The following is a 144,179-nucleotide window of genomic DNA, read 5'->3' as shown; positions in this document are numbered from 1 at the left end:
TCCCTGTCACTTGAATTCAGTAAGAGAAATCTAGCAGAAAGAAATTAAATTTGCTGAGCCCCTGCTGCCAGCCAGGCACTATGCTGGGCCTGTTCCATGCACCACACTCTCACAACGGAGGCTCTGCAATGGAGATACTATTTGATGGGGAGATGGCCCCATTTTATAAATGAGGAAACTGGGTCACAGAAAAGCAAAATGACTTGCAGGGGCTTCAGTTTCCTCATCTATGAAATTGTAGGATGGAACTTGAGGATCTATAAGGTCTTTTCCATCTCTAAGATCTGTGATTCCAAGACAAGTAAAGAAGCCACCTTCCCCAGGCAGTGGAAGGAACACCTGGGCCTCATCTTCCACGCTCACTGCCTCTCTCCCTGGTGCGCAGGGGCCGACCCCCATTGCCTGAAGCCCTCCTAGGCCAGAGGGGGAGAGGGCTCCTCTGAGAAGTGAGAAGCCCCGTGGAACTTTCTTCTGTCCCTCTCCAGGTGAAAGATCTCCATGATGCTCAGCACGCAGCCCGGACCCACAAGCCCACGGATTCCCATGGAAATGCAGCTCCCAGCTGGGCAGCCCCATATGCTGAGTGGGAGGCCCACATACACACAACCGAAACAAACTTCCTGAGAGCCCCATGGAGACACCCACTTTCTGTGCGCCTCCCCACAGCCCACTTGTCTCGGCCCTCCACTCCTCACAGCAAGAGCCACAGCCCCAGAGACCAAGCCACATCGCAGAGGGCATTTATGGACGTGTCTGGCCCAACCAAGGTTAACTTCCCTTTCCTGATACTCATAAGAGCAGCAGCTGCCGCCATCTGTGCTCTCTGACCTCGTGCCACCCATGGCCCCCAGTGCTTTGTCTTGCACAGCCCGCCCCCGTCAGTCCTTTCCATGACTCTGTGCTGTGGGCACTGCTTGTTATCGCTGTTTTACAGGTTTGAAAACTGAGGCTCAGAGGTTAACTGGTTAAAGTCACAACACTAGGAAATAAAGGACTTGGGAGTTGCATCTAGGTTTTTCTGACAGCCTATACTCTTAGCGGCTGGCAGCGGGCCCGGTGCTCACCAAGCACCTGCTGGAAAGCGGGGGTGTCCATATGGTAGAAGGACAGGAGCCCTACAAGGGAAGAGTGCCTGGGCTTTGGGAGGAAACACACAGGGCTGCAAACAGGCTGCAAGCAAAGCAGTGCTCAAAACATGTGGAAGACCCTGTACACAACCCTGGGGAGACGAGCCACGCCCTCGCCAAAGACTGGAGGTGAATAGGGACATAGGGTGGGTGGGACCTGGTGTTTATGTTTAGAGGAGCTTCTTTTTCCTGAGTGTCCATTCACTGTACAGTCAAAATTTACAAATTTCAAAACATACAAGGGAATCATCTCCAGAGAAGGTCTTAAGAGGGAAAACGGGTGGGGTAAGCCAAGTGTAGAGAAAGGGAGGGTGGAGGTGGGATAAGCATTACAGGATAAGGAAACAGCATATGCAAAGCCCTGAAGTCTGAGGCACTGGAGGAAGGCCAGTGTGGAAGACTGTGATGAGGTGAGTCAGAAGGGACGGGCCTGGAGAGTCCCGCAGGACCTGATCAGACCAAGTTCTGAAGGCTATGCTCAGCGTGTTCTGTCACTTTGCAAGCACCATGGGAAGTTACTAAGCTGGCAAGAGACAAGAGCAGTTTCTCGTTTTGGAAAAGCCATGCTGGCTGTTGTGCAGAAGATGGATGGGGGCTTGGGGGAGCTGGAAGCAGGGAGATGAGTTATGAGGCTAATGCTTCCATCCAGGCGAAAGTGAAAGGGTAGCAGATTACTGTGGTGAGACATGCAGTGAGTCAGGTGACATTTTTGGCAGGGACTGGGATGGGGGTAACAAATAAGACTGGAAAGAGCTGGAGCCACATACCTTCCCATCTCCACCTCGCAGAAGCTCCAGGCATGAGGAAGTGGGGGTCTCAGCCTCTCCGACACTACTCCCTCACATGTGCAGAAAGCTAAGCATAGTCTGGGTAGCTGCTCCCCCAGCTTTCACTCTCATGTGGGACCCTTCCCACTGAGAGCTAAGTGGCAGTCCCCAACCAGGGCTCCCTGGAGCAGGGGGAGGGGGTCGCACTCCTGAGAGGAATACAGATAAAAAGCGGATGAGAGGACAAGAAGTTGCCAATATGCCTCACAAAACAAAGAAGCTTCAGATATCAAGAGGCAGGGAGACCCAACCCAAACCCAGCCCAGCTCCAAATAAATGCTTTCTAATTGAAAAAAAATCCTGATACGATTACAAATATATACCCAGTCATTTCTAAATGCCATCCTTTATATCATCTCAACTTTTCTAGGGAGGATCAATAGACACATTTGCCCTTATCAAACTCTTGATTCCAGAAAGAGGAGCAGAGATGATGACTCCATCCAGGGAGGCTCCATGCCTGGCAGAGACCACGGTGAGGTCCCAGGTCACTCCCCACTTTCAGACCAGCCAGAGCCCTACACAGCCGTCCCCACTAACAGTTCACAGAAGAGCTCCCTTTTCTTTTTTTCTTTTTTTTTGGGGGGGGGGAGTGTTGTCTTATTGGATTATTTTTATTTATTTTATTTTATTTTATTTTATTTTTTCAACATCTTTATTGGAGTATAATTGCTCTACAATATTGTGTTGGTTTCTACTGTATAACAAAGTGAATCAGCTATACATATACATATACCCCCATATCTCCTCCCTCTTGCATCTCCTTCCCACCTTCCCTATCCCACCCCTCCAGGTAGACACAAAGCACCGAGCGAACAGCTCCCTTTTCAATATCAGCCCACACCCACCCCAGGGCTGGTGGTTCCATCATAACCCTACTAATGAGAATAATAGCTACAATTTATGGAGCATCTATTGGGAGCCAGACCCACATTTCAGATTGTGTTATCACAGTTATACAGACAAAGGATCTGAGGCTCAGAAAGGTTAAGCAACTAGTAAGTGATGTAACTAGGACTCAAACCCCAGGTCTGTCTGACATCTGAGCCACCCTTAACCGCTTTGCTATATCTCCCACTGGGCGCCCTGGGCCACCCCTCCAGGTACTTTTGCATAAATCACCTGGGGCCCGAGAGTGGAGAAAGGGCTGGCACTGTCCTCTTCTGTAATGAGAATGAGGATGATGGTCCTCACTCTGTCCTCTGCCAGACAGTCAGCCCCCTGTTGCCTGCTGGGCTGAAACAAGGAGAGACAACCTCAGAGCTGAAAGCCAAGGGCCTGGGCGCTGGGTACTCAGAGGCCATTGGATTGCAGCTCCCAGAAAGGATGGACCTGGAACCCCAAATCCAGAGCTGATGGCTCTCCCTGCCCCCTCTCCACTTGTCTCCAGGACAGACACTATTATCCCCCAGGGCCTTTGGTGGGGAGGTCTAACCGGACATTGTCCTACTGCCCTCAGATTCCTCCCAGGTACAGAGAGGCAGTGGAGTGTGGTGGTTAAGAGCAGGGCCCTGGAGTCAGACCACTGGGATTCTAATCTTGGGAACCTTGAGAAAATGACTTTCCCTTTTTGAGGTCACAGTTTCCCCATCTGCAAAATGGGAATAACAGTAATAGCCCTCACTGGGTGGGAGTTGCTGTGAGTGCTGGGTGGGACAATGCAGGTGAAGCCTGGCACATGGCAGGTTGTGTTAGCTGTCATCCCACCTTCCATCCCCGGAAAGGGCTCATGCATCCGGCGAGAATGACACTGATCATGTTAGCTCTGAAGCCCTTCTGGCTGTGGGTGTGCACACATCCGTGTGCGGGAGAGCAGGGCGAAGCACCAGCCCTCCACCTGGCCAGCACGACCAGGAGACCATTGGAGCCTCACCAGAGCCCTCTGAAATCACCCTTTCTATGCAACTGATGTGGAAATGGAGGCTCAGAGAGGCAAAGTGATTTACCCAGAGCTACACAGCCAGGGAGCGGTGCTCCAGGAAGAAGTGAACCCTGATCCAGTGCATGGTCCATCATTTCACATCATCGTTTGTTCTTCCTGTGTAAAGCATGCCAATGAGTATCTTACCATTCGTTTATGGAGAACACAGTCTGGGCCAGACACTGTGCTATGCTCTGCCCTCAAAGATGAACAATCGGTGTAAACGGATGACTGCAATTTATGGCATGGGTGTCTGCACAAGGTCCCTTAGAGACACACAGGAGGTGGCAATCAACCCTGCTGGGGAGAGGAAGATAGAAAGCAAAGGCTGCCATGAGGAGAGACACCACAGCCAGGAAGACAAGCAAGGCTGGGGAGGACAATCCAGACCCAGGCATTAGAGAGCTACTTCAAAGGTCTGAGCCTGGTGCAGTCACCTACACCTTGTGCTCCAGTCTCCCTGTGTCTGTGTGCTGCCCTGGTCCACTCTCCTAGAATTCCCCCTGGTTAATCCCCAGAAGCTGCTCCTTAGATCACCTAATACTCTCCCAACCAGTAGGCACGATATCCCACAAAGTGCTGCTCTCCGGGAGGCCACTGTGGTCCAGCCATTGCTCAGCTCTCGACAGTGGCAGGAGAAGCCACCACGGTTCAGACAGCCTTGGTCTCAGGTCCACTCGAAACCCTCGCCTTGCTCCTCCCTCTAGGGCTGCTTCTGGGCCAGGAGCTGGGGACCACAGTGCCACCTGAGCTGGCGTGGCCAGGTTGAGTCACATCTTTCATTCCTGAGGGGTCTTCTCCCACTCCCAGCTCCAGGGTCCTCCCCAGGCCTCACTGAGTCAGCTCATCTAGCTGCTTTATTATTAGCAACAACAACTACTACTAATTTCTAATGCTTACTACATTCCAGGCCAAGAAAAACATTTTTTTTAGTTAAAATGAATATTCTGTCCAGGATCTGCAATTCACGGTTAACACATGCTACCCAAGAAAGACAGTTGGGTCTATCTCCTTCAGAACCTTCCTTGAGAGGAAATTTAACTTTTTATAGGCTAATCATATTGTCCTTTGGAGCGATAATCTACCTAAACGGTTCTACTCCAGAAAGTATGGATATTTCAAGATTATTTCAGGGACCAAATGCCTCAGTGGTAACAAGATCCTTTCTCCCCCCTCCAAATGTGGGCCTGTGAGAATAAAATGATAGACAGGCCTGCTACTCTCCAGCAATCTGTAAAGACAGCAGCAATATACCTCAAAGTATCCCCAGAGATAAAAGAGTAAGATTAAATAATTTGAAGATAATTTCTTCCATGAAAAGAATAATGTTGCCATCAAAATGAAAACCCTTGTAATAAAACCAAATTATGCTGAGACCTCGGGAGTACTCTGCCGCTCTCCCGCCATTTCGAGAGAGCACTTCTGCAAAAACGGTGCTGGAATTGTCAGCACAGGGCTTACACAGGAGGCGGAGGCTGGGGGGTTGCAAATGCCCACCCTACCCAGTCCCGCAGGATAACACGGGCACCAGGTCCAATATCAAGTGCTAAGCGAGTAAGCACACAACAGGAGAAGAGAGAAAGCCTGGCCAACACCAAGGAGTCAAAACCAAGCTGTGCCAGACCTGCAGGAAATCAGAGCCAGCCACTCTCTTGTCCTCTCCAGTTGGGTCCAGTCCAGAGGGTTGAAGCTTTCCCATTTGGTTTGGGGTCTGTAAATGGAGTGGGCCCAGAGGCAAATCTGTGTATGACTGGAACCCAGTGGGCTGAGAGCAGAGAAAGGCAGCAGATGGGACTTGCAGGGGCGCCTGTAGAATCGAATTCTGCTGGAACCAGGGATTCGAGCAAATCATGTGCACGTCTCCTCCAAAGGCTAGAGTGGGAGAAACTGGGCAGAGAATGTATTTAAGCGTATACATAAGGACAATTCCATTTCTGTCTTAGCACAGTACACCAAAAAGGCTGGCGCTATCTTTCCTTCTAATTAAGGGTGTGTTTGAGAAAGTTTGACTTAAAACACAGGGACATAGACTCGTCACTTTAAAAGCACCGAGGGGTAACTCCTCCTCCTCCAAAGCATCTATTGGCACCCACAGGCCAGGCCCTCAGTGAAATAGTTACATTCATATTAAGACAATAGAGGCAGAGAAAACAACAGGAGTGTTCAGTGTGGGTCTTCAACTGAAAGCCTCAAACACAGACTGCCTGGCCCTCAGGATATGGTTTGTGATGGGGCAGTTTCTTACTGGGCAGCGAGTAGTACCAGGGATTTACTTATTTCATGGTGTTTAATGACTCACCTGAGCCTCAAAGGGGAGGCCAACTGGTCTTCACAACTAGCTGAGCAGAGAGCAGAGAGGAAAGATGCAGAGCATGGCCTGAAGTTTCAGTATGGCCTGGTACCAACAGGACCTGCCTCCAAGGAAAGGCTCTCTACTCCTGTGGCCTCTGCCTGCCTTCCTACCCTAAATGCACCTTTCCAGCGTGGCAGGCTTCCACGTGTACCTGTCCTTCTCTCTCTTCTGAATGCAACTGCCTAGAGCAGGGCTGCATCACCCTGATGTGCCCAGAGTCCTGCGCAGGGCTTAGCACACAATGGGTGCTCCACTGAGGGCTTGGGACTGGATAAACAATGACCAAGTCACTAGGTCTAAGGCCTGAAGCCTGTGAGGTTAACTGAAAGAGGCACTTTGCTATTCCTACCCCCTCCATTCCCATTCCTCCCCTACCCCACTGAGTTTCCTCCTACCTCTCTCAAATTCTGCTCCCCCAGAAGGACCTGAAGCCATCACTTACCTAGCTCTTAGCTGTTTCCTCTGCCCTGGGACTCCTGCATTTTAAGCTGTGTCCCTGGGATGAAAGGCATTGTCCCTATTTGAACAATGTCAAGCTTAACAGAGAAGGGAACGAGGGAGGCTGGAAGGGGGGAAGGAGAGAGGAAAGGAGGAGGAGAGAAAGGGGGAGAGAAAGAGATTGAAAAGTGTTTGACTTACTTCAAGCAAAAGAAGCTGGAAGGCAAGAGGAGAGGCAGAGGGGGTCTATATGCCACCAAACCCAGAGGACCACGCCCCCTAAAAGAGAGTCCAGGGAAAGTATTAGTTAAGGCCTTGATGCCAGACAGACCTGGATTGGAATCCTAACTCTGCCTTTTCCTAGCTGTGCAATTTGGGACAAATTACTTGACGATCCTGAGCCATCTCATCATCAGTAGAAGGGGGATGCTAACGCTAGGCTCTCAGGACTGCTGGAGTAAATGAGCTGATGTAGATAAGTCATTCAGGGGAGTGCCTGGCACACAAAAGAAATTCAAGGGCCAGTAGCTGTTAAACAATTTGTATTTCTAAATCTAAGAGGGGCCTCTGGTGTGCAAGGAAGGTATTTTCTTAAGTTATAGGACAGAACTGGCTTTTAAAATCTTTGAGATTCTCTTCACACAAAAGGAAAAAGCTTCTAGGATCTCTCGAAGATATAATAAGGAATAAGGCTGGAAAACAGCTTTTAGGAAAAAAATGCTTTGGGGAGGTCAAAGACAACCCGGTAAGCCTCCGCATAACATTGTTTATGGTAACTTTAAAAAATTCTCCCACTGTGAGAAACATTGCAAATTTTATACTATCTCAGGGGGTGGGGGGAAGGGGGAGAAGAGTCATGTCCTGTTTCACTTTTTTATATAGCCAATTTCATGCACTTTTGACAACTGTAGCATATCTCTAAGATATGATTCTCTTCCCCTGCTCCCATACATGGAATATCAAAACGATATATTAGGGTTGCCCCAGGCAAAAGAACACAAGGACAAGTACTCAAAACTGAGATGACGAATCAGGTTCATCACTGGTGCCAACTCTCATTGATTAGCAAGAGGCTGCCTGGTGCCTTGTCTTGCAGGGGTCAGTGAGAAGGTGTCATAATTGATTAGTGATGTCTGCCTTGGATGCAGAATAGGGTACCTAGGACTCTAGTGATATGTTTTTGACATCACTAGATTCTGTGCTAATTCTCCAGCTACTTAGGAAGATGAATAGTAATGACCAGATTCTGCTCAACAGTTGCTAAAGCAGGCAGGGGAGTGCCCCAAGGAGAGGCACTACTCAGGAGGAGGATGGAGCAATGCTTAGTGCTTGGTGAAAATGTACCACCTTTCAGAAGGAAGTGGAAGAACCAAACTTAGTCAATTGGGTCATGATGAGAGGCATCTGTGATGGTTAATTTTATGTTAACTTGACCAGATTAAGGGATGCCCAGATAGCTGGTAAAACATTATTTCTGGGTGAATCTGTGAGGGTGTCTCTGGAAGAGATTAGCAGTTGAATTGGTAGACTTGGTAAAGAAGATCGCCCTCACCAATGTGGTTGGGTGTCATCCAATCCACTGAGGGCCTGAATAGAAAAGGTGAGGGAAGGGAAATTTGCTCTCTGCTTGAGCTGAGACATCCATCTTCTCTTGCCCTTGCACTTTGGTGCTCCTGGTTCTCGGACTTTGGGACTCAGACTGGAACTTAACACCATTGCCCACCCACCCACCCACCCCCAGTTTTCAGGCCTTCAGACTGCGACTGAATTACACCAGCAGTTTTTCTGCTTCTCCACCTTGCGGATGGCAAATGGTGGGACTTCTCAGCCTCCATATCAACAGAAGCCAATTTCTATGATAAATTTCCATATATATATATGTTGGATTTATTTGGCTCTGTTTCTCTGGAGAATCCTAATACAACATCTTAACAAATAGCTGTTTGATCACATTAGTCAACAGAAAATTTGGGGGGAAAAAAAGAGCAAATGAAGCAATGGGTTGTGCTCAAGAGCATAAAGAACTCTTAGCCGATGAATTTCCTGAATCTTTCCAAAATTGTGGAAAAATTAAAACCAAATGGGGATGAAGAAAAATGAAGATAGACTCCTGTCAGCCTCCTCCAAAACTGATGAGGACTTTGGTTTAGTTTCTACATATTTGGGGGGTTTTCCTCCAGATATACTATAGTTACTGATTTCCAACTTAATTCCACTGTGATCAGAGAATGTACTCTGTATGATTTCAGTACTTTTTTTTTGAATTTTTGAATTTTATTTTTTTATACAACAGGTTCTTATTAGTCATCAAAAATTTTATACACATCAGTGTATACATGCCAATCCCAATCGCCCAATTCATCACACCACCACCTCCACTCCCCTGCCGCTTTCCCCCCTTGGTGTCCATACATTTGCTCTCTACATCTGTGTCTCAATTTCTGCCCTGCAAACTGGTTCATCTGTACCATTTTTCTAGGTTCCACATATATGAGTTAATATACGATATTTGTTTTTCTCTTTCTGACTGACTTCACTCTGTATGACAGTCTCTAGATCCATCCACATCTCTACAAATGACCCAATTTCGTTCCTTTTTATGGCTGAGTAATATTCCATTGTATATACATACCACAACTTCTTTATCCATTCATCTGTCGATGGGCATTTAGGTTGCTTCCCTGACCTGGCTATTGTAAATAGTGCTGCAATGAACATTGTGGTACATGTGTCGTTTTGAATTATGGTTTTCTCTGGGTATATGCCCAGTAGTGGGATTGCTGGATCATATGCTAATTCTATTTTTACTTTTTTAAGGAACCTCCATACTGTTCTCCATAGTGGCTGTATCCATTTCCCACCAATGGAGCAAGAGTGTTCTCTTTTCTCCACACCCTCTCCAGCATTTGTTGTTTGTAGATTTTCTGATGACTCCCATTCTAACTGGTGTGAGGTGATACCTCACTGTAGTTTTCATTTGCATTTCTCTAATAATTAGTGATGTTGAGCAGCTTTTCATGTGCTTCTTGGCCATCTGTATGTCTTCTTTGCAGAAATGTCTATTTAGGTCTTCTGCCCATTTTTGGATTCAGTTGTTTGTTTCTTTAATATTGAGCTGCATGAGCTGTTTGTATATTTTAGAGATTAATCCTTTGTCTGTTGATTCGTTTGCAAATATTTTCTCCCATTCTGAGGGTTGTCTTTTCGTCTTGTTTATGGTTTCCTTTGCTGTGCAAAAGCTTTTAAGTTTCATTAGGTCCCATTTGTTTATTTTTGTTTTTATTTCCATTACTCTAGGAGGTGGATCAAAAAAGATCTTGCTGTGATTTATGTCAAAGAATGTTCTTCCTATGTTTTCCTCTAAGAGTTTTATAGTGTCCGGTCTTACATTTAGGTCTCGAATCGATTTTGAGTTTATTTTTGTCTATGGTGTTAGGGAGTATTCTAATTTCATTCTTTTACATGTAGCTGTTGAGTTTTCCCAGCACCACTTATTGAAGAGACTGTCTTTTCTCCATTGTATATCCTTGTCTCCTTTGTCATAGATTAGTTGACCATAGGTGCGTGGGTTTATCTCTGGGCTTTCTATCTTGTTCCACTGATCTATGTTTCTGTTTTTGTGCCAGTACCATATTGTCTTGATTACTGTAGCTTTGTAGTATAGTCTGAAGTAAGGCAGTCTGATTCCTCCCGCTCTGTTTTTTTCCCTCAAGACTGCTTTGGTTATTTGGGGTCTTTTGTGTCCCCATACAAATTTTAATTTGAGTCCTCACCCTCTTTTTCTTCATGAGTCTGGCTAATGGTTAATCAATTTTGTTTATGTTCTCAAAGAACAAGCTTTTAGTTTTATTGATCTTTCTTACTGTTTTCTTTGTTTCTATTTCATTTATTTCTGCTCTGATCTTTATGATTTCTTTCCTTCTGCTAACTTTGGGTTTTGTTTGTTCTTCTTTCGCTAGTTCCTTTAGGTGTAGTGTTAGATTCTTTATTTGAGATTTTTATTGTTTCTTGAGGTAGGCTTGTATAGCTATAAACTTCCATCTTAGAACTGCTTTTGCTGCACCCCATAGGTTTTGGATCATCGTGTTTTCATTGTCATTTGTCTCTAGGTATTTTTTAATTTCCTCTTTGATTTCTTCAGTGATCTCTTGGTTGTTTAGTAGCGTATTGTTTAGCCTCTGTGTGTTTGTGTTTTTTACATTTTTTTCCTTGTAATTCATTTCTAATCTCATAACGTTGTGGTCAGAAAAGACGCTTGATATGATTCTAATTTTCTTAAATTTACTGAGGCTTGATTTGTGACCCAACATGTGATCTATCCTGGAGAATGTTCCGTGTGCACTTGAGAAGAAAGTGTAGTCTGCTGTTTGGGGATGCAATGTCCTATAAATATCAATTAAATCTATCTGGTCTATTGTGTCATTTAAAGCTTCTGTTTCCTTATTTATTTTCTTTTTGGATGATCTGTCCATTGGTGTTAAGTGAGGTGTTAAAGTCCCTCACTATTATTGTGTTACTGTCGATTTCCTCTTTTAGAGCTGTTAGCAGTTGCCTTATGCATTGAGGTGCTCCTATGTTGGGTGCATATATATTTATAATTGTTATATCTTCTCGGATTGATCCCTTGATCATTATGAAGTGTCCTTCCTGTCTCTTGTAACATTCTTTTTTTTAAGTCTATTTTATCTGCTATGAGTATTGCTACTGCAGTTCTTTTGATTTCCATTTGCATGGAATATCTTTTTCCATCCCCTCACTTTCAGTCTGAATGTGTCCCTAGGTCTGAAGTGGGTCTCTTGTAGACAGCATATATATGGGTCTTGTTTCTGTATCCATTCAGCAAGCCTGTGTCTTTTGGTTGGAGCATTTAATCCATTCATGTTTAAGGTAATTATCGATATGCATGTTCCTATGACCATTTTCTTAATTGTTTTGGGTTTGTTTTTGTAGGCCTTTTTCTTCTCTTGTATTTCCCACTTAGAGAAGTTCCTTTAGCATTTGTTGTAGAGCTGGTTTGGTGGTGCTGAATTCTCTTAGCTTTTGCTTGTCTGTAAAGCTTTTGATTTCTCCATCGAATCTGAATGAGATCCTTGTCAGGTAGAGTAATCTTGGCTGTAGGTTCTTCCCTTTCATCACTTTAAGTATATCATGCCACTCCCTCTGGCTTGTAGAGTTTCTGCTGAGAAATCAGCTGTTAACCTTATGGGAGTTCCCTTGTATGTTGTCTTTTTTCCCTTGCTGCTTTCAATAATTTCTCTTTGTCTTTAATTTTTGCCAGTTTGATTACTATGTTTCTTGGCATGTTTCTCCTTGGGTTTATCCTGTATGGGACTCTCTGTGCTTCCTGGACTTAGGTGGCTATTTCCTTTCCCATGTTAGGGAAGTTTTTGACTATAATCTCTTCAAATATTTTCTCAGGTCCTTTCTCTCTCTCTTCTCCTTCTGGGACCCCTATAATGTGAATGTTGTTGCGTTTAATATTGTCCCAGAGGTCTCTTAGGCTGTCTTCATTTCTTTTCATTCTTTTTTCTTTATTCTGTTCCGCAGCAGTGAATTCCACCATTCTGTCTTCCAGGTCACTCATTGTTCTTCTGCTTCAGTTATTCTGCTATTGATTCCTTCTAGTGTAGTTTTCATTTCAGTTATTGTATCGTTCATCTCTGTTTGTTTGTTCTTTAATTCTTCTAGGTCTTTGTTAAACATTTCTTGCATCTTCTCGATCTTTGCCTCCATTTTTTTCTGAGATCCTAGATCATCTTCACTATCATTATTCTGAATTCTTTTTCTGGAAGGTTGCCTATCTCCACTTCATTTAGTTGTTTTTCTGGTGTTTTATCTTGTTCCTTCATCGGCTACATAGCCCTCTGCCTTTTCATCTTGTCTATCTGTCCATGAATGTGGTTTTTGTTCTACAGGCTGCAGGACTGTAGTCTGATTTCAGTACTTTAAATGTACTGAGACTTGTTTTATGGTCTGCATGTGGTTGGCCTTGGTGTACAGATATACTGTGGTAAATAGCAAAAGCCATTTACCCAGCAATGGCCCAGGAAAAGGTGTAGTCTACTTTTTCCATTCTCTGAGTCAGAGTTGGCCATGAGACATCAGCAAATGTGAGAGAAGAATTTGCCACTTGGGGCTTGGACCTCTTGCTGTGCCTGAAGAGATCACCATGTGAACAAGCCTGAAGTAGCCCCATCCCAACAACCTGCCAACCACCAGATATTTGAGTGCAGCCATCCTAGATCCTCGAGCCACTGGCTGACCTGTCACTGACCCCAGGCACAGGAGCAATCCCAGCAGAGACCAGACAGTCTGCATCAGACCAGAAGAACAGGCTGACCAATCCATAGAATAGTGAGAAATTATAAATAGCAGTTATTCTAAGCCACTTAGTTTTGAAGTGTTTGTTATGCAGCAGAAACTGACACAAGTGTATATATGCATGTTACATAACACACAGTACACACATACATATATACATACATAGAAGCACACACACCCCAATTATCCCTTTTCTCTCCTTTTTTCTACTTTATAAAGGCGCTGGTATAGATTGTGGTTGTTAAGTGGATATTTAGGCTTCAGATTATATGCTATCAAGGCAGAACTGTCACTGAACTAGAAAAGGAATAATATCACTTAGAGAGGCAGTGACTGATGAAATTTGCTTTCCCTTTGGGGAAACAGGGTAAGGACATTGCAATTTTTGCAGAGGATAGTTGTGTTAAGTTAGAAAAGAGCAAGTTGTTATTGCTGTGGTTGTTTAGACAGGTGGGAAGAAGGGTATGTATGGATATTGAGTAGCAGATGGAAGGAATGTGGCAGATCATGAGGACTGAAAGCTCAATAGGACTTCTTGTCCCCTCCTACATTGCAGAGGCTGGAAAGCAAAAAAACGACATTTCCCACACAGGGGACTATATTCAATATCATGTGATAAACCATAATGGAAAAGAATATAAAAAAGAATGTGTGTGTGTGTGTGCGTGTGTGTGTGTGTGTGTGTGTGTGTGTATAACTGAATCACTTTGCTGTACAGCAGAAATTAACACAAAATTGTAAATCAACTGTACTTCAATAAAAAATTTTAAAAATAAAAAATAAACTACATTCCCCAGACTCACTTTACAACCAATGTTTCTAGATATGATTTAGGTTCTGCTAATGAGATGCACTAAAGCAAAACAGGGATTGGGATCTAAGGGAATGGGGAGAGAGGTGGGCACCCATGTTCCTGGTGTGGATGTGGCCGAGGTGGGAGGCATCCAGCCAGGAGCTGCGACAGCCGTCTCTGATTCTGCAGTTCCCCACCTGGGGCAGAGGCAGCTGGGCTCTGGCAGCCTAGCTGTGCAGCACAGCTCTGAGAGCCACAGCAGCCTCGAGCCTCTTTCTTTACCTCTCTCAACAATTCCATAAGCCATTAAATATCTTGCTACATGTCACTCTCTCTACAACTGAACCCTGACTAGACAAGGACCAATTCTCCACTGGCACGAGAATCCAACCCCTCACATTCTTAGATGCCATTCTGGGTAAAAGAAAAGGGGACCAGACAAATGTAAGAGGCTAAGAACTACCTAAAAAGGGACTGTTAAAAATTTTGAGTAAGACTAAATTTACCAGATTGGACTGAAAATTGAAGGGTTTTTCCCTCCCGCTAGCCAGAAAGTGGGTGACTTGTGAGGAAAATCAGAGCACTATTAGAGAAACCAAGACTGCATTTTCTCTGTTCATATGACTGTCTTTCCATTAGACCCATCATATATGTATTATCTCATTTAGTCCTTCCAATAACCCTCTGAGTTCAGGACCATTATTGCTCCCACTTCAAAGATGAAGAAACAAACTCAGAGAGACAGTTCCCAAGGTCATGCAGCCTATAAGCAGTAGGGCCAGGAATATAACCTAGACAGCATATCCCTGGAGCCCCACTCTTCACTGCTATGCTCTTCTGGCCCAGTTTCCCCTCCCTGCCTGCTTGGCCTCCACTCAGGTCCCCAGTGCCCTCTGCTTCCCTCACCTTTCAAAATGTACTTAGGTATTCACACTCAGAGAGGAACAACTGTTGAGATGTTAACTTTGACAGGCAGGGGCGTTATCACTTTAACAACATCAACATCCTCTGAGCTTGAAGGATAAAACTTCAGAGTAAAGTAAGCAGAGTGAGATGTGTGTGGGTTCTGGAAAACCACCCCACAGTCACCTAGTCTCTCCAAGCACTCATACTGTCTCCCAGCTAATCTCTCCATGCCTGCACACCTCCTCCCAATCTCCCCCGTAGGGAGAAGAATCTTCCAAAGGCAACCGAGCTGCACCTACTGATACCTACCCACCACTAGCCAGGATGTATCCAAGAGGCAGCAACTTGGGGCCTCAGCAGCAGCAGGCCTGACAGCGGGCGTATGTGGCATACATGTCAAGGATAATGTCCTTGATCCTCCGTCAGCCTCCAGGAAGCAGCTTCCTGGGGAAGCCTAGGGGAAAACAGCAGTCAAATTGCATCTTCGTCAGCCCTGACTTCAATTAATTGAAATCCATAACTCTCCCCATGTCTTCAAGGGAATGTGTTTAGGTGTGGGAGCATCTGATAGGAAACTGAAATACTGATGAAGATAAGCCTATAATTTTTGATAAATAACATGCCTTCCGATACTAGATTTTAGTACTTTGATTTTGTCAAAGTATGAGCAAAAATTTGCACCCAAGAAAAAGGATTAACAATGAGGAAATTCTGTTCATGCCATTCCTTTTTTCCTGTAACTTGGAGAAAACTGCTCTCCCTGAACATCAGCCGTGGCCTGGCATCTTTAAGTAGTTGGAAAGGGAACTGCTTACTTCAGTTTGACAAACATTTTTTAGCACCTTATTTATGCCCTGTACTGGGTGCTAAGGACACATTCAGACCTGGTCCCTGCCTTCAAACCAATTAATCTTTCAGGAGAAACAAAGCTGTGAATGAGTGAGTGCAAAATAGCATGGAATCATAGCAAAGAACATGGCCTTCAGACTCAGATAGATGTGACGTCACAATCCTGTGCAAATTTCCACTAGTTATGGAGACTCTGTGCAAGTGGTTTGACCTCTTTGAGTTTCAGTTCACTCAACTGAAAAGGGGGGAAAATGATGCCCACCTCTCATGGCTGTCATGAAGGTCACCCACGAAAGCAAAACTCTGTGCCGCTTCCACTCTTAAAGCCTCCTACGGTGGACATACTGGTGCATAACCCAGCTCCCCGGAGGCACGCGTTCCCCCAGCCTCCTATAGTGTCGTGTGCTAAGGGCTCACAGCCGAGCCCCTCACCAGAAATCGCTGTCTGCCCAGGAGAGCTGCCTCACCCAAGGTTATATGACCTGCAGGGGTGGGAGGTGAGAGTATACATATAAAATGACCTTTTTCAATGAGTTATAATTCACACTCTCTAAAAACTTGCCCTTTTAAAGTTTAGTTCAGTAGCATTTAATATATTCACAAAATTGTATAACCATCATCACTATCTAATTCCAGAACACTCCATCTCCTCAAAAATACTCCAGATAACTTCATGGCCATTAGCAGTCACTCCCTGTTCCCCTCTCCCCCTGCCTCGTGCAACCACCAATCTAGTTTTTGTCTCTATGGAATTGCCTATTTTGGACATTTCATACAAATGAAACCATACAATATATGGTCTTTTATGTCTGGCTTCTTTCACTTAGCATAATGTTTTCAAGGTTCACGCATGTTGTAGCATGTATCACTGCTTCATTCCTTTCTATGTTTATCCATTCATCAGCTAATGGACATTTAGCGTTCCACTTTTTGACTATTAGGAATAAAGCTGCTATGAACATTTGTGTACAAGTTTTTGTGTAGACATATGTTTTCAGTTCTCTTGGATGTATACCAGGTAGTGGAATTGCTGGGTCATATGTTTAACTTTCTGAGGAACTGCCAGACTATTTTGCAAAGAGGCTACACCATCTTACATTCCCACCAGCAATGTATGAGTATTCCAATTTCTCCACATCCTGGCCAATACTTGTTATTGTCTTTTTTATAATAGTCACGCTAGTGGGTGTGAAGTGGTGTCTCACTGTGTTCTTTTGTTTTGTTTTTTTTTTGCAGTACGTGGGCCTCTCACTGTTGTGGCCTCTCCCATTGCGGAGCACAGGCTCTGGACGCACAGGCTCAGCGGCCATGGTTCACGGGCCCAGCCGCTCCGTGGCATGCGGGATCTTCCCGGACCGGGGCACGAACCTGTGTCCCCTGCATCGGCAGGCGGACTCTCAACCACTGCGCCACCAGGGAAGTTTTGATTTGCATTTTCCTGATGGCTAATGATGTTGAACATCCTTTCATGTGCTTATTGGCCATTTGTATATCTTTTTGAAGAATTGTCTATCCAAATTCTTTGCCCATTTTTAAATTGGGTTATCTTTCCATTGTTGAGTTGTAAGAATTCTTTACATATTCTGGATGCTAAATCCTTATCTGATACATAATTTGCAAATATGTTCTCCCATTCTGTGGGTTGTCTCTTCACTTTCTTGATGGTATCATTTGAAGGATAAAAGTTTTAAATTTTGATGAAGTCCAATTTGCCTTCTTTTTTTTTTTCAATGATTTTTCCAAAGATTCAAAAAGTAGTCCCCTTGTGTCAACTCAGGATAGTACTGAAAGGCTATCCCAGCTCCAGAGTTCCCCAGGCGATGGACTGAGGCCTCTGCTGCAACTGCATTATAGTTCAACTCTCCCTCTGCCTCTTCCTGCTTCCCTCTCTCCTTCACGGAGGTTATAGCTAAGAGCACTCGCCAAAAACATTCTGCATGAATATCTCAGCATCTAGGAGTATGTTTTGGGGATAATACTTCCAATGTTTTCCCACTGACCTCAAGAAAGAGAATTACCTCCTCCCCATGGTTTCAAGTCCTTTGTGACATGGCTCCTACCCACCTCTCCAGCCCCATTCTTGCGCTATGATCCAGCCATACTGAACTACTTATGCTTTCTCAGAAAGGCCACCTCTGTAGCCTCTGGGCCTCTACACTTGCTATTCCTTCTTCCTCCCTCCCCCACACCTCCATCTATCCTTTCACCTGGCTATCATCCATCATCCATTCAAAGTAGAACCTTAGCTGCCCATCACTTCCACCAGGACGATTTCCCTGACCCTTCTGTGTACATCCACAGGCCCCTTTACTCACCCCACCCTTATGCGTACCACACTGATTCTAATGCCTTCTTTATTACTTTGTCTGCATGACCAACATGAACCCCACAAGGGCAGGGACCCTCTCATTTACCCCCTGGTGTAGAGCCTAACATCCAAGAAGAGCTCAGTAGACATGCATTGAATGAACAAATACGTATTGAATACACACAAAGTACAGAAGCAGCCCAGAGAATGCAGTGAGTAACTAGGGACTGTCTCACGAAGGGACAGGGAAGCTCCTGCACAGGGTTCAGAGGGCACAGGAGCCCCCAGGCCAACAGCGGGAGGGCTGCAGTGAAGCCACTCCAGAGTCTGCAGCCCACCGGGCATCCCTGTATTGTGTAGTCAGCACCACAGCAGACCCCAGTTCTCTTGCTCATCCCACCGTCTCTACCCAGGCCTCCTGAATCCACCCCGAGCAAACCCTCCTGCATTCACAGGATCCCGGTGCCTAGGATTTTCACAAGTCCACACAAAAAAATTCTACTAGAAGCTGCTGGAAATCAAACCACCCTTTCTGAGACATGCATAAAACCTCCTCTGGCTGCCTGGAGAGGGTTTTATGGGTTGCCTTATCAGGGAACTGCAGAAGTCACAGGCACCAGGACAGACCATTCTTTAGTTAATCATTCAATAAGAGGCTGGGGTACATTAAAATGATGGATCTGTGCCTGAGAAATACATTTGGAATGCTCTCTGTAGCCTCAGCCTTTCCCCCCCAGATCCCCTCCTCCCAGGTCCAGGCTGCAGCTTGAAGGTGAAGATGAGGCCCAGAACCAGAGGAAGGCCCTCAAGGGGACCATTAACTCCCAAGAGTGCAGGTTTCCTCCAGACTGGGGTGCAATGCCTGTCTGTCCTTGACCTCAGAGGGCCTGCGGCTGGGCCTGGTTTTATTACCAGGGTTCCCCTGCTAGCAATTGGTGGGCATGGGTTTAAACCCACACTGTCCAGCTCAGAGCCTTAGCTCTTAACCACTATGCTACAGTGTCAAACTCTACTTTGCAACTAGACCATCCAGTTCTTCCATGGCCCTCTCCATGCTGCCACACAACCTCCTCACAGGTTCAGGGAAGGCCCAGGCCCCTCCAGCTCAGATAGGACCCCTCCTGCTCCATGGCCAGGGCTGAAGCAGCAGCCTCACTTGGCAAGAACAGCCCCAGGACAGCCCCTTGGCAGCCAGACCGTGCACAGCATTTTCTTGACCTCCTTTAACTTAGCACAGCTCAGACACCACTCGATGGGCCACCATTAGATGTGAGGATGTCCTGGAGTACAGGATGACAAGGGAGTTGGGGAAATGCCTCCAAAAAGCCAACACCAAATCTCACCCACCTCCACCTCCCAGTTTGCGGCTCAGAAAGACTTATGGTGCTGCACACGTGGGTCATTCTTGCGATAAAGGTCATAGATCTTGCAGCTGACAGGCCTCCTCAATCAGAGCTTCAGGAAAGCATCCACGACGGTTAAAGGAGCTGTCCCTAAAGCCTCAGCGACAGGCTCCTAAAGGTCTCTGTTGTTTAGATAATGTCTCATTCATCCTGCAAGAGGGACATCTGCTCTTGATGCCAACACAGCAAGGAAGATGGCTGAGTGAGGCTGGAGAGGAAGACTTCCCCACCCAGCCCTGTCCCAGAGCCCCAACTCTGTACCTCCTCAGCAGATGCCAACACAGTGAGCATCATTATCCCTCACTGACAAGGGGCCCTGCATATGGTCAGTATCCAGCCAAACTAACTCCAAGGACAGATGCTAGACTATGGACCAAAATGATGTGTACTTTGGATCCAAGAAGGCTGACCCCTGGAGAGGGAGCCACATGGCACTTGGAGTCAGGAGGCTAATAGGAGCCTTGACTGGGGCCAACATTGCTAATTGCCCACCCAGTGTCCTTTCTCCCCTTCTTTTTCCCAGGCAGAACTCTGAGTTTGTTTGGAGCAGCAATGTGCTCAGTTAAAAGCATTTACCTCCTCTGACTCTCCTGCAGCTGGTGGCACCGCAAGGAATTCTGTTAGGAGTTTCTGGAAAGGTTTTACTTTCCTATTACAGGTAGTGCTCCTTCTGCCTCCCCCTCCCTTCTTTTTCATGCCTTTTGCAGACGTGAAAACAGCTGTGAAGCCTCTACCTTGCAACATGCTAAGGATGGAAGAGCAGAAAGACAGAAGGACCTAGGATCCCAATGACACCATGGAACTGCTTGTGCCAGCTCTGGAATGCCTACCTGTAGACTTGTGGTTATCTGGGTAAAAAACCCACTCTTTGGTTAAAGCCACTATTGTCAGTTTGCTGTCACACGGAGCCAAACACAATCTTGGTGATAAAGTCCAAGCTCTTACTGACTGGGAATTTGAGTGAGTTGCTTCACCTGTTTCTAGCCTCAGTTTCCCCATCTGTATAAAGGGAACAATGAGAGTAATAATTGCTACCACTAATAAACCACCCACTATGTGCAGGCACCATGCAGTGTTTCAAATGCCCCACCCACTGCATTGAGAAAGTGACCATCGTATATAATAGGTAGACACGCTGCACAAAATAATACCTGTCTTGGCTACCTCACTGAGCTTTTCTGAGAATCAAATGAGACCACGTTTGAAATTCCTTAGCAATAAAGAGTTATACAAGTGCCTACTAAATCCCACATTCTCTGCAGTCGATGGGATCAAATCCAGGGAGATGCTCTACTCCTGGAACAGGAAGTAAACTCATGAAACAAGCCCCCATCACCACCCAGAGGAACGGAGAAAACAAAAGGGATTGAAACACAGTTGTGTCAAATAGAAAGAAGCCATGTGGCTGCCGGGTGAAAGCAGGCCCCAAGTGCATTGCTTCCCTTAGTGACCTCCTTCAGAAATTAAGCCCTGGGTGAATCCCCAGCCCAGACAAGACCCTGGGCAGAGAGCTTGCCTCCTTTCTCATGTCTGTCTTCCCTCTGCTCATATGCCTGGTGTGGTGACCGCATGCAGTCAGGATGTTCTCTGTGCTGTCACTGCAGAGATTAGGTTTCTCATTCCAGAGGTTGTTCTGCTGGGCCCAGCCTCCCCGGGGCCTTGAGTGGCTGCCTTCTATGTTTTAGGGTCTTCTCATGCAGTCTTCTGCATAAGCTCACAAAATTGAGGGCACTGTTGCTGAGAGGCAAAGAGACTGGCTCAAAACCACAAGACCGCCTGACTGAGGTTACATTTGAACCCGCATCTCTGGACTCGGAAGCTTCTGATCTGAAGCTCTAGGCTGACCTGTCTCCTGCCACTTAAAGAAATAACACTGGCTCTGTCTGGCTTGCTCTAGGTCTCTGCCTATGTATTTCTATATGAGTGGCACCTTGTCTGCTACGGGTACGTGTGTGTGTGTGTGTGTGTGTGTGTGTGTGTGTGTGTGTGTGTGTGTGTGTGTGTGTGTGTGTGTGTGTGTGTGTGTCTTGCTCATTGTGTTTCTGTCTCCCTCTGATTCTGTCTCTGCGTGTCTCAGTCTCTCTCTTGGTCTCTGTCTCTCTTGCTTTGTGTGCATCTCACACCCTTTCCCCAAGTCTCTGTGAGCTTGTCCCTCTCTCTCTGGGTGCGTGTGTTTCTCTATCCTCCCCACACCCACCCCCCACTAGCACATCATACAGTGCCTGCTGTTTTCCAACTGTGTCCCTCATGGAACTCCAACCTCCAGGTCCACAGGGACCATCTACCTCGTTGGCAGTTGCATTTCAAGTACCCACCACAATGTGCAGCGTAGATGCCGAATGTATTTCTGTTGAATGAATAACTGTTTGTTGAACATACTGTGAAGGGAGAATAAAAGATCCCCAACACTGGAAAGATGGAGGGAGGGTCTCTCAGAGGCAGCTGGGAACTGAGAATAGGAAGGGAAGGAAAACAAAGGGAAGGAAAGAGGTCTAAAGCCAACTTTTCCAGTCCTTACAAAACTCACAGTTAGAGGACTCATCAAACCATCTTGATCATGCGTGATTACTGGCAGGGCCCAGTGGCCTAAGAGCTTAAAAACATGTGGGGCATAGTCGTCCAAAACTACTTCCATGGAAGATGTGTGTTCGGAACCTAGCTCCCCACTGTCACTGGGCCTCCTGAACCTCATCTCCTCCCCGGTCAGGTGGGGGCAAGAACAAGACCCTGCAAGTAGAGTAAATGCTCCCACGGATACAAGAGCCCTGTTTACAGATGAGGAACAGAGCTCCAGAGAGGGGGAGGGGTTCCCTGCAGGCCACACAGCTGTGAACAAGGCCTCCTCCCACCTGAGGCCGGGGGAGGACTCAGACACCTGAGGAGGAGTTGGGCCCTCCATCCACCTGGGAGTTTGGAGCAGCCCTCGAAGCTGGAGTGACCACAGGACAGGAGTCTCAGAAAGACCAGGCCCACCGCAACAGGACCACCTCTCCTCTGTCCACCCCAGAAAGGGTGGTGGCTCTCAAGCTTGCGGTCACTCCCTTTCCTCAGCCCCAGCACAACCTCAGGTTCAGGCAGGCAGACACGGGCCCTGGAGCCTCCGCTGGCCTCCTGGGGGACCCGGCTCTGCTGCAGGTGCCCTGGCCTGTCTGCAGCTCCAAGCCCCAGTCCCCAATTCTGCAAACACAGGCGCTGGAGTGGACGATGTCGAGGGTCCCAGCCAGGTGCCCCACCCCCTGGGCCCTGATATAGAGCATTACAGGGAAAGCCACCTGGGCAGAAAGGAATGGCCAGTGGGGGACGCAGACTGCTCATAGAAAACCTCATGAGGCAGGCAGAACAACAGATTTCGTATCAAAATAGACTAGCTAGGTAGGGTCGAAAGACCCTATTTGTAAACTGTAGAAGGATAAGTTGGTAGAAAAACCACCAAATATGATTTCACTCTGAACTTCTGGGTAAGGTAAGGGGAAACCAGGCCAAAGGGTCAAGGGGAGGGAAAGGTGTGTGTGCTCGGACAAGCACTCCTTTGCTCATCTGTCCCTCCCCAGGGCCCTCTCAGTGGGGGTGACAAGGGCCCAAGTGGGTGGGCCCACGGCAGGGTGGCGGCGGAGCAGGTCGCCGACCTGGCGCTGGGCTCTGCCTCACTGCCTGCCCTGGAGGGCCAGACACTGGCAACCTCCTCACTCTAGAATGTGCCCACGAGGTACAGCCCCTCTGGGATCCTGCGTGCCACAGTTCAACAATCAGCCTCGGCAGAAGGATGGGGACTGCATCGTTTCTCAAGGTTATGTATGACGTTGAGCCAGTTAATTAGGCCTTGCGATCCTGCGAATTGGGCACCATCTGCCTCTATGAGGTGTTGTGGGCATTAAAGCACAGGGCCTGGCGCATGGTAAATGCACAATAAACGCTAGCCAGTGTGATGATGGAAACAAGCGCATCCTAAGCCCTCTTCTCAGGCTGATTCTCAAACTCAGTCGTGAGCCAAAAGAGCTAGGAGTTTCCATCTGGGTCTGCTCCGCTGCTCACTTATAACACACCCTCAGACAAACGGATTCACCTCTATGGGCCTCCTCTGTCCCAGTACGGATGCAATGAATAGTGGTTACTGCTACTATCACCACGGTAACTAATGTGATTATTTGCCAATAGTGTAAGATTGGGACATTGTTGGTCCAACTGGCCTGAAAACTTGGGCTTCAGTATTCTTCTTGAGCCAAGTTTGCACTTCCCAGCAACCCTCAGGGCCTCCCTCTCCTTGGTGCTTCTCAGCATGCCCTGCTCCTGTCATCACCGCCTCACTGCTGGAGTGAGGAGGCTAAGGACACAGGCTCTGGAGTGCAACCAATATCCTGCAGCACTGCTACCATAGGCAAGTTGCTTAACCCCTGTGCATCTCGTATCTTCATCTGTAAAACAAAGATAATAATAGTAACTCAGAAGACCATGATAAGGATTAAATGTATTGATATAAGTAAAGCACTTAGAAGAGTGCTGGTACATAGTAAACACTCAATAAATGTTAGCTATTATTATTATTTCATATGTGTTGATATTTTAGAAGTCAGCATATTTAATAGTTGTATATATTTAATAAATGTAATTAATATTTGCATTTTTAATGGTTCAAACATAACAACATATCTATAAAAATCTCTAGGTATTGTAACAAACATTTAAAAATCAATGTTTATTTACAGCCAAATCTCTACCTCCTCCTCCCGTGCCGGTACCATCTCACCCACCTCACGGTGATCACCAGGCAGTTGTCCACACAACCGAACACCCACTGGAGAGACTGGCCTCTCTGGGCCTCACTGAAGATCTTTGTGAGTCTGGCACTGTGTCAGATAATAGAGACCAAAGGAACCCAGACTCTGTCCAGCAGATCCTGAAGAGAAAATCTTTTGAATCTGAAGACATGCAGGAGTTAAGTCTGCCCTTTTCATGTCTGAGACCAAGTAAAGAGACTGGACTACAGAAATGAAATACTGAGAAAGGTTCTCACAGTTCAGCTTTTATTAAAGTTAAAGGAACATAAAGTATGGGAACCTAGAACACAATTCCTGTTAAAAGAATACATGTGAGGAACTGTTTCTTCAGCTAGCACTGTAACTGATGGAGCACGTGACAAGTCTTCTTTTACAAACTCTGTGCTCCCTACCGTCCAAGCAGAGACCACCAGATCAAGGACCCGACCTACGCAGTGTGGTGTACAGGGTGTCAGGGATCAAGTCTGCCTGCCTACGGACAACCACATGGACATGGCACCCACACAGACACACAAATTCAGTGTCTTGAATCTTCTTTCAAAGAAAGTATTTTACACATCACATACGAATTAAACAAGAAGTCCAACAAGGGTCCTTATTGCCACTAAAAAGGGGGGAAAATAATTTGAAATCTCATAACCAAAGGCAAGAACACCGCACTAGGGCACTTTGTTGCTCCAAATGCCACTGTCCCATGCATTACTGCCTTGGCAGATGCTGTAGCTACAAGTCACTGAGCCCCACGATGGAGGCTGCACAGGGGCTCTGAGGTTGTGATTATCCACTACAGAAGAGGCCTCAGTCACTCCCAAACGTCAGAAGTGCTGCTGGCTCTCCTGCTTGGTCAGTAGATACACAGCACAGCTGAATATGAGGGGCTTAGGACTCTAAATAGTGCAAACACTTAAAAAAAAAAAAAAAAAAACACATTCCAACCTCCTCGCTTCTCCAGGCAAACAGAGAACTTCCAGCTAACTGGATTATGAATTTGCTCAACTTCCCAATTTGATCTGTCAAGGTGCAAATGGGGAGCAAGCGTGGAGGCAATTCAAATGGCACCTGTCCCAATAATAATAAAAAATAAAGATTTTTTAAAATGAGACTAATTGGCAGCTAAATACACAAAACAGAACCTCAAGAAACAAGTAAGCTGTAAGTGTAGTATGAACATCTGCAAAGCACACGCTGATCACATTCTTAGTGGGGATCATGAGGAATGAGCCCTGCTTCCAGAAGGGACATCATCCAGCAGAAAAAGCCTTAAGCCTGAAGCTCCGAAGAATAAGGAGACAGAAAAGAATGAAGACTAGTCAGCTCGATCTAGGAAAAGTCCCGGGACTATGCGCTGAAGGGCAGGCCTTTCCCTGGGCTTCTCCATGCCACAGGATGCCAGGCTCCGTGCCAGGCCGTGAGAGATGCCAGGAGATGGGCCAACCAGAGTCCCCCCTGCCTCACCCTGCCAAAAACAGACTCCAAGAAAAGCAGATCGGCAACATAGATGTGGAAGTGCTGAGTCAGGCTTAATGTTAGTCCCTAAACAATTCAGTAAACACCAGTGATTGTGTTTTTTCAGCAATCTCCCTTGAATGTGGTGTAAGGAAGAAGCTTCCAAGTCAACCTGGAGCTACTGAAGTTTGGGGAGGGTGAGAAACAAAGGGAAGATAGCTACAGGCATGAACGATGTTTGAGAGTGAATGATGCATAGAACATAACATTTCATTATCATGGAAAATAAAAAGCAATTCAAATATCGTGAAAAATTACTTTATAAAAATATCTACATTAAAATTTTAGCCTGAAAGCTGTAGCTTCAGTTTTATAAAAAGGCAATCTTTGAAAGGATCTGGCTCAGGAATATACAAACATTATACAACAGATATCAAAGTAAGACAGCTCAAAAAGCATCTTAGGGGATATTGCAACTGGTCTGTCATGAAATAGAATTAAGTATTCTTATTGCATAGCAGAAAATGAGGTCACTTTCATTTGCATAATACTGCAACTTATTAGATGGAGAGATGCCATTGGGTACTTATGAGAAAGAACTTTGGAATTCAGAGTCTGACTTCTCTGTTGTCCAAATCAGAATCCAAGTGGTGTCTAAGCTGCTTCTAACCTTGGGCTGCAATTCCATTTCATCGCTGTGATCAGACTTCAGATATCCCACAGGCAAAGCTGCATTCACAAGCAGGTGTGGCCACCAGAAGAGGGGATGCAGGGGGGTTCACCTACCACATGACCAGCACAGACGTGAAAATAAGTCTGTTGTGCCCACTGTGGAGAGAGAATTGTACCTGGTGATAAAGGGACAGCAGGTTTTGGATGGCATCTGTGGGCAGCTAGAGCAGATTGGCTATTTGGTGATGACGTACCAGTGTTCTAGTCCCCGTGAGAAAGGACACATGAGGATAAAACGAACATGGCCTCAGCAGCACTACCAGCAGGGGCAGTGCTTCCTGGGAAAGGGGACGTGAGGTGGGGTCAATAGCAAAAATCCAAAAGCAGGAAACACAGCTGGCTAGCTCTCAGGGAGGGGACCCTTTCTGGGAAGATGACACACAAACAATAGCCTCCCCCCACATAAGCATGATAAGCCTGGAAGTTCAGCTTCCAGGTGTTGGGGGGGAACTTCACCTTTCGTCTGAAATCAGGAGCTGTGTGATGGCACACATCAGACCCCAATCTCATCCCCCACCCCCACCCCCCCACACACACCCTGAAACAAAGTCCCAAACCTTCCTCGGAGAGGGAGGAAGAACATTTGGAACAGAAAGCGCATTCCATCAGCTTCCGATCCAGAGGCAGGCAGAGCTTTGAGACCACAGTCACCTCCATGCCAGGTAAGAGCAGAACAAACCAGCTAACAGCATGTCTTGATCCCTTTGGAGCTGTTCTTCCAGGTCCACCAAAGCTGGATATTTCAGCCTCTGCCCAAGGTTACTAAAAATTCTGGGTACCTTGGTATTCTCCAAATGTCTCACTGAAATAACATCTGCTCAACATCAGAAGATGTTTCCCCCTCGGGGGAGTTGAGTGGTTCACGCACAATAAATATACAGTAAATACACAAAGTGTCCAACTCACTGGGGAAAGTCCTGGGTTTATAACTTCAGGGCGAAGTGGGGAGAATGACAGTCTCCTATAAAACCTGCTTGGAAGTTGCCCAGTTGTATGAGAAGTCCACCATCAGAGTTCATAAAGCCCCTTGGCTCCCTAAAGGTGGACCTTGACATCAGGAAGGGTCAATTCCAGCCCCCAAGTTGTGAGACTCTTCTCCAGACACAAGACTTCCCCTCCTTATGCTGGAAATTCCAATATAAGCAACTTGCTAGTTCAGGAACAGTACAGCTTTAAGGTTCTTTTTTTTTTTTTTTTTTAATGCAAATGACTCCCTGAGCCCTCAAATACCCTCCTCTGGATGCCTGAAGATCTGTCATTAATCATTTTTACCTGTGAATTAGCAAAGCTTTCTTCAAGCTCCTCTCTCAAAATGCAAGTACTCCTGAGAGAGATCACACATTCAGGGCCCACCACCATGTCCTCCCTCATGGGGGAAGCTAGGAGGGGGAAGTTCTGAGGATTGGCGAGAGGGTACAGGCCTGGAATGGGGGAAGAGCACAAGGAAAGGAAGACAAGGATGTGAGACAGACTGGACCGACTGCCGAGGGCCAGGCCCAGGGTGCCAAGTATACACTGCTTTGAATTCATCCATGTCCATGTAAATCACATGTGACCCCATCCAGTGCAGGGACAAACCTATCTTTGGGTTTGGAGGTATGGTGATCTTTTACTTAGCCTCCAAACCAGAACACTTTTGAGAGTAAAACGGGATGCTCTGAAAAATTAAACCTGGATAATAAGTATAAACAGGGACTGTCCTATCCCAGGAAAACCCAGAAGTAGGATCCTCTCTGGGACCACTATGGACAAGGACTGAAGCCTTACCACTTTGTTTTCTTGTGTTTTTGTTTTTCATGTATTTTTTTCCTCCAGTGTGTTACTCAGTGCTTCTCTGAAGAGCTAGTTTTCCCAGCTGAAGAGACACGAAATCTCCCAAACCTGGAATCCTTGACCTCAAAGACCAGTAGCCCAGAGACTGGGCAGTTCTGATAAGAAGTTCCAGGAGAAGAACCCAAGGAAGAGCACCCAGCTGAGGGGCTAGAGAACCTGTGGTCCTAGTTCTAGCACACAGAGGACACAGGGCAGCTTCGAGAACACCCCACTCTTCTGCAGACAATGCGAGTAGTCTAGGCCAGTACATGGGCCTGGTCATTTCTGCACATTCCCGGTATGTCCAACTGCACTTCCAGTAGACAACAGCTCTAGTAGTCTCAAGGTCCCCATGGGGCAAATCCGTAAGAGAGGTTTCTGTGATTTGATTTTTAGCATAGCGGAAGGATCAGTAGTATAGAAATGGAGCAGACCATCACCACCCCCCAATTTAGTGAATCACCACGTTCTGCACACACACACACACACACACACACACACACACACACACACACACTCACACACAGGTTCCAGGTTCTCTGATGTCCCTGTAGAAACACACAAAAGAATGTTCAAAGGTGCAGCCGGAGCTATCAGGAGCCCACTGCTCAGGGCAGAGGACGAAACACCTTGCGGGAGCAGGAGGTGGGTCACTGTCTTCCCACCCTGACGACACTGCCAAGTTGGAGGAGGGCGGTCCCCGCTCCTCTGCAGACTCCGGCAGCGAGTGGCACCCAGCCAGCGTGGTCCCACTGTGCCAAGTCACAGGCAGCACCCCTCCCTTCCTCCACCTCCTGGCAGCGGGAGTTGGGGTCACAAGGGCTTGTGAATCACAGCAACACCTAAGACGAAAGGGGGAGAAAGTTACCATCTTAGCTTCTCCGAACTTATTCAGGGTCACAAGGGGTTCATGACCCACAACACCCCAAGCCACAGCCAAGGGAAATGGGCACGATTTGTACCCAAACACTGAAGGGTCCGTGGACTCAGGCTGCCAGCAGCTGGCTGTTTCCCGCTCTAACAGCCACGTCTCCACACGATGGTTAAACACAGAGCACAGTCCCTCAACACCACAGGTGAGTGATCTCACCCCGCATCGTCACACCGACTCACATCATATCATAGTGACTCCCCTTCCCAACCCCAGTGCTCACTGTAATGACACTCGGCACCCGCACTGGAAACCTCACAGCTCTAGATCTGTATCACTTTAAGAGAAGTGATGAGTGATACATGTCTCCTTTTAGAAGACACTGAAATGAAGTAGAAAGAACAATAGACTGACTTCATGGTAGCAAGAACAACTGAATTCCCATCCTAGCTCTGCCACCAGTCAAACTGCATTGTGGCTTCAGGCAAGTCCATGTACCTCTTCAGGCTCCATTCCCATATATTCAATATTTTCTAACTGAAAGACCCCTCCAATGCTAAATTCTATACTTGGATAAACAGTCTAGACATGTCTGTATGTGTTACTGTTTTGGCCAGGTTGAACCATACTCAATAGCTAACTTATGAGCCTAAAATCTTGCTTGTAAGGGGTTACAGTTATGCAGCAGATACTATAGGCTGATTCATCCAACATCCCTTCTACTTGCTGTCCTCTGCTATAGAGACCAGCAAGTTATGAGGTCAGCTTCCCAGACTACCTTGCAGCTGGAGGTGCTATGTGACCCAATCCTGGCCCATGAGATTGTTAACTACAAGTCTGCCAGTGCTGCAACTTTGGTTTTCTTCCTCGTCCTGCCTGGAAGAAGCTCACGCAAGGTGCAAGGGGCAGCAGCAGCAGCTATTCATAAAGCTGGCAGAACAGAAGACACAAGAGAAACCTGATTCTTCGATGACACTCTGAGGCACCAGGCCAGCCCTGGACTCCTTTCTGCCTGGGACAAATACATACATACAAAAAAAGATACTTCCTTATCTAAGCAAGTATCTGTCAGTTTTTCTGGTACCTGCAGCTGAACCAAATTCTAAGTTATAGTTAAGGTGTAACTAGGAGCCTTATTTTAACATATTACCACCACTATCAAATCTTCTGGTTGAAAATGAGATTGCGAGACCGTTGCTAAAAGAAAGCCCAGGACACCCCAGTGGTGACATTCTGCTAAGACATGCATTTCATGTTAATTCCTGGATAAAGCCACAGACATAAAAGATTAGAAGTGGGGAGAACCCAAGTCCTCAGACCCAGAAGTGTGCTGCCTGACCTTGAGAACATCTTGCCTGCACCTGAGGCTCCTCTTTCTCAAGGGAGCATGTCTTTACAAAGCAGCCTCCTGTATTGCTTCTTATATAAACTTCCTCTTCTGATTCTAAAAATAAAATATTCTCATTATGGAAATTTTGGAAAACACAGAAGAACACCAAGAAAAAGAACTTTAATCCCTACATACAAAGAGAGTCACCCTTAGCTCTTTTGGAATATTTCCTGGCTTTACTAATAATAACCACAATCATTGACTGAGTGGTTTCTACCTGCCAGGCAGGCACTGTGCTAAGTGCTTTCCACGTATTATCACGTTTCATTCTCACTACAGCCCTAAGAGACTTGATATGATTTTATTCTCATTTTACAAATGAGAAAACAGAGGTTCGGTCAGACTGACTACCTTGCCCAGAGTTCCAGGGCTAGTGGCAGAGCTGGGACTCAAATTCAGATGTGACTCCAGTATCCATTTCTGTAAGCAGGAGCTACTCTAACCCCCAAGACCCAGGACTGCTCGACTGAGCTCACGCGGTACATACATTTTGCATCATCCTTTTCTCAACCAGTCTGTCACAAACATCTTCTCATATTAAAAACACGTCCACTGTATAAATATTCCACAACTTATTTAGCTATTTCCCTCATGTCAGACATTAAGTAATTCTCAGTTTTTTGCTCCAATAAATAACTTTGTCCATAAATCTTTGCATTTTAGGCCATATCCATAGATTCTAAGAAAAGAGATTCACTCAGTCAATGGGTTTGAACACAAATCGCACCTCTGCTCATCTCCTTCCCACCTACTTATGGGGTGGGCAAACAGTAAAGAAATGGACATGAAATATTCAGCACTTATACAAAATTCTAACTACTCACACCTGCACCTTCCCCTCTCATTAAGGCTCACGTGGAGGCAAGGTGGGATCGCTCACTGGCCTCTGCCTCATACAGGAAAATGCCCTGTACTTCCCACTTCAGCTTTGGAGAGAAAATGACAGTGCTAGTTTTTAATAATTAACCATGAGAATAGAATCACTCTAGGACCAAAATGCCTCTAAAATCTTTTCTATTTAATTGAGAAAAATCCTAAATGAGAAAACAAATTTAAATAAGTTCATTAATTGAAGCCTTGCACAGACAGAATGCGATACAAACCCCTTTGAGCCCTCATGGCATAATCTTCCTTTGCACTGAAATCCAAACAAGATGGAAAACGGAATAAGAGTACCATTGGAGTCATGACGGAGATTATACATGATAATGGTCATAAATACTTAGGATGATGCCTGGTACATTGTCCATGCTCAACAAATAAACGTTAGCTCTAATTCTTCCAGTTTCTGGAGAACCAAATACAAGGAGCTGAGTTCTTGGGTTGGCCAAAGAGTTCCTTCAGTTTCTAAGTATAAATAAAAGACACATTTCTCATTTTTACCAAGAACTTTATTGAACAACGTATTCACCGTTTTGTTCCACCACCTTCTGACATTTTTCAGGCAACCGCATAATTCCACCTTCCCAAAACCTTGTATCTTTTGAGCAAAGAACTGCTCCAGGTGCCTTTTACAGTCTTCCAGGGAATTGAATTTTTTCCATTAAGAGAATTTTGTAAAGACCTAAATAAATGGAAATCTGAAGGTGCAATGTCTGGTGAATATAGCGGATGAATCGGAATTTCCCAGCCAAGCTGTAACAGTTTTTACTTGGTCACCAAAGAAACATGCGGTCTTGCGTTATCCTGATGGAAGATTATGCATTTTGTGTTGACTAATTCCGGACGCTTTTCATCGAGTGCTGCTTTCAGTTGGTCTAATTGGGAGCAGTACTTGTTAGACTTAATTGTTTGGTTTTCCAGAAAGAGCTCATAATAGAGGACTCCCTTCCAATCCCACCATATACACAACATCACCTTCTTTGGATGAAGACCGGCCTTTGGTGTGGTTGGTGGTATTCATTTCGCTTGCCCCATGATCTCTTCCGTTACACATTATTGTAAGTATCCACTTTTCATCGCCCATCACTATTTGTTTTAAAAACAGAATGTTTTCGTTATGTTTAAGTAGAGAATCGCACGCGGAAATACGGTCAAGAAGGGTTTTTTTCCCCCCGCTTAATTTATGTGGAACCCAAACATCAAAGCGATTTACATAACCAAGTTGGTGCAAATGATTTTCAGCGCTTGATTTGGGTATTTTGAGTATGTCAGCTATCTCCCACGTGGTATAACATTGCTTGTTCTCAGTTAATGTCTCGATTTGATTGCTATCAGCTTCAACTCGTCTATCCGGCCATGGAGCATTGTCCAGCGAGAAATCTCCAGCACAAAACTTCGCAAACCACTTTTGACACGTTCGATGAGTCACAGCACCTTCTCCATACACTGCACACATCTTTTTTTGCGTTTCAGTTGTGTTTTTTCCTTTCTTGAAATAATAAAGCATAACATGCCAAAAATGTTGCTTTTTTTCTTCCATTAATATTATAAAATGGCTACACAAAAATTCCCCAGTTTTGATGTTTTTTTAAAACTACACGCTGATATGACAGCTGTCACAATACAATCTAACAAAATTGTTTCAAATGATATTAAAGACAACTAACTGCTACTAGAGCCATCTTATGGGAAAAAAACGAACAAACTTTTTGGCCAAACCAATACCTCATAGATATCTATGTTTGCTTGTCTCCCTATAGACCCTCAACCTCAGCCCCACTGACTCTGATCCTGTCCCCCACACCTCATCAAAACCATCACACACCCCACCAGGAATAAGCCTCTATAGCCACCTCATTCCTCCTTCTTCCCTCCAGCCTCTTGCTTAGAATGCTTTTTCCCCCAACCCTGAGCTAGAGTAGCACAAAAGGCATGGGCCTGGGACTCAGACCTGGGTTTCAATTCTGACCCTGACATTTTTTTAGCCACATGGTCTTGGGCAGATTACTTAAACATTCCAAACCTCCGTTTCATCATCTATAAAATGGAATGGAGTCTCATTCAACCACAGGGTTGTTGAAAAGATAAGAGTGTATGTATACACTGTACCTAACAGACTGCTTTGTGGCCCAGGGAGTGGGCAGCTGGCAAAGGGCAGCTACCTCTATGACTGTGACCCACCCTCAAAGTTTAATCAGGCTCCACCTCTTCCAGGAAGTGTTCCCTGACATGTCATGTCCTAAAGCCTGTGCTGTACATTTCATTTAGAACTTACATGTACATCATCTTGTATTTCCTATTTTTGTAGGTAGGTCTTATCTTTCCAATTTAATTTCCGGAAAGCAAGAACTGTATCTTATTCCACCTAGGGGCCCAGCACAAAACAAATCAGGAAGGGCGATGAAATTCTAAAACCTCTTATGACAATTCAGATCAGTCGGAAGTGGCTCCCTGGAACACTGTCAAGAAGAATTCTATGGCTACATTCAGCTTCGCTGGGGAAACGAGTGCTAATTATGGGTATCTGCCGTGGGCGCAGAATGAAGGAGTGGTGACATGTGACAATCATCTGCCATGCCTGAAGGAGGCACTCAGCCCCAAGTTAACAAGCTAACCTAGCCCCCACCTGCCCCACCCCACCTGGGCCCCAGGATGGGGGTGGAGCACACTGACCTGCGTAGCTCCGCCCTGTGCTCATGTTGCTTGGCAGCAGCGTCCACTTGTCAGCGACAGGATTGTAGTACTCCACCGAAGCCAGGTTACAGGATCCATCATCCCCTCCAACCACATACAGGAGCCCATTCACTGCACAGACCCCTGGGGATCAAACAGAGGCCAGAGAAGGCATGACAGCAGGAGCAGCAAGGGGATGGACCAGAGACAAGTCTGGATGGCCCTGGAGGCGTTCTTCCTCCCCTTCCTGCTAGAATAACAGACAATTGGCTCCTAGGGTTTAAGTTTGCTCAACGGAGGAACACACAACAGCCACTGGGATCTAAGGATCCCCCTTACTAACAAGGTCACGTCTCTGACGAGGGAGCTTTCACGACGACATAGCCCCACAGGTGTTCCCTGCCCTTGACCCTAAGAATAGGCAGAGCACTGTAGGTACAGACCCCATTCTACTGCAGCATTGCCCACTGGTGCATGCAGGCCTCCCATGCCCAGTCTGAGCTACATGTGGAAGGAGACAACTCAGGGGATTTCATGTACACTACTACTCTGCTTGTTAGCTGTTCCCTGATAAACCATTTTATCCACACTGTGGGGCACTAATGGTTGTGTCTGTGATCCCTTTACACAATTGGGGTCTGAATCCACATACAGTTCCCAGGGAAAAGGCTTCCTACCCACCCTGATCTCAGAGTGAGCTGGTTTGGAGGCACGGTCTCATGTAGCAGGGACTCAAGAGTAGGAAAATGTAAGTACTGCTCATCAAGATTTAAAAGGTTGTAGTCCAATATACTGTGTATTTTTTCAAAATTAGACTCAGGGATTAACGATGCTCAAAAAGTAGTAATTATCAGTGTTGGTGAACATACTCTCAAATACTGGTGAGTATAAAATGCATCACCTTCCTGGGTGGTGTCAAAAGTACATATACTCCCTCTGATTCAAAAGTTTCACTTCTGGCCTTTTATTCTAAAGAAATAATTTTAAATGTGTGCATTAATTAGCTATAAAGACTATTTATAATAACCAAAGCATTACTTAGAGAAAAGATGGAAATGACCTAAAAGTCCAATAGTAGCTTGGTTATTTAAATTATGTTATAGCCATTTAGAATAATATTATGTAAATATGTTTAGTGTTATAATAAGATATTCATAAAAGATTGTAAAGTGGATTAAAAAGGCAGGTTATAAACCAGTATTACAGTATGATTCCATTTTTGTTATAAAAAATAGAAATATCTATATGTGAATGTGTGTATACACATGCATTTACATCTAAACCTACTTCTTGAATTAGCTACTTGAAGGTTCTGTAACTCCTCACTCGTGTGGCTCAAGGCCAAATGCCAGGTTATATCACAGCAGGCTTAGACAATGAGCAAATTAATAAACTCCCCTCTTTTTCTTGTTTACGCTTTCAACAAGTCAGCTGCAAATGGGTTTAGCAAGCAGGTAATTTGAGTATAAAGGAAATAAGTCTGCCTGAAAGTCACCTGCTTGTATTTCCAGCCTGGGAAATTGGGCTAAGCCAACACTATGATAGAGTAAGAAGGCATAAAGCAAGATATACCAACATAGGACACAACCCATAGGGCAAAGTTCTAAAAGGAAATGGTTTAATAGGGGTGTCAGGCTCCAGGCATAAAAAACCTAAACACTCTAAAGAAAATCATTCCTACAGGAAGGAAAAGGGGAAGGGAAGGGAAAGGAAGGAGAGACAGAAAATACAAAGAAGGGAATAAGGAAAGTGGTCCTATCGGAGAATGGATCACGAATCCTTTCATGGATACCCTTGAAAGGAGGGAAATTGGTTTCTGGTGGGAGGTGAGAGGTTCTCATAGCCAGACACTGGCAAGGAAAAGATAGAACCAAGTATGATTGTCTGACACTGTCCACACAGCCCTATGCTTAGCTACCCAACAAAGCCACTGGGCTGGGGGCACAGATGGCAACCAGAGGCTCTTCTGGGTCTGTGTCCATCTATGTGCAGTGAAAGTCATCGTCCTTCACTGGGAGGGAAGGAACCCTCTGCATCTAAGAGGGGGCCCTGTGAGGCGCCCCGTGGCTAGCTTTGTGGGTTCCAAGCTCTCCCCTGCCCAGCAAATGGACACTCCCTACTCAGGGTACAAGCTCAGCCCCAGGCCATGGGAGCCTCTCCCCTCTGCCTCTCTTTTAGAGCTAGTGTTTGCAGGGAGAAAACACCCACAACCTCCCCCGGAAGGAGAGGAGGGAGCAGTCATATTACCTGCATTGCGCCGGCACATGTTCATGTCTGCCACCTGCTTCCAGGTGTTTGTTCCAGGATCGTAAACCTCGACACTCTTCCTCACCAAGGGCCCATCATGCCCACCTGTGGCATACAGCTGCCCGCTGAGGACCCCAACGCCTGAAAGGCAGAGCACAGAGTCCCAGCCTCAGGCTGGCTGCAGCGACCAGAAACCAGGAGGCCTGGAGTCCAGTCTTGGGCAGCCATCGCCATTAGGGTGACAGGGGGAGTGCTGTTCTGTCTCCCTGGAACTCAGGGTCCTCGTCTATAAAACAAATATAATGACACCTACCTGCCTTATAAAATCAACTTGAAAACCGGCAAATATAAAGCAAACATAACCTCATTTCTATTCAGACACATAAAAATAAATATTATATATATAATATATATAGGTGTGTGTTTGTGTGTGTGTGTAGTAAAAAGAGTTGAAATGGAAACTACACAGCAGGTGTGCTGAGATCATTATTGCTGAGGCCTCCCTGCTTATCTTGAAGCAGAAACTGTTCTTTCTGCCCCCGTGCTCTCCTCCTTAGATGGCAGAGGGGCACTGAATCACTCACGATGGTGGTAAGCCTGAGCTGAGGGCCAGGACTGCATCATTTACAGGTTTTTACCATAACCTTTTAACATCCTCTAATACAAGTCAAGGAAATAAAATCCAGAAAGCCCGAGTGCCTAAAAAGAGCAGCTGATGTGGTGGCCAGGACACCTGGGTTCTGGACCTGTGTCTCTAACCTGCCCGCCAGGTGGTGCTTCCCTTTCGGGGCCTCAGTATTCCAACTGCATAGTGAGGGAGCTGGACTAGATCGGTAGTTCCAGTGGACCACAGACTACTCCACTGCGTGGACAGCTCAATTAGCTGGGGAATTTTTGAAAACACAGATTCCACAACCTCACTCCCAGAGACACTGGTCAGGAATCAGAAAAGGTACCTCAGGTGATTGGAATGTGCAGCCAGGTTTCAGACCCAAGGACTAGATTTCCAGAATGTAAACTTCATATGGACAAGAACCATGTTTGTCTTATCATGACTGTTTCCCTGTGCGTGACGGTACGTAGCAGGTTCTCAACAAATACCGTCTGAATGACAAGATGTGTAAAATCCCACCAGCAATTATGCAGGTGTGCAAATGGCTCCTCGCAGTTGCCCTAAACTAACAGCAGATGGTGGTGGTGTATCGACAGTGGCTATCTTACGGACCTGAGTTAAATAAAATTCAGTGTGTTCCCAAGCTGCCTCACCTTCCTCACCTCCATGTGCAGGAGGAACTAGCACATGCTGGGACCCAGAGATGGCCTCTTTTCCTCACAGCCATCTGCCAGCACTGCCCACACCCTGCTGAGGAAGCAAGCAGCCTTCCAGGCATTCAGGGGCACCAGTGCCCTTCTGCAGCCTCCTCTGCCAATGCCCACACAGAGGTTTCCTGGACCTAGAGCCACAGGAGCCCCTGCTGCCAGGGTCTCTGGGTCTTTAGCCACCAAAGAACACCTACCAGGACGAGTATGTGGGTTCCCAGCTCCAGATGTGAGGCTTCTCCAAATCTTAGGGATGTGAAGCACTAAAGAAAGGCTGCCCTGGGAGCCTGAGGCCAGAGTACTGACAGTGACCTGAGGAAAGAAGCCACCTCCGGGAGAGATACCACCCCTTAAATCAAGGTCACTGTGCCTCGTGAGAGGCTTGAGCGGCCCCAGTGATCTCCGCTCAGCAATAACCCCTGGGCAGCCTGACAGAGACAGAGCAGCAAGGCCTCCAAAGGCAGCTCCGTCCACAAGATGAGCCTGAGCTTTCTAAGGTGGGTCTGTGCTTGTGGCTCTGTCCGGAGCTGGCCCTCCACACTTTCTGCTTGAGGCACTCCTAGAAACAGCCACGGACCTCAGTGTGCTGCTCCACTCCTGCTGAGCTGTCCCTGCCTCCTTGGGCTTTGAACACTTTCTTGCACACCTCAAGTCACACACAGGATTTCCAGGAAATACAAAGAAGATTCTACCAGTACCGTAAACCAAAACTACTAAAAGAGCCCTATGATGGCAGGAGAACCAGAGGATCTGTGAATTGAACTGGGCCCTAGGGAACACCTATTGCAACCCATTCATTTCACATCTGAGGAATCAGAGGCCAAGACCACAGGGACATTCGAGCAGACCCAGAACCAAGATCCAGCCCTCCTGACTTCCATGCATTTGCTGCACGTTCAGGAAGGGCCAACCTGTTCGGATCAGCAGAGACGAGCTCCCTAAAAATAGCCTTCCAAACACAAATGTTTCTTAACTGGAATCATACAGCATTTTCTTTTCTAACCAGTGGGCATACAGTGGTTCTTGAAAAATATTAAAATAGCATAATTTTTAAGGAATACTAAGGAAGTGGTCATGTGTTTGGTTGTATAAAATGAGATCACAACTCAATCTTCAAAAATACAAAAAGAAAGATAAAGTAATAACATGGTGGGGAAAAGCTCCCAGTTGTGGCTTCCCTTCCCAGAAGTCACATGGCCTTCCTGCCAGCCAGGTTGGTCATCAGTCACCACTCCCACAGGAACCAGGAGCAGAGAGCCAATGCCCGGCCTCCAGCGCCTCCCTCTGCCCTCCCAGACCCTTTCCTCTGGGCCCCTAGATGATGGGGCAGACAAAGCAGGGAAGAAGGGGCTGTTGCTCCACTTCCTGGAAAATCCCAAAGGACCACACAGCTCCTGGCCTTCCCACAGGAGGCAGAAGTGGGCCCCATGTGGGGATTTATTCTCCTCCCATGCGGGGGAGGGGGCTGAAGTGAAGAAAAGTTGGGGGGAGACATAAGTTTATCTCCAGATATTAACACTAATAGCTTGGCTTTCAGCCCCCAAGACAGAGACAGGCAAGTTTAGCTTTTCCAAGGAAGAGTGGGACAGCCATGCTTGTCACACTACTTCATGAGAATGAGACTCTGATAATCTGGGGTCCAAAAAATCTAACTTCAAAATGCAACAAACCTGAGTAGGAATCCCAGCTTTGCCAGTGACTAATGATATGACCTTGGGCTAATGACTCAACCCCTGGTTGACTTACTTTCTAAATCTGTTAAGTGGAGTTATGTCGTGTCTACCCTGCAGGGCTGTGAAGAGGATTAAATAAAATGAGGCAAAGAAAGTGCTTATTAGGACAGCACCTGGCACATAGCAAGCTTCACTTTTCAAGAGATGCAGACACCTCCAAAGAAACGGAAGAGATGACGATGAAGGGAATATGATCTCATCTGTTCTCTACCAAAAGGATCCCCCTGAGAAGGGTTAACTCCTAAGTGCTTGTGTCAGCTGCAAAGGTGCAAGTGGGATTATATACACTGAAAGGAGAGAAGAGGGAGGGAAAATAAGGTAGAATGTTAAGCTCTTGGCCTCCAGACCCACCTGTGAGATCAGACACAGCCTGCCCCCTGACCTTGCCCCCCCACCCCCACACCGTACCTGCGCCGCTGCGACGAGTGCTCATGTCTGCCACGTATGTCCACTCATTGGTCGCTGGGTTGTACTGCTCCACGGTGCTCAGGCACTGGCGGGAAGCCCCATCATAACCCCCAACGGCATATAGCTTCCCTGGAACAGACAAAGTGGCTGAGGGTGGTGCTTCAGACTCGCATAGAACTGGAGCGTGGCGGAAACTCCACTTGTAACCCACTGGGGCACCCTCACCTCCATCAGGGTTCAGGACCCCCTCCCCCAGGAAGACCACGACTCCCTCCCCAACCAGGGTAAGCATGCTTCACGACTCTGTCTCCTACTTCCTCTTAAGCCCTGAGTTCCTCCTCAAAGCAGTACTGACTGAACCTCTTTCTCAAAAAGCACACCCCAAACAGCCAGCGCAAAGCGATGGCCTGCTGTCACTGGGGCTCAACATATTCTTCCTAGTGAACTCATTAGATCTTCTCCAGAACAAGGCACCGGAGAGATGGAAAGCTTGGCCCCAGGTGCAGCCAGGCAGGCAAACTTTCTGGGTAAAGGCTCACAATAGCAGACAGAACAAATAAGGAAAAATATTCTCCAACAAGAACCCAAACATTGTCTCCTCCATGTTTTGTAGTCTGTCCACAACCCGGGCAGGTGCAACGTGTGAATGGAGTGCTCTGTGTGCACTGTGGGATGGGTTGGCTGGAATTTATCTGCAGACCCCCTTGCAATCTCTGAGCCATGCACAAGACCCCTGAAGCACCATCACCTATTTTAAAAATAAAATACCATAAACGGCTATCAAAGAGCAACAGTTTGTTCTGAGGATGGTGGTGAGGTTGGGCAAGGGGGAAGGAAATTGGTATTTGAATGATCTCAGAGAGAGATTCAAACATTTGGGTTTAACATGTAGTCTTAGAATACAGTGGGAAGGTCTCGTGTGTGTGGTGTGTGTGTGTGTGTGTGTGTGTGTGTGTGTGTGTGTGTGTGTGTGTGTGTGTGTGTGTGTGTGTGTGTGTGTGTGTGTGTGTGTTGGGTGTGGGTGTCCTACCTCACCTGGGGTCTCAGTCCTATGGGGGACCCTGGAATTATAATAAGGATCTTAAACACTAGCTACAGACTAAATAAACACCACCAGATGCAAAGCTACTTAACAGGGTTACTCAATCAAAAGATTTTTTTGGTCACTATGTGCTTTCTTAATGGAGAGGTACCAAGAGTACAACCAAGTATGTGAAAAATCTACAATCATTTTAAGTCAGAAAGAGATTCTCAGGCTCAGAACTATGTTGTACCATCAGGACGTTTGCTGCATCAGATGTAAAATTATTCCTTCTTCTATCATTGAGCCTGGGTTTGTGTTCTGCCCCCACAGCCCTCTCAACCAGCCCTTCTAGAAGAAAAGGACACCTCCTCCTGACTCTGCCCTTGCCTAAGCCGGAGGGCAAAGTCCTGACTCAGAGCTCCCCCAGGACCCAGGCTACTCTCGTGGTGTGTCTGGCTCAGAGGTAACCACCTGCCCAGCCAGCTGTCCATCACTAGGGAGGAGACAGGCCTGGGGCGTGGAGAAGAGAAGCTCCTGAGGGCAACCCCAGTCTCTGTAACACACGACCTCCACTCTGCAGGGAGCTTCTGCCTAATCTCCCAGCCTCACTGTCCCTCTTCCTACGTAGAGATTCTTCAAGGCAGTCAGTAGCAGATGATCCTGATTTTCTTTCTTTTTTCCCCAGTGTTATTTAGGCTATGTAGCCATGGTAAGGAGACGATGAGAGGGAGGCAGGTTCTGTGCAGACAGCGTGGGGAGCTGTATCTTCAGGGCCACGGGGAAGGAGCCTCCACTTAAGACCCTCCCTGGACATTCTCACCAAAGCTGTCCATTGGACTCTGCTGCCCCAGGGTGACTCTCAGCCGAAAGAGCTTCAGATTCAGGTTGGACAAGATCAATAAATCCCCAGTCTGTCCTCCGGGTCAACAGGGCGTGCTACCACACAGCACTTCTGCCACACAGAACATGCTCGCAGAAGGCTCTGTCAAGGGGAGTATTTCAGATGAGTACCAGGAAGGTATCTCCCCTAACCCCCATCAACCATTCCAACTCTGCGTCAGCTGAAAAAATACCCACTCAGTATTTCTCCTTTCAGGGATACGCTATTTTTAACCCCAACTCTATTGTTTGATATTCCTGGCTAAGGAAAAAGGGGGGAAATGGGAAGGTGGCTAGACAAAGCACTTGCATTTGGCAGACAAATCAACTTCTGTTCCAACGGGAGGATGAGATTGCAAGAAACAATTTTATCTCGGTAGGAGGACAAAAATCCTTGCACTCACTAAGATGACTCATTCAGTATGTTAGAACAATATACTTTTAAATTAAAATTTAAACTACATAATACTGGTATGGACCAAGAAATGCAGCGAGAGAAAAGAATCCTTATATTAATGTCTAACTCACCGCACATTACACTCTCCCCGAAGCATGTATATGTGTTGTGTGTGCACGTGACATAGAAAATGCCTGTACACATGTGTGAATGCACAGATTTCCAGCAAAATTCCCACTTCAGGACAGGCTAATGAATCAGTGTTGTCCTGCAAAGTATAGCATTTTAGTCCAAATAATACTCTATGCTTTAATACGTTGAATTCATACATATTTCAAAAATGTCTCTCCATTAGCATTTGCTAATGGTCTGAGTTGGGAGTTAGAAGACCTGGGTTCAAGGAGTGGCTGTGCTATTTACTAGCACAGGGCACATTGATTACCCCTCTGGGACCAGTTTCCCTTTCTGGAGAACAGAGAAAATCTAAGTCCTGCCCATCTCCTTCAGGAGAGTTTTAGGAACAAAATGAGAAATTGGAGATGAAAACCGTTTAAAAACTACAGTGCACTTTCTAAACAGGCCCCAGACCTCACCATTCACTCCTGTCTCACCGCACACACCTTTCCTGACTAGAGCAGGACCCACCAACCTGTCCTGTAGTGACTAATCAGAACTGGGGAAAGGTGCCCACCTCACTCGGGGCTCTGTTAATAATGCTTAACATGTGAACATGAGGACAAAATTAAACAAACAATTGACTCTCACCCCCTCCACATTATACTCCTGGGTTATATCTTGACTCTGGATTCTCCAACTCGTAATAGAGACAAGTGGCCAAAGCAACAGGCCAGCATCTCCCCTCTAGGCTCCTCCCACGCCCCCCAACCCAGCTCACCCACTTTCTAGCCTTGGGCCAGTAGCTTCACCTTTCTGAGTCTCAATTCTTCTCATCCGCTCATCAGGATACTAGTACCAGACTCAGCAGTAACGGGAGGAATAGAGTCAGGACACCAGGAGAAGGCCCAGGGGCCAGGGCAGGAACAGGCCACCACCCACTGCCGCTCCTTACCCTCTACGACACCCACACCCACACTGCTCCGCCGTGTGTTCATTGGGGCCACGAAGAACCACTCGTTGGTCTTGTAGCTATAGGCTTCCACTGACGCCAGGCCTGGGAGACAAGAGACTCATGAGGTTTCTATGGCGCCAAGCCTCACCCTGCTGTGCGAACAGTGAGGATGGGGGAACAGTGCAGACCTGGGGGCTGGAAACCTGGGTGTATGACTCAGCACTACCTCTACCTCACTGGGCAGCCCGTGGCACCTCCCTAAACACAGCTGCACTGTGTCTGCCTGAGGGGACCCCTAAGACCTGACCTAGAGGGTGGGCTGTGAGAGGCCCAGGGGTATAACGTAAACCATAAAACCGACAGAATGGAATAAATACCTGAGGTTGCCTCGCTGAACACCTATTCTATCCCTCTTTTCCCTTGTCTTCCTCTATTTTAGAGGCTGGAAGTCTGAAAACTTACCTTTCCAGAATCCCTTGGAGCTGTGGGTGACCAAGTCAATGCAATCTAAGCAGGATCTCTGAAAGAGCCTTTGCTTTTCTGATAAGCCCCCACCCCCTTCCTGCTTCTTGCTATCTGGAACACAAATGTGTTGGCTGGATGTAACAGCCACCTTGTGACTATGAGGATAAGTCCAAAAGACTCTTCAGGAACTTGGCCCCAGTATCCTTGAGCAACTGGACGAAGGTGGCAACTGCCAACCTCTGAATTTCTTGTTTCATGAACAAAGCAAAAGCTCTCATTTGTTTAAGCCACAGTTTAATCAGGTTTTCTACTGGCAGCCAAAAGCAATGCCTAAAAGAAACAATGCCCCACTATCCTTTGTTCTCTTTATTCCCAGTTCCCACTCACTAGAAGCAGCCTCTGGAGGGGCTACAGATCTTGGCATTAATGAAACAGGCAAAGAGAAGGCTGAAAAAGGTTACCAATTGGTGAAGACACAAATGAAATTTCAGGGAGGTAAAAGATATTGTTTTTCATGTCACTGGGGGCCAAAAGATATCACTTTAGTTTAACAGAGTTGCTGTCAACAGAGACATCCACCTGGAGATAATCTCTCCAAGTCCATGTCCACTAGTAGTTTCTAATGCTTATTTTGGAGCTAGATGAAAGCCAGGAGCAAGGGGACGCTTCTGCAGTGGCACAACCTTGCACAGCTTTGGTGGGGCAGTAGAAAGGGCAATGGGCAAAGACTGTGTGACCTAAGCCACGTCTCTTCACATAGCTGAACCTTAGCTCCCTCATCTGTGCAGAGGAGGGTTCAGACCACAGTTCTGAGACACCATCCAGCTGAGCTTGCTCTAAGCCTCATCTCCAGAATAAATGGGTTAACAGACACTGGAAAGGAGAAAAGGGCCTCTTCTGAGGGTGGGGTCCTTCCTAGAGCCCTAGAAATGACAGCACGTGGGCAGTTACATATTCTGTGTGTAGGAAGGTGTGCCTCTGACACGCAAGCTGGGAGAGGAGGAAGGATGGGTATGTTCTCGGGGCAGTAGCTACAGAGGGACCAGCGGTTGGCCCAAGAAATGGCTGACCAAACCAGGGTTGCATGGAAGGTGTGTCCTAGGCTGGATGGGGACTGAGTCCGGGACCTACCAGTACTGCCATCAAAGCCCCCGACGGCGTAGAGCAGGTCGTTGAGCACAGCTGCTCCCAGCGTGCTCCGGCGCTCCTGCATGCTGGCGATGGACGTCCACTGGTCCTTCACCCCGTCGTACACGTCCACTGTCCGCACACGCAGTGAACCATTGAACCCGCCCACAGCGTACACGTGGCCAGCCATGAACACCACACCTGAGGCACAGGAAACCAAGGCATCAAGGTCATCTCAGACAGCTGATGACTCACGTTAATGAGTGACAATGGGGGAACGAGGCAGGCATGTAAATAATTCACCACAGAAGGTGATCTCCAACTTTAGATATTTGGGACTCTCTGGATTTCTTCTCACATTTGCATTTCTAGTCTTGTTTGATTCAAGCAAGTACTTGGATTAGCCTGAAGTCCCTAAGCACATGAGAGCTGACCCCAGAAGGTGCAGCTAGAAACTGTGCAGGTGGGGAAGGGAAAGGAAGGGAGTGTGGAATGCACAGATGCTTTTGGAAACAAGGAGCAGGACTGTGGCACCCAGTAGAGACCTGCGGTGGCGGCAGGGGTGGGGCGGAGTGGAAAGGCAGCCTGCACACCGGGAGGCAGTGCGGCTCACCTGCTCTGCATCTCCTGGAGGGGAGCTCAGCAATCTGATCCCACCGGTCCTCCTCAAAATCATAGCACTCCACACTGCGGATGGCCTTGGGTGCCTGGCCGCCAACCACGATCATGACCTCCAGAAAGACAAGTGGACATTAGCTGGGTCTCCCCAACATCCAGATTCATGGGTCATCAATCCCTGTTACGTCCACATGCTCACTGCCCAGGGTCCGTGGATGATCTGAGATGCCAGTTTACAGAGCTACGTACGTGAAGGTGCTGCCCCTAATCACCAACAGGTCTGAACATTCAAGAAAAGTCTAACGAGCATCTTCCCACAGAAACACAACCATAAAGTCTACGCTTCCCAAGTGCCCCTGCTCAGGGCTGTGTTGGGGGTATAGCCACTTGGGGCATCTTCTGCAATCTGAGTGTCCTTAAGCATTGGGGGCAAGGGGACTAAATTTTAAATCAAAATAAAATATTCCCATATATATATCAAAATATGCATATATTTTGGAATAGAGTACAGAATTTGGATGCATTTTAAGATAAAATTTATTCAAAAATATTTCTGAATGCATAGATTATAGGGAGCACTTATTCACTGCAGTATGGGAAAAAATTTGTAAAACACCGCTTTGTGGTGGTCACCACAAAAATGCATGTAACTGATGATGTTCTGAAAACACAGTGCTATCGTGTTATTTCCACAAGTAAGGTAGTAGCTACCACTGCCTGTCATCTTGTGAAGTATGTTGTCATTTGTTTGTCACCACAACTCTGCAAGTTAGATATTATCGTCCACATTGACAGGTCAGGAAAGTAAAGCTCAGAGAACATAGGTAAATTGCCCAAGGTCACACAGCTAAGCGCAGCAGAAGAGAGACTGAGAGCCAAGTGCACCTAACACAGGAGTGAATGCAGCCCCACCTCTCTCCTGCTCCAGAGACGGGGTCTATGCCAGGACAGCTCACTACACCGTGTTTTTCAAACTGCAGGTCACATTTCATTGGTGGGTCACTAGATCAATTTAACGGGTTTCAACCAGCATACTTTTTAATAGAACAGCACAGAAAATATAGTACGGATATTATTTCATGAAATATTTGTTCTGGTTATACACACATGTATGTATCTCCTAGAGAGCAATTTAAACATATTTCTTAGCGTAGGATGTAGTATTTTAAAAAACAATGAAAGCCACTGTTCTGCCTGCAGCAACAGAACTTCAGCAGTTCACTGTGGTATCCCCATTGCTGTGACTTTTGTCATGTGTTATTAATAAATAACAATTAAAGCACCAAAGTTAACAATAGTTTACATATGTCAGTAAGTCTACAAATTCATGGCTGTCGCCACAATGATTTCACTCTCACTCACTCATTCCAAATTGCCTTCTTAAGTGGAGAGAAAGGGATAAAGTCACAGGCAGACAATCAACATAAGTCACAGGATCTTCTCATTATCTGTGGCTTGTCTTATTTACCACAATGGTTCTCAAACTTCAATGTGCATCAGAATCCCCTTGAGGACACAAATTGCTGGGCCCTACCCCACAGAGTTTCTGATTCAGTAGGTCTGAAGCGGGACTGAAAATATGCATTTCTAACAAGTTCCCAGTTGATGCTGATGCTGCATTTCCAAGAGTCATACTTCGACAACCCCTGTTTTAACCCACAAACATAGAGATTTCCTGATGATGTACCATCAAGCATTTCTGCCGTTATAATTATCACAGTGATCTCTGCTTCCCTGCAAAGCATTTCTGGGGAGAAAAGTGATCATCAAAATCTGTGAGTGCAGCTGAACATTATCCACCATATAGGGAGACAGGTATAGGGCTGACAATCATTGCTCAAGATCAATTATTTGTGACCCAAGATTCTAGATTCAGGCTCACCTACTGCCCATGTGGGTGGTCACTGGTCATCAGAGTTAGTCTATAGCGCTTCTGTGACCGAATGTAAGTGACCAATGTTCAAAAACTCAGAATTCCGTTCTGACTTCTGGAACATGCCAAAGGAACCCAGGACACATAGTCCAGACTTAGAGCTGTTGGTGCCTCCATAAATAAATGTTCTGCATTTGACTTTCCTCTGCTCAGAAGGTCCACTGCCCTGTGTCAAGAGCAGCCCTTTTCAGAGAGATGCAGAATTCTATATTCCTTCCCATCTGTAATTCTTTGCTTAGATAGGCATCCATGAACAGTTCAAGGGGGATGTTAATGAACACAGCCTCTTGGCAAACTTCAGACAATGCCCAACTTATTCCTCCAGGGCTGAATGACCCGCATTCAAAAACATACCTAGAACTTGTACTGTCTTTCTGGTTTTGAGTTGGTAAAGTTGAAATGAAGTCAAACCATTACAAGGATTTTCTTTGAAATCTGATTTTGGGGCTAACTGGGAATAAAACTAGTTTTTAGTTTTCTTTCTGCAGTGACATCAAGTACCCAACACCCTCTCCTTGAAACACTCTTCCCCCATCTGATCCCCCCCAACAACTGCTTATCTTTCAGGTCTCAGTTTACACGTCACTTCCTCCAAGAGGACCTCTCTGACCTCCAAAGCTGAGTTACAGGTCCTTCTCTGAGAACACATATGCCCTGGGTTCTCCCACTAAAAGTGCCCCACGTTGTGCTGTAACTGTCCAGTAACCTTGTCTCCCTTCTAGACAGTGAGCCCTGCCAGCGCAGAAAAATGTACCTGCCTCAATCACCAAGATAACCCTAGGGCCCTAGGGTACCAGGTAAAAGTGATGACTCAAATATTTATTTGGAATAAAGAATAAATGAATAGTAAAGACCACATGCAAAGAGTTAAATGAAAAAATACATAGTTACAGGGCTTCCCTGGTGACACAGTGGTTAAAAATCTGCCTGCCAACGCAGGGGACTCGGGTTCAAGCCCTGGTCCAGGAAGATCCCACATGCCGTGAAGCAACTAAGCCCGTGCGCCACAACCACTGAGCCTGCGCTCTAGAGCCCATGAGCCACAACTACTGAACCCACGTGCCACAACTACTGAAGCCCACGTGCCTAGAGCCCGTGCTCCGCAACAAGAGAAGCCACCGCAATGAGAAGTCTGCACACCTCAACGAAAAGTGGCCCCCACTCGCTGCAACTAGAGAAAGCCCGCACGCAGCAACAAAGACCCAACACAGCCAAAAACAAATAAATTAAATAATTTTTTTTAATTAAAAAAAAATACACAGTTAAATAAAAAAAAAACACACAAGCTAGAATGTCTCTTTCTTGGGTTAAAACATGTTAGACACCAGATTACAATTCTGGGGACAGAATTTGAGGAAAACAAACAAAAAGAGAAAGAGAGCTTTTCCCATCTTTTGACTCAACCACCAGAAGGCTGTTTATTCTTTGCATAAGCTATCAAGACCTCTTCTATAAACAAAAAAGGCAAAGCTTCAGGGGACTTAACCATGTCCCAGAAACCATCTTCCGCCAGGGTAGGGAGGTACATTCATACTGGAGAAAATCCAGCACTCATCTCTGAGAATTTTCATAGTAACACAGAAGCGATATTATAGAAATGCAAAAAATTTAATGTTAAAGTAAAACCTGCATAGAAAGACAAAAAAGATACAGAACAAGGTTTTCAAAATAAACTTGCCTTTGAGCTTATAAAACCACTGGTGAGAGACGACTTCTAAAATTCCAAACTTGTACAATAATCTGGGAAGAGCAACTATGAGGTTTCGTGGGGGTAGGACCATTGGTTTCTGAAAATGTAGAGGTAACTCAAGGCAGAGGGAGGAGTAGGTGTACTTTCTCCTTCTCTCGTAGACATGAGAAGTCCAATTTCCATGGCAGGTCTTACAAAAAGCCATCATACAAGGAGCACTACGGTCATCACTGTGTAACTGTACAGCATAAAAAGAATACATTTCCTATCTTGACTACTAACAGATGGTTGTTTCCATAGATACCTGATTTTAGCAACCAATTAGACAAAAACGAGTATTCCCCAAAGTCTACATGTATTACATCTCTGAAACTGTAAACCTCCAGATACTCAAGTCTCTTCTTGTCAGGGCAAGAAGAGACTTGAACCATTCTTTCTTGCAAGCCCACATTTGACATTTCCAGAAAAACTCAGGCCCAAAGACTTCAATAGGCATATTTCTTTCTTCCCCTGACACCCCTAAGTCCCACTTTACTAAAGATGTGTAATGTCTTAAATAGAAATTACTGAGTCAAATCAGCTTATTAAATGATCACTATGTTTAACATTTATCCTTCAAGGTAACTCTGAGTAAGAACTACCGGTGGTCATATGGGAATCATAAAATACTAAAGAACTAGTTCCAGGCTAACAATTATGCTAGACCAAACATAACCTCATCACACTCAAGGACAGCAATGTACTTGGGAGCCCTGCAGGGCACCCAGCGTCCTGACCCCAAGTCTCAGTCATCACTGTGTTAAAGGCTGCAGACCTCTTGGTGAGTGGAGAGTTCTGGGTGACACAACACTGGTGAGCCAGACTCGACTGTGCGGGACATGGCTACTGGACCACTCCCAAGAAAAACACTCATTTTAGAAAGTCAAATGGCCATTTACTTTAGGGACATTAGTGAGACCATGTAAAGACTACCTGAGTCCTTGGGAAGGAAATTTCACTCCCAGCATAACAAGATGATTTTAAAAAAAAACATTTAACACTGTTTCTTTCACTTGGATGAGTCTGAACTCCACCAGCGTGACTGTGTCAGTGCAGGCATGTTGGTCCCTCCTCACAACATGACAACTGCTCTGTGTCTGAAAGCCATCAGGTAGCAGAGACTAGCCAGGGGGAGGGCAGGAAGTGAACAGCGCAGAGCTTTCCAGCCCATTTGTGCATCAGGACCCTAACCCTAAGTCATTAGACTCTGCACTCAGGGGAGTGGAATGACCCAGGCTCTGCACACCTTGTTCATCAGGCAAGAGTAGAGTGTGTGTCCAAACTCTCTTCCATGACCGGTGAACTGGGCAGAAGGCAGGCCCAGCCAGTCGGTCCCTCGGGCCAGGGCAGGAAGCAAGAGTCTCTCTTACCCTGGTGCGTGGGGCCGCAGGGCTAACACCAAAAATTCATCCGAAGGAGCATGTCGAGGTCGAGGCAGAAGACTTGTCCCAGCAGGTTCTGAGCAACAGGTGCTCCAGGCAAGGACTGACAGCCAAGGTGCACGGACCACGAGAGATGAAGAAGCAGCAGCGCGGGAGCAAGACCCACGGAGGAGAGCAGGAGTGGGAAACGGACTTTGGAGTCAGACACACCTGCGCTCAAATACCAGCCCCGTCACTAACTAGCTGTATGAATCTGGGCAGGCACTTAACCTTGCCAAGCTCGCTTCCATCACCTAAAATATCAGGATAATAGGATGTTTCTCCCATGGGTGTCAGGAGGCTTAAATGATATAAAGCATTTAGCACAGCGTTCGGTAAACAGCACACACTAAATGTTAACTTCTATTATTAGATCAACACCAGCACCATTACTACCATTTAAAGCAGCTGCTAAAACAGATTCCCAACAAATGGTAGAAAAGGACGCTTATGATCTGTGAACAGGAAAGTGAGCGCCAGTAATTCCAGGGATAATGACGGGGGGTTTTCAGGACCCCAGGGTGTTTCCCAGGGTCTTGCCTGGGTCCATTTAAAGGACCGAGATGCGGGAGGAGCAGTGTCCATCCGTGGGCCTGGCCCAGGTGAGAAGTCATCCTACCCACCCTGCCAACAGCCTTGTTTCCAACACTGTCTTCTGAAGGCAGGACAGACCAACTCAGGAGGAAGCCACCCACTTCCAGCCCAAATGGCTTAATGGCTTTTTGGTGTCATTTTAAAGAGTTGAATAAAGATGTCAACTGCATTGAAATGACAGTGAAAAGTGCCAGATTCAGTACATCTCCAAAGGGTTTATTTGCATCTTCCCGGAACCTCATTTCTCTGCTGCCATCTGCAGCACAAGGTAATGCAGGAGTATCGTGAGTGGCTGGGAGTCAGCCCCTGGTTGTCCATGGCAACCCAGCCTCAGGGAAAGTGCTGGGTGGTGAACGTGTGGGAGCCCAGATGATGCTATTAGCTGTTCTGGCTTGAATATGTCAGTATGATCAATGCATATATGGCACAAGAAAAAAACACCCTTCTTAGCCTCTGCAGCTATCTCAAGGCAGAATCTTGTTTCTTTCAGGGAGGAGGTTTGGCTGGCAAACAGGTTCTCTGCTGAGAATTGCTGAGAACAATGTGCAAATCTCTCTCCACCCCTTTGTTTCTCAAAGTCAGCTCTGTCAGAAAGCCAACTTGGACTGAATTCATGAAAGCACAAGCCAGCTGGCCCTTGGAATTCCTGTGGCCACTCCTCCAAGTAGCCCCATTGTCTCTCAACGTCTCTTCTTCCTCCTTTTATTTGGTCACTTGTATATTTCTACCTTACTTTCTCAGAGGGACTTCTTAAAAGTCCTCAGAGGGTAGGAATCAGGTTTCTTTCTACCCAGTACTCAGCTAAAATGCTTTTGTGAAATGTGGAGGCAAGGTGTCTGAAGTCAGTCACCCTGGACTTAAATCTCAGCTTAGCTATTTACTAGCTGTGCTTCCAGATACGTCGCAAATTCTTTGATATTCCTCCACTCAAGACATGGAACTTAATCACCACCCCCTCCCTTGAGTGTGGGGGGTAGACTTGCTGACTCGCACCCAGGAAATAAAATACAGCAGATGTGATGGGACATCACTTTGAGAGAAGGTCATTTAAAGACTACAGCTTCTGTCATGGGCGTGCTCTCTCATTCTTTTGCTGTAGAATCACTCACTCTGGGGAAGCCAGCTGCCATGTCATGAGGACACCCGAGCAGCTTATGGAGAGGCCTGTGGGGTGGGGAACTGATACCTACAAGCAACCACAAGCGTAAGCTTAGAATCAGATCCTCCCCAAACAAGCCTGGGGGTGACTGCAGTCCCAACCAGCAGCTCAACTACAACGCCACGAGAGGCCCTGGGCCAGGATGACCCCGCTAAGCCTTTCCAGGATCCCTGCCCACAGAAACTAAGATAACAAACGTTTGCTGTGTCAAGCCACCAAGGTTAGGGTATCTGAAATGCAGAAACTAATACACGGCGAGATCCAACTTCCCCATGTGTAAAAGGGGGATAATGACAATTTTGAAAATCTTATTAGATAATAAATGTAAATCACTCAGCTCAGCGCTTGGCACGTGCTCAGCAATTAGACCTGCTACTATCATCTTTGTGGGGTTAGTATCATGTGATGGTCAAAAGCAAAGACTTTGAGTTGGCCAGACCTATAAAGAACTCTTACAACTCAATAAGTAGAAAATAATTTTTTAAATGGGGAAAGATTTGAACAAAGACTTCACCAAAGAAGACAAACAAATGGCAAATAAGCACATGAAAAGATGCTCAACATCATTAATCATTAGAGAAATGCACATTAAAACCACAGTGAGATACGACCACATACCTACTAGAATGGCCAAATTTTTTTTTAAATAGATAATACAAGGAGTGGTGAGACAGTTGAGTAACAAGAACTCTCATACGTTGCTGATGGGAAAGCACAATGGCACAGTCATCTTGAAAGACAGTTTAGCAATTTCTTAAAAAGTTAAACTTATTGTTACCATTCGGCCCAACAATCCTACTCCCAAGAGAATTTAAAGTATTTACCCAAGAGAAATTAAAATACTTGTCCACACAAAAATCTGTAAGTGAATGTTCAAAGCAGCTTTATTTGTAATAGCCAAAAACTGAACACCCAAATGTCCATCAGCCAGTAAATGGATAAACAAATTACAGTCCATCCATACAATGGAATATTCCTTAGCAATATAAAGGAATTAACTCTTAATACATGCAACAACATGGATGAATCTCAAAAACATGATGCAAAGAGAAATAAGGCAAGATCAAAAGGCTACATATGGCATAATTACAATACATTTATGACATTCTAGAAAAGAGAAGACTGTAAGGACAGAAATCAGATCAGTAGCTGTCAGGAGCTGGGGGTGGGAGAAGGCGCTTGACTACAAAGCAGCACAAGGGAAATTTTTGGAGTGATTAAAATATTCTATATTTTGATGAGGATGGTGGATATATGACTGCGTGCATTTGTCAAAATTCATCAAACTGCATCCCTTTTTAAAAAGAGCAAATTTTACCGTGAATAAATTATTGTACCTCAATAAATAGGAATTTTAAAAAATATGGGATGTTGATAATGAGGAAAGCTACGCATGTGTGGGGGCAGAAGGTATATGGGGAATCTCTGTACCTTCCCCTCAATTTTTAAAAAAATAGTTATTGGGGCTTCCCTGGTGGCGCAGTGGTTGAGAGTCCACCTGCCGACGCAGGGGACACAGGTTCGTGCCCCAGTCCGGGAAGATCCCACATGCTGCGGAGTGGCTAGGCCCGTGAGCCATGGCCGCTGAGCCTGCGCGTCCGGAGCCTGTGCTCCACAACGGGAGAGGCCACAACAGTGAGAGGCCCGTGTACCAGAAAAAAAAAAAAAATTATTTATTTATTTGGCTGTGCCACATCTTAGTTGCAGCCCACAGGATCTTTGTTGCTGCATGCAGGATCTTCATTGTGGCACAGGAGATCTTTAGTTGCAGCATGCAGGATCTTAGTCCCTGACCAGGGATTGAACCCAGGCTCCCTGCACTGGGAGCATAGAGTCTTAACCACTGGACCACCAGGGAAGACCCCCCCCCCCTCAATTTTGCTATGAATCTAAAACTGCTCTAGAAATATAAAGTACTAACTTAAAAAAAAAGATGTAAATGTATTAGAAATGCATCTCAATGAGATGAATGAGATATGATAGAGCTTTAATTAAAGAATATTTTGATGCGAAAGAAAAAAAAGAAAGATGAAGAGAAGGAAGGGAGGGAGGGAGGGAGGAAGGAAGGAAAAATAGGGAGAGGGAAGTGACAAGAAAGAAAAGAGAAAAGAAAAGGAAGAGAAAGAAAAGAATCTTTTTTTATCTGCCACCAAAACGTGAAAACCTGTCCCTGAAGGCAGTTTGGTACAAGACTTTGGAGTGGAACAGACCTTGTTCAAACCCCAGCTCTGCACTTACTAGCTGTATTACTGGGCAAGTTACTTAACCTCTCTGATTAAACTCTGTAAAGTAGGGTTATGACTAGCACTGACCTATTATTATCATGATTTAAAGAGATAAGGCACAGTCCATAATCCTCAAAGTGACAGCTCCCCTCAGCACACCCCACTCCTCAAACCCACAGTGGAGATCTTGTTAATTCAAGTGCCCACACAATGGTGACAGGAGTAGAGGCTGAGAAGCAGCATGGACAATATAACCTTAAATCATTTAAGGATTAAAGCTGGGGGAACAATGAGGCAAAGAGCAGCAACGCCTTTTTTTAAATTCCTTCAACAGATTCAAAGGAAGTCATGGTGCCAGTCGCCTGCAGAAGGCCATGTGCTCAGAAACCTAAACATTTTCATTTGGAAAATAAATGGTTCCTAAGGAGTAGAGGCGACAGGGGGACAACTTTGGCCTCCTGAAACAGGGGGTGGACTCTTCTCAATTATAGAATCAATATCTGGGAAGGGACACGAGGTATGTTGCAGAGGTGGGGAGTGGGGGGTGGGGGGAGGGTTGTCTCAAGCATGCTTAGTCCAGGCTCAGATACAAACTTGGCTTTGATTTTCAAAACTGTCTTTTCATGGGTGTGTGCTGTAAAAGCCAGACATGGAGCCTAGAAAAGGAGAGGCCACTGGGTAGGGTCACCACACAAAGAAAATGGGCCAGCTCTGCACCATTTCCTTAGCTCCAGAATACACTCCCCAGGAAAAGACGTCATTAACCTGATATTAGATAGGATGAGAACCTCAGTTTTCAAAGAGAAAAGTCACAGACAAGCAATAAGGCCAGCTGAAAACCCGGGATATAAAAAAACCGCCTGCACACAAAACAACAGTGTACCTTAGAATCAATATTCTCCAGACACAAAGCTGGTAGAAATTTAGATCATAATGAGGGTGATATTCAAGTCCATGGGAGAGAGAGATTATTTAATAAGATAACTTTGAGGCAACAGCCTCATGATCTGCAATACAAATAAACCTGAATTCCTACCCTCACTCTTTACACCAAAACAAATTCTAAGTGCATCAAAGATTCAAACATAAAACAGAAATCATAAAAGTACTTGAAGAAAACACAGAGTATTTTTTTTTAAAATCTCAGAGCAGGGAAAACATTTCTAAGCAAAACCTAAGCTATAAAGCAGAAGATAGATTAATTTGACTACTTATTATTTTTCGGGATTCAAAATGTTACAAACAAGTTTACAGACAAACTACAAACTAAGAAAAAAATATGTAAAACACATACAAGGGCCTAAACTCTTTAAAAAGAGCATGTAAAAACCATTAATTAAAAAAATACAGTCTAACAGAAAAATGGGCAAAGGACATGAACAGGGAATTTCCACACCTCCCAAATATACAAATGCCAATAATCCTTTGAAACCAAGATTAATCTTACTCACAATTAAAGAAATGCAAACCAAAACAAGATGCCATCTTTTAAAGGATATTTGACACATATATGTTTAGATATTTTAAAAAATGGAAATTATTGCAAGGCCCATCAATAGATGACAGTTACATAAATAATAGCACATAAATATAATTAAATGCCATGCACCTATTACAATTTAAATGCTGTTTTTACCCATAGTGATAACATTGAATGCAGTCTGTAGCATCTGGTTGAGTAAGAGAAAAAGATTTCAATCTGTGTAGCAAGAGTCCATTTATCTAAAAGTGTACAGTTTGACCTATTTGTGAATAAGTGCACAGAGATATGTCTGGAAGAAAATTCATCAAAATGATAGCAGTGACTGTCCCTGGGTGGAAGGATTTCAGGTGACTTTTACTTTATTTTGAAATCCTTTTAATAATCTACAATGAGCATACATTTCTATAATCAAAGAAAGCTAAGTTATTTTCATTTTGAAAAAGATGAAGAAGTTTGATGCAATGTTCCAACAAAACAAAACGCATCAACATGCAATAAGGCAAATGGTCCTAAGGCTGAGACCCATGCCCTGTGGCTGCCCCTCCTAGCTGGCACTGTGCAACAGGAGGCAGACAGGTAGGTAAAAATCAGGTTTACAAAGGTGGAGCAGGTACAGGATGGGAAGGGTTCAAGAACAGGTTTGGAGCGGGAGAAAGACTCAATTCAAAACCTGATTCCAGGGGGCTTCCCTGGTAGCACAGCAGGTAAGAATCCGCCTGCCAATGTCGGGGACAGGGGTTCGAGCCCTGGTCTGGGAAGATCCCACATGCCGCGGAGCAACTAAGCCCATGCGCCACAACTACTGAGCCCGCGTGCCACAACTACTGAAGCACATGCACCTAGAGCCCGTGCTCTGCAACCAGAGAAGTCACCGCAATGAGAAGCTCACGCACCACAACAGAGTAGCCCCCGCTCACCGCAACTAGAGAAAGCCCACGTGCAGCAATGAAGACACAATGCAGCCAAAAATAAATAAATAAATTTATTAAAACAAAACCAAAAAAACCCTGGTTCCACCACATTAGCTGTGTTTACTTTGGGCAAGTCAGTTAATCTCTCTGATCCTCAGTTTCCTCCTTCCTGAACTAGGATAACTGCCTCTACTTTCTATACGATATCTTCAGCTCACTGCTTGGCACACAGTAAGTACTCAATAAATGTCAGCTGCTTATATTATTATCTGGGACATTTGTAACCTTTGTTCACATTGCAACCACTATGTTCTCCATGATCTGGGGTCACAGAGCAGAGTGGAGAGAAGCAAACCTCGGAAAATCCAAATATCTGGTCCTGGACAACACGCTTCTCTAGCCCCGTGAAACCGTTCCTGGAGGCAGCAGGTGAGGAGTAAGGCAGCCAACCGCAAAGAGGAAGAGAAGGACAAGGCAAGGAATCCCTGGGTGCTGCCTAATTGTAGTGGATGAGCCAACACGACTCATTCCTCTCCTCTACCCTTCCTCCTGGGTTGGCTGGGACCTCCCCCTAGACTTCATGTTAGGATCCTAGAAAGACGACTCGAATGCCAAGGTAGAAAGGCCTTGAGAGACCATCTAGTGCAGCAACCTTCATTCTACATGTGAGGAACCTGAGGACCACGGAGGGGAGGGGACTTGCAGGGAACCAGAGAGCCAGTACCCAGCACAGACCTTCCATCATGGTGTCCCCTCCTACGTGCCCCCTCCCCCTTCCCTCCCCCTGCCTGCCCCCTCACACGCTCTCATTTCCCTCATCTTTCCCCCACTTCCTTACCTGTAGGACTCCTTAAGGGCCCCTTTCTCCTCTGGCAGCCCTAATTGTCCTTTATGGCTCTGTGATGAGGGGAGAAACCAGACTAGGACTGTTCTGACTCTAAGAATGGCCTAGAAAGAGGACTGCTGTGGCCACCACTACGTCAAGACCCACCCAGCTACTCCTCTGCTTCCAAAAGAAACAGAGCCCAAACCATGGTGTAAAACAGGAAGGGAAGAAGAAAGAGACCTGAGTTATTCACAATCCTTCCTGGTGACAGTGAAGGTTACCTTGAAACCCTTAGGAAAGGAAGACCCTGGAAGAGAGAGGTACCAGCAGATTCACGAGGAACCAGCAGACTCCATCTCCTAGGTGGTAAATACAACTGAGATGCAGGGCAGCCATGGGTGAGGAGAGACTTGGAGACAGGAGTACAAGGCCATTTTCCCAGATCACAGTTCCAACTCTTGGCAGTGACTGGGCTGGGGCTTACCTTGGGCAGGCTAACTGGAGTCCTGGGCTTCGTCCTTGGGTTTTTAATCAAGAGCCTCTGATCCAGAGGGAGAAGATGATATTTCATGGCCTCGATGAGGAAGTCCTTACAGGTGTTGTTATTCTTTATCAAAGCTTCTTCTTCAACTGTCTAGAGGTAATAACCCATAGGTGATCCTGGTGCAGAACTCGGCCCCATTTTCCAAGCCATCTCCCTGGGCTGAGTCATTCCTGTACTCTCACACTCATTCGTTTCCATACCACACCATCTCAGACCCTAAGACAAAGGTCCACAGAGTTACAGCTTAGTGCCCACCTCCTGCATCTCAAGAGAACAATGGAGTAGGTGATTAAGCTCTGGCATCAAGCAGGCAGGGATACAAATCCCAGCTCTACCACTTAACTCCTCTGATCCTCAGTTTCCTCATCTGTAAGATGTAAGATGGGCATATTAAAGTCCCCCACAACCTCATAGGTTGTGTTTGTTTGTTTGTTTATAGGCTTAACAAGATTATGCAAAACAAAGACAACTGATTGTCCCTAAAGCTTCTTTCCACATGCCTTCTGGTTAGAATGTATTATAATGTTTAAGGCAAATGGACAGATATTTGAGAGAAGGAGAGGGAGGGAAAGAGGAAAACGGTGGGATGCATCGGCCAACCTTTGGAGGCACTGGGTATAATAAGGTGATATTCAAGAAGAAGAATTCATATTCATTATCTTACAGTGCAAGCCTCAGGGAGAAGTGTCCAGTGCGGCACTCTCCAACAAAGCAGTGGTATCAGAGCAGAAAGAATGTCCTGCACAAAAGTCCCACCAACTGACCTCCACTTGGACTGCATCTAAGCTGGGGCTGTGCTTCTTCATGCCTTATTCTAGAGCCAAGGACTTAAGCAGGTGCTCAGCAAGTGTGGGCCTAAATATTTCACAAGCAAAGCTAAGGATGAACCATGCTGGTACTCTGACTCTCAAATCTCCACCCTTGGGCACAGGTCAGATTGCTACGTGGCATATCTGTAAGGGGTAGTGTGGTCTTCAGAGGCTACTTCATGTCTTCTTTGCTGGAGTGTTTGGGAGCTGTTGGCAAGGTCAATTCCATTCAGCAGCTAACAGTGATTGAATGTCTCCTGGTTGGGCAGCTCAGTGCTGGACCCCGGGGAGAAAATGATGCACAAGACAAGGGTTCTGACCCAGAGGCCCTCAGGTCCAGTCAGAGAATGAGAAGGGCCTCCCCACCTCAATTATCTCAGTCCTCAAGCTGTCATGCACAGGCCTGGCTGAGCCGCTCCTGGGTCCCCCACCTGTAACTAGGAATGGGAATGCGGCCAGGGCCATCACCTGCTGGGTAGTGTTGGAGATGGCAGGAAAAGAAGGATCAGTGAGGGCGCCTCTGTTATCTCTGGACACCTCCTTCCCCACAGACTATCCCCAGGGACACTCCGTTTTCTTGGAAGGTTTTTTCCCTCCTACTGAGGGATTGAGGCAGGTAGGGACAAATCATAAACGTTTGGGGTCAGTTAAAAATGAAAAAGGGTGGGAGAGGATCTCTTTAAAAGCTCGGGAAGAAGGAAAGATGCATGAGTAGCTACTTCTCCCAAAGAACTCATTCGGCTTGAATGAAAAGCTCCCTGAGAGAGTTAGTACTTCATGGGTACAGAGTTTCAATCTGGGATGATGAAAAAGTTTTAGAAATGGGTATGGTGATGGTTGTACAGCACAGTGAATGCAATTAATGCCACTGAACTGTACACTTAAAATGGTTACCATGATGAAGTTTATATTGTACATATTTTATCACAAGGACAAATTTTTAAATAAGATATGGCATGTTATACACTTGGCACAATATTTGTAAATATTTAATAAAAGCCTAATAAAGGTTAGCTATTAAAAGAAAACAACAAAACAACTCCTCCAGAAGTCAGTGTTGGTACAGGTCTTCCCAGAGCTTTCCTTCCTCTCAGCCTCCTCCTCTACCATCAGCCATCCCCAGTGGTTAGACTAGTTTGACGTTTCAAGGTCAAATGAATGGTTTTTTGGGGGGAGGGGCTTGTTGTTGTTTTTTTAACATCTTTATTGGAGAAAATGAGTGTTAATGAAACATCTCCTTCCAGAGGTGTTCTGAAAAAAAAAAAAAAGAAGTCCCACACAACAGTTCTCATGCACATTGTCTCTGAGCTCCTCCTTCTCCAGATCTAAACCTGACCTTGCCCTAATAACCCAGGAACTATTTCCTAAAGTCTTCATTAAATTTCCATTGTGGGTACCTGACGGAGGTTGTGCGTAGGGGTATCTAAAGCCCCTTTAGCTTTCTCCGGAACCCAAGTCCACAAGCCGCCCTTCCTCCTTGTGAAAGTGAGACTGTGCTGGAGGCCAGGTGTCCGCCTTCACCAGTGGTCAGGCCCCACTCAGGATAGTGGGAGGTTTGGCTCTGACACGGGGAGCTCAGGTGGGTTCGGTGCCTCTGCTGAGGGGGCCTCTCCTACACGAAGGATGTGCGGCCACCAGGTGGCAGTGGTACCATCCAAAGTGTAAAACGCAGGGCATGTATGAAGGCTTGAGAGTATACGCCCCGGCCCCTGAGAAGAGGGCTGAGGTTCAGAGATTCAGAGACCATTCCACTGACTCCTGAAGCCTGTGATCAACGGCACCACAAGATGAAGACTTTATAAGTGCTGGTAAGGATACTCTCTCCCGCTACTACCAACGGTAGCAGTGGTCGTGAAGACCATAGAGACATCACTGAGCACAGGGTTGTAGGCTTTACACGGTTTATCTCATTCTATCCCCAAACGACCCTATAAGGGCAGGGGCTATTTTCACCAGATGAGAAGACAGAGGCTTAGCAAGGCTGAGGATTCGCCCAGTGTCTTACGGTCAAGAAGTGACGGAGCTCAGCTGCTGGGCTGCTGAACCTACTCTTATCCCGGCTTCACATCTGCCATTCCTCCCCGGGACTTCTTGAGGACGGCTGAGGGCTGGCCTACTGCCTTGGCACTTGTTATTTGTCTATTTAAGTTTTATCCTCTGCCTGCCTGGAAAACATCTAATGCCACTGACACTACAAAGTTAAGTCATGTAAAATATACAAACAGAAGAGAAAGTATTAAAGGTGGCGCCTGCTTAGGGAAGGTGGGTGGTCTAGAGCCAGACAGACTTGGATTTGAATCCTAACCCTGCCACTTACTAGCTGGTGACTCCAGATAAATCCCAACCTCCGTAAGCCTCAAAGCCCACATTTGTAAAAAGGGGATTTTAACCTCTGCTCACAGGGCTGTTACAAGGATTAAATGAGAAAATATGTGGCACCATGTTTTAGAGGAAGCAGACGCAGTATGTATTCCAGGCACTTGCGAAGAGCTGGTTTTTACAGTCCTGAATTGGGCCCCAAGTTGCCTAACACGAAGGCAAGAAGGGAACATAGAAACATGATGGAAATGACCCTTCTTGCTTCAGTTCTGTACAACGAAAGCAGCTAATAACTTCTGTTGAACATGTGTCGTCCCCAGCTCCATGCTAACACCTGAACCGCATCCTTACAGCTCCTTTGGTCCTCACAACAACCCTGCTGGGCTCTAGTATAATTTCCCTTCTAGAGAAAAAGAAACTGAGGCTTAAAGCTGAGAAGTAGAAGAGGAGGAACTAAACCTTAGTGTCTCATTCTCAAACCTATGCTCTTAAACCTTACACTACCATGCCTCACACTGAACCCAGTGGGTTGGTGCCCTCACTCCACAGAAAGGACCCAGGAAACTCACCACTCCATACAACCGGGGTTGCCCACTGCTACTCCTAGGAGGCCTGGGCGAGCAGGGAAGCGCTTGGTTCTTCACATAGCACTCACCTGGACAAGGTAATCCCTCGGTAAGAGAGGGAGACGGACGTGTTCCATCAGCTTTGCCATGTGCTCTAAACGGGTTTCTTTCTCGTAATTGATCCATGAAATCACAGCTTCAAATACCTGTAAGGGAAATCAACATAGGTAACTTTTGCAAAGAGGCATTAACTTTAAACAGCTTTCAAACAACTTCCTCAACCTGAAAAAAGAAAGAAAAGTTACAAGTCATCCACAAAGGTGTTTAGGCTAATGTAAACACCTTTAAATTTAATACTTAAAATAAAACAAAAACACAAAGTCTCTACTATCTGACGTCAGAGAGTGCTCTCTCTCTCACACACACACACACACACAGGTACGCTAAGAAAAACCTGCTACCCCAAACACAGAATCATCAAGGTTCATCGCAAAACAAAAATCAATTCCAATAGTTACCTCAGGGTAGAAATACAGAGCTGTAACTGAACCAAATTTTACAAAGACTGTCCAAGAGGACCAGAAGCCCTGGGGGCAATATCATCATCCCCATCACACACCCCCGTCTCTTCATCTATCTCCCATGTTCATTTAATGCAGAATAAAAACAATAAAGATATCCTCTGCAAAAGCTGGCTGTAATGGTGAATGTGACACTGAATGACAGAAAATGGCAAAAATTTCTCCTTGGGTCAAACCTCTCCTTTGAGGAGAGATTTCATTTCTATACAAATCAAAATGGGGCTTCGAAGCAAAAAGGGGAATCTATGGTTTGGATGTTTGCCTTACTCAAGGTTAAGTTCAAATTCAAACTCTGCACCACCATATACACAGAGACACATAAACTTCAATGTTGGTAAGACAGCGAGGAAACCACCACTGTTAATGGAAACTTAACTAACGCGGCTTAAGAAGGGAAGGAAGAATTTGGCAATATCAATCAAAAATTCAAATGTGCGTATCTTTGACCTAGAAATATCACTTCTAGAGCTCTAGTCAACAAAAACATTCACAAAAGTGGTGCAAGAATATGTGTTCCAAGATGTTTGCTGCAGCGTTTTTGTAACAGGATAAAAAAGGAAACAATCCAAAATCCACTAGTGGAGAAATTATTAAACTAGTATCGATACCATGGGATATTTTCAGCTCTTAAAAAACAATAATAACAATAACAAGTAGTAATAAGACAAAACACTTTCTTGCGCCAGAAAGCAAGAAAGTGCTCAAAGATTAAGGGGGACACGACGAACAGACACAGAGCGAGCTAGATGGCGCTTTTTCATTGCCGACGTCTGGCACAATTTAAACATCAAAAAGAAGAATGAAGAAATCAGTTCTGCGCTGACTGGGAAGGGGCCAAAGGAAACTTCTTCTGGTAATGGATATGTTCTCTATCTTGATAGGGCAGGAGCTATGTAAGCATAGGCATTTGTCAAAATGAATCTAATTTTACACTTAATATCTATACATTTCACTGTGTGTAAATCGTACCTCAATTTAAAATACGTTTAGTTAAAAGAAAAGGATAGTAATGAATCATAACCCAAAGAATAAAAAAAGAGTCCATGAGTCCGTAAGGACACTTTAAAAAGTGTGGGAAGGGCTGCTCTTCCCAGAAAAATGTCTTCTAATAAGGTAAAAGGGATGACAGAATAAGAAAAACATTGTTTTGCAACCACCAATGTAATAACTGATTCAGCAAAGATCGTCCATAGATGCTGAAATCATTGGGTGAAAAGTTGTTGGGAAAAAAGATATTCACGGTTCTCAAAGTGTCACCTGACAGATTACTTATTCATTACATGGGGAGAGTGGGGGTGCTTCAAACGGGTATATCTGACAGATACCACCTTTAACAAGTGGTCAAAGTCAGCACCACTAATAAAAAAATAGGACAAATTTATATTATTGTGTTAGCCAAAAAGTGCCTTCGGTTTTTAAGTAAAAATAAAAGACACATTTTTCATTTTCACCAGTAACTTTATTGAACAACATATTCACCGTTTTGTTCCACTACCTTCTGACATTTTTCAGGCAACTTCATAATTGCATCTTCCCAAAACTTTGTATCTTTTTGAGCAAAGAACTGTCCCAGGTGCCTTTCACAGTCTTCCAGGAAATTGAATTTTTTTCCATTAAGAGAATTTTGTAAAGACTTAAATAAATGGAAATCCGAAGGCGCACTGTCTGGTGAATATGTCTGATGAATCAGAACTTGCCAGCCAAGCTGTAACAGTTTCTGCCTTGTCATCAAAGAAACATGTGGTCTTGCATTATCCTGATGGAAGATTATGCATTTTCTGTTGACTGATTCTGGAGGCTTTTCGTTGAATGCTGCTTTCAGTTGGTCTAATTGGGAGCAGTACTTGTGAGAATTAATTGTTTGGTTTTCCGGAAGGAGCTCATAATAGAGGACTCCCTTCCAATCCCACCATATACACAACATCACCTTCTTTGGATGAAGACCAGCCTTTGGTGTGGTTGGTGGTGGTTCATTTCGCTTGCCCCATGATCATTTCCATTCCACATTATTGTACAGTATCCACTTTTTATTGCCCATCACAATTTGCTTTAAAAACAGAACGTTTTCATTACATTGGAGTGGAGAATCACACGCAGAAATGTGGTCAAGAAGGTTTTTTTCGCTTAATTTATGTGGAACCCAAACATCAAAGCGATGAACACAACCAAGCTCATGCAAATGATTTTCAACACTTGATTTGGGTATTTGAATAAGTCAGCTCTCTCCCACGTAATACAACGTTGATTGTTCTCAATTAATGTCTCAATTTGATCACTATCAACTTCAACTGGTCTACCCAACCGTGGAGCATCATCCAGTGAGAAATCTCCAGCACAAAACTTCACAAACCACTTTTGACATGTTCGATCAGTCATAGCACCTTCTCCATACGCTGCACAAAACTTTTTTTTGCGTTTCAGTTGGTTTTTACCTTCCTTGAAATAAGAAAGCATAATATGCTGAAAATGTTGCTTTTCTCCTTCCATCTTCAATATTAAAATGGCTACACAAAAATTCACCAATTTTGATGTCTTCTTTTTTTTAATGCATGCAAATATGACAGCTGTCACAATACAATCTAACAAAATTGTTTCAAATGAAGTTAAAGACAACTAAGTGGGACTTCCCTGGTGGTCCAGTGGTAAAGAATCCGCCTTCCAATGCAGGGAATGTGGGTTCGATCCCTGGTCAGGGAACTAAGATTCCACATGCTGCAGGGCAACTAAGCCTGCGTGTCACAACTACTGAGTTTGTGCGCCTCAACTGGAGAGCCTGCGTGCCACAAACTACAGAGCCCACATGCTCTGGAGCCTGAACGCTACAACTACAGAGCCCACGCATCTTGGAGCCCGTGTGCCACAACTAAAGAGAGAGAAAAAAACCCACATGCCACAACTAGAGAGAAGCCCACGCGCCGCAGCAAAGAGCCCACATGCTGCAATGAAAGATCCCGCATGCCTCAACAAACATGCCATGTGCCACAACCAAGACCCGATGCAGCCAAAAATAAATTTTAAAAATAAATAAATAACAAATCTTAAGAAAAACAAAAAACTGAGTGCTACTGGAGCCATCTTATGGAAAAAACCAAACGAACCTTTTGGCCAACCCAATACATTCCTGAATGTGATTTAATGAGAGGGAAACAGCATCCCCTAGGTAGTATTCTTTCTAAAATGTTTAACCTGAATCTTATAGTGAGGAAACAATCAGACAACTCCATGTGTGGGACACTCTACAACACAGGTGTCCTGGATTCTTCGAAACTGTTAGCATTATGAAAACCACTTTAAAAAAAAAAAGGCAGGGAGATAGTTCTAGATTAAGGGGATTTAGAGACATGAGAACTAAGTGGGAGGCATGATCCTTGTTTGAATCATGGATTAAAAAGAAACAACCATGAAAGACTTTTTCTGAGACTGTTAGGAAATTTGAATGCTGACTAGATATTTCTTTGGTATGATAATGGTTTATGGCTAGAAAAGGGAATTTCCTTGTTCTTAGGAGGTGCAAGCTAAAATACTTAGGGGTAAAGTGTCATGATGTCTGCAATTTACTGTCAAATGGTTCAGCAAAATAAAAGATTAAGTAGAGAGAGAGAGAAAGAGAAAGCAAGTGAAGCACAACTTTAACAAATGGTGAATCTAGGTAAAGAGTATATGAATGTTCATTCTTTCCAACTTTAGTATAGGTTTGGAATTTTTCAAAATAAAAAGTGGAAGGGAGAAGAAAAGGATACAACCAAACTGGTGCGAATGATTTTCAGTGCTTGACTTGGATATTCTGAGCTATGTCGGCTATCTCCTGCGTGGTGTAACGTTGATTGTTCTCAATTAATTTCTCGATTTGATCTCAATCCTACAACAAAATTTACAATTTCAAAATTCAAAGTTGAAAGCTATATCTCCCGGGGTGGGTAAAAAACCTCCAATTTTTCTCACCCTAACTATATTTTTGTGTGTATTGATATGTTAATAATGCTTTGGCCCTATTTCCTAAACATATACTTAAGTCAGGCAAAGCATACTCAGATTGAACAAGATATCAGGAAGGAATCCGTCAGAAAGGGAAGGGAAGGAAAGAGAGATGAATGGAATGGAACAGAAGGGAAGGAGCAGTATGTATGTATAGTTTGCTACCATTTCTATATAAAATAACCTATATGTGTACAAACATAGACACACACACACACCATGGAAATTCTCCTTGTCTAGTTCATTTTTTTTTAATTATTAACTGTCACAGAGCTATATGTCTCACCCTTATCACATTATTTTGTAAACAGTTGTGTGTTTCTTCAAGTAGCCCTTAAGATCCCTGAAACAGGGACCTTGTCTTACTTGCTGGCACATAACACACACTCAAATATGTTTTAATGAATGAATGGACAAATGAGTTCAGAATAAGCACGTAAGCAGGCTGGAACAGACAGCAGGACGGGGGAGGCAGAGGCTGGTATCTTGGTGGGGAGGGCAGAGCCAGGCCACAGACCAAAGGATGCTGGAGACTCCTTGCTTTTGCTGCGTTAGGAGGTGAGCAGCCATGGTTCTGTTCTGCCCTGCACTGTGGTTACCCACACTTCCTTCCACTTCCCTTTACTGGACTGTAACTCTTGCAGGGTGAGAAGTATACCAGCTCTGTCTCTGCACTTCCTGCCGCTGAGCACAATGCCAGGTGACTGGTTGAGAAAGCTTTCATGAAGAATGAACTGCAAGGCCTTGAGTAGGCAGGATTTACTGATCACGCCCTTCCCTGTCAACCAGCTTAGTCTTTGCTATAAAAGCTGCAAAGCAGGCTGAGTCTAATGACGTTGATATTTAACCTTATCTTTATTTTTGGCTTGACTTGTCTAACTGGTTCCACTCAGTTGCACTGTTTACCTACTCAGCTGTGAAAGCCACAGCACTCGGCAGCAACGGTGACCTTCTCAGCAGCTAGAGAAGGCCGCATATTTTTTTCATTTAGACGTCATGCTTGGAAAATAAGCAAATAAACTTCCAACTAGCCTAAGTGCCTAAAATCGCTCCCCACGGCCCCTGCCATCAAAGGACTGGCCAAGGCAAAGGGGCAACAGGTAGCAGCAGCAGCAGTTCATGTCCATGCTGTGTCAGGCCCTGAGCCACACTCCCCAGAGACACTGTGACCATGGACTCTCCTGACGGCCACTGAGTAGACACTCCTGCCCCTTATTGACTGACTCATCCAAGTCCAGAGGCAGAAAGCAGCAGGGCTGGGCCCACACAAGCCCATCTCCAGGGCTCAGGCTCTTACCCGTTATTCTCAGCAGCTACCCAGCTGGCAAACCTCAGCCAACAGGCCACATGCACCTGTTTTTGTAAATAAAATTTCCCTGGAACACAGCCACACTCACTCATGACAAATCATCTATGGCGGCTTTCACACTTCAACAGCAGAGCTGAACTGAGACTCTGTGGCCCACAAAAGCCTAAAATATTTACTGTCTGGCCCTTTAAAGGAAAACTGTGTCAACCCCTGGTCTGTAAAATCTAAGCAGAGACCCTGTGGCCTCAATCATGAGACAGGGTGATCTCTACTCAATGAAAATACTTTTCATGGGCCCCACGATGAAATAATTGGCTGCCCACACGGCACACTTAGGGTTTCACTTTTAGACAAAGAAATAGCATCATTTCCTCACCGCTTCACGTTCCAGAACCAGTTTCTTGAGTGCTACGAGGTTGCTATGTGGAAAGGAGATGGAGGAAATTGGATTTCAACGTCCTCGGGTCACACCTCCAACATAAGCACAAGCCTTGGCCAGAAAATACCAGATGAACCTGATCCTTCTACCCCACCCCCTAAGTCACTGAGACAGCCAAGCCAGATGTTCCCGCACACTGAGTAAAGGGGGGAGCCCTTCACTGGCAAGGAGAAAGGTCCAACAGCTCACGGGATCCCAACCAGGGATTCAACCCAGGCCATGGCAGTAAAAGCCCAGAGTCCTAACCACTAGGCCACCAGGGAACTCCCAACAAGCTCTTGAACAGTAATGAGTAAGGGTCTCCCCATCGGGGTGGGGGTTCATTAATAAAGACCAGGGGCCTGGGTGGCAGACACAGTCAGCTTCAAATCACAGAGCTGTCTATTGTCAATAAGCCTTAGTCTCCTCCTCTCCAAATGGCCTTGAGAGCCGTTGTATGCATTAGAAATGATATGCAAAACAGTATGCTGGGTAAAGGAAGTCAGGCACAAAAGCATGCACACACCAGGATTCCATTTATACAGAGTTCAAAAACTGGCAAAACTGATCTACTGAGAAGTCAGAAGAGTAGCTTGGCGTCTCGGGATGGGGGGCAGTGACTGGGAGGAAGGCCGGGAGCTCTGTTCCTTGCTCTGGGTGCTGGCTTTGTGGGTGTTGCACTTTGTACAAAGTTGAACCGTGCACTTTGCATTTGCTCATGTCTCTGAGCTTACCCCAAGCTCACTTACTCCGAGCTTTTTTTCAACGATGTGTGAAATAGTCACAGTGAGCAGCCAAGATCGATTTTTGGTCCTAGCGTGGTGGTACTCCCGTCATAGGCACTTACTGAACTGTGCTCTCCAAAGGAGAGCAGTAAGAAGGGTAACACTGACTCAGGGGCCCAGGCCACATCATTGTCTGCAGGTTGAGGATTTGGCAACTCGAATGCTGACCTCAGAGTGTGGCAGGGCTGCCAACAGCTCGGCCTAAGCACAGGATGTACTTCTTTGGGCGCTGGATGATGCCTCAGCAGCAAGCACTGAAGCCCAGCCTACCAGCTGAGGAGCTCCTGCCCACGCCCCAGACCGACCACCGGTGCTGGCGGGAGAGGCTAGGAACTCAGACAGGAGGGCCTGCAACACTAATGATCCCAGGAGACAAGGGCCAATCCCTTCCAGGAGATAAAATATCAGAATTTGTCCCCTGATGAGAGTTTTAGGAGATAAAAGTACATAAAAATGTGATCATGCAGAGAGAAACTAACCTGTTCTTCTCATTATAACACATACTTGGCACTAATTTAATTTTTTGAAGAAACTCAACCAATTTCTTCCTGACCTGTATCTAACATGTGGCCATTTCCCCGTTAGTTCTTACTCTGAGAAGCCTCAATAGTGTTTCATGAGAAGGCATGGAATTCTTGAGAAGTAGAAAGATATTTACCAGCTAGGAAAGCAAAGATTCCGAAAAGTCCAATAACCAGCAACTCGGTGGCAAAACTGCAGTAGAACGCAGGAGTCATATCTCTTCTCCTTGCAGTGTGTTTGTCCTGGAAGGTTGCTTATCCTGCCCCTGGGTCAATGAGGCTGCCCATGGTGACAGCTGAACTTCGTGTCTCAAAGGGTATGCAAAAAACAGGCTTTCTGCTCACAGGGTTAGCTCTAACCCTGCGACACCTCCCATAGGAAAGAATCAGGTGCCTAGGAGGGGCTTGCTTCTCTGTGTTTTCCCTCTCACTGGGCAGGGGTAAGCAGGGGAGAGGCGAGGAAAGTCCTAACCAAAGAACTAGTGATTTTGTGATTCCTACCACACCCACTTGTCCTCTCTCAAATAACAGGAATTTTAAAACAAAAACCACACGGAGGAAAAACAGGAGAGAAAATGGCAAAGATCCATGCCTCCCTCCGACCTCTAGTTCCCACATTTCTCCTTATTCTCTGGAAAAATATTAAAATTATCCCCATAATATCAGCTGGCTCAGGGCAGAGCCCAGCCCCAGTCTGCCTCTTCACCCCCTCGGGGAACGTCTGCTGAGCACCTCCTAGTGCCTCCCAGGGCTCTGTGTCAGGACTGTGCGTGACACAGAGATGGCTAAGGTACCCTCACAGCCCTCAAGGAGCTTGAGCGTAGTGAAGGGGATGAGTCGCGGGCAAAAGCAAGTGCTCTTGGAGGAAGAACAGCACCTGAGCCCTCAGAGAGGCCCAGACGGTGCTGGGGGTGCTGGCGACCCAGAGACAGCTACCACCTCAGCTCCTGCCTGGCACAGAGCCGCAGGTCACGCCAACCACCCAGGCCAATATGGGACCCGGGAAGAGCTTCCCCTTGAGAAAGGCCCCGGTCAATGGTTACATGTATCACCTCATTTCATCCTCAGAAGAGCTCTATAAGATAGATACTACACTATCATTACCTGCCTTCACAGATGAGAAAACTGAGACTTAGGTTCTTTTATTCACTCCTTCAACAAATATTTTTTGGTATCTACCATGGACCTGACACCACTCTAGAAGCAACCATAAGATAGTCAAAATTCCTGACTATACATGGCATATACATTCTGGTAGGAGATGAATAACTGGCCCAAGATCACTCAGCTTGTTAAAGTAGTGGAGCCAGGATTGAATTCAGTTATTCTGGCTGCAGAACCCATACTTTCAAACTTCCAACAAGCAAGCTGCCTGGGCCCAGTCACAGACACTTAAAGTCATCATAATAGTAAGATACTACATTTCCTCTATTTTAAGATGCATAGTTTTAAGATACATCTGAAACCTGGCTGCATTTTATAATATACATTGAAAGAAACCTGTGGGCTGCTGGTAGAGAAGTAAGTCGTAATATAACTGATACTGTGGTTCAAGTGTAAATTTCGCTGAACACAGGTCATTTGACTGCCGACGCAACTGAATTTTCTGCAAATGTTAACATTAAATCAGTTGGATTTTAACTTAAATGAAGATCCCTGATACTACTTCAAATACACTCAAAAATTTTCACTATATCGCAAGAAAAAGCTATTATGCATGCAAGCGATTATGCCTATCACACGCAATGTAATTAAAGGGAGTAGAAATCACCAAACCTCTTGGAACAGATCACAGAATTTTCAAAGCCTTAAGGGCTAGCGTTCAAATGACAAACATCTAATTGTCAAAAGCTTCCAGCTATTTAACTTCCAGCAATATGTGAGCAATTAAGGGGGAAAAAAATATATGGGTTTTGCCAAAGAGAAAATGCAGGCCAAACCCTACTATTCATTAATAAGACTCAAAATTACACAGCTAACCTTAAACATACCAAAGGGTTCAAGATCATGAGTAATATACTTTCTGAAAAGCATCACATAACTCTGAAGTTACACATAACTTCTGAGAACCAAATATGATACACAACATCAATAACGTGAAAAATACCTACACTCCAAACTGATTCTACAGAAAGAGGAACCCATATGTAAGCATATGAATAAATGAAAGTCACTATAGACAAGTTTTAAGAGTGTACATCTATTGTCATGTTTCTTTGTTTCTGGAAAGATGCAATTAACACCATGCTTTGTTTCACCACTACCAATGGCAAATCAATACAATTACCATTATCACTGGTACCTCCAAAGAGAGAACTGTGATCATTACAATGATAGCTGCCATTTATTGAGCACCTATCAAACACCATATTTGATGTTTTTTCACCCATTATCTCTAATCCTCGTGACAACTCTGTAAGGGAGGCACTCTTTTTCAGTTTTACATGTAAGTAAATTATGGTTCAAAGAAACCAGTGACTTCTCAAGGTCATACGGTCAGTAAGCTGAGTGTGGAACCAGTCCTGCCCAAGTCCAAAACCCAAGTGGTTTCCAGGGCACTATACTGCCCCTCGCTACTAACAACCCACCTCCACCCCTGTCCTGGCATAGCACGCATAGATAAGCCCTCACCTAAAACTTACTATGATCTCAGAGAAGGATGGGCCAGGATGAATTTAAGATCGAAGGGTCTCCCTCTCAATCCAACACCCTAAGTTGATTCAAATCCTGCTACTTATGTGCCTGCTTCCATTTTCTCAAACTACACTTGAGGACATGATCAAGCAGACCCTAAACTGGCCAACAGCCCAACATTCACAGAGCCAAATGACTGGTTCATTCCGTCAAATTGTGCCAAATTGGTAGCACAGTCCAGAGAAGAAAGTACACAAGCTTAGCAAGAAGTGAGGAAAGCCTGTCCATTTCTGAGGCTGGGGCGGGAAGGGGCCTGTGGCCTGGCCAGAAGCATTCTTTCCCCTGGACGTGCTGTTTCACATCAGCTAATGGAAGCAGAGACCTCCCTAAGCCTATGGGAGAGTCCAGCTTGTGCCAGTCACCTTCTGGGGATCCCCCTGAAGTCTCAGGACAGCCCATAGTTCCAACTGACAACTGCTTTTCTTCTTGATCAGACTTTTGCAGGACAACAGGCAGGGGCTTGTGAATTTCACACCCATTCTCTGGACATGTACCTTTGGATGCAGTTCTCATCTCCAACATAAAATCCTTCTCAAGGGCTTTTCCTTGAATATTCCCTCAGGAAAGGGCCTCAAGCTTGGATGCTGAGATTGGACTAGGACAATTCAAGAAACATTTATTGAGTATCTCTGAGGCTGCAGAGGTGAGTAAGGTGTGGTCTCTACCATCAGGGAACTCACAAGTGAGTGGAGGAGGTAAGACCAGCTCAGAACTAACTACAATATAAAGCAGAACAAGGTTAAGTGTTATCCCAGAGGGAAAAGGGATTAATTCCAGATGCACAGTCAATAATCAATTCAGCTAACACTGACTAGGCACCCACTAGGCAGCAGGTACTATACTAGGCATTTTATATACTTTATCCCATTCAATCCCCACAACCACCCTGTGGAACATGTTCTATTACTACGCACACTTTACAAAATGAGGAAGTAGATGGAGAAGCAAAATATCTTGCCCAAGGTCACGTAACTGATTTGTAAATACTAGAGATGAGATTTGGACCCCAGTGGCCAACATGGAAGCGTATGTTATTTCCAGTACAGTAGACTGAATCTCCTGGAGTAAAGAAATTCTTCCTGGTAGAAGAAAAATCTGAACTGTTTGGGAATTCAACCAGGTGAAGAGGGAAGTAGAGAATATTCCTAGCATAGGGTCAGAGATGAGGAAGGCTGGGAAGTAGGATAGATCAGCAGTCACAGATCAGCTACAGCAGGGGCAGAAGTCAAGCTTCTAGCACAGAGGAAGAGGTGTGTGGTCAGTGAGTCAGGGGACTGGGGTCAGGAGACCTGGGTTCTAGTCCTGGCTTGGCCACCGAAAAACTGTGTGTGACCTTCAGCAGTTTCTATCCCCTCTCTGGGGCTCGGTTTCCTCATCAGTAAAAATTCCAATTCCCTATCAGAGTAGATGTTCCCCAAAGGTATGCTCTGGCTTAAATGCTCAGTGATACTCACAAGAGGCTGTGTGGGACTATGGTTAAGACCAGGTGACATGCAAACCAGCTGAGTGACCTTGAACAAGCTAATTAAATCCTCTGAGTCTGTTTCCTCGTCTGTAATGTGAGGACAACAGCGATGCCTGCTACACCTCACAGGCTGAGGTGAAGGCTGAGTGAACTGAAGAACATCAAGCACTTAGCACAGGGCTTGGCAAACTATAAACGCTTAAGAAAGGGAGGCAAAAAAAAAAAAAAGGGAGGCAGCTTTGCCGCCATCATCATCATCATCACCATTACTCCTTCTTTAAAGGGTCCATAAAGTGAACGTAGCAGTCGTGGGCCAGAAAGCCTTTTTTTTTTAAAAAAAAAAAAAAAAAAAAAGGACAAAAAAATAAGATCTTTTTTTTTATTTGAAAAAGAGAAAAGGTCTCATTGAACCACAAGTCCTTCCCATGACCACCTAACGAGAGAGGCTCCTGTTTGAAAGAAGGGCCATGTCATACCTTCTCTTCTGAAGAAACGGTCAGCTTGTCACTGGATATCAAGCTGCACACCTGGTCCAGACTTAGGCTAAGAAATTCTTCCCCCAGCATCACCTCTGGAAAGTGCTGCTCTGTTCCAAAAAAAGCAGAAGTTCAGAAAACAAAGTTATAACACACTCCTGCCCTTCCATGAACCAAGGCCATGACAATCTGTGGGATTCAGAGCAGAGTCCTGGGAGCTCTGGGGGAGGCAGGAGGCAGAGAGAAAGGCAGACGTCCTGGCTGGAGGGAAACCAGCCTCTTAATTCAGCAGCAAAGGCATCCCCCTGTGTGACCCTCTGTCCTGAACATCATCACAGAGGAAAATGGGGCAGAGAGATGCGAGGTTATATTTTTTCCATGCTCCATGAGATTAATAATGGTGTTGCAGAGAAGCCTCACAGGGGCCTGCCTACTTAATTGAGCTCATTTCCCCTCAAGGCACAGGCTGGCAGAGTTGCAGACGGTGCCACCTGCAGCTCAGCCAAACAAAAGTGGGTCCGAACTGCTGTGTGGCTCAAAGTCTCTGAGGGTTCTGGTAGGAAGTCAACATTAGAAGGCTGGCAGAAGGGTTCATCCCATCTTGCCCAAGTCAAGCCTGCTATAGTGAGAATCTGGTTCACAAGGAGGCTCAACTAAGCTTTTGTCCAGGTGTGGCACCAACACGGCTGGCACCACCACCACTGGGAACAGTCCACAGCGGCTGAGCCTATAGAGGCCATAAGATGGAGGGGAGTTCGGGGACAACTAGAACAAGATAAAACTCACAGGCCCGAGGACCACACAAGGGAAATGCCAAGGACAATTCCTACCCTGACATTCGCCCAGGCCGCCATCCTGCTATCACAGAGGCATTTGCCAGTGAAAGAGCATGCACTTCAGAAAGAAGGACCTAGATTCAAGTCCCGGCTTTGTCATTTATGAGTTGTGTCTTTGAGCCAATGGCATCTCTTCCCTGGGTCTCATTATCCCCATCTGTACAATGGAGGTAAAAACCACGTCTCGTCTCACTCCCTCCCATGCTCTGATGAGAGAGGAATTGAAAATGTGTTTTGCAAGTTCCTTCAAAGTGAACCAGCCCAATGGCTGACAATTCCTGGTGTAGCAGACTCTGGAGGTCACAGCGTCCTTTGTCATTTGCCCCATACCTTGCTCCTTCCTCGGTTCTCACAACCCTGCACCATCACCCCAGGAGCATCTGTGCTCCTTGCCCTCCAGGCCTCTCCCCTTCCTTCTGTGGTGGCCCCGCTCTGCCCTGAGAGCTTCTTGGATAATTCCAGAAGCTCCCCACCCCCCACTTGGCCTGGCTGGCTCCTGGAGTGAGATTCTGAGTCCCTCCATGCCTGGGAGGCTGCTGAAACATCAACTCTGCTGCAGCTGCACGATGAAAAGGAAAATCAGAGCATGCTAATCACACTCATCAACTTCTTAAAAACCAAACAAATGAAGAACTTAAGGTTTAAATAATTTTCTTGCAAAAATCATTTTTAACTTTTTATGTTGTAAGAATTTCAGATCCAAAGAATTCCCATATGCCTTTCATCCAGATTCCCTAAATGTTAATACTTTACTCTCAATGACTGAGTTATAAATAATCTTTTCCATCTTTCACTGGACAAAGAGGGCTCCCCACTTTCTCCCCACCAGCTTAATGATATAACTGAAGCCACTATTAAAGCTCACCCGTCCTGAGGCTCAGGGATGCTTGTACAAGACAAGACAAATTTAAAAGTCAGATCTTTTACAAACGGAAGCAGCTGTCAAAACGTAAGAAGCTGGTCTTACTTCTCTATATGTCAACAGAAAAAACCCTTTAGCTAAAGCATAGATTTTAAGTATGACATTCAAAACACCTCCCTAACTATGGGAATATTTAAGACTAGATAGTTATTTTTAAAGTGTCCATTCCTAAAGATTTTTAAATAAAAGCAAGTAAACAGTCTTCTTTGGACAATGGGAATTCATTCTTGGCCTGGAGGCTTGGAAAGTAACAGGATTCTCCCTATACACTCTTTCTAGCCCAAGAAGTCTTTGGACCAGAGTCTCCCAATGTGTTGGCAACACCCAGGAAACAGCAGAGAGAAAACTGACAAAGTATAGGACAGGGAGGCTCTGTGGACCAGCCTCGGCTGAGCTCAGCAGGTGAGTCAGGCAAACCAGTGTCTACATCCCTGTGGCCCAGAGCCATACCTGGTCTTCCCACCTTTATCTTTGGTTGACTGAAAAACCTAACATTTGGAGGAGTGAAAAGAACAGGAGGAGGTGAGAAAGTAAAATTCTGAGCTGTAAGGAATTCTTCCTCAGAGCTCAGAAAGCCAAAAGTAGATGAGCTTGGGTTTTGAAAAGGAGGAAAATAGAAGTGCAGTGATGTGTACCCTAGGTGACTTGGTGAACAAACCAGAAGTCCTCAAAGATAAACCAAGGCAGGAAGTAGTCAGCCCCCCACACCTCCCCATCTCTCACACTCTGGGGCATTGCAGGATGTGAATCTGGGTCCCTTCTCTCTGAAGTCAGCTGCTTATTTGCCCATCAGGAACCTCCCACTGAAAACCTTCAGAAATCCTCCCAGGAAGGAGCATCTGGTGGGGAGGAGGCAACAAGGGAGGTATTGGGCAGGAGCTTCTCACCCAGGGCTGGCACCCCGAGATCCAGGAGATTTGCGAGGCATGAACAGGGGGACACAAAGAAGGGGCCCAGACAAAAACTCCTTCCCTTCCCCCTTTGGTCTGAGGACACAGGGCCCAGAGTCTGGGGACCAGAGCCCCCTTTCTGTTAGCAACACTCAAGACACAACAGGACAGAAAAAACAGGAACAGGATGCTCTGGCTAACTCAGTTTCCTGGGAGACAGGAGCTCCCCAGAAGACTTTGTACTCAAGTCAGCGCTCTTCCCAGCCTCTTCCTGGAAAGAACCCACTATGCTACCAGAAGATACCGCCCTGAGAATCAGCTTCTACCTTTAACACTTGTTTGTTTGGAGCTTTTTTAAAATTTGTTTTGCTTTGCTGTGAATGTGTTAAGGGAGAATGTAGTGACAAACTGTGGCTAACAACCAGAAGACCTGGGTTCAAGTCCCAGCTCCACCTCTTACAGTCACTTCTTTCCAGGCTTTGGCTTCCTGAATCATGAAATGGGGTGGTAATGCCTGACCTCAGTCTCCAGGTTGTTTTGAAGTTCAAAAATGATACTATGTATTAGCCCATTTTGAGATCTATAAGAAACTCTTTAGAAATGAAGGAGGAATATTATGCACCCATGTTCCTGAGTCACAAAGTCCAGTTCTGTGGGCAGGACTGCTCTCCAACAGAGAAGCGTTTCTGCAGCATCAGAGTCATCCTTTGAGACTGCAGGTCCTGCAGGCAAGGCTGTGGACCTCAAAGGTCTTAAGAGACCCACTTTATTCCACTGAGTTCCACAAACTTTCTAGTGATATAAGTTACTCAATTTCTTCAGATGAGAATACTGAAGGCTTCAGTATTCTCATCTATTAAATAGAGAGAATAATAGCACCTATCTCATAGAGGTGTTATGGGCATTAGATAAGCAAATATATGGAACTCACATTTCCTGAGACCATTGTAAGTGCTCAATAACTGTTCATACATGATGTGCCAAATACAGTGTTTCTTCAAAAATGAAGAAAGCAGAGCCGATGCCTACAAGGAGGCCACTGGCTTACAAAAGGGTAAAACAAGGCACCAGCAACTTCAACCCAAAGTCCACAGGGCCATGACTGGGAGAGGCACTCCAAGTTAAATAAAAGCAGGCAAATTCAGAGCATGACTAGGGAACAGCAATAGCTCAGTCTAGCTAGAGGGTAGGCTGTGTCTTCATTCATCTAACAAATATGTATAGAGCATCCTGTGCCAGGCTCCCAGAGATGCAGGAGAGACAGGCAAGGCTCAATCTTGGGGGATGGGTGAAATATGCAGGGGTGTAGTATCTTTCAACCATGGGCTAGCCCCTTGAAGGGGGACTCTCCAAAATAAACTCTAACTTCTCTTGTCTTTTTGCTTTTTTTTCCTTTAGGGAGGAGTGTAAACAGGAAAAAAAAAAAAGTCAATTAATTAACCATTCTGACTGAGAGTCCCAATTAACCAGGCTTCACTATAAGTAGCAAACACTGTTTAGGATCCAAGTTTTGGAATGGAAATAGTGAGTTAAGTTATTAGGTATTTAATTTTTCTCTTCATTTGACTAAGTTTTTGCTTATGGAATATAAAGGGAAAACATGATTTAAGAGATTATAATAATAACAAAAAATCATAACATTAAGAGAAAATGCAGAATACAAATTTATAGATACTGTTTGGTCACAAATATGTAAGTCTAGAATTTCAGGATTAAAAGATAGCTCTTTATTTCCCCTCTGTACTCAAATAAAAAGTATTATTATAAATATTTTAAAAATCCAAGTTTTGGAAACACTGCTTTGGGAAAGATCTCCAGGGTTCTCCCTACTTGCTGCAAATAATAATAAAGCCTTCCTTCTCCAAAAAAAAAAAACAATCCAAGTTTTGATTAATGAAACATTAATGGATCTGTTCCTGTCCATTTGGATGAGAAATTTTGGAGAAGGGGAGGGGCACCAGACAACTGCAAATCCTTTCCCTGGCAAGCAACACACGCATATCTTCCCAATGTTGAAAGGAAGAGGAAATTGGGTGGCACATTCCTAGGAAAGGGGGCATATTTGGGTCTTTTCAAGGAAGCAGGCCTGGAGAAAGTTAATGGCTTTTCCTAAAAACAGCTAACACTGTACTAGGTATTTTACATATATTATGTCACTTATATCTTCCAAAAGCCCAGCTGAAGTGAATATCAATATCTCCATTTTACAGATGGAGAAATGGAGGCTTGGAAAGCCTAAGTTATGAGCTTAGTATCATACGGCAGTAAAGTGGTAGAGCCAGGTTTTGAAATTAAGGCTATCTGAATATAATAACAAACATTCTGATAAGTATTATAGTCCTCAAGATAATAAAAACTTGTCCTGAGCAGGCCATTTTGGTAAAATTCAATATAGACATCAGAGCACCCTAAGAATCCCTCTTAGGGATACTGCAGAGAGAGAAAGAAACAAGAATCTAAAGATATTTCTTTAAAAAAAAATCTTAGAGTAGTAGTGTTCTAAACATTTTGGCATCAGACCTGGATTCAAATCTCAGACCCAACCCTTGGATTGAAATCTTTCTCTAATCCACCTGTCTTCCAGGCTAGATGCCGTGATATTCTTCTGTGTTCCCAAAGCCACCCAAATAGGAAATTAAAATGTTCATACTGCTAGTCAACCTGTCTTACCAACCTGAGGTCTTCCTCTCATACTGGGACTATGCGTCCCATGAGGGCAGGGTCTGTCTCATTTGAGTCTGTCTGTGTGAATGTGAATCCTCAGTGTCCAGGACAACTGTCTGCAGATATTGAGCTCTGCAATTACTGCGCTTCCTTGTCCATTCTTCAGGACTGCCTAGGGCTCAGGCAACCTCTCAAGCAAGTCCCAAGTCCGTTTCTCCCTCTTGATGGGATGAAATAAACCTAAGCCTTTGATCAGGTTCAACTAAGCTACAAGCCCAGACAATAACCCATCTATGACTTCTTTGACCTGCAGAGACGAAATGAACCCCGTTATTCCAGGGCCAGTGGCCCCAGCATAAAGGGTATGAGTGCCTCTGAATGGAACCACTGATCATGCCCCCAGGAATGTATGGCTGACACAGGTGGACACACAAACAGAATCAAAACATTTTAACAGGGTAAAAAAAAGAAAACAGCTGATTTAAATTTCTCTCTCCATTATCCTATTTTGGGAGGGCAGAGGTAAGCTTTCTTGAATCAATATTTGGCTTTCAAGGCCCACAGTTTCCTTGCTCCAGGGAGAAGACTCAGCTCCCACAGAGAAGTAACACAGATCTACCTTGACCTCTTCCCACAAGGGGTCACGACCACCAGCCCTCAGACTCTAAATTTCACTGACTCCACTCCCCCAGGGATGGTGGGATACAAGCTCTCTTTCCACGTCGACTTAATTCCAGAAGTATCTATGTTGTACCTCCCCTTTCTCTCTATCACACACACACAGAGCAAAGGGCTACATCAAAACTACCCAGTTATCAGTGCTACTGATTCAACAACAACAAAGTTCCCTGTTCTCCAGAGTATGGAAGGAACAGGGAAGTTTCCTAAAATCCCAACAAGGAGAACAACTAACAACAAAAAATACCTGCGTCTGCACTAATACTTCACTTGCCACCTTCAAGGTAGAAGCAGAGGTAGGAGTGAGGCAACCACCACGGACAGAGAGGCTGAACTGGCCTGGGAAGATGTGAAAATAAACAGTGGGCTCAGAGCACAGGCCCTGGAGACAGCCTCATCATGAATCTTGGCATTGCCACTCACAAACTATGTGATCTGGAGCAAGTTACTAAACTTCTCTGGGGTTTCCATTTCTTCATCTATAAGTTGGGAAAGCAATAACTACTCCTGATAGTTATGTGGCCTCTTATAGTTATGAAGTGTGTAGCACCATGCCTGGTACCTTGCAAGTGTTCAGAAATGGTAGAAACTCCCACCATGATCATCACCACCATTATTACTTTATGATGCCAAGTTGGAAGCAGCAATTTCACAAGATGACCCTCAGTGAGTCAGAGGTTCGTGTGTTTTAAAATGCTTTGTCAAAGTTTTTTGCTGCCCTTAGTTTAATTACTTCATTCCATGGTCTCAAATGACTCCATCAATCGAAAAAAAAGGCCATTTCTCTCCACAAACACGTGAAATTCGATGGCTTTTCCATCCCATGGCTGGAGGGTTTCAGCTCAGCTTTGGCAGACTGATGTGAACAACATGTCCAAAGAATTTTAATTGCCATTTCATTAACAGGGTCCCATTAATATCCCTCCCAACCAGCTCTGCTGATGGTCCAGTGCATGGCCATCCAATTACCAAACAACAAAGTCCCCATAAACCTGGGCCCAAGCCTCTGAAGTTAAATATTAAGCAGTCCCTGGAAACAATAACAGTGAGATATAAGAAGTCGCAGGATACAAAATTAATACACAGAAATCTCCTGCATTCTTATACACTAACAACAAAAGATCAGAAAGACAAATTAAGGAAACAATCCCATTTACCACTGCAACAAAAAGACTAAAATACCTAGGAATAAACCTACCTAGGGAGACAAAAGACCTGTATGCAGAAAACTATAAGATACTGATGAAAGAAATCAAAGATGACACAAACAGATGGTGAGATATGCCATGTTCTTGGATTGGAAGAATCAATACTGTGAAAATGACTATACCACCCAAAGCAATTTACAGATTCAAATGCAATCCCTATCAAATTACCAATGGCATTTTTCACAGAACTAGAACAAAAAATTTTACAATTTGTATGGAAACACAGAAGACTCCGAATAGCCAAAGCAATCTTGAGAAAGGAAAACAGAGCTGGAAGAATCAGGCTCCCTGACTTCAGACTATACTACAAAGCTACAGTAATCAAGACAATATGGTACTGGCACAAAAACAAAAATATAGATCAATGGAACAGGATAGAAAGTCCAGAGATAAACCCACACACATATGGTCGCCTAATTTATGACAAAGGAGGCCAGAATATACAATGGAGCAAAGACAGCCTCTTCAATAAGTGGTGCTGGGAAAACTGAACAGCTACATGTAAAAGAATGAAATTAGAACACTCCCTAACACCACACACAAAAATAAACTCAAAATGGATTAAAGACTTAAATGGAAGGCCAGACACTATAAAACTCTTAGAGGAAAACACAGGCAGAACACTCTTTGACATAAATTGCAGCAAGATCTTTTTTGACCCACCTCCTAGACTAATGAGAATAAAAACAAACAAATGGGAGCTAATTAAACTTAAAAGCTTTTGCACAGCAAAGGAAACCATAAACAAGATGAAAAGACAACCTTCAGAATGGGAGAAAATATTTGCAAACGAAGCAAGTGACAAAGGATTAATCTCCAAAAATATACAAACAGCTTATGCAGTTCAATATCAAAAAAACAAGCAACCCAATCAAAAAATGGGCATAAGATCCAAACAGACATTTCTCCAAAGAAGACATACAGATGGCCAAGAGGCACATGAAAAGATGCTCAACATCACTAATTATTAGAGAAATGCAAATCAAAACTATAATGAGGGGCTTCCCTGATGGCGCAGTGGTTGAGAGTCCCCCGCCGATGCAGGGGACATGGGTTCGTGCCCCGGTCTGGGAGGATCCCACATGCCGGGGAGCGGCTGGGCCCGTGAGCCATGGCCGCTGAGCCTGCACGTCTGGAGCCTGTGCTCCACACGGGAGAGGCCACAACAGTGAGAGGCCCGTGTACCGCAAAAAAAAAAAAAAAGCTACAATGAGATATCACCTCACACTGGTCAGAATAGCCATCATCACAAAATCTACAAACAATAAATGCTAGAGAGGGTGTGGAGAAAAAGGAACCTTCTTTCACTGTTGGTGGGAATGTAAATTGATACAGCCATTGTGGCAAACAGTATGGAGCTTCCTTAAAAAGCTAAAAATAGAATTATCATACGACCCAGCAATCCCACAACTGGGCATATACCCAGAGAAAACCATAATTCAAAAAGACACATGCACCCCAGTGTTCATTGCAGTACTATTTATAATAGCCAGGACATGGAAACAACCTAAATGTCCATCGACAGATGTGGTACATATATATACAATGGAATATCACACAGCCATAAAAAGGAATGAAATTGGGTCATTTGTAGAGACGTGGATGGACCTAGAGACTGTCATACAGAGTGAAGTCAGTCAGAAAGAGAAAAACAAATATTGTATATTAATGCATACTTGGAATCTGAAAAAATTGGTATAGATAATCTTATTTACAAAGCAGAAATAGAGACACAGATGTAGAGAACAAACATATGGATACCAAGGGGGAGGGGGTGGGATGAATTGGGAGATTGGAATTGACATATATACACTATTGATACTATGTATAAAATAGATAACTAATGAGAACCTGCTGTATAGCACAGGGACCTCTACTCAATGCTCTGTGGTGACCTAAGTGGGAAGGAAGTCCAAAAAAGAGGGGATATGTGTATACATATAGCTGATTCACTTTGCTGTACAGTAGAAACTAACACAACATTGTAAAGCAACTATACTCCCATAAAAATTTTTTTAAAAAGAAAAAGAAACAGGCTGTGCAAAACACTAGGGTCCTTTTCCCAGTTACCCAGCAGAACTATAATACCATCAGCTGGGGGCAAGGGTCTGAGCAGTCAGCTTCTAACTATGGGACTCACCCTCCCCCAGCCCAGAATAATATATATCACAGCAAAAATCTGGGGGCATAACCCTGAAGGGGAAACTGGACCCAGAGGAAGCAGAAGGGACTGCCACAGCAGGAAGAAAAAGGCCCATTCCAAACAGGAAATCAAATAGGGTGGAAAGAGGTCGTGCTCCAGCCTGGCAGAGGCATGCTGTGTCCACCTTCGCCAGGGGTATGAAGACTTATCAGAAGGCCACTGTGGACCTTAAAAGTAGTTCCTCTTTTAGACAGCAATTTGGCAGTATCTTTTTTTAATGCTCACTCTCTTTCAGCTACTTTATGCTGCTAAGATGGTACCCTACAGGTACAAGCTCACTATTACAAAGCAGCAAGTTTACTACAAAATATTACATAAAGTAATTCTTGCTAAAGCATTTTATGTAAAAGAAAAAAACTGGTAACATTAATGTTCATCAAGAGAGGACTACTTAAATAAATTGTAGTTCATTACAGTTCATCCCTATGATGCAGTAGACAAAAAGAGTAAGATGTAGCCATACACAAGGGTCTGCCAAGAACTCCAAGATATTGTACCAAGTAAAAAAAAAAAATTTTTTTAAGTATAATGAGTACAGAAGGCTTCTATTTGTGTAAGTTAAAAAGCGTAATATATACATATTTTGTAGGGATACCCAAGAGAGTGCCCTGCTCCCTTAAGAGGGCCTGGGAGAAGATCAGCTGAGCATTTTATACCTTGTGTCCTGTTTGAAACTTTTATCACGGGTACAAGTTGCTTTTATTGAATACATTCTCTAAAGTTTTAAAATAATGGTATAGAAATATGTCTGCTGACACGGAAAGCTGTTCAGAATATACTGCTAAGATTTTTTTAGGCTGGAAAACATACACGTGGAATGAAAAAGACTGGGAAAGCTATATACCAGGGCGCTGCCTGTGACTCCCACTGGGTAGGATTGTGGCGCTTTTCCTGCTCTTTCTGCCTGTCGGCTGCTTCTGTAATAATCACAGGTGGTTTTGTATTAAGATAGCAATAACAATAGCAATAATAACAAAAAGAAAGCTCGTCTTAGAGAAGGAAGAGGAACAGAATTGAGGCACAGCTTGGGGCTATGGACAGGTGAAGGCAGAGGCCAGCTGGCCAGAGACTAGGGAAGAGGGGGAGGCAGGACATACCCAGCTGTGTATCTGCATACAGAGAAACCACAATCAGAAGCTCTGGAAATGGTCCTCCTCCCCCAAAGTGCAAGCAGTCTGCAGCAGGGGCAGTGGTGGTGACCCGAGGAGTCCCATCTCTCCACCAGGTCCCAGCTCTGAGGCTCTCTTACTACAGATGGCGTGAGTGGCAGGGAGGCTCCAGAGCACGGCCCTGGGTGGCACCTACTTCTGCAGGGGGCTCACCTCCCTGTCCCCCTGACCCCGAAACCATCCTGGAAACAAGGCAGGATGAGCTACCCCCATCAGAGAGAGAAGAAAACAGGCCTAGGGCCACTCAGCTGCAAAGTGCTGGCTGGTGTGACCCCTGGTTCTGATCTGGAGGGTCTCCTCGTAGTCTGTGGGCTAAAATACCTCCTAACTCGAGGCATCGGGCCAGGGAAGCCTGGGACCGCAGGGGCTGACGCTGCCCCTTGTGTGTGACTCTGGCCGGTACCCACACCCCCACAGTTAAAAGGGGACGAGGTGGCTGCTCTGTCTCAGCAGGCAGCAATGGCAGAGCCGCCAGGTTCCATCTCAAGTCAATCGGTGCAAGATCAAAGACACAAAGCAGGCCCACAGCAGTGGGTGGGTGCAAGGGAGCGAGCACAGATAATCATTTTTTATTTCCTTCTCTAAGCACTGCACCGTGTGAAGTCTTACCTTCACACTGCTTCTTCTGTCTTCTCATCACGGTCTCATCAACCTCTGCGTTACCACACTACCTTAAAAATATGATTTTTATTTTCCCTGCTGCGCACAGCTGACAGCTGCAAAGAAAAGTATCCAGGAGCTGGTCCCAGGCTCCACAGAAGGCCTGAACGACAGGCAGAAGGCTCTCAGCCCTAAGTCACGCTGACCGAGACAGGGAAAGGAGGAGGACTCATGCGTGCAGTGAGGGGGCTGCCTCCACGTGCTCCTGGTAGGCAGCCTCCCAAGGGGGAAGAGAAGATATCCACGTCTCACTTCTCCACCCCAAGATGACTAAACACCCCACATCTAGCAGAGACAGCTGGCCGTCTGTCTACACTACTTGGTTGTTGGGATTTGGTAATTGCATGGCACAGACTTCAAGGCTCACACTTCCGATGGAAAATGCCAGCTCTAGCCACCAACACTCCACAGCTACTGATTCACGGAGCCACCCTACGTCCAAACTGGGCCTGGAAGCCACAGAATGTAGCAGTTAAAAACATGGCTCTGGAGTAAACACTGTCTGGGTTTGAATCCTGTCTGTCTCTTCCAAATGACCTCAACAAATTACTTCACTCCTCTGTGCCTTAGTTTCCTCAGCTGTTGTATGCATTAAATGCACATAAAATGCTTAGCCTAGGATGTGACCCAAAGTAGAGCTCAGTAAATGCTAGCTAAAAGTAATTCACCAGGACACTGCCTACACACACCCACAATGCTGCAGAACCCAATCACCACGCCCAGATCAGGACCTAGGAGCACCAAGACCACGATATGTTCCCAACTGCATCCTCCCCACTCTCCCACAGGTGAGTCTCACCATCAGACAGTGAAAAGGGCAAAGGGAGAAAACACAGATTTTGAAAGTAGGGGAGAGCCAAGCCAGAAGAACCTGGGAGCCCTTGTTAAAGATGAGGTTCGGTACAGGGCCCAAACCTCAGACGACCTTGTAAGCCAACTACAAAAGGATGTGATACCTGCTGTGTGCATGCAAGCATGTGCACTCTATAGGAGAGGGCTGGGGAGGGGAGACCAGGAAGAGAGACAGAGACCTTCTGGCGTCTAAGCACTGTCCCTTTGCCACTGCACCAGCAGATGTCCACAAGCTGACCTGGGCCTTGGCCAAGCTCTCAGCTCCTGCTGAAGCAAAGTCTGAACACATCCCTCAAGAAAGTGGCTGGACTAGAGAGGGCTGGACTAGCGACGGCTCCCTGAGAACAGAAAGGAAGTGGGGTACAACACTAGGAAAGGCAGACACAGGAGGGACAGCAGAGAAACAGGAGAGTCAAGGATTAGGGCCAGGAAGAGTCAGAGGAATTCAGAATTGGGGTGACTGGGGAACGTCCTTCACAAAAATCATCATCACTGACATCATCCTAACAACTGGTCCCATTTGTGTCCTCAGAAACAGACCTCAGGAAGAAATGAGAGTCTGTGTAGGCTCCTGGGGTCTGGGGCTTGATGAGAGCAAAAAAGGATGCTGAAAAACAGAAGAAATGCTTGTTGACTTGTGGATCAAGGGGCTAACACAGCACAGGGAGCTGGCAGGTGGGCAGCCAGCAGGCCCTCAGTTAACTTCCAGACATTAGCTGGACATGAGACACAGAACAGACAGCAGCTATGCTGGCGTTTGTTTGGGCAGGGGGAAGAATGAGAGGCTTTACTGCAAGGGAAGGAGGTGGCCATGACTGAATCTATTGATTCATATGACCAGATCTGTTTCCTAGGTCACTCATGACCTTCGTCCTCAAGTTGAAATAAATACCAATGAAGACTTCTTTCCAGCTAAACATGGTGGGCTGAACATTCATGTTCATCACTACTCCCTCTGAAAACCCCATTAAAATAGCAAGATGACAAGCTCTAGCAGGGAGAATGTCTCCAAGATAAATAAAATGGACTCAACAGATTATCTGATATACTGAGAAGACTGTTCAGTGTATCTGTCTTACAAGAGTTAGCGGTTGTAGCAGTCACTGTGTAAAAGAAAAAGCATTTTATTAACTGCCTTACTGAATAAAAAGTTTTCTGATAAAAAACTAATTATAACTTATCTCAGCTGTAGAAATGATGTTAGAAGAATAAAGAGAGGGGAACAGTGTATGTATATGAGGGGGACGTCTATGAAAGCACAATTATTCTCCTGTGAGAAGTCAACAGATAACATCTAAAACTAGTAAGTCCAAAAATAGTGGTACAAACATTTTATTTAGGTAAATAGAGGTAAATATCAGACAAAGCAGCTTTTAGCTAAATCAGCACATGTATTTTAATTCTTTTAGAATTGCAAGTGAGTGGTTCTAGAGAGCAAGACTTCATGTGGAAAAGCAGAGCAGGAGACTCTTATCATTATAAGCCTTGCAATAGTATTTGACTTTTCCAAATCGTGGTCATAGAACACATTGGTCAAAATAGAAATTTTCCTAAATGACAAAGATTTATTTCAAGACCTAGGCCAAATTCCTCTTCCCCCACGAAGTCTTCTCAGATCTCCTTCCTCTTCTCTCGTGAAAATCACCGTCTGCACCATTCACCCGACAATTAATCACATTCCACTTGGCAATGAGCTGAACTCTTCTATTGTTAATTATCTTTCCACCTGTGTCTTGTCTCCCTGACTAAATTATAACTTGTTCATAGCAGAGCGCACTTCTCATCATCTTTGAGGAGTCCACCACAGACCAGGTTATTAAATCCACAAGTTCAGAGAGGTACAGCCACCCCACTCCCCATTACCTGCATAAGCGTTGGCCTGCTGCAGGAGGTCGGTACAGGTGTGCACGTCTGCAAACGCGCGGATACCCAGGCAATTGGTGGGATGCAACTGAGATTGCAGGAAGTCACAGCAGTTCTGGCGAACATCCATGAGCTGCAGCAAGCTGGCTGCTGGGAGCAGCACCTGGAAGAGAAGGTGACATTCTGACTTGCAGGATCCCACCGCCAGGGTCTCATCTCCCCAAAGCAGTGTTCTAATTAGACCACACCCAAGTTCAAGGTCTTTGCACGGCTCTCCACTACCTGCCCAAGTAAGTCCAAACTTCTCGGCCTGGACTTTGAGGCAAGCCCAGCCTTAGTCCCCACTACTCTCCACTTCATGGACCCTAAGCACCAACAGATTCTCTGTCTCCCTACAGACCAGCAGTGACTCCCAGTGGCTAATGTGTATATGAATTCCCCTTGGGATCTTATTAACATGCAGATTCTGACTCAGTAGGTTTAGGGTGGGGCCCAAGAGCCTCCATTTTGAATGAGTACCCAGGCTATGCTTGCAGCTGCTGGTCCATGAACCACACTTTGAGTAACAAGACCCTTATAGGCTGAGTGTTTGTGTACCCTGCAAAAGTTTATACGTTGAAGCCCTAACCCCAAATTTGGGCGGTATTTGGAGATAGGTTAAAGGAGGTCAGAAGGGTGGGGCCCTAATCCATCAGGGCTGGTGCCCTTATAAGAAGAGAAACAGATACCAGAGTTCTCTCTCTCTACCATGCAAGAACACAAGGAGAAGGTGGCCTTCCGCAAGCTAGTAAGAAAGCCCTCACCAGAAACTCAATCAGCTGGAACCTTGATCTTGTACTTCTAACTTCTAACACTGTGAGAAAATTAGTTTCTGTTGTGTAAGCCATCCACTCTGTGGTATTTTGTTACAGCAGCCCAAGCTAAGACAAACTGGTCCTCCTACCTGGAGAATCACCTGGAGAATTTTTAAAATACTGATGCCTGGGTCTCACCCCCAAAGATTCAACTTAATAGGAATGGGGTGTAGCCTGGACAGTGAGATATTGCTAAAGTTCCCCAGGTGCTTCTAATATATAGCCAAGTTTAGAACCACTGCCCTACAGCCTTTAGCTACTGTCTTCACTCAAAGGTCTTTATTGACTTGTTCACAAGCTCATTCACCATTTAATTACTGAGCACCTGTGGGCCTGCCTTTGTGATTCAGTGGTAGGTAAGCAAGAGAAATCAGACCCCTGATCTTACAGAGTTTATCATCTACTGGAACAAGAGCATCATCCCCAAATCCACTGGAACTCAAACAGACACACTCTACTCTCCCATCCAACAGATAAATAATAAAGAACATTTCTGAGTACATTCTCAGCAAAAGGAGAGCTAAGTTTCCTTTTAAAAGGCCATGAGGCACATGAGTATTTATACTGTATCCTGGAAGACAGAAATAGTTCCTGCTCAGGTGTGTGTGCATGTGTTTTTCCTAGAAGCCAGGGAAGACTAGCTTGAACAGGCCAGATGGGTGCTCAGACTGTCAACCCTGGTCAAGCTCCCTAGGACTTTGCCACAGCTACCAAAGCCTGCCCTCGGATCAAAAACCATGATCATTGTCAGAGTCCTTCTTGACACCAGCTCTGCTACCCCTCCCTCCCGACCCTGTGGGAGGGGTAGATGTTCTGAGAGTGACTTAACAAAAAGAAATTCAGAAAAAAAAAAATCAGAGCAGAACAGTTTGGCTTGAGACTGCATTGCTCAGGGATCCCCAGCATCCATTTCACCCCAAAACAACCCCGTGTCCTGGGCCTTTGCTCTCAGCTGCCCCCCTGACTCTCAGGGAGAGTGTCTAGGCCAGCCAGACTCCAGGTATTCCCAACCACACGGGCTTGCCCAGGAAGACAAGGGCTGCAGATGCATTTGATTTCTCGACTCAGGGCAGTACAAACTTTTTTTTTTTTTTTTTTGAGTGATTTAAATTCTGGAGGCTGACGGTCTCCCAAAACAGCTCTGAGCCTCATCTCTAGCCCTCCTCACCTCCATGGGCTAAGGCCAAAATCTCTGCCCCACTTCCCATTCTTGGGCCTTGTCCCACCACTAGGGTAACCAGCCATCCAGGTTTGCCCCGGACTGAAGAGTTTCCCAGGACGCAGGACTTTCAGTGCAAAAACTGGGGCAGTTAGCCACCCTTCCTCATTCCTGCCCGCACACAGATGCCACCAAGAGCCTCCACTAACAGTGGTCTTGCTCCCAAGCTTAAAAGCCTGCTCTCAAAGGGAAGCTCTTCCTACCTGCAGGCTTAAACCTCTCCCTCACGATAGCCGAAGTCTAGAAAACATCTCCTCTCTCCTTCCTCTGCCCTCTTTCTTCCACTACCCTATGTCCCCAGCAATACAACAGTAAATTACCATCCTGTCCTTGGTATTTTCTGAACCACTGATTCATTCCAGAGAAGGAAAAAGATAAGATCACCCGTTCTGGAGACTTTGAGACCGTAAGTGAACATAGCCAGGCTCCAAATCTGACCACCTGAGCTCCATCCCCACTAGACAGCCACGTCCCCACGGAGCAGCCATAAACTGGGAAACTCAATTAACCTGTGAGCTTGCTCAGCCTAGCCAAACAGATTCCAGGACCAGATTAGTCTCTCCCTGAGAGTTAAGTGGAGAACCATTAACCATTCTTGCTGAATACATACCAGGAATGGAAAGTCGTGTTCCAAACCCCCAAATGACCTCCATGACACCCGCTCTGACCAGCACCAGCTATAAACCCTAGAGTTAGGGCCATAGGTTGACCAACCATCCTGGTTTGCTCAAACTTTGCCAGTTTTAGCACTCAAAGTCCTGTGTCCCAGGAGAGCCCTCAATCCTGGGCAAACTGGGCTGGTTGTTCACCCCAGAGACCAGAAACTTGTATCCAGTTACACTAAGAAACCCTGGTGGAGAGGAGTAATCCAATGCTGTCCAGCATACACCCTACTTCGGGCGTGGCAAGCCCCCAAGGGTCAGGTGTGATTAGAGGCCGAAATGGACAGCAGCCCTTTAGGTCCGCAGAGGAGGAATTTCTGAGAGTCCAATCCGCCCCCAGATTGCATACCCGCCAAGCCAAGATGCGATCACGCCAGGGACACACACCTCCTCCGCCTCCCTGTCCTCTTCTCCCCCACAAAGACAGCCGCAGTTTGGGGCTTAATTTTTCAAGCTCATGACAACCATCCAAAGAAATGAAATAATAAATACTTTCTGAACACATTCCTTAGATTATACTTTCAGTTTTTAGAACCTCCCTGGATAGAGCTACCCACACAGCTTTCAACTTTCCTACTGTTCACAAAACCCACTTCGCAGACAAAAATGATCAGGCTTTCCACCTCTCCATACACCCTCCTCCCATCCTCTTTGGGTCCACTTCTGCCCAAAAGCATTCCCAAGGTGACTTCCCAAAATGAGCGGGGCTGGTGGTTTCTCTAATTGCCCCTTCCCTCCTTTCTCTTTGATCTTATGCTGCGATCCACTTGCTTCATACAGGAAGGCATGAAGAAAAGCAAAGGGATTCAGAATACTGAGGAGGGTTTAGAGGCTGGAGGATGTATCACTGCTCAAATGCTGAGTCTCAGGGATAAACAGGGGTCTGGTCCAGTAGGGCTCTGGGGGCTGCACACAAGGCGAGTCAACACAAATCCCCAGAGGCTACAAAAGAAAAGAGAGTGAAAAACGTCCAGGAGGTGGTCTTTGCTTCCCTCTCCCACAACAAGGGCTAAAAGAGGATTTCCTCTTCTCTTATCTTGCCTGCAACTCGACTCCCTCAAGCGGCAGCAGTAACAAGATTAGGAACAAGAGGCCAAACTCAGGTCCTCAGCTTGGAAGCAAGACTGTCCTGGTGGAATCACTAGGGCCGTGCTGCTTGGCCCCTGGAAGAAGATTGAGACCTGAGAAGAAGCAGTTGGCTGGAATCGCTGCAGGAAGAGAAGACGACCCTGGGTTAAAAGCTTTCAGCTTGGCTCTCGCCCTCTCAGCATTTTGGTGCTGGGAAAACAGGCCCTGGAATGACCCTCAGCAGAGAGTTTACAGGTTCCCCTCCAGCTTGCAAATGGCTTCCCTCCATTTTTCACATGCAGGCGCTGTTTTGTTTTTTTTCCTCTCCCTCGGATAACATGAAAACACAGCAGAGGATATCCCGTCACAGAGTTTAGTTTCCTTTAACAAAAACAAAAGGAAATGCCCTGCCTCAGAATGCACCTACTCCTGGAATTTCAGAGAGGCAGGGCCATGCACAGAGGGAGGGTACCAGCCAGAGGGCCAGGTGGCAAGGCTGCCCAGGGCCTCTGCCCACACCACACAGCAGGGGGTCTGCCTCTGCCAGCACCAGGCATGAGGCCTGGCACAGAAATAGTGCTAAATAAAAATCTACTGAGAGAAAGAAGGGAGGGGGAGAGAGAGAGAGAGAGAGAGAGAGAGAGAGAGAGGTGTACAGATAGATGAACAGGAGAGCTAGCAAAAAGTACTGTGATTAAATGTGTCACTTAGAATAATTTTTTAATTTCTTTATTGAAGTATAGTGTCACTTAGAATATTGACTTCTCCACTTACCAGCCATGTGACTAAAGGCAAATAACCTCTCTGTACCTCTGACTCCTCAACAGTAAAATGAAAATAATAGTACTGCCTTAAAGGCTTGTTGTTGGGCTCAAATGAGATAATACATTTAAAGCAGCTAACCCAGTGTTTGGTGCACAGGAATTCGTCAGTTAAACTGGTTTTTATTATTATTAATTATTACGAGCTGAAGTCAAGATTCTGATCATTCATTTAACGAGAAACTCGAGTTGACCACATCAACAGGGCACAGTGAGCTGGAGAGAGCTGGATTCAAACCCCAACTCCACCCCTTACTACCTGTGTGACCGTGGGTACTACCCACTTAACCCCTTGGAGCATCAGTTCCTTCAACTGTAAGAGAAGAATCATAGTAGAACTTTCTAGTGATGGTTACGATAATTAAATGAAATAATGCATGTGAAATAATCAACACATGCTTGTCTTACAATGAGTATCAATAAGTAACAGTTACGACTTGTTACCTCCACCATAGAAGGGCAGCTCAGACTCTCCAAGGTATGTGTGGCTGGGAAGAGATTTAGGGCATCATCTCCCAGTCACTTAACCAAGCCCCAAGTCTCTGACCCTTGTTTCCCCAGGTGCCTCCATGCTCACCGCCTCAGTGCACCAAATCCTCAATACACACTGTCCTCACAGACAGCTTGTGAGCAACTCTCAGCAGGTACATCACAGCATAAGAAGCAACCACATTTTGATCTAAACTTTCTCTTCTCAACTTTTTTTGTTTTGTTTTCCCCCAAGGTCACCCCTGACCAAACCATAGTTTTAAGTGAGGGATAAAAAGGAAAATAGTTCATATATCTGACTGATTCCAAACAATGCAGTTTCCTGAAGGTTCCACATTGTGCTTCTCAGGGGAGCCCCTGAACATGCAGCCCCCTCCCTACTCCCACATACAAATGAATGCAACAGGCCCCTCCAGGGGCTCACACGCCAGCAGGGACACAGACAGGTGGAAGAGGAGGCAGGCCTGACCTCCCAGACCTTCCTTCAAGACCCAGCACACAAAACACTTCCTCAGTGAGGCCTGCCCTGACCATCCTCATCAAGGAGTGATGACCATTGCCTGCTTCCTGGGTACCTCCACCCTGGCCCCTACCACACTGGAGGGCATGCATTTGCCTGGCCACCTGTCTCCACCTTCAGACTATGTGCTCCTTGATGAAAAAGCTTCTGTGTTCACAGTGCTCTCTGTGCCCATACTGTCTGTTGGCACAGGGTGGCACTCCTCTAAGTGCTTTACTTATAGTAATTCATTTAACCTTCATGCCAACCCTATGAGGTTAAGTACGATTATTATGCCCATAATACAGACAAGAATACTGAGGCACAGAGAGGTTAAGGACCTTCCTGGGGTCACACAGCTAGAAAATGGTGGAGTCAAGGTTTGAAGGCAGACAGTCTAACTCATGACCACCCAACAGAATGGGTACTATTATGATTCCTGTTTTACAGATGAGAAAACTGATCCTTGAGGCAGCATGTCAGGGAGGGTATCAGAGAAGCTCTAGTAGAAAGGAAGCAGAACAAACCAGAGGCTGGCAGAGTAAGAGTCTTCTCTGATCAGAGGTCACTGAGTCCCATGCCCTCACTTTACAGTCAGGAGACTGACCCCCTGCAGTGGGAAAAGGCAAGAATAAGAGTACTGTGTGAATGAACGTCAAAGCTGAGGCCTGGACCCAGGTCTCCATTCAGACTTGATTCCTGCCTCATCTTTAGTTCTGCAAGCCCTCTGAAGCTGCACGTCTTCACGCTGGCTCCCTCCCCACGACCCCTACAAAGTAGTTTTTAAAAGTAATGGTGACGCCATTTTCTCCAGAGTCCTCCGATTACGCTATCTGTTGCTACCTGCCTTAAGGTAACTGGTGCTGTAGAGACCACCACTGGGTTAGACCAAAGTTGCAAAGATAAATACCCAGCCAGGCAAAAAGGATCCAGAATGGAACATCTTCTAACTACCTAAGCTTTTAAACACTTTGTACTTTACAGGGAAAAAAAGCTTATTAAATAAACACATGTAGAAAAGGGAGAAAAAAGCTGGTTCCAATTATACAATTCTACAATCTCCCCTAAACAGTGTTTTAAGTTTATTTGTTTTTGTTTTGTTTTAGTGACCTAAAACAACAAACAAATTTATTTTCTTACATCTGGAAGTCGGAAGTCCCAAATGGGTTTCACCAGGCTAAAATCAAGGTGTCAGCAGAGGTGAGCTCCTTCTGGAGGTTCTGAGGGAGAATACGTTTCCTTGCCCTTCAGGCTTCTAGAGGCACCCACATTCCTTGGCTCATGGCCTCCCTATCTTCAAGGCCAGAAACATCAAACTGAATCCTTGCCAGATCACATCGCTCTAGTTCTCTCATTCCACCTCCCTCTTCGATTTAAATACCCCTAGCTATTACACTGAGCCCACCTGGATAATCCAAGCTAATCTCCCATCACATGTTCAGCTGATTAGCAACATTAATTCCATCTGCAATATTAATTCCTCTGACATTCACCCTAACATATTCACAAAATTCCAGGGGTTAGGACATGAACATCTTTGGGGGCTACTATTCTGCCTACCACACTGTATGATTAATGAGTTACTGATATACCCTAATGCGAGATTTTTAAAAATTATTTATACCCCTGCATATTTTTAGGTTGACATCTAGCATTATTCATTAGAGTTGAAAGGATGTAATTTCTGGCATTTTGTGAATCTCAATATTTATATCAGTCTCAAAAGTACCTAAATGAATTTAAATGTCATGGTGATTTGAAATCACTATCACCCATTAAAAAAATTTTTTTCCATACATGCCCTATACATATTTTATACTAAATTACTTTGCACTTACTGTTACTGCCCAAAAGTCATTCAGCTGTTTAAATTCTGCTGCTAGACCTAGTATGTAACCATGACCTCGCCCACTCTACTCTGGATGGGAAAGATCAGAAATAATGGAATGGCTATGCATTTTACTGTGTATAAAATAAACCTCAATTTTAAAAGGGCAGGGGAGGATTATACCAGATCACTATAGAAACTATGCCACCCAAAAGTCTGTCTAGGGGCCAGAGACAAAAGCAGTCTGTACCTTGGGGCAGGCTCTGCAGGCCCAAATGCAGGGTGCCTCAGACCCTCAGTCTGCCTGTGCCCTGACACCCCCAGCAGAGTACCCTTCACCACACCAAGCTAACTTCCATTCATCCTGCAGTCCTCAGCTCAAATCTTATCTCCTGAAAGAGCCCTTCCTAGATTCCCTCCTTCATCCAAATTGTTCCTTTCCTTCAAAGGACTTATCACAATTTGTGCATAAACATTACTTGTGTGCTTATTTGATGAGTGTCCATCTTCACCCCTAGACCACAAATTCCATGAAAGCAGACAATGGAATGACCTCTGCTCACTGGTACAAACACAGTGCCCAGTAAAGTGTCTGGCATGTAAGAGGCACTCAAACATCTGGGCCAAATGGAATCAATACACGATTATCAATTCGGCCTCCCAAATACCTCAATCCTAGAAGAGGGGATGGTGTTCTGGATAAGGGAAATAGGTATTTTGGTCACCAGAGAGGTATCGACCTATTCACCTAAATAAGGTGAAATTTTGCTTTAAAAAAAAAAAAGAAGGAAGAAAAAACCTCCATATCCCACACAATTTCCATTACTTTAATTAAACAGTAAAATCCTTAATGACAAGAAATAGTGTATCCTGCGTCTGTGTTTGGCCTGGTGACTCATAGGGTTCCAGCGTGGGCCACACCCTCAACCATCTTCCCTTCTGAAGCATGACGCTGATGTCTCACGTCCTGACAGTAAAGATCCACACCTTTGGGTGAAGCAGTGTCTTCACTGGCTCCTATTTCAAGGCTCCAGATGGCTTGGGATGAGGGCAGGGCGGCGAAAGGAGGAAAAGGCACAGACAACATGTCTCAGAGCAACATGCCTCTACTGACACTCAAGCCTGGTGCTTGGCACCTCCACAGGCTCAGAGGCATTTCGCTGACGAACAGTTAGACAAGGAAAACTTTTAACAGCCTCACAAGCCAATACTCAAAATCCTTGAGATGAGATAATGACTGAGGAGAAGAGGGGTCACCCAGGCTTCTAATTCTTCCTTTACCAACACTTTAAACCAGCGTGAGTTAAAGACTTTCTGCTCTGGAGCCCAAGCTCATTCAGAGGGATTTTGGCCTAGTGGTTAAGAACGTGGGTCCCATGGTCAGGCAGGCAGGAGTCTGACGGTCGTTCACCCTTGCCATGTGACCCAGGGCAAGTCACCTACTCTCTCTGGAGCTTCAGTTTCCTCTCCAGTTACCAACTGAGTTGTTGTGAGGGTTAAATGAAATGATGATGTAAAACAGTGGGCCCTGAATATACAATATACTGAGCTATTAGTTGGAGCTGAATTTACCTGGACGTTCTCTTCAGTCACCTCAATCTCCGCCGTATAGATGTAGTCAATCAGCTTACTCAGGGTCTGCCCATCCACATCCTTGATTTCTATCTTCTTGGCTTTACTCTCAGACATGTCACCTACAGTTCAAAACAAAAACAAAATGGACATGAACTTGGTGCCTAGGGTGTGCTTAACTTTCACATGGCCTCCTGTCCTGTCTTGGCAACATAAAAGCACTGTCTGTGCTCCCGGAGGCAGCAGAAGGGCTCAAGCACAGAGGAAGATAGACCAGCTGACATCAAGGTCACAACAACTCTGGGTCTGTGATCATCCACAAACCCAATTTCAAGCATTCCCCACTCTATCTGTTGCCCATTTCCACTCTGAAGGCAAATCTATATGTGATAAAGCATTCAACCAAGTTACTGCAGGGAAAGTGAACGAGATATGCACCTGTCCTCAAGAAGGAGCACCTGTTCTAGTAGGGCAGATATATAAAAATATATGAGATGATAAGAGCTTAACAGAGGTATATGCAAAGTACCAGTAGAACAACAATTTCTTAAAAAAACAATTATTGAGTGCTAACTATGGCCAAGCACTGTGCTAAGCACTTTAAACTGTTGCCTATTTTAATCAACAACCTATGAGTGTTATTAATATCATCCCCATATTACAGATGAAGAAACTGAGGCACAGGAGTGTAGGTAATTCATTTTGCCTACAGTCATACATCTAGGAAGGGGCCAGGCTGGGATTGAAAGCAGGGAGTCTGACTCTAGAGCCCCACACTTGTAATCACTATGGTGTACTGAATCCCAAGAATGCAGACGATAGAGCAACAAACCCTGTCTGGGGAATCCAGGAAGGCATCCTAATAGGAGGTCACATTTGAGCTGGGTATTCCACATGCAGCAGAGGTGAGGAAGGACGAGCTGGATGCAGGAATCATCAGTGCAAAGACAGAGAAGTGCCAAAAGTATAAATGTGGGGAACAGTTAGAGGGCAGCACGGCTGGTACGTGGGGTGACAGTGAGAGGAAGGAGGCTGGAGAGGTAGATAGGGGCCAGGACTTGCAGAGCCCAGCAAACCATGCAAATGAGTTTGCACTTTATCCTAAGAGTAGCACCACTGAAAGGTTTTAAACAAGGGAATGACATCAACAGATGGGTGTCTTTGAATGAAATTTTGGATGTACTGGTGGAAGCTGGATCAGAGGCAGGGAGAACAGATGGGAGGCCCTGACAATAATCCAAAAAAGAGAAGACAGAGGCCTGTGAACTAGGGCAGCAGTGGCACCACATGTGCAGTCCCGAGGCCCCTGACTTCAGCCTGCCCTCTCTATACAGCACACAGCTCTATCTAGAGCCAGGCTCCTTCAACAAGGGCTGCTGATTTCAGAAGGAAAAGACAGGCAAGACATGTGTCTTTGTAGACTGAAATGAAGGGCAACACGACTACTAGAAACAGGGATTCAGAAGTCCTTATGTGAGTGTGAAAACTGAGCCTGGGCGGTTGTTTTCTCTCTGTGGAATCTGTGCACTGGAGCCAAGAAAATAAAGTACAGTACAGCATGTGGGCTGCAGACGCCCACCTCCAAGCTGCATGGACTGCACATGATTCCTCCACCAATCCCCAGTTCCCACCCTGACACAGTTCTAGATATGAATGACTCTGAACAGGGAGGAAAGGTGGGGGCGGGGGACCTATTCCAGACGTTGCCAGCTCCCACTGCTGCCAGATCAGGTAGCCCAGAGACCCCCAGTTGGTTCTCTCTGACTGTAGTAGAAGCCAGTGAAAAGACTTCAGCACAAAGAGCCCTGAGACAGGACGAAGAGGCAAAGAGGAAACAGGAAAAGACGGTGGGTTTCTCCTCTGCCTATAAAACAGGCTCTCACAATCTCTTTCTTGAATTTACTTTAAGACAAACAAGAACATACATGCGGGTTTCCCTGGTGGCGCAGTGGTTGAGAGTCCACCTGCCGATGCAGGGGACACGGGTTCGTACCCCGGTCCAGGAAGATCCCACATGGGGTGGAGCGGCTAGGCCCGTGAGCCATGTCCGCTGAGCCTGCGCGTCCGGAGCCTGTGCTCCGCAACAGGAAAGGCCACAACAGTGAGAGGCCCGTGTACCGCAAAAAAGAAGAAAAAAAAAAAGAACATCCACGCAAGGAAATCAGAAGTTAAATTCATCTCTCCAAACAGCTACTAAGACATTCACAAATAAAGGTCCAGTTGGTAATTATATTGCAAAAGATCATCAAAGATAGCCAATTCTTAGTTTAAGAACTTGGACCTTAGAGGGACTTCCCTGGTGGCGCAGTGGTTAAGAATCTGCCTGCCAACACAGGGGACGCAGGCTCGAGCCCTGATCCAGGAAGATGCCCCATGCCGCGGGGCAACTAAGCCCGCGCACCTCAGCTACTGAGCCTGCGCCCTAGAGCCCGTGCTCCTCTACAAGAGAAGTCACTGCAATGAAAAGCCCGCGCATGGCAACCAAGAGTAGCCCCCGCTCACCGCAACTAGAGAAAGCCCACGCGCAGCAACGAAGACCCAACACCCAAAAAATAAATAAATATATAAATAAATTTTATAATAAAAAAAAACTTGGACCTTAGAAAAACGAGCAACCAGCAACCTGACTGCAAGAACCAAGAGACTCAGAAGCCCTTAGTGAGTGTGAAATCAGAGCCTGGCCTGATTGCTTTCTCTCTCTATGGAATTAGAGCTTGGGAGTCAGCTTAGGGTTTTGTAACTTGGGGGTAAACAAATGGAAACTCCTGAAGTTGCATGCAAACATTTGTATATGTGGGCAAAAGTTTGATTTTCTGAGGGGATGAACAAATCATTTTCATCAGTCTCAAATGTCCAAAAAACATTAAAACACAGTTTTCTAGATGGTGGGACTTTGGGAGATTTTTTTTCTTGCTTCTTTATGTGAATCAAAAGTTTCTAATTTCTACATTAAGTACTTAAAACTCCAACAAGCAAGGAAAAAATGGAAAAATAAAAGAAAACCTAGGGCCTCAGAGACACGTATTTTCTGAGAAATTTACCTTATAGGAAATTGGAGACCTATATAAATCATAAGGACTCATAAAATGCAATTTAATATCTCTGTGAACCAGTAGAAATCACTGCACCAAACTAAGACATCAGTTTAAACAAACCCTGAAAGTGGCAGTAATAATAGTTGCTACTACATGCAGGCCCTCAGGATTTACACACATTATTTCATTTAGTCCTTGCAATGACCTCAGGAGGTACTAGATATTACTTCCATTTTACAAATTATAGAACTGGCATATCAAGAGGCACTTGCACACAGCTAGTAAGAGGCAGGGCTTGGATCTGAACCGTGGCCTAACCCTAGATCTCATGTCATTTCTAATAAATCCCTCTATAATTTAAACATGACCCTAACTAATGGTTTTGATAAAAGTATTCCCAAACAAAACCTATGTCCAAATTCTGAGCCAACTTATACTTATTACCCAGTAAGCAAGAACGAAGAGAGATGGGATCTTGTCCTCAACACCTAACAGAGTGCGTGACATATAACAAGCACTGAAAAAATATTTGTTGGTACAGGGAAAGAAAGAAAGAAGAGAGGCTATCTTTTGACATCTCATAAATCCACAGACTCTGATAATTCTAAAGAGGGAGAAATCATCAAAGGCTTGGTCATTCTTACTCCTTCACTCACCTCCGCTACTTTGACAAATATTTCTAGAGAACAGAACATAAGCCCAATAAGTCCTTCTCTATTCAAGGTCAACCCAAGAGACCTGTTCTGCTGGTTTTTCTCAAGAGGCCCAGCCCAGCCACTTCAGACTCTGAACTTTCAGAAAAGAGGAGATGCAGATGGCCAACACGCACATGAAAAGATGTTCAACATCACTATTCATCAGTGAAATGCAAATCAAAACCACAATGAGGTATCATCTCACACCTGTCAGGATGGCTATCATCAAAAAGAACACAAATAACAAATGCTGGTGAGAATGTGGAGAAAAGGGAACCCTCCTACCACTGTTGGTGGGAATGTAAATTGGTGCAGCCACTGTGGAAAACGGTATGGAGGTTTCTCAAAAAACTAAAAATAGAACTACCATATGACCCAGGAATTCCATTCCTTGGTATACATAAAAAAAAAAAAAAAAGGGAAGAGATATGGGAACATATGTATATGTATAACTGATTCACTTTGTTATAAAGCAGAAACTAACACACCATTGTAAAGCAATTATACCCCAATAAAGATGTTAAAAAAAAAAACACCCCAAAACACTAATTTGAAAAGATACATGCATCCCAATGTTCACAGCAACATTATTTACAATTGCCGAGATATGGAAGCAACCAAAGTGTCCATCAACAGATGAGTGGATAAAGAAGATGTGGTTTATATACACAATGGAATACTACTCAGCCATTAAAAAGAATGAAATTTTGCCATTTGCAGCAACATGGATGGACTTGGAGGGTATTATACTAAGCAAAATAAGTAAGACAAATTCTGTTTGACATCACTTATATGTGAAATCTAAAACATACAACAAATTAGTGAATACAACAAAAAAGAAGCAGACTCACAGATACAGAGAGCAAACTAGTGGTTACTACTGGGGAGAAGGAAGTGGGAAGGGGCAATATAGGGTAGGAGATGAAGAGGTATAAACTATTAGGTATAAAATAAGCTACAAGGATATATTGTACAACACAGGGAATACAGTCAATATTTTATTTATTTATGTATTTATTTATTTATTTTGGCTGTATTGGATCTTTGTTGCTGCGCGTGAGCTTTCTCTAGTTGCAACAAGCAGGGGCTACTTTCGGTGTGGTGTGCGGGCTTCTCATTGCAGTGGCTTCTCTTGTTGCAGAGCACGGGCTCTAGGCACGTGGGCTTCAGTCGTTGTAGCATGCGGGCTCTAGAGCACAGGCTCAGTGGTTGTGGCGCACGGGCTTAGTTGCTCCGTAGCATGTGGGATCTTCCCAGACCAGGGCTCGAACCCATGTCCCCTGCACTGGCAGGTGTATGCTTAACCACTGCGCCACCAGGGAAGCCCAGTCAATATTTTATAATAACTATAAATGGAGTATAACCTTTAAAAATTGTGAATCACTATATTGTACACCTGTAACTTATATAATATTGTACAGCAACTATACTTGAATTAAAGAAAGAAAAAAAAGAAAATGTCTGTTTGTTGCACATCTTTTGTCCTCTGTTAACAACATATCCTGTTCTTCCAGATAGATCATGATCTACTCAAGGGCAGATATTTGTTCATTCATTCACTCAACAAACATGTATCAAAGAGTCCCCATGGGCAAGGCCCAGAGGACACAGTGGTGAACAAGTCATGTTCCCTGCCCTCATGGAGCTCAGTAAGTAAACCAACAATTACAAAGTATGTTAAATGCTAGAAAAGGAGGTTCAGCTTAAAAGGTTCTTAAGCAGGGAAGCCTATACCCTGAATTGTATGCAAAATGGTGAGTACACAGGAGCACACATTTACTATTTTTTGTGGAAAGAATCCATTGTTTTCATCAGGCTGATTCATAATGGTTAAGAACCACTGATCTAACATGAGATCTGGAGGAGTCATGGTTGTTCAGAAGAGCAGTGAGTATGAGGGAAGAATATTCCAGGCAGATAGAATAGTGTATGTAAAGGTCCAGAGGTAAGAAAGAACATGACCTATTCTGGGACCATAAGAAGTTGAGTCTGGCAGAAGCACAGCATGAAAAGGGAGGAAGAGGGAGAGGAGCTGGAGATACAAGCAGGGTCTGGACCACTTGAAGGCATTGTGGGCCATGCTGAGAAGTTTATACTTCATTCTAAGGGCAATGGGGAGACCTTGACAGACTTTAAGCAAATAAGGGATACATTAGATTTTTTATTTTGGAAAGATCACTAAAGCTACAGCATAGAAAATGGGTTTGGGGTGAGGGAACAAAATAGGAGGCAGGTTGACCAATTAGAAGGCTGCTGCAGTAAATCAGGTGAAAGATGATGGCAGCCTGGATTAAGGGTCTGTGTCTTGAACTTCTTTAAATCCTCAGGCTCTACTTTAAGACCTTGCACGTAGAAGTCTCCAAGAACCATAAAGAGCCCAGGAAAGCAAGTCATGGTTCTCGTCGTAGCAAGCATACCACATGCACAACAGAGCTCCTTTTAGGTGGAAGATTGCCCAAGGGGGAACAGGAGGGAGGAGGTGCATCTTGAGGAGCCAGGAGGGACAACCTTTCACCATCACAGAAGACTTAGGAAGGCTATGAAATCACTGGCTCATCCTCTAGATCACAGTATAAACCCAACCCTATTATTCAGCCAAAGAAGCCTCAAGAGTGAGAAAGGAATGGTAGAGTGGCTGCGAAGTCTTTCTGAAGGACCAGACATAGACCACCAACCACCCCTACAAAGCTGTATGGCAAAGGGAAGAAAAAGTGCATTCAGGAAGCCTTGTGTTATGGAACTCTTCCTCACTCCTCAGCTGAATCCTTACTGTTTTAATTTAATTTCATGATCTGGGTAAAAAGAAAACAGAAGGTCCTTATCCTTTGCACAGTGATCCTGCATGGGTGTTAAGGTGGTTATTAAACTCTCTTACCACGAACCTTCATCTGTCTAAGTCCTAATATCTGGGTTGCCAACTCATTTGGCTAAAGCTGAGACCTATGTCACATGTTAACGTCACATGAGAAAAAGAAATACCCTGTCACGTCCCTGAATCCCAGCTAAACCTCCTGCAGGTGAGCAGCCTATGCCATTTAACTGCAAAAGGCTGACCTCTGTCTCCTGTAAGGTAAGGACATTCCCGGCCCTGCCTTTAAGCCAAGGCTATGTGAGAGTCAAAGGAGATAATGAGAGTCTGAGAACTGTGGCAGCAGGATTCAGCAGAGCTGCAATGATGGATATCACCCCAGCACCCAACCTCCCTGGAATCTCGTCCTTCCTCCACTTGGAAAGGTCTTTCTGCTCAGCTAGAGGCACATGGAGCACCAAGTCAGGAAGGAAATGCCTTCCTGATATGAAACAGAGATGTTTCATATCAACCCTAACCACCATCAGGGCAGCTGGTATCAGAGCCACCCCACACATCCACATGAGCTCTGTAAACTATGATGTGCTCTACACATAATAAGAGTAAACTTTATTAAGTACCTATTCTGTATTGGGTGCCTTATTTCCCTTACCTGTATCTGTTCCCTGGTTATTGTTATTATTGTCTTATTGTTGTTATTCCAGTCTCATAAACAAGCAAACAGGATCATAGAGGTTAAGTGAATTCCCTACAAACTTGATCAGGTGCTGGAGTCAGGTCACGATGGCTCCAAAGCCCTTTCCAAGACACCACACCATCTCCCAATGCAAGGTGGCATTACCACCCCTGTATTTAATCCTCAGCAAAGAGGCCTCTGCATCAATAACTCCAAACCTCCTCTATGAACATTCATAAAACATTTCTTACCAGTGATCCTCCCCAGTGATGATCTAAATTTCAAGGCTGAGCTACTCCAAGTCCAGACAAGTCTACCGCAGATCATCTTGGTCAAATCAGTTGCACCTTAATGGGTGCTGGTGGGTGTCTGAATAGTAGTCTCTTTTCCTAGACACTACAAAGGCCTATGTTGAACTACATCCAAATCAATTCCTGAAAAACTCACCATTTCCTTAGAGGCAAAATCCTCAGAAACCAGACCCTATCTACTCCGACTAATCTCTCAAGGCCCTCTTTATACAAAGAAAGGATTCTACTCCCTAGTGCTCCCTCCCTCCCTGCCCCACTGCCTTGGATTAAGTCTTGCTAAACTGCATGTTATGCAAAGATCTTCAAAAACATCAATACATCATACAAACACTCAGAACACAGACACAGGCCAGGGCCTGGCAGAGTCAGGCATAAAGAAAGGGTGAAACAATGGTTCTATGGGATGAGTGCCTGCCTGGAGGTAAGAGGGCCAGGCCCTAATTTTTCTGCTTGAGGCTAGTTGGTGCTCACATTCCAAGCCCCTTGCCTCTTACCTCCAGCACATTCCTGACTCTCCTCCCTATTTCTGTTCACCATATATTCGAAGACACCAGTTGAATATCAGCCTACATCTAATAAAAACTGGACAGTAACTTTTCTTTAAAAAAACAAAGCTGGGGCTTCCCTGGTAGTCCAGTGGGTAAGACTCTGCACTCCCAATGCAAGGGGCCCAGGTTCAATCCCTAGTCGGGGAACTAGATGCCGCATGTGTGCCACAACTAAGAGTTCACATGCCGCAGCTAAGAGTCCGCATGCTGCAACTAAAAAGTTCCCATGTCACAACTAAAAGTCTGCATGCCACAACTAAAAGATCCATATGCCACAACGAAGATCCCACGTGCCACAACGAAGACCCAGTGGAGCCTAAATAAATAGAAAAATAAAAACAAATAAAAAATTTTTAAAAAGCCAATTTAATCAGCCGCTGCATGTAGCACAACAGAGCCAGAAGATGGGACAGCTCACTCCCAGGGCTTCTTTTGGGATGGAGTTCAAATGTCTTTTAGCCATGGTGATGAGCCTAAGACACTTAGTCCACATATTCTTTAGAACTTGGTTCTTTTAACACCATAAAATGGGATTGTTTTCAAAGTTTTGGATGACATGAAGGGATCCATATGGAGTACAAACACTATAGTACACAGAACACATAGAAAAGGGCATGATAAAAAGAGGGAAAAAAAACTGACTGGGCTATTTTGGGGAAATCATCTTCCCCTGGGATGGAGGTGCTAGATGGGGGGATGGGATCAGAGGGAATTTTAAGTATTCCATATTCACAGAGAAAAGGAGGACAAGACCAGCCCTTCTGGCCTCTCCAATCACACTATGCTGAAGGAGTGGAGAGCAACTCAGGTGACTGCCCATCCCAGACCTTCTCACAGGCTGGCTGCCTTTGGACACTCTTCTGTGGGCACTCAGACCTCAGTTTCACACTTATTACAAGTTATTCTGGGAAGGATATGGTCAAGGAGTGGAGCTGGTATTTGGAACCATCACAGGACATTTGGGCAATATGAACTCAGAGGACAAAAAAATAAAAACACTTTAAGCCTCAGTAAAAGATCTTAATCATACCACTCAAGTCAGAAGAAAGTCACATGTATTTCCTTTTCTTTGGGGCCTTAAACATGCTGATAGAAATGGACTCAACGAGAGTCAGCTGGGCCTTTTCATTACTAATTTTATGCATTTTGAAGCTGAACCTGATAATTAGAACAAAATTTTGCAATGTTACTTTTTTTTTTGTACCTGTTTACCAAGGTTTAAGCAAAACCAAGGGGCCTCAGAAAATACACGAATCTGATGTACTGCCGATGGAAGCATAAGCTGGTACAACTGTTCTAAGTGTTGTGGAACTGAGGCACGTGTCTCACAAGAATTCAAAATGTGCACACACTTTAACCAAGTATTTTTTATTCTAGGGATCTAAGGAAATAATCAGGAATGTAAGAAAAGACTAAGTTGCAAGGATGCCCATTTTAGCATTATTTACAATAGCAAAATATTAGAAAGAACTATAATTTCCAACCAATAAGGAAATGGATTTTCAATTCGGATACATATGATGGAATCTTATGAGGCCATTAAAATAATGATGTAGATGTGATTTCATTGCCATGAAAATATATTGACAATATAGCGCTAAGTTCAATTAAGCAAATTTTCATTGAGCACCTACCGTACGTAAGATCACGCTGGGCAGCAGGGACATAGCAGTGAATTTAAAAGGTACAGTTTTTACCCTCATAAAGTTTATGACTGACCAGGCAAATCAGACAGTGAGGAAGTAATGAGATAAGTAGTAACAGTAAAGAGAAGCATAAGTTATCACAAGAGTAAATGTATTACATGTATTTTTTTTGCTTGCCCAAATTTTCTAATTTTTATTCTGCAATGAACATATGTGAATAGTGTTTGGATGAGGAGATGGATAGGTAGGTGGGTGGGTGGATGGATGCACAGACAGATGATGGATGAATGGATGGACAGATGGATGGAAGGAAGAATGGAAGAATGGATGGTAACCAGATTCAGTGGAAAGCTTGGGCTAGGCAACATATTAGACTGCTTTCTTCTCTTGATTCCCTCTTCCCTTCAATTACTAGAATCCAAGACCTGATCCAGAAGCACCTTTTCTCTCCCTTTTTAAAATCACCTTGTTTTGCTAGGTACTTCCACTACCCCCAGAGGCAAGTTCATGAGCAAAAAGTGGAGCCAACAGTACAATTTATTGTAATTCCAAATAGACTCCTCTCTCAACACTGGACTTTCCAAACCACACAAACAGAGAAGAATGACTGGCAGAACTATTTACTGAAGTTGCAGCTAAATAACTATTGTAGACAAGATAAATTATTTTAAAAGAAAGAGACGGATGAAGGACAAGGACAAAAAAAGAAATAAAAACCTTACTACTAGAGTTTGAGGCTACTCCAAAGAGAATGTGGCTCAAAATTTCCAGGTAGTGAAATTAGCTGGTTTTCCAGGCTGCACTGTGGAATTCCTGGCCCAAGGCTCAAAGTGAGGTAAGTGTGGCTTGGTCCACTTAGCAAAAGCACTGCTCCAAGTTGAGGCCAGGTCCTTCACATGATGAGCCAAGGGAGACATACATGTGAGGAATTCTCCAAACGCCAAGTGCTAAGTACTCCCCGCCCCACCAAGAACCACTCCTGCCCAGCACAGGCTTTGTACTATATTAGGAAAAGGGCAAGAGCCTATTCAGCAAAGATGTGCCTGCACTCACCCATCCTTAGCAGCACCACATTCATTCATTTAACCTTCACTTATTCAGCCTCCTAAACATCAGGCCCTGGGGTGGGCGCTAAGGATTCAACAGTGACAAGGCATAAGACATAATCCGCAAGCACCCAAAGCTCACAATCAAGGGTAGGAGACATTTTGTTCATTAAAATAATATTTTAGTCCTATTATGTACCAGGTACTCAGGGTACAGAAACAAACAAATCTAACAAGATCCCTGTCTTCAAGGAACTGATACTCCAGTAAGGAGACACAGGTAAAAAATATATAAACAACCAACCAATGTGATTTTCAGATAGTGATAAATGTTATGAAAAAAATAGAATCAAGTTATGGAATAGAAAGAGACCTAGTGGGGAACTACGGCTCAGGTGGTCAGAGAGGAGGCAACATTTGATACAGGGTGAGAAGCAGCAGGTACACGAGACCCCAGAGCATGACCACCTCAAACCCCAGGAAACAGATGAGCATTTAGAGTGATAGTGACCACACTCAGAGGAAGCACAGGGTATAGATGAGTGTGTGGAAGAGACACCTGACCTCATACAGCTGGCTTTCAGTCAGCAGTGATGGATACAGCACTGCCTGCACCTGGCTCAGGGGAGGTGCTGTGAGGTACTGCAGACAAGAAGCTCAGCCCATGCGTTTCAGGGAATTCAGTCTTAGAAATAATACACGTGCAATAGTTGGACAAGGCTATTTGGCATGTTCAGGAAACAGGGACTCCCTGGAAAGTTGGCAAAGGTACTGAAACTGAATGCAGATGGTGAATATACCTCTGTCTTACTCTCCCCACCCCAAGCCCCACCATCACTTCTGCCAACTCTACCACATTCCTATAAAGGTTAGAGGAGACTCAAGGTCCCTGCCTGGAAAGAACAGCTAAGGAATAATAAGACGTGGGCCAGCTAGGCCAGCCAGCCCTGGGCCAGGCATCCAGAAGCCAAGTTCCACTCATTCACCGTGTGACCTCAGGCAAGTCCCTTCCTTTCTCTCAGCCTCAGGATCCCCCATCTGCAAAATGACAGCTCAGAAGCCTGGGGATGAAGCCAAGAGTCTACACGTCTAACCAGCTCCCTGACATGATTATGATGCATGACAAAGTCTGAGAATTCATAGACTATATGATGCTACAGAGTTAACTGCAATAGGGGCTGCATGCTTGACTCGCCTGGCTGAGGGCCTGTCACGGTGCTTTGCATCTCCATGGTGCAAAGCAAAGAGTCTGGCACACAGGAGCTCCTCAGGGTGGGCGTCACAGCCTTCTTTCCTCCCCCCTCTCATGCCACCACCCTCAATATTCTCCCAGTGGGGCTGCAGCCCCACAACCATGGGTTATTGTTTGCCCCTCACCATACCTGTGAACATCGCACAGAAGTAGGGGCTGCAGGCTGCCAGGACCACACGGTGGGCTTCTATCTCAACATCTTCTGCCACAATTACCACGTCACACAATAGCTGTTTGCTGCAAGACACCAGTGGGAGAAAGGATGGGTCACAGCACCAATTCCCACCCCCAGCCACACAAGGGTATTTTTCCTCCCCCACCCTCCACATTCCATACTATCACCACAGTTGTCATACAGACCTACCATATCTTAAGTTAGGCAGGGAGATGGACTCATCAACTTTTCCAAGTCCCTAATAAGCCCCACATTCAGGCTTTCCTAAGGCACTCAACTCTGTAGAGATCTAACTACTGTGTAGCTGCAAATTCAGGGCTCCTTCATTTGTCTTCACATCTCTGCTCCGCAACTCCACAGGCTATGACTGAGAAAGGGGGACAGCAGTTCAAGAAGCAGTGGGAAAAGCTTTGGGCTGTTAGCTGAGTAACTGAATGAATGCCAAGGAGCATGAGCATGCCACTGAGGTGTGTCACCAGCTAGAACAGGTATTAACTCTTCCCCAAGGAGTCCACTGCCTGTGAAACACTGGTAAGAGGCCAGCCAGATCTGGAGGACTCAAGTATGTTTCTTCCCACCCAGGTTTAACACTAACATCAAAAAGACTCCGCCGGGGCTTCCCTGGTGGCGCAGTGGTTGAGAGTCTGCCTGCGGATGCAGGGGACATGGGTTCATGCCCCAGTCCGGGAGGATCCCATGTGCCACGGAGCAGCTAGGCCCGTGAGCCATGGCAGCTGAGCCTGCGCGTCCGGAGTCTGTGCTCCGCGACAGAAAGGCCACAACAGTGAGAGGCCCGCTTACCGCAAAAAAAAAAAAAAAAAAGACTCCGCCGGTACACACAGTGCTCCCTAAAGACCCTGGGCAAACTCCAATTACTGCAATTATTAAGAAAACTGTAACTACATTTTTACTTGTTTGTCACCCCCATACACTATGAACTTTAAAAAGGACTTGTTTACTGTTATATCCTAGACACCCGGTTGCATGCATAGCACACAGTAGGCCCCAAACTTTCACTAAATAAATTAATAAAGGAATGAAATTTTAAATAGGATCAATCCACACTCAGAAACAGAATGAATATTTGACTACTTTGAAGACTGAAAGGGTACGACAAGCCCTATCAATCCAAGAATTTTTCCTCTACCAGCCTTTCAAGTTCTTATCCTGGCTATTATCAATACAATAGTCAACATTTTATGAGTTACATGTGCCAGGCACTGTTCTAAGCACTTTTTCTTAATACATATTATTTCATTTAACCCTCTCTACAACCCTATGAAGTATGACTACTGTTATGTCCCATATTACTAAAAAAGGAAACTGAGGCCCAGAGAAGTAACTTTCCCAAGGTCATACAGAAAGGGAGCAGTGGATTCAGGATTTGAATATAAGCAGCTGAACCCAAGAACCCATGCTCTTAACTTCTATAGTATCCTGGTCACCACTAGTCCTTGCTTTAGATTGAAGCACTAGAAGTGGGAGGGAAGACAGGGAGGATAAACACATTTCAACTGTGATCCACTGGTAGTGGTTACTTAGCGCACTATACTGGATTGAGAAGTCTGAGGTCATGACTGGGTTCCACGTGACAGTGATGAGATAAATATAATGAGTATGTCATGGTTAATAGATGGAAGAGAAGCTACATATTTGCTCTCCCTGGTATAGCATATTAAACCATTGCCAACTATTCAGACATTAGTCCAGGTTCACTTTTCAGAGAAATAGAGTCATACAGCCTGGGAAGGCTAGAACCACAAATGCCCTTAGAGATCACCCTATGTATGAAGCTCAGAGAGGTGGCCCAAAGCCACAGAAGCCTTAGTCTTGAATCTAGTTCTGACTCCAGGTACAGTACCATAATGCCTCATGATTGGTTGACACTTAGAATGGGAAAAAACAGTAGCTAGGTTATCTCCAATGGGCAAAGGTGACCAGGAAAGGTTCAGCATATAGAATAAGGTACCAGTGAGGGCGCTTCTGGGAAGGGTGAGACCCCTGAGCACCAAGAGGCAAACCCTGGGGGTGGGACCTCATCCTGCAGTGAACAGCACACCTTACACACGAACTTTATCCGAATAAACCAGCTCAACTGGGAACAGAACTGGCTCTGCCCCAACAGGCTACAAGAACATGGACAAATTGACCCCATCAGTTTTCTCATCTTTCTTAGCTGCCTTGGGACATATACCGTGGGGACCAAATGAGATTGCAGGTGCCACTTGAGAACAGGCTTGTTTAAATATGATTAAAATATATTGTAAAAATGTATTCCCAACAGTATAGACTCCACTTGGACATTTTCATTTCTATCAAAGATTCTGGGGAGAAAACAGAGTTATCACTGCTATTTAAAAGTACAAGTAATTTTTTTTTGGTAACCAGTATTTTAATAAGGAAAGTGTTGACACAGGTGGGTCAGAAATGCTGAGCAAATTTTCAGTGCCAGGTGATGGGCAAGCAAATGTCAAAGTAGGATATCTTACACAAACCCAGAAGAGCTGATAATTCTTGAACAAATGGGAAAGAGACCAGAAGGAATGCAGAGTAAAGATGGAGAATCCAGTCAAGCAAATAAATGAGAGCAGCTCTGATAGGCGGGAAGTGTATCTCAAGGCCAGAGAAACTCTAACCTGGGAGAGTGACCAAGAAAAACTTGCCACAAAGTCAGGGTAGGCTTTCCCAGGTGGTGGGAAAGCCTGTCTACACACTGGAGACATCTCAGTCTCCACTATGCAGGGAAAAGGGAAGAGGCAGCTCTACAAGCACTGCATGGCTCACAAGCACTTCTAATTCCAATTACCAGAGATCCGGTGAGATCCTTTTTTCTGAAGTATCAGACACTACTCCAAAGGACAGTCTTGAGGAGAGAAAAGTAGGGCTATACACACTGTGATTTGTAGGAAATAGAGTAGAGCTGTTAGGAAGGAGCTCAGGCCCTGGAATCAAACTGACCAGGGTTCATGTCCCCTGAGTATCATAGAACTGACATGTGTTGTAAACAAGATAATGAATAGCACTAATAGTAAATATTCAGTAAATATTTATTTCTTTTCTTCCGTTTTTCCACAAAATACTTCAATCAAGATTAGAGTAAGTTTTGGACATGGTAAATTTGAGCTGCCTTTTGGACATCTAAGTGGGGCTGTCAAGTAGGCAAGTGGATACCAGGGTCTGGAGTTCAGAGGTGGGAAATAGTTAAGAAGTTGGGGGAAAGGGGAAGAACCAACAAAAGAGATGAGAAAACAGCCAGTGGGATAGGAGGAAAAACAAAAGGGTGTGATGTCCAAGAAGCCAAGTAAAGACAGGGCTACAAAAAGGAAGGAATGATCAATTGTACCAAATACTGCTGATAAGTAAGATAACATTAGGGTGGCTAGCCAGGGCAATTAGGCAAGGAAATGAAATAAAGGGCATCCAAATTGGAAAGAAAGAAATAAAACTATCTCTATTCACAAATGACATGATCTTGTACATATAAAATCCCAAGGAATCCACTAAAAAACTACTAAAATAAATAAATGAGTATAAGGAGGTTGCAGAATACAAGATCAATATACAAAAAATCAACTGTGTTTCTGTACACTTGCGGTGAACAATCCAAAAATGATATTTTTAAAATCCCATTTACAGTAGCATCAAAAAGAATAAAATACTTTAGGAATAAATTTAACAAAAAAATTCAAAACCTATACCCTAAAACTATAAAACACAGTTGAAGTAAATTAAAGACTTAAATAAGTGGAAAGACCTCCAGTGTTCATGAATTGGAAGATTAATACTGTTAAGATGGCAATTCTCCTCCAAAATGTTCTACATATTCAATACAATTTCTATCAAACTCCCAGCTGGCTTCTTTGCAGAAAGTGACAAGCTGAGCCTAAAATTCAAATGTAAATGCAAGGGACCTAGAATGGCCAAAACAATCTTGAAAAAGAACAGAGTTGAAGAACTCAGGTTTCCCAATTTCAAAACACTACAAAGCTAAAGACAGTGTAGTAATAGCACAAGGATAGATACATAGATCAACAGAATAGAATTGAGAGTTTAAAATAAACCCTCACATTCACAGTTAATTGATTTCTGAAAAATATGCTAAGACCATTCAACCGGGAGAGAATAATCTTTTCAACAAATGCTGCTAGGATAACTGGATATCCACATGCAAAAGAATGAAGTTGGACCCCTACCTCATACCATACACAAAAATTAACTCAAAATGGATCAAAGACCTAAATGTAAGAGCTAAAACTATAAAACTCTTAGAAGAGACATTGGGGTAAATCTTCATGACTTTGGATTAGGCAGTGGTTTGTTAGATAGGACACCAAAAGCACAAACAAAAAAAAAAGATACATTAGACATCAAAGTTTACAACTTTTGTGCTTCAGGACATCAGGAAAATGAGAAGAAAACCTACATAATGAAAGAAGAACTTTGTAAATCATATGTCTGATAAGAAGCTTGTATCTAGAATACATAAAAACTTTACAACTCAATAATAAGTAGACATATAACCCAATTTAAAATAGGCAAAGTATCTTAATAGACATTCTCCAAATAAGATACAGAAATGGCCAATGATCACATGAAAAGGTGCTCAACATCATTAGTCATCAGAGAAACGTAAATCAAAACCACAATGAGATAACTCCTCACACATACTAGGATGGTTATAATCAAAAACACAGAAAATAACAAGTGTTGATGAGGATATGGAGAAATTGGGAGCTTCATACACTGCTGATAGAAATGTAAAGTGGTACAGCTGCTGTGGAAAACAGTCTGACGGTTCCTCAAAAGGTTAAACACAGAGTTGTTATTTGACCCAGGAATCCCACTCCCAAGAGAAATAAAACATACATCCACACAAAAACTTGTACCTGAATGTTCACAGCAGCATTATTCATAATAGCCAAATGGCCTCAAATCTGTATATCCATACAATGAAATATTATTCAGCAATAAAAAGGAATGAAATACTGAGACATGCTACAGCATGAATGAACCTTGAAAACATTATGCTAAGTAAAAACTGTTAGTCACAAAAGATACATTATATGATTCCAAAATAGGCAAATCATAAAGACAGAAAGATTAGAGGTTGTCTAGTACTGGGAGGTGAGTGAATAGGGATAACAGGGGGATTACTGCTAAAGTATACAGGGTGATGAAAATATTCTAAAATTGATTGATGGTTGCCCAATTCTGTGAATATAATAAAAGCCATTAAATTGTACACTTTAAATGGGTGAATTGTATGGTATATGAATTATATCTTGATGAAGCTGTTACCGAAAAAAGAAAAACAGCATATACATCTGCAAAAAATGAAAATTCTAAATCGAAAAGATATATGCACCCCAATGTTCATAGCAGCAGTATTCACAATAGCCAAGACATGGAAGCAACCCAAGTGTCCAGATGATTGGCTTAAGAAGATGTGATACACACACACACACACACACACACACACACACAAAATGGAATACTGCCCAGCAATAAAAAAGAATGAAAAATCTCCATTTGCAGCAACACGGATGGACCTAGAGAATACTATGCTTAGTGAAATAAGTCAGACAGAGAGAGACAAATACTATATCACTTACATATGAAATCTAAAAAATAATACAAATGGATGTATATACAAAACAGAAACGGACTCACAGACATAGAAAACAAATTTATGGTTACCAAAGGGGAGGGGGGAGGGGCAAATTAGGAGTACGGTATTAAAAGATATAAACTACTATACATAAAAGAGATAAGCAACAAAGATTTACTGTACAGCACAGGAAATTATACTCAATATCCTGTAATAACCTATAATGGAATATAATCTGAAAAAAAAATGAATCTGTATGCTGTACACTTGAAGCTAACACAATATTGTAAATCAACTATGCTTCAATTTTAAAAAGTTATACTAAAAGCAAGAAGGAATAAAAATTTTAAAGGCTAAAAAAATGATACACTTCAAAAGAAAAGAAAAACAAAAAGCAGTGTGCTAAAATGGCTCGTAACTAGTAATAAAGCCATACTGGAAAACAATCTAAAAAAAAAAGATGAAGCAGAGAACTTTTTGCAATGGAGAAATGAGAGATTCAAACTGTAAAGATAAGATAGAAGATTGTCGCTCCTTTTCAGGCCTGATGAGGGTGATGAGGGGGTGCTATTCCAACAAGGACCACGTGCCCACTTGCTGGTTGGTTGGTAAGTCAGGAGACAAAGAGCCATTAGGGCTCTGCTGCCCAGAAGCAGCTGTTGGTCTGACCAGAGCAGAGCGAGGAAGTGCAAAAGGAGGAGGAAAACTGGTTGGTTACCATGTCAGCAGCCCATTTTCTACAATGCAAGTATAAAGAACAGGAAACACGTGAATTGTGTGATTCATAAATTGCAAAGAACATGTGTGCTTGAACTAAAATAGCTTAAAATTGAGGGAGGGGAATGTGAAAATAATGCAAGAAATAACCCTAGGTCCCTGGAATATCAGGTAACATTTCATTAGCCTGACCCCTGAATGGCAAGGTGCTTCACCCTGGCCTTCATCAAAACAAAGTATGCCTCTCTCCAGTTCCCATTAAACTCACCCAAATCAATAAAGTGTCTATTCAGGCCCCCTTTCTCTCCCTGCCTCCCCCATTCCACGCTAGTTTTTTAAGTTAGCCATTTAAATACCTTAGAATTTGATATAGTCTTTGAACACCACTAGAATGCAAGCAAGATTGAGGGCAAGACTTTGCCTCACCTACTGCCATATGCCTGAAGCAAAAAATTGCCATCAGGGGACTTCCCTGGTGGTCCAGTGGTAAAGAATCCGCCTTGCTATGCAGGGGACACAGGGTCGATCCCCGGTCGGGGAACTAGGATCCCACATGCCGCAGGGCAACTAGGCCTGCGTGTCAGAACTACTGAGCTCGCGCGCCTCAACTAGAGCCAACGTTCCACAAACTACAGAGCCCAGGCATCCTGGAGCCTGCGTGCCACAACTAGAGAAGAGAAAACCTGCACACCACAACTAGAGGGAAGCCCACGCACCACAACCGCAACAAAAGATCCCGCGTGCCGCAACTAAGATCCGACACAGCCAAAAATAAATTAAATAAATAAATAAAGACATCTTTTTTAAAAAATCGCCATCATAATAACAGCTGACACAGAATGTTCACTATGTTGCAAGGACTCATAAAATATCTAAGGAATAGCTATTATTATTATTATGCAACATGCTGTTTAAATTAGCAATTCTACTTCTAGGAATTAATTCTATAGAAATAATTGTAAATATGCACAAGTACTTAACAACAGTAATATATGTACTGTCACTGTTCTAAGCACTTAACTTATTAATCCTCTTAACAAGCCAGCAAGACTGGAACTATTATTAGCCCCATTTTATGGTTGACAAAAGTGAGGTTGGGGATATTAAGGAACTTGCCCAGGTTCACAGCTAGTCAGCACTGGAGCCAAGATTTGAAACCAGGCTGCCTGGCTCCAGAGTCTATGCTTGTGATCACTGTGCTATCCTGCTCCACACATAACCACTGCAGGTATTATTTATCTGAGGGATTGGAAAACCTAGACACCCAACAACAGGGAAGTGTTTTAAAAAAAACAAAAATAGAATATTATTCATCCACTTAAAATGAAGTTGTAGAACAGTAACACAAAAAATTTGTTCAACATAATGTTAAGAATAAAAATCTGGTTGAACACATACACTACTATATATAAGACAGATAAACAAGGACCTACTGTATAGCACAGGGCACTCTACCTAATATTCTGTGATAACCTATATGAGAAAAGAATCTAAAAAGAATGAATATATGTATATGTATAACTGAATCACTTCACTGTACACATGAAACTAACACAACATTGTAAATCAACTGTACTCCAATAAAATTAAAATATTTTTTAAATAAATAAAATAAAAATCACCCATAGGAAAAAAAATCTGGTTGAGACATATACATTGAAGAAAAAAAAGATCTCCTAAGGGTTAACAATGGTTAGCACTGTGACTTTTTGCTCACCTGTATTTTCTAAATGTTCTATAATATATTCTTTTTACAAAAAATTTACAAAATTTACAAATTTTTAAAGAAAAATTTAAAGGTTTTAATTTAAAAACGAAAGGGAAATCCATGCCTAAACCTGAACTAAAATTTTCCCAACCAAAACATAAACAGATTGTGGTCCATTTGAAAAAATCAAAATCAATTTGAAAAAATCAAAAGGAAGAACAAGACTGTGATGGTTAATATTATATGTCAACTTAACCAGGCTAAGTGATGCCCAGATAGCTGATAAAATATTATTTGTGGGTGTGTCTGCAAAGGTTTCTCTAGAGGAGATTAGCCTTTGAACTGGTAGACTGAGAAAAGAAGATCTCTTTCACCAATGTAGGTGGGCATCATCCAATCCACAGAGGGCTTGAATAGAACAAAAAGGTGGAGGAAGGGTGAATTCTCTCTTTCTCTTCTTGAACTATACTGGCCATCTTCTCCTGCCCTCAGACATCGAAGCTCTTGGTTCTTGGGCCTTTGGACCGCAAGACATACTCCACTGGCTCTTGTTTCTCAGGCCTTCAGATTTGGACTGAATTATACCACTGGCTCTCCTGGTTCTCCAGCTTGTAGACAGTGGATTGTGGCAATTCTTGTCCTCCACAATCATGTGAGTTAAACTCCTATAATAAATCTCCTCTTACATATCTGTGTCTATATATCTGGTTTTCCAGAGAAACAGAAGCAATAATATATATAAATAATATAATAATAATAGATACATAAATAGATATATTATTGGTTCTGTTTCTCTGAAAAACCCTGACTCATACAAAGATGATTCACTTAAATTTCAGCAAAGGACCAGTGTTTTCCAAAATAAATTTCACAGAACACTCGGTCTATCCATAACAACAACAACCAAAGAGGATTCAAAACCATGTGGGAAACCCTCAGTTAGACAAGTTTATTGTATGACTTCTCAGAGATTTTAATATGCGTATATATATTATGAATCTCAGGGGGTGGGTATAGCAGTTTTATATAACATTTTTCAAACTCATTTTGTTACAGATCTCTTTTTTCCCCACAGAGCATCTTGAGGAAATGTTCCTCAGAACAGCCTTGGCAAACGCTGACTTATACAAAAGAGAAGCAGCAGGACTGTTGGAGGAGGTTAAATCCAAGTTGATGCTTTTGAGGAAAGATGCAAAAATGTGGTAACTTGCAAAAGAAGGAACAGACATAACAGGATTTTTTTTAGGTATTTAAGAAAAAGAAAAAATGCTAATAATATAAAGTGAGGGTTCGGAGAATTCTGTGTGCATGTCTATTTCCTGAGCGCTACCTTTAAGCAGTTACTACAGTTGGCTAAAGTAGGCAGTCTTTTCCCCCCCGTTTTATTGAGCTATAATTGACATATAACATTGTGTAAGTTTAAAGCGTATAATGTGATGATTTGATATATATTGTGAAATAATTACCACAATAAGGTAATACATCTATCATCTCACATAGTTACCATTTATTTTTTGTGGTGAGAACATTTAAGATCTACTCTCTTAGCAACTTTCAAGTATGCAATACAGTACTGCTAACTATAGTCACCACATCGTACATTATTAGATCCCCAGAACTTATTCCTCTTAAAACTGGAGGTTTGTACCCTCTGACCAACATCTCCCATTTCCCACAACCCCCAGTCCCTGACAACCACTAACCTATTCTCTTTCTGTGAGTTCGGCTTTTTTAGATTTCACATATAAATGAGATCATACAGTCTTTGTCTTTCTCTGTCTGACTTACTTCACTGAATACAATGCCCTCGAGGTTCATCCATGTTGTTGCAAATGACAGGATTTCCTCTTTTTATGGCTGAATAATATTCCAGTGTGTATATATACCACATCTTCTTTATCCATTCATCCACTGACCAACAGTTAGGTTGTGTTCATGTCTTGGCTACTGTGAATAATGCTGCAATGAACATGGGAGTGCAAATATCTCTTCGAGATGGTGATTTCAATTCCTTCAGATATATGCCCAGACGTGTGACTGCTACATTGTATAGCAGATCAATTTTTTTAAATTCGTTTATTTAATTTTTGGCTGCATTGTATCTTCACTGCTGCATGCGGATTTTCTCTAGTTGCTGAGAGCAGGGGCTACTCTTTGTTGTGGTGTGCAGGCTTCTCACTGCGGTGGCTTCTCTTGTTGCAGAGCATGGGCTCTAGGCACACGGGCTTCAGTAGCTGTGGCGCACAGGCTTCAGTAGTTGTGGCTCACAGGCTCTAGAGCGCAGGCTCAGTAGTTGTGGTACACGGGCTCAGTTGCTCCGCGGCATGTGGGATCTTCCCAGACCAGGGCTCGAACCCATGTCCCCTGCAGTAGCAGGCAGATTCTTAACCACTGCGCCACCAGGGAAGCCCACAGATCAATTTTTAATTTTTTGAGGAATCTCCATATTGTTTTCCATAGTGGCTGTACCAATTTACATTCCTACCAATAGCTCACAAGTGTTCCCTTTTCTCCACAGCCTCACAAGCACTTGTTATCTCTTGTGTGTTTGTTTTGTTTTGTTTTGTTTTGTTTTGCGGTACGTGGGCCTCTCACTGTTGTGGCCTCTCCTGTTGCGGAGCACGGGCTCCGGACGCACAGGCTCAGCGGCCATGGCTCACGGGCCTAGCTGCTCTGCGGCATGTGGGATCTTCCTGGACCGGGATACAAACCCACGTCCCCTGCATCGGCAGGCAGACTGTCAACCACTGCGCCACCAGGGAAGCCCTCTTGTGTGTTTTTTATTTGTCTGTTTTTGTTTGTTTGTTTGATAATAGCCATTCTAACAGGTGTGAGGTGATACCTTATTGTGATTTTGATTTGAATTTCCCTGATGATTAGTGATGTTGATCCCCTTTCCATGCACCTGTTGGCCATTTGGGTATTTTCTTTGCAAAAATGTTTATTGAGGTCCTTTGCCCATTTTTAATCATTTTTTTCTACTGAGTTCTAAGCATTCCTTGTATGTTTTGGATATTAACCCTTCATAAGATTTATGGTTTGCCAGTATTTTCTCCCTTTCATAGGTTGCCTTTTCATTTTGTTGATGATTTCCTTTGCTGTGAAGGAGATTTTCAGTTTGATGAAGTCCCACTTGTTCATTTTTTTCCCCTGTTTTCTTCCAGGAGTTTTATGGTTTCAGGTCTTAACATTTAGGTCTTTAATCCATTTTGAGTTAATTTTTGTGAGTGGTGTAAGACAGGAGTCCAATGTCATTCTTTCACATGTGGATGTCCAGTTATCCTAACACCATTGGATGAAAGACTATCCTTTCCCCATTAAGTATTCTTGGCTCCTCTGTCAAACAGTAGTTGACCATATACATGTGGGTTTATTTCTGGGCTCTCAATTCTGTTCCACTGGTCTACATGTCTATACCATACTGTTCTGATTACCATAGTTTTGTCATATACAGTTGACCCTTGAACAACATGGGGGTTAGGGGAGCAAACTCCTCCTTCCCCACGCAGTTGAAAATCCACATATAACTTTTCCATATCCACAATTCCACATCCAGGATTCAACCAACCACAGATAGTGTAGTACAATAGCAGTTAATGAAAAAAATCCAGGTAAGTGGACCCTTGCAGTTCAAACCCATGTTGTTCAAGGGCCAATTGTAGTTTGAAACCAGAAAGTGTGATGTCTCCACACTTTGCTCTTCTTTTACAAGATTGCTTTGGCTGTTTAGGTTCTTTTGTGGTTCCATACAAATTTTAGGATTGTTTCTTCTATTTCTGTGAAAACTGCCATTGGAATTTTGATAGGGATTACACTGAATCTACAGATGGCTTTGGGGAGTCTGGACATTTTAACAATATTAATTCTCTCAATCCATGAGTATGGGATATATTTCCATTTATCTGTGTCTCTTCTTCAATCTCTTTCATCAATGTCTTATGGTTTTCAGTGTACAGATCTTTCACCTTCTTGGTTAAATTTATTCCTAATATTTTATTGCTTTGACACTATTGTAAATGAGATTGCTTTATTTCTTTTTCAGATAGTTTGTTGATGTATAGAAATGAAACTGACTTTTGTATGTTGATTTTGTATCCTGCAACTTTACCAAATTTGTTTTTAAGTTCTAACAGCTTTTTGGTGGAGTGTTTTAGGGTTTTTTATATATAGGATCATGTTATCTGCAAACAGAGATGATTTTACTTCTTCTTTTCTAATTTGGATGCCTTTTATTTCTTTTTCTTGCCTAACTGCTCTGGCGAGAACTTCCAGTACTATGTTCAAAAAGAAGTGAAAGTGGGCACCCTTGTCTTTTTCCTGACCTCAGAGAAAAAAGCTTTCAAACTTTCACCATTATGATGTTAGCTGTGGGTTTGTCATACAGGGCTTTTAACATGTTGAGGTATGATCCTTCTATACCCAATTTGTTGGGAGTCTTTTATTATGAAAGGATGTTGAATTTTGTCAAACAGCTTTTCTGCATCTATTGAAAGGATCTTATGATTTTTATCCTTCATTCTATGAATGTGGTGTATCACATTTATTGATTTCATTATCTTGAACCACCCTTGCATCCCAGAGATAAATCTCACTTGATCATGGTATATGATCCTTTTATCAGATCATATTTTACCAGATCATACATATACTGTTTGCTAGAATTTTGTTGAGAATTTTTGCATCAATATTTATCAAGGATATTGGCCTACAGTTTTCTTTTCTTATAGTGTCCTTAGCTGGCTTTGGTATCAGGGTAATGCTGGTAATGAGTTTGGGATTATTCCCTCCTCCTCAAGTTTTGGGAAGAGTATGAGAAGGACTAGTGTTCATTATTCTTTGAAAGTTTGGTAGAATTCAACAGTGAAACCATCTGGTCATGCTTTTCTTTGTTGAGAGATTTTTGATTACCAATCCAATCTCCTTAATCATTACTGGTTTGTTCAGATTTTCTACTTCTTGATCCAGTCTTCACAGTTTATATGTTTCAAGGAATTTATCCATTTCTACTAGGTTATCCAATTTGTTGGTATATAATTATTCATAGTGGCCTCTTGTAATGATTTGTCTTTCGGTGATAACAGTTGTAATGTCTCCTTTTTCATTTATAATTGTGAGTCCTCTCTCTTTTTATCTTGGTTAGTTTAGCTAAAGATTTGTCAATTTTGTTTATCTTTTCAAAGAAACAGCTCTTAGTTTCATTGATTTTTTTCCTATTGTCTTTCTAGTCTCTATTTCATTTTATCTAATCTTTATTATTTCTTTCCTTCTGCTAAATTTGAGCTTAGATTGAACTTCTTTTTCTAATTCCTCGAGGTGTAAAGTTAGGTTGTTTATTTGGAGACCTGAAGTCTTAAATCAGACAAAGGACACAAGCCATACTCAAGGGAACTAAATGAGGAACTTCAACGGTGTCTAGGGAACACAACACAAATTCTTTAGTGACAAAAGAGAATTAGGATTGAACGGTAGCACTGCCCACTGCCTAAAACAACTATGGATGGACCTTCTAGGAAATTTGGCAGGAAGCCTAATAAAAATTGATCAGTAAGGCTTCCCTGGTTGCACAGTGGTTAAGAATCTGCCTGCCAATGCAGGGGACATGGGTTCGAGCCCTGGTCCGGGAAGATCCCACATGCCGCACAGCAACTAAGCTCATGCACCACAACTACTGAGCCTGTGCTCCACAACAAGAGAAGCCACCGCAAGGAGAAGCCCATGCACCACAATGAAGAGCAACTTGCCGCATCTAGAGAAAGCCTGTGCACAGCAAAGAAGACCCAACGCAGCCAAAAATAAAATAAATTAATTAAAAATTTTTTGATCAGTAGGGCATAAGACAAATCTAATTTAACTTGGTTTTTAATGCCAAAGACTAGGCCTTGCAGAAAGGAGAAATGAGTAAATGAATATAGAATTTTTGTTTACAAGTAGTTTAAGCCCCTACCCAAAACACACACCTTCAGCTATATGTGCTTTTGCTCATGCCATTTTCTCTGGCTGGAAGACTTCCCCCTAAACTTACCACTTTTCATTTCTCTAACTCTTACTTGTTCTTCAGAATTTAGCTCAAGCACCTTCCCCCTTAGGAAGTGTCCTCCAAAGTTGCGGTTTGACATGCTTGCTTTCATGACATCCTTAAAGAAACTAACAATTATTGCATACCTACCACCTGGCAGGCACCTGATGCAGTTTTCCTTCATAACACCTATTTGCACTGTAGAAAGACCATTTTTATTGACTTACTATCATTTTTTACCTTGTACCCTCACCCACGCATCCCAGAGCCTAGCCAGTATGTCTGGGCATCTTTGGTGGATAACTCAAAGCTCCTATGAAGTACAAGGTGCTAGAGATTAAAATGATTCAGAAGTTGCCCCTGCCCTCAGGGAGCGCATGAATTACAAAGAGGGTATAAACAGTTACAACTCACAATAGGATGAAATATGCGGTAAATAATGGCATGGGCACAACAGAAACATGAAAAGATGCTCAACATCACTAATTATTAGAGAACTGCAAATCAAAACTACAATGAGGCATCACCTCACACCAGTCAAAATGGCCATCATCAAAAAATCTACAAACAATAAATGCTGGAGAGGGTGTGGAGAAAAGGGAACCCTCTTGCACTGTTGGTGGGAATGTAAATTGGTGCAGCCACTATGGAGAACAGTATGAAATTTCCTTAAAAAAATAAAAATAGAGCTACCATATGATCCAGCAATCCCATTCCTGGGCATATATCTGGAAAAGATGAAAACTCTAATTCAAAAAGATACATGCACCCCAATGTTCATTGCAGCACTATTTACAATAGCCAAGATATGGAAGCAACCTAAATGTCCATTGACAGATGAAGGGATAAAGAAGATATGGTATATATATACCATATGTATATATGATATAGATATATATATATATACACCATCATTTTTTACATATATATATATAAATATATATATAACGGAATACTACTCAACCATAAAAAAGAATGAAATAATGCCATTTACAGCAACATAGATGGACCTAGAGATCATCATACTAAGTGAAGTAAGTCAGACAGAGAAAGATAAATATCACATGATATCACTTATATGTGGACTCTAAACTAATGATCCACATGAACTTATTTACAAAAGAGAAACAGACTCACAGACATAGAAAACAAACTTATGTTTACCAAAGGGCAAAGGGTGGGGGAGAGACAAATTAGGAGTTTGGGATTAACAGATACATACTACTATATATAAAATAGATAAACAAGATTTACTGTACAGCACGTGGAACTATATTCAATATCTTGTAATAATCTATAATGGAAAAGAATCTGAAAAAGAATATATATATATAACTGAATCACTTTGCTGTACACCTGAAACTATCACAACATTGTAAATCAATAATTTATTGTATTTCAATAAAAAAGATAACTAATAATGCCATGGGCAAAGGAAGCTTCTGAGCTCTCTGATAAAGAAGAGATTGTATGCACAGCCTTCGTACAGAAAAACATGTTCAGTGCCCTGAACCTGTCTTGCAAAAAAGCTCGGCAAACATGCACATTGGTCTTACAAATAGCCTGCACACCGCTCACTGTTTAGCCCAGTGAGGATGAGTGCTTCTGCATTTCATTTCTTTCTTTATAGAGTTAAAATGCATTTTAGAAGCTAGGTATTCTTCCATTCATGTGGTTGTCTTGACAAAGACAAAAGTTCAGACCAAAGCATGAGAGAGGGAGGCCCAAATAAAATGCCTGGCATCCACAATCTTTAATCTGCAATTGTGTGTAGGTGTTGCAATCATTCTATTACTGGCCTTCATGCAGCTGGTTCAGTTGGAAATCAAGTTTATGAACAGAACTGCTGTAACCAAAATGGATTCTTTTCCCCAGTGATTAAGCACTGAAACAATAGGTGTTAAATAAATACAAAGGAAAGAGAGAAATTTGAGGAAGCCATTCTGTCTCTATCAGAGTTTGAAAGGGAAAGCCAAGTGACAAGTGTGGGTGAGGAAGAGTCAGACTTCACTAGTTGGTGGTGTTCTGACCTCTGTTCTCAGTCCCTGATGACGCTCACCCAGCAAGTTCCTTCCAAAAGGGCACGAGCAAAATAGGAAAAGTACCTCCGCAGTTCATTCATAACCTTGAACGCCTTCCCCATGTGGGCAGGGTTGACAGTAATCGTCCTCTGGTTCTTTTCGTCATCCCCAGCCTGTATTGGGGGCTGGGAGCTCAGCTTGATGCTGTGAACAGGAAGGGAGTGGGAAGGGAAAGAGAGGATCACATGTTGGTAAACTCGTTCATCCAACTGCCACAAACCCATGCATTTGCCCACCCACCAGGGGCATCTCTGTCAGCCTGTTCTCTTCACCACAGACCCAGCAGGGAAGGAAATCACTGGGTCAGGAATTTCTTCAGGATCTTCCAGTGCAAAATGCACCCCTCAGAAAATGTACCCCTCAGATCCGAGCTCAGTTTCTTCCATCAAGCACAGGTGTAACTTTGTGGGAGGTCCTTATCCTCCATTTCTCCATCACTAAAAGGGTAGGGGGTGAGGAGAGATTAAGCACTATACCACTCACTTCACAGGGATGTTGGTTCATTCAACGAACATTTAAAGGAGTTTACTATGTGCCAAGCACTGTATTTAAATTCAAGAGAAACACAACAATAAGGAAATCACAGACCTTGCTTTCACAAAGCTTAGAGTTCAGTGACAGAGAAAGCCAGGAAAACATTTGTCAGAAGCACAAAGGATAGGCAACTATCCCAGTGCTGGCAGGTTAAGGAAAAACTTACTAGAAGCTGAGGAAAAACAGAAGTCTTAAGGAAGAGCAGAAATTAGCCAGGTAAAAAGGACGATGGGAAACAGCAGAGAAAACAATATGAACAAAGACCCAGAGAAAAGGAGTCAAGTATGTTCAAAGCACTGGAAGTTCAGTAAAACTAAAGAAGAGTATCAAGAGAAAAGCCTAGAAGACTGATCAGTCTTTTAAGTGTCATAAACAAAGCTAAGGAGTTTGGATTTCATTCTAAAACAATGAGAAGCTATCAGAGTTTTAAGCAAAGAAGTGGAGCAGGAAGTAGGTGAACACATTTGAGCTTTAGAAAGATCACATTGGCTACAGCGTGGAGAACAGTGGCACAAGAGTGAAAGCTTTGGTGAAACCATAATCCCATAGAAAGACAAGGGATTGTAATTGTTATATAAAGACTAGCTATGTGGCCTAAATGAGCAGGTGGTGACTAGCAAGAGCCACCCATAATCTCAAAGCCCTCTATACCAAAGACAAAACACTCAAATTCCTATGGGATGCCAGCCAGATGCCCAATCACTCCTGGGCAACAAGTCTCAACTTGATGGTGGGGTGGGAAAGAAGAATCCAAAAAATGAGCAAGGAAAGGACCTTCTCCCCAAACTGGTAAAACTATTCAGCTCCAAGTCAAGTCCAGGACATTGGAGTTAGGTCTCTTTGGACCAGGTTAAGCTCTGCTTTGCTAGTAGAAAAACAGAACCTTCTCCACTTGTGTGGATTTGGGGACCCACAGTTCACTCCAACTCTGAGACACTGAGAGTAGCTTCCTTTGCCTTCCGCTAGTGGGCCTCCGTTGATGCTACCACCTAGTCTTGCAAACTGGCTCAAGATAGGCGTTGCTATGGTTAAGAAAAAGTTCCGGAGACCTGAGAGTCTCTCTCAGTTTCACACTGGGATTGGTAACCACTGGAACATTCCAATATAACCAGCATGCCAGACCCACAGCTTGTCTGACCAGGACAGATGCCTCTTCTGGCTTCCTTCCCACTTTCACTTCAGCATGAAAATGTAAGCTACAGACCTCTGAACTTGGGGACTGCCTGCATTCAGGGTGCAAAGAAGTTAGCTGAGCACAGCATGATAAATATCAAGACAGATGATTAGAATCATGTGTTTTAAAAGGTGAAGAAAATCTCAAAACAGAGAATGTTATCAAGGAAGGGGAGAACCCAGTAAAGATAAAAAACTTCATATTAAAAATCCCACAAGTTGGGCTTCCCTGGTGGCGCAGTGGTGAGAGTCCACCTGCCGATGCGGGGGACACGTGTTCGTGCCCCGGTCCGGGAAGATCCCGCGTGCCGCGGAGCGGCTGGGCCCGTGAGCCGTGGCCGCTGGGCCTGCGCGTCCGGAGCCTGTGCTCCGCAACGGGAAAGGCCACAACAGTGAGAGGCCCACATACCGCAAAAAAAAAAAAAAAAATCCCACAAGTATAATTTCTTTTGTAGTTAGTGTCCTTCCCTACTCCATGCCAGACAGATACAAATTTCTATTTTATACCAAAGGTTTAACATTTTTGCTTTTGATATTTAAGCCCTTATTTCATCTGATGTTGATTTTTATGTCACTATATTAAATAAAGGATCTAATTTTTTCCTGTAAGTTCCATTTATTGAATACTTCTTTTTCCCACTCACCTGTTACGCCACCTTTAGTCATATATCACAGAATGAACATGAAGTGTGCTAATGAATATTCCTGTCATCTTCCTGCTTTTAAAAAAGATGTTTGTAGTGTTTCCTCACTGTGTGTTAATTTTAGGATTTCTGCAGATGGCCTTTATCAAATTAAGAAAACTCCCTTGTGTTTTATTTTTTAATCATAAAGTTAAACTGAATTTTATCAAATGTTTTTGTGAATCTAATGAGATGATCATACGTATTTTTCCCTTTAATCTTTCAATGTCGTCTATGACATATATTTTCTAATACTACACTACACTTGCATTCCTGGAGTAAATTTAGAAACTGTAAAACACTGCACAAATATTCATTACAAATGTTGTCTTCAAACTGTAGAGAGACTTAAAAGACAGGAAGAGAAAACATAATCTGGTACTGATCAGGAACAACTGAAGGTTTCTGACAGAGAACTAATAAGATTAGAGCTCATAAAAGCCCAGGGGACAGAAATTATTCGTTCTATTTTACATATATGGAAGAGATGTAGACCAAACAGAGCCATTTTGGAAGCACTGACAACAACCTCCACTGTGACTAGTAACTGGGAAGCTTGCTCTCCCTTGTTGTGTTGGACTTTGCACTTTCCAGACTTCCAGAATGGTCCAGTGAGTTAAGTTTCGCCTCCTCTATGAAGCCCTTTGAATACTTCAGTCCTAAGTGATCCCTGCCTTCCCTAAACCACTGTAGTATTTCTGGCCTGTAACTCGGTTGGCACATAGGACACTGACCTGTGTTTGAGTACCTTTTCATAGCACATATTTAGCCACCCAGCCCCCTCATGCTAGATTCGACATTCCTGGTGAGCAGGGACTGTGTGTCCAAGGACTCTCATACGGCCTAGCCTTCCCAGCATAGGGCCATGCCCACAGCAGGTCTTCATTACATCGTTCTCACCAATGAACTCTGATCTGAAGACCTCTCACTGTCCCCACAGTGGTAGAGAGCACAGCAGAAAGGGATGGTCTGCCCCAACCACTGCCCCCAACCCAACAATTTAAAAAAATGAAAGTAGAGCTGGTCTTCAGAGTTAAACTACAAATCAATACACACAAACTATTAATTATAGAAGTTATACATAAAAATACATAAACTCTAAAGATCAGGCCCTCTTCATGGCACGCCACCTCCCACAGCCTTTTCTCCCACCCTCCCCTCTCCTCTAAAGTCCAGAGCCATATATCCAGTGTCTGAATCAACTCCACTACTTAGATATTCACAGTAACTTATACTCAACTTATGCTCCCCACCCTCCCTCAAGCCTACTCTTCTATCTATATTCTCGATCCCAGAGGTATAACCAACTACCCACTCACCTATCCCAAGAAACTGGGGTATCATCCTTGATATATTCTTCCCTCCCTCTCTCTCTCTCACTTCACATATAACCACAAGTCCCATCGGTCCTAGGTCCTTTACTATCTCTCCACCCCATTCCCTGCTCATGGTCACTGCTACCACGACTTCAGTCCAGGCCATCAAGATCTCTCACCTGGGCTACTACAGTAACTTCCTCACAGACTCCAGAATGATCTTTACAGAATGTCATTGTGCGCATGGCACATTCTATGTGAAACCTCTCACTGGTTCCTCACTGCATCCAGAATAAGCCTCAGAGACCCATCCTGGCCCTGCATAATCTCATCGTTGTCCTGAAGACTTCTTGTTACTGAGGTACTAAAATACTCACAATTGCCTTAATAAACCAGGCTCTTTTGCCCTATCCCCACCCACTGTCCCCTATGTCTAGCTCATTCCCACCAGCGCTTCAGACTTCTTGCTGAAGGCCTTCTCTATCATCTTCCACTAGCCTGGACTAACTTCCCCTCTTCTGTGTTCCCGCAGTACTCTGTACTTCCCTCTGTATTATACTGTAGTGACCTCTTACTTCTCTGCCTCCTCTTACTTCTTCTCTCCCCCAAAGAATGTGTGCTGGTAAATGTGTAAGAGCTGGTTACAAAGAAGGGAGCCCTGGTTTGTAACATTTGCCAGTTTCCTTGGTGTAAATACCTCCACCATGGCAGATTTCAAGCCACCAATGGGATCTCACTGAACACATGGAGTTGGGAAGAGATGTGCATTATACCACCATATAGTACTTCCACTACACAAGTATAATAGACATAATCTAAAGGGCATAGATATTAGCAAAATAATTAGAAAGTGATGAGTCTGTACTACACTTGTTTTTAATATAATTTATTAGTAAGTTACATAATTTAATTTTTAATAAGGGCTGTATTTAATAACTGACTCACAAAATTCTTAAAAATTTAACAAGCAGCTCCGGCAAGTGGGTGAGTGCTGGCTCTTGCACACCACTGCCCACCCTAGATTTTGAGCTCCATGAGAACCAGGATGGTGCCTTATTTCCCTCTATAGTCTTAGCCTCTGGCACATGACATGTGCTCAATAAATGATTACTGAGTAACTGAATGGATGGATAAGTAAATGAGGTATAACAGTCAATTATTCCATCTTTCCTCACATCCCCTCATTAAAGTAATTATAGCTTTATCCCTCTCAACTTCCCCCACCCTCCTCCCCATAGGAGGTACTGGGGGGAGGGGAGGGGCATCCTTAGCCAGTCTAGTCCCCTGCATTGGTGATACAGTATCAGGAGGATGTGGAGGCGGGTGGAGAAGAGAAAGTCAGACTCAACTAGAGTAGAAGGAAGAAAGCAAGAAGGGTTGCCGCTTACTGTGTCAGTTCTCAGGCTCTTTCTATCACTAAGGAAAATCCAGGCAATAATGGAAAGGAAAGGACAGTAGAAGGCATGTCAGCAAAGCAGGAGACATAAAAACCGCTGAGCATCCAATTGTGCAGAAGTGTTTGGGGGATGTGCCAAACGAGGAGCTCCAGAGCGTCCAGGGTGTGAGAGAATGGGGAGGAGAGGAAATGGGAGTCTAAGAAACACTGCTGAGGGTTAAAGACTGCATCCCCACTACAAGTCTTCAAGAGATGCAAATAAAGTTCAGGCAGCGTGGGCCACACACACAGAGCCCAAGCACGTTATGGTCAGGCTATAGATGAGACACAATAAAGAGAGTCAAAGTCACCTAAAGAGGGCAGCACAACTCTGAGTCGGAGTTAAGACTGCCGAATGCATTAAAATCCCTCAACAAAAATGTCCTTTAGAAAGGGAAATTGAAAAAAAAGAATCAGACTGAGAAAGCCGTTGGTCCAGCTCATCCAACACTATCCATGAAAGATACGATTTAATCATCAGACAATCATTTGGTTCAGCCTCAGGTCAGATCCCTGTTGTGGAACTTGAAACCTATAAACACTCAAATGCCCTAACTCAGTCCCCAGCTCGCAATGGAGCCTCTTGATCAAGTTGGCCTCCCCCATGGTTCTCCTTCAGGAAGCAAGAAAGTGGTAGCAGGCTCTCAGGAACGTTGTGCCAGTAATACTGTTCATCACAAATTAATAAAGTGACACTCTGACTGCTGTACCTCAGTCATGATGAATTCATCAGCATGACTCCACTTCTCCAAGTCTGGGCAGCAAAGGAAACTGACAAGAGAGGATTTCAGAACCTACCAGGCTCTGGGCAAACTGCAGATCTAGCTTATTTCTCAATCCTAAAGTTCAAGGCCAAAATGACCAAATTTAGATGTCTGCATCTGGATGAATGAAGGACCTGGCACTTGAAGACACCCAGGCTGCAGGATTCAGGGTGTGATGGTGCAGTCCTGTCATCAAGAAACACCCCCTACACACAGGCTGCTATAGAGCTCCATATTCTCCTGCACTTTCACAGTGCCACCTCAGTTCACAGCAGCAGCTGATTCCCTGCAACGGGACACATGGACACAGAGAAGATATGTATCAGTAAGCTACAGCTCCTGGGTAACAGTAACAGTTAACATTTACTGAAAGCTTACTTTACCTCTACTATCTCATTTTATCTTCAGAACAACCCTATGAGGTATTATCCCCCGAGGCACTGAGATAAAACTTGTCCAAAAGTCCCACATAACTACTAAGTAGAGAACTGACACTCAAACCCAGGTCTGACTCCAGGGTCTATGCTCTTAATAGCAATGTCCACTGACTTGGGATAATGTCCACAGCCCATCGGCCAATGGGAGCTCAATCCTTATGATCCACTCTCTGAGGTTCTTCATGGTATGGCCAAACCAGGCTAAATGAAAAAGACTGAAACTCCTAGGACCTGTGACATAGCACTGTTTCACTCCACTGATTGTGGGGAACTGCATTACGTACGGGAGTTGATATCATTAATTATACGGAACTTAGAATTTCCACACAAGCCCGTCATGATGCATCAAAGCTGGCCAGCAGCTGCTGCCATTCTTATAATGTGCTCCTTCATAAACAAGCTCAAGAACAGGTATGTTACTAATCACATTCCTAAGAGTCCAATGCACAGATAGCTTCCTTCAAAACCAAGGGGGAAATCTCTTAAGCGGGCTGCATAAAAAATGTAAAACATAAGAGAAACACTTGAGTTCGGACAGATAGAATGAGACAAGGAGAGAGAAAGGCTAAAAGAAAACGCAGTCTCATTATGTGGCATTTTTGGAAGCTAAGCTTCTATTTGGTTTGACTAGGAGAGCTGAGCTCTTCCATGTGTGTGGTTTTGATAGAGGCTACAATAGACTTTCACAAGTTAAAAAGAAAAGTCCAGGAAAGTTGGGCCGAGAGTCTGAAAATCCTTTTAAATTATAAAAAGTTACAGATTTCTAACTTGACAACCATTGAACTTATTTGATAGGGAAAAAAATATCTAAGAACAAAACATGTTCAAGTTATTTTTTACATAGTACATTAATGCTTTTTTAAGTCTAACCTAGTTTTAGGGTTTATCCAGAATTTGAAAAAATTTAGGTCATTCTACAATGGCAAATTTCATCAAATAAAACACTTGCTTTAGAAAACTTACCCCAAAATGTTCTTGTCAGGATGTGTCTTAACAATCTAAAACGTAGCAAGAAGGAGAAGCCTAAAAACCCAAATCTGGGTGTGGGGAAATCAAGAGGTTTCTTTCAACTGACTTTGTTTTCTTGCAGTTGAAAACCTTGCTTCACAAAAAGGTATTTCCAAAATGGAAAATTTGGTTTCATTTATCATGGTTGAAATGCACATATGCTTCAGGCAGCAGTGATGCCGAAAAATTTCTACAGAAGTTTCCACCCATGCCTTCTAGGGGTGGGAGAGGGCTGACAGGAAAAGAGAAAGGCTAGGACACTGAACATTTGCTCTTCCCTAGGTCTTGCCAGTGTTACACCTGGCACTGCAAAACTCAGCGTTTGGAGAGCATTGGCTGTGTATGTCATGTTCTTTCAAAAAATATGCTCTATCTGTTCCTGATCAAGAATGGAAAGATAAATTCTTGGAGTTCCAGGAGCAGGCTCTCCTCCATAAGGATGAGCCATTCTCCCTCTGAGGACTGCTCAGACAAGTTCACAGCACACTGCTGGGCGCACCATGCCCCTCACAATCACGGGCATCCCGATGCTTCTGATGAAGAAAACCACCACAATTTTAAGAAAAATGGACAACCAACTTCCCCTTTTTGTGATGTTTCTTCCAAAAGTTGTGGTTCTCTGCAATTCTTGTGGATATGCCAGAGACTTTGCCTGTAAATTTTTGTAACTGTGGTAAAATATATGTAACTTGAAATTTACCATTTTAACCATTTTTAAGAGTGTAATTCAGAGGCTTTAAGTACATTTATGTTCTTGTGCAACCATGCATTTCCAGAACTTTTTCATTTCCCCAAGTTGAAACTCCATGCCTATTAAGCAATAACTCCCCATTTTTCTCTCTCCCCAGCCCCTGGCAACCACCATTCTACTTTCTGCCTCTATGAATTTGACCATTCTAGGTACCTCATATAAGTTGGGAATTTATTGTAATCCATCCACAAGGCTGATTTCCAGAAATTAAGTCCCAGTAGCCAGAGCTACTGTCATTTTCAATGTCTATCTGCTCTATACACACACACACACAATTTATCACTGTAGTGGCTGAGAGCTGGAGACCCCTTTCCTATGCAAAACAGAAGACAAAGTCATCTTCCTCTGACTGATCAAGGCAAAATGATTCTTAACAGAGGGAGATGGGAAACTTGGCATCAGAAGGTCCTGTAGAGAGCTAGAGCGCTTAGGGGATACTGCAAAGGTGAGTGTAAATTCACAGTTTCTTCTTAAGATTTTGGCCTGAACAAAGGAGTATCCAGTTCATGGTTCCAAACCACTAAAGCATCCAGATGCCTCAGGGTGTCTATAAAAAGGAGGACAAAGGTAGGTGCTGGTGAATCCTACAAGAGGAAGTGCCACGCCCTGTGTAGTATCTTACTGTGAGGAGACAAGTTTAGGTGGATGGGAGATGATGACCTGATAAGATCTCTCTAATTTTCTCATGGGAACGGTCCCACAAAATCTTCTTTGGATTATAAATATAGGAAGGCCCTAAAATAAGCCCTGGGTACTATCCAAGCACAAACCATGGAGTACAACAGGGCAATAGATGAACACCAACAATAACAGCAACTACCATTTACTGAGTGCTCACGCTGTGCCTGAAAAACTTACTAAATTGCCTCCTTTGATCTTCACAACAACTCTATGAGATATGGAAACTGTCCCTCTATACTGAAAAGAAAAATTAATTCTGAAAAAATGTGACACACTCAAGGTCATACAGTTTATGAAATAGATTTACTGCAAGCTCTGTGTTACCCCAAAGCCCATGATTTTCGTACCCTTATGACAAAGAAAGAAAATTGTTCATCAGAAATCTCTAGGCTGAACATTTTTAATGCTTAAAAACAGCCCCAATTAAGCTTCAGCGGGTTCAGTGTGGAAGAACCAGACTCAGGATCCCTCCAGTCCCCAGAGGTCTGACATGTGATCCTAGGCCAGTCACTCAGCTTCTCTGGCCCTGAGTTTCCCAGGGAACTTGTGAAACAAGGCTACTTCCCCCTCTTCTGCCCCCACCTCAAAGCATTCCATGGGGTCAATTACCCGTGCTGAGATAATAAGGCTGATATCCAAGGATGAACCTATTGGCCAAAGGTTTCAATCACCTCTCTCATGAGCTTCCTTTTTAGTTATCAGAGCTTCCCACAAAAGTTATCAGCTAATCAGCAAATAATTATCTAACGCCTACTATGTGTGCAGCCACACAGTAGTTAATGTGGAGTATTCAGAGCTATAGGCAGCATCCTTGCCCTTGAGGACCTATCTCCCAGTTTGGGGACTTATAGGAAACAAAAGCACAGAAACATCTTGTGGGTGGGCCTATTATTCAGTACCCAACTATGGAATTGGAATTAGGAGGAACATCTGCCAGAACCAGAGAAGCTTAGGTTTCCAAGACAAAGTGGAATTTTAAAACAGCCTTGATAGATGAATAACTTTTGGAAAAGTAGAAGCAAAAGGCATTCCAGGCAAAAACAAACTCTGGAAGCTAAGGATCTGAGACTGGATGGAGTACTGTACAGGATGGGTGATCACAAAAGAGACCCACAGATCTCTTGGTAGCAGTATGGGTGAGCACTGGGAATGGAGACTGGAGCCAGATTTCACAAGACTTGAATGCCTGGCAGGGTAAGCTGGTCTTGGAGTGGGAACAAAAGGTAGTGAGCTTGGTGACCTGGTGAACACTGGAAGCTGCAAGGTTTAGATTTCTCTGCCTTTGATAGGAAAAACTAAAAGAACATGTGTGAAAACTAGGTGTTGTAATGCCAAAGACATCAGCTATCCCAGTTGAGAGGCACCAGAGTGTTGAAGAACAAGAGAGCTCCTGCGGGCGAGGACTCATTACATTTCTGAACACAAAACTGAGAACACAATAAGTACCCCAAAATGCTTGGGAAGCAGTACTTTGATCTGCTGCTGCTAGTTTGAAATGGACCTTTCAGCCCCAATATGTAAGCAAATCAAGAATCTCTAAACCTCCATTCACATCACTGCTGCCCTCTGTTGGCTACCAGACCAATAAGAGAAGGTGGGGACACTGTGCACCTCTGTCCCAAGGAAGCAGGCTTTCAGATGCTCTGTCGGCCAGTGGCCACACAGAGTCCAACACTAAGCTCCTGTTGCAAAGGGCACTCAAGGAGAGGCTGTACCAGCACCACACTCAGTCTAAAATGTCCCAATCTCTTCCTGGGAGTCACATCAAGAAACACAATCCCTGGGGGCCTCTTCAGACAAGAGGACACCACACAATCATGCCAGTTCTAATGGGGTCTAGAGATGTTTAATGACATCATTCTGCCCCATGAGATGGGGCAAGATTTGGGACAATCCATGCAAAAGAAAGTGTACTGAGGTGCTCTCCAGTGTTGACTTAGTGGAACCTGTTATCATTTAACCAGCTGGTTACCATCTGAATCAAACTGGCAACTCAGAGCAGCAGCCCTCCCTCCTTGTTTGTCCACTGCCATGGCCTGACCGCTCTTGCAGTCTTCTCACCTCAAGGAAAATGGCAAGCCTTGTTCTCTACCAGCCGCAGACCCACAGAATGAAGAGGGGACGTTTTAGCACACAGAGGAATGACCCGCCCCTGCACCACACTGAGCAACTTCACGATGAAAGAATCAGATCCTCAGATAACAGCTTAAAATTTATTAAAATGCATGTGCCTGCCAGGAAACAATCCCTCTCTAGTTAGATCCAGCTCAACAGAAATACTTAAATTTCCATCTGTTAACTTCTATTTCATAAAGAAACCCCTGATGGAAGGAGCAAGAGTTTCTCTAAAGAATATAACTTCCAGTATAATTTGTAAACTTTTCAATGCAAATGGAAGTCAGTTCAGAGCAAGTGTCACCTGAATGGATTTCTCTCCTTCTCACTTGAACTTGTGTGTGTATACAGGTACACACACACACACACACACACACACACACACAGTAAGGAAAGACATCAGCTTGGCATGCGTGTTGACAACTTGAGCACTTCAGAGTGAAAATGCAAGCACTCTATGTCAGGCCAGACCTGCTATGATACCAAAACCCCCCACCCAAGAAAAACCACCCCGGGAAAGCAGCCAGGAAAGGGAAACGCCTCCTTGAAACAGCCTGATTCAGCCCATGCTGAAACTATTCCCGAACACCAGCCAGGAAGTCCCGTCTTTCAGGGTGCTCCGCTGCCCAGCAAACCCAGACCCGCCTCTGTGGAAGCCAGATCTCTGGGGAAAGGGGCTTTCCTGCTCTGACTCTGCTGCCCCCTGGGATCCATCAGTGACCAGGTCTTCCAATCCTGTCTAACCAATGCCAGCGCAAAGCTGGTGGCTGCACCGCGAGCGCACACAAACACACACACACACACACACACACACACGTACACACACACGTACACACTCAGGCGCGCGCACGCGCGCGCGTGCGTGCACGCACACACTTATACATAACATACCTTTCACCGTCCATTGTGTGAGGCCCAGCCAGGGTGGTAGCCGCTGAGCTGTGCATGCACTGGAGGATCCTAGCCCTGTTCTCGTTTCTCCCAGCCAACCAGCGGGAGATCTGATCAGCAACAGTGATTCAGCATGGCTGCAAATGAAGCCTCCTCCCCTCTTGATCCTCCTTCCTCTGACTTACTCGCGGCAGCTTCTACCGCAGAAGCAGCAGCAGCAGAAAATGTCTTACCCAGAGCTCCCTGCAGCCCTTTCAGCTGCTAAAAGCAGCAACCCACTTGCTCCCCCTCCCCCACAGGCTTGCTGCTCCTCCGTCTCCTAGGAACAGCGCAGCGCCAGCAACCCAAGTACAGTGCCACCTTTCCAGCCGCTTCCACATCTGCCCAGGCATCCCCAGCCCAGGCGACTAGCCCACCCCAGTGAGTCCTGCCTCCTCTGCCTAGACTGAAAAGACTCAGGCAGTTCCTCACTAGCCCAAGAAATACGGGCCCCCACCTCCTCCCCTGCCCCCACAGACTACGAGTTCGTCAGCCTGGTCAGATTGCTGGAATGAGGAGGCCCCTCTGTGGCTTACAGTGGACTTTATCCACCTGGGGAAATTGACTTGTAGGTCACATCTCATTTTCCAATTCCTCCTCCCAAAATCTACAGCAGCTCTGAGAGTCTGACAGATGGAGAGAAGTTAGGGCAAGAGAGCCTGATAGAACTGAGAAGAACGCAGAGAGAAATTAGAAAAAGGGAACTGAAACAAATACTATTTTACTACAAGAGGCTAAACTGCAGTAAAACCACCACAATGGTACCACGTACATTTATTTCCCCAGGCCATACCAAAAGACCACAAGTTCTAGAGCACAGCCCTAAACTACCTTCTTAAAGTCTGTCGTGTTGAAATTTAACTTAAGCTGTGGCTCCAACCAGTAAGTCTCCCACTGAATCCCTATCTGCAGCCAAAGATCTCTCGCACCCTGTAATCTCTAGTTGCTGAGCCTCAATTTTGACCCACCTAATGCAAACACATAATCCTGGGGCACGCTGGAGGCCAGTCTGTACCTCATAGCCACAGTCAAGGGACACAGAGGAAATGGGAATGGCAATCAGCCACTGGTGTTTGGTTAGCCACAAAAATGGGTTAAGAAGCTTCCTTGATGCCTCAGAAAAATCATACATGAGCATCTATATTCTGGGAATTCTCTGGGTCACATCTGTGCTTTTCAGGACCCGTACTGCCACTAGCTGGCTGAGCGACTTTCAATAAGTCTTTTCTCCACTCTGGACCTCAGCCCCTCATCCATAACATAGGGTCAGACTCTAGAGTCCCTTTTGGCTCTAAAATCACATGATGCTAAAAATGTCTTAAATGTTCCATTTTTCTCCTCATTAGAGTAATCTGTAAGATTGTTTAAGAAGAAATTTTTACTGGACTCCAATGTTTTGAGAGGGCTTCAGGGAGGATAACGTGATGTATGTGAAAGTATGTGGGATGCTTAGTAAACCTATTATAGTTATAATTTTGACCTGATAAATGTCTTCACTGCCAGAAAGCCCTGAAACCAGGGAGGGAGGCTGGACACTGAGGTAACAGAAACTAAGAGTAACTTAAACTTCATACAGCCTCCTGAACTCAAAGTGGCTAATGTGTTACTCTTAAAAATAACCCCCCGCCCTTGACACCGCAATGTCCTCTTAGATGAGGCCATTAGGCCACTACCCAAACTCATTCTTTCTCAAGTGAGAAGAGGCTCGGGTGATTTTATTTACAACCTACAGCCCTGTATCACAACTTCTTCCTTTCACAACAATACCCCTCCTATCTTTCTCCCTCTGCCCTTTCCTCTTCTAATCAGCTTTGTGGCGCTGCTCCAGATATTTCCTCTTGAGGTGAATCACAGGGACCAGAAGCTGAACATCACAAATAAGGAAACTGAATCCCAGAATCCGTGCCAGAGTGCAGACATCCACCAGGAAGACGAGTGGGTGATTCATAAAAGGGACATGAGAATGAGTCTCTCACAACTTCATACCCTCTTTCACAACTTCACCATATAGGAAAGGACGGGAGGAGACTCCTCTGGTGTCCAGTGGTAAAGAATCCGCCTTCCAATGCAGGGGATGCGGGTTCAATCCCTAGTCAGGGAACTAAGATCCCACGTGCTGCAGGGCAACTAAGCCCACATGCCACAACTACTGAGCTTGCACGCCTCAACGAGAGAGCCCACGTGCCCTGGAGCCTGCGCGCCACAGCTAGAGAGAGAAAACCCTCACACCACAACTAGAGAGAAGACTGTGCACCACAACTAGAGAGACAACCAAGCAGACCACGGGCTATAAGGAAACAAGATCCCACATGCCTCAATAAAGACCCCATGTGCGACAACTAAGACCCGACGCAGCCAATAAATAAATAAATAAATAAAACAAGTATTTTTTTAAATAAATAATCCTGTTTATTAAAAAAAAAAGGGAGAACTGTCACATCTAACAAACCAGAGAGAAAATTTTTAAAGATCAGAAAATACTGAAAGGCTGAGCATATTCAGGTTTTAACATACAACTATTGAGAGCCAGTATAAAATTTTTACACAATTTCCTTTGCAACCTACTTTTGCCAAGCTAACCAACATCACTACAACGTATGTGTTGAAACCATAGTGCTACCACCTGCTCACTTTATTCCCCATTCTACCCATGAGAAGTAAGCTGAACAGAGACTCCCTAGAGAAGGACACTGAGAAAAGAAAGGCAAAACCGGGGTCAGAGCTGAACCAAGGATCAAAGCCTCCAGACTCCTGGCACAAAGTTGCCACCTAAATCTTCTCTACTATCAGAGCTACACTTCACACTTTCTACATTATGATCCAAGTGTTCTCTGGGCCACAGCCTGAACCTGCTTGCCATAGGCTAACTTCCCTAACTGGACTTCAGATTAAGGAGAGTCACTATTGGATTCTTGCAGTAGAGGAAAGTCAGAGGAACCAAAGTAATCTCTACCTGGAGGAAGAGGTCCCATCCTTGAATTCCCAGATGTAGTGTATCACCTCCTTGCTAGCCCGCCTCCCCATACCCAAATCTTCTCCCACAGCTTACCAATAGTACCCACCTCTCCATCCCAGAGCAATTTACCCAGCCATGTACACCAACTTTGTTCAGCATCCTCCAGCTCTATGTGGCTGAGGAAGAAGCCATGTGAGGAGAAAAAACTTTTAAGTGGGTTTGGTCTAGAGAGTTCTCTTCTCCACACCCCATCTCTCTACAAGGAGCCTGTACAGCACAGCTTATCTGGAGGTAGCAAGGCCCATCATTCTTCCTTCTAAGTGTCTTTTTCTTCTTTTCTTGCTTTTATCCTGCTTCTCCAGAGCCTCAGTTCCTCACATGTGCAGGCACCATAACCCATACAGTAGCCCCACACCTGCATCAGAACCATCTGCCCAGTGGGTTAAAATTGTAGGCATCAAAGGATCAAAAGATGCAAGGAAACTTTTCAGGGTTATGGAAGTGTTCCATATCTTGACTGTGATGATACTTACACAATTGTATACAACTACTACATTTTATCAAACTAGACACTTAAGTGGGTGAATTTTATTTTATGCAAATTATACCCCAATAAATCTGGGAGAAAGAAAATACTACAGTACCAGGCTCTACCACACACCTACAGAATTGGGGCCCAAGGAGCAGGAATTTTAGTGAACTTCATAGGTGACTCTAATACACAGGTAAATGGAAAGACCACAAAGAAAAGAGCTCAGACCAATAGAATCAGACAGACCAGGGTCTGAATATACTTACCAGAAACATGACCCTTAGCAATGTACTTTACAAGTCTCAATTTCCTCATCTGTAAAAAGAAGATAATAATAGTACCTACCTAGCAGTGTTGTTAGGTTTCAAGACTATAACGCACTTAGCAGAGAGCCTGGCCTGTAATAGGCACTGAGTAACCATTAGCAGCTATTATTTGCATTGCCTATGCCAATGCTACCAAACTATAGCTCTGTGAGTCCTTAGTTTTGAGGTCAAGAAGAAAGTCAACCAGGGTAACTTGTGCCAGGAAGCCCAGCCCTGGGCCTCTCCTAGAGCCATTCAGTGGTCACTATTACCAACAGGCCACCAAGAGCCAGGCAAGACCAAAGCTAAATCAAGACCCACCCACACCTGTATCACCAAAACTTTCCCTCAGATTCTGGACCACTTGATGAGAGTAGACTCCCCCTGTAGCTGCTTAGCATGCCCCCAGCACAGGAAGCCAGGCAGAAAATGAAAAGGAATTTGATGTCCAAAAAAGTCAAAAGGTAAAGAGAACAGCATATTATCCAGGATACTTGGCTTCCCTCAGGACTCCTCCCGTGAAGTAGAAGAACCCATGCCCTGAACATATTCAAGACAATAATTACCTGTGGCATCTGTGTTGCACTTTAAAGCTCACAAAGTTCTTCATGTCCCTCATCTCCTTGGACTTAAGATAACATCCCCTGAATAGTAATAACAGCTCCCATCCCTTAACATTTTACTCTGGGCCAGACTCTGTACTCAAGACTATACATATACCCCTCTCATTTAATCCTCACAACAACCCTGTGAGAAGGGACTATTATCCCTGTTTTAAATGTGAGGTGTACAGAAATGAAACAGATTTTTGTATATTGACTTTTTATCTTGCAACTTCACCAAATTTTATTAGTTGTGACAATTTTTTGAGAGAGTCTTTAGGGTTTTCTATATATAATATCATGTCATCTGCAAATAATGATAGTTTTAATTCTTCTTTTCCAATTTGGATGCTTTTTACTTTTTTCTTGCCTAATTGCTTTGGCTAGGACTTCCAATACTATGTTGAATAAAAGTGGTGAGAGTGGGCATCCTTGTCTCGTTCCTGATCTTAGAGGAAAAACTTCCAGCTTTTCACCTTTGAATATGAAAATATATGGCCTTTATTATATTGAGGTACGTTCTCTCTATACCCACTCTGTTAAAAGTTATTATCATAAATGGATGCTGAATTTTGTCAAATGCTTTTTCTGCTTCTATTGAAATGATCATATGATTTTTATCCTTCATGTTGTTAATGTGGTGTTCCACAATGATTGATTTGAAGATGTTGAACCATCCCTGCAATCCTGGAATAAATCCCACTTGATTATGGTGCATGATCCTTTAAATATATTGCTGCATTCAATGTGTTATTATTTTGTTGAGAATGTTTACATCTATGTTCATTAGGAATATTGGCCTATAATATTTTTCTTGTGGTGTCCTTATCTGGTTTTGGTAAGAGGTTAATGCTGGCCTCCTAAAATGAGTTTAGTAGAGTTCCCTCCTCTGTTAGAATTAATAAATTCAGTAAAGTTGCACGATACAAAATCGGTACACAAAACTCTATTGCATTTCTATACACTAATAACGAAGTATCAGAAAGAGAAATATGGAAAAAGACCACATTTACAGTTGCATCCAAAAAAACCCAAAATATCTAGGAATGAATTTAACCAAGGAGGTGAAAGACCTGTATATTGAAAACTACAAGACATTAATGAAAGAAATTGGAGAAGACACAAATGAATGGAAAGATATTCCATGCTCGTAGATTGGAAGAATCAATATTGTTAAAATGTTCATACTACCCAAAGCAATCCACAGATTTTATGCACTCTCTATCAAAATTTCAATGGCATTTTTTTACAGAAATAGAACAAATTATCCTAATATTTGAAATAGAACAAATTATTCTAAAATTTGTATGGAACTACAAAAAATCCCCAAATATCCAAAGCTATCTTGAGAAGGAAGAACAAAGCCAAGCCATCAAACGCCTTGATTTCAAACTATATTACAAAGCTATACTAATTAAAACAGTATGGGGCTTCCCTGGTGGCGCAGTGGTTGAGAGTCCACCTGCCGATTCAGGGGACACGGGGATCGTGCCCCGGTCTGGGAAGATCCCACATGCCACGGAGCAGCTGGGCCCGTGAGCCATGGCCACTGAGTCTGAGCATCCAGAGCCTGTGCTCCGCAACGGGAGAGACCACAACAGTGACAGGCCCGTGTACCGAAAAAAAAAAAAAGATGGGCAGAACATATGAATAGATGTTTTTCCAAAGAAAACATACAGATGACCCACAGGCACATGAAAAGATGCTCAACATCATGGAAATCATGCATCATCATGAAAACGCAAATCAAAGCCACAATGAGATACCACCTCACACCAATCAGAAAGGCTATACCAAAAAGATAAGAATGGTACTGATGAACCTAGTTGCAGGGCAGGAATAAAGAGGTAGACATAGAAAACGGACTTGAGGACATGGGGTGGGAGGGCGAAGGGTGAAGTGAGAGTAGCATCGACATATATACACTACCGAGTGTAAAATAGTTGGCTGGTGGGAAGCAGCAGCAGAGCACAGGAAGATCGGCTCAGTGCTTTGCAATGACCTAGAGGGGTGGGATAGGGAGGGTGGGAGGGAGGCTCAACAGGGAGGAGATATGGGGACATGTGTATGCATATGGCTGATTTGCTTTGTTGTGTAACATCAACTAATACAGTATTGTGAAGCAATTATATAATAAAGATCTATTAAAATTTTTTTAAAAAAGATAAGAAGCAAGTGTTAGTGAGGAGATGGAAAAAAGGGAACACTTGTACACTGATGGTGGGAATTTAAACTGGTGCAGCGAATATGGAAAACAGTATGGAGGTTTATCAAAAAATTAAAAATGGAACTACCACATGATCCAGTAATTCCACTTCTGGGTATATATCTGAAGAAAACGAGGGATTTCCCTGGTGGTGCAGTGGTTAAGAATCCGCCTGCCAATGCAGGGGACACGGGTTCGAACCCTGGTCTGGGAAGATCCCACATGCCGCAGAGCAACTAAGCCCATGTGCCACAGCTACTGAGACTGCGCTCTAGACCCCACGAGCCACAACTACTGAGCCCACGTGTCACAACCACTGAAGCCCGCACGCCTAGAGCCCATGCTCCACAACAAGAGAAGCCACCGCATGAGAAGCGTACACACCTCAACGAAGAGTAGCCCCTGCTCACCGCAACCAGAGAAAGCCCGCGCAGGAACGAAGACCCAGCGCAACCAAAAATAAATTCTTTAAAAAAAAAACAAAACCGAAAACACTAACTCAAAAAGATGTATGTACCCCCATGATCATTGCAGCATTATTTACAACAGCCCAGATATGGAAACAACTTAAGTGTCCATCTATGGATGAATGGACAAAGATGATACACACACA

The 144,179-nt window shown here is 44.3% G+C and overlaps 1 protein-coding gene across 1 annotated transcript; it reads right to left on the bottom strand.

Annotated features, from left to right (window-relative positions):
- Positions 1-28,824: 28,824 nt before the first annotated feature.
- Positions 28,825-137,004, bottom strand: KLHL3 (kelch like family member 3; the record flags this gene model as incomplete). The annotated part of the gene is made up of 15 exons (XM_082834970.1): positions 136,927-137,004; positions 125,163-125,282; positions 108,964-109,070; positions 96,816-96,937; positions 87,804-87,966; positions 73,859-73,968; positions 61,724-61,840; positions 57,881-58,030; positions 45,111-45,228; positions 44,501-44,698; positions 42,905-43,006; positions 39,536-39,664; positions 36,075-36,215; positions 33,828-33,971; positions 28,825-28,853 (listed from the first exon to the last, which is right to left on the bottom strand). The coding sequence occupies exons 1-15, from the start codon at positions 136,980-136,982 to the stop codon at positions 28,825-28,827; spliced, it is 1,806 nt and encodes a 601-aa protein (XP_082691096.1). The 5' UTR covers positions 136,983-137,004.
- Positions 137,005-144,179: the final 7,175 nt, after the last annotated feature.

Source organism: Leucopleurus acutus (genome assembly GCF_964270905.1).
Source record: "Leucopleurus acutus genome assembly, chromosome: 3".
Classification (NCBI taxonomy): Eukaryota; Metazoa; Chordata; class Mammalia; order Artiodactyla; family Delphinidae; genus Leucopleurus; species Leucopleurus acutus.
The sequence above is the reverse complement of the archived record's forward strand: the minus strand, read 5'-3'. Positions and strand labels throughout refer to the sequence as shown.